We start from the raw sequence: 144,179 nt of genomic DNA on the forward strand, positions 1-144,179 counted from the left end.
GTGGATTGGTCCTTATCAAATTGCAAAAATTCTAGGAGAAAATATTTTTAGGCTGAGTTCCTTACAAGGGAAATAGGTTCTGTTTCCAATCAATGGGTAGTTCCTAAAACATTACTTTGAGGCATAAAAGCAAAAAATCAAGTTTCCTTTCTGCAAGTGTGTTTTCTTTTAGTTGTGTGTTTAGTTTCAAAGTTGTGTCAGTCCAGGGGTTAGATGCATTCAAGATTATTTAAACCATTTTTTGGTTTTGACTTTTGGGAAGAGGTATTTCTTTGTCAAAACAAATTAATTATTTTGTTCTTATACCAACTAAGGATCGAATGTTACTTGCAATACTAGAGGACTTTCAGTCTTGAATTCAAGATTATAGATCAACGAGTTTTCAATACTTTGCAAATTTAAATATTGATTATCTTAGGTGTTTTTGAACCAAGGTTGATGAGAGCAAGGGATAGTCCAAACCCTACTGGTTTAAACAAAAGGGTCTTCTTGAGGGAATTGCTAAGATCATTGTTTGACATGAGAGTTTCCAAAAAGTTCTTAAAAGAGGAACACAAGGGATGTCAACTAAAGATTGAATCTGAAAAATGACACCAATGTCTTGGCCACATAGTCTAAGTGCAGTCATCGTATAGAAAAATAAAAAAGTAAAAATGGTGTTAAGAATGAAAGGTTTTACAAAGTCTATGAAAGGTAGCCTAGTTATAGGGATATGCACTCTAAATAAGCTATCCAGTATCAAAATAATTGCTTCATCAAAGAATCAAATGACAACATTTGAGCTACATGAAGCAAATATTTAGAAGATTACCTAAGACTTCAAATGAAAAGTGATAGCCCAATAAGAGAACTTAGGACTGATTCTCTCATGTAGTTAGACAAGGGATTGATAAACAACTTTCGCGAGGATTCCCAATGAATAGACTGGAAGGGTGGAAGATTGTTTCCAAGTTATCGGAAGCTTTTGATAGATAACATTCTAAGATGTCAAAGAAAATGGATACTAAACTTTTAGATTCAAGATTCTAAGGTTTTGACTACAAATTGACTCGAAATATGCTTGGATTATTCAGGATTCAATTGGTGTTTGACACATATTAGAGGAATGTTTGTTGATGAAGAAATGTCTTTTTCATTTCTTCCCTATTTGTCGAGCTATTTGTTGTGGTTTCACAACACACACCCAATTTCTCCTAGAAATGGGGACCCCCTAGTACTCCTTTTAGCTTTTTAGATCCCTAGTCAAGAATCTAAGTGTTTTTTAAGGTATTTTTACCTAGTCTAGATCTTTGCCTGAAAACCCAGTTGCCAAAAGCTATGTTTCAGAAGAGGAAAAATCAAACTTTGGTACTATTGGGGGTGCACTAGTGCACCTAGTGCACTCCTAAAGGTGTGCTAGTTGCATGAAGGAAAAGCACTTCCCTATTGGAAGTGCACACCTATGGACATGTGCAAGTGTGCACCTCTAAGAGGTGCACTCAATCCCAGGCCTATAAAGCTCGGGACCTCACCCCCTTTCTTCACTTCATTTCTTTCCTCTCTCAGCTATCGCACCTTTGTACCCCATAAGGTGCGCTAAAGCATTTCTCTATTTCTTACAATCAACACACAAACATGTTGAAAAAACATCCAAGGTAAAGGTGTGCATCTTGCACACCTCCCAAGGTGGGCAAGGTGGGCATCTTTTTTTACAAAACCTTAACAAAATTTAACAAACAAACCTATGCTAAAAAAGATCTACCTAATTGAAAGGTGCACATGTGCACACCTATCTGAAGTGCGCACATACACACCTTTACAAAGGAAAACATTCCCCAAGTATAGATAAGGGTGCACTAAGTGTGTACCCCTTTCAACACTTATTTTCCTTAGCACATTATAAGGGTGTGCACCTAGCACACCCCACAAGTGTGCTAGGTGTGCACCTTTGGTGTTGAGGGTTTTTTTGTAGGGGAAGGTGCACCTAGCACACCTTCAAGGTGTGCTAGGTGTGCCAATGTTTTTTTCTCCATAGGTGTTTTGTAGGTTTTAGGTGTTTTTAAACAATTTTTTTAGGATTTTTGGGTTTTTGGGTTTTTTTGTCATAATTAGGGTTTATGTAAGTTGATTTTTCTTCACCTCTGGACTAATGGATATTGGTTTTAGGAAGATTAAATGGCTTCCTCCTCATCCTTCATCATTGCAAAGATGGCTCCAAAACTAGTGGTATTCAAATTCTAAGGTGTCCCATCGAAGTCACACTTCTAGGATGAATATTCAAAAATTAGAGACACTGAGCTAGGCCATATTGACTAGAATGCAATTCCTAGTTTTATGCAACAAACCAATTGAGAGGTATCCTTTGGTATCTGCACTTATCATATCAAGTTTAGTTAACACAACATCACACCAATACAATCTTCCAAGTTGATCATGACATTGGCAAAGAACTATGTTTTAGAGGAAAGGGTTATGAAAAGCATAATTGGGGAGATTGTCCTCAATCTGAGGCCTAAGAATATAGAGAAGGTATTTCATCTTCCAAGAGCAGATCAATACATCAAGTTAACATATCATCAAGCAGAAAGGTGGTATAGAGAGCATGGAGAGGAAGCATCTGAAATCATTCAATCCTTGTATCTCATTGATAGGACTCCTCTTGGATGAAAAGTGGGCAAAGTAGATATGACAAGGGGCTATATGAAAGATGATATCAAACATTCTATAGTGCTCCTGAGTAGATTTATGGGATTACTAATAGCTGAAATCTAAATATATGGATGGTACACTTCATTGAGACCATCAAAATGATGAAGATGCCAATTGGTTGGGCTTCAATTCTCAATGAAGATTTACATGAGCAACTAGTAGTGGTCAAGAACAACCAAAGGTTCTATATGACATCTTATTTGGTGTCCCTGTTATCTGCAAGACCAACAAATTATCTAGGATTGTTCAAAAGAGGCAACTTGCAAGATGCAAATGCATGGCCTTATGTGGTATACTCCCAGTTGGTAAGGAAAAAGATTTTAGAGCACAATAAGGAGTACAAAATAGTGAATGATGCTTTCATTTTCGTAATCATCTAGTTCATTAAGGTAGATTATGAAAAGGATTTCAGATGAGGTAGTAGCAAAAACCATAGAAATTGGCGCCTATTACATCCAATTTGAAACATTCACCTATTGAAGGGTAGCACATACAACTATGAATCCAAATAAGATCCCTAGGTATCTGTGTGATAGGCTCATATTGTTGGAGATTGCATGATAACTCTTGTCTACATGTGAGAGAGTAGGAAGAAACATAAGAGGACCTTGGTATGACCCATCATTATAGGTTCCTTTAGTGTTGTCCAAAAATAGGATATTATGACTTTTGAGTTTGAGTGGGATCAGTATCCCTTGGAGGACTATAACTCTCCTTGTCCCTTATTTGATAACATTGGTAGAGTTCGGTACTTGGTAGGGAAACAATTCCAACATGAAGATGCCATAGAGGATCATTGGATAAATGTAGTGGATGACTATGAAATTCAAGTAAGGGATTATTGTAGGATGGCTCTCTATTTCGCAGGTAATGCCTTGAAAATAAAGGTCCCTTTAAAGATAGTGCAACAACACACTGAAGAGGTCCTAGATCCCTTGTACAATAGAGATAAGATATCTAATCGACCTATTATGAATGCAAAAATTGATAGAGAAGAAAACACATATATTAATTATGGGCAAGGCATGTAATCCAATTAACCAAGGATTGGATCAAGAGACATTTCAATCTGAATCCAATTCCATAAAACATAGTTTTCCAAGCTGCAGCCCACCCAATGAAAGGTAGAGGAGCCGAGGTCACAATACCAACATTCATAGCTCAGTCTCTAGTGAGGATAGAAATAGTGCATCAACTTGATAGAGAAGTTGGATACTTCAAGGCACAAAAGGGTAAAAATAAAAGGAAATGAACTTCCCCTCAACAAGTTGAGCCTGGAGAAGAGGCAAGTCAAGCACCAGAGCACTACGTAGTAGAGAATGTACAAGGAGTGGAGAATGTACAAGGGGGAAAAAATGTAGAGGTTATTAGACTTAGGATAATCCACTAGTGCCACCACTAGAACAAGGGCAAGGAGTTGAAACAGAAGCACACGAAGTATCTCCGCCTGCAGAAGAGGAAGAAGCATCCGCATCGCCTACCAAAAAAAGAAAAATGAAAACTCTGATTAGAAGGACAAGGAGAAAAAAAGTGATAAGAAAGGTTATTCCTTTTCCATCAATACCAGAAGTTATTCTAGAAGAGAAAGAAGAGAATGATAAAGATGAAGAAGATAATTTTAGAAGAGGAAGAAGAGGATGATAAAGATGAAGAAGATAACCTTCCTTTGAGTCAAAGGACTCATCTTGCTAGAGCTACAAAGGTAGAATGGAGAAGAAGATCTACTATTACACCACCATCCATTCCTGCACAACCTATTTAGGCTACAAATTTGGGGGATGAATTACAAAAATGGATTCATGAACCAGAGGATGAAGGGACTGATGTCTTTTAGATGTCAGATTTTGATTTCATCCCTATAGGCATTGAGTTGGTAGGCAAAAAGATAAGGGATACTGTGACAAATCAACCTCCATAAGAAGATTGGAGTCAATTTCCATCTCACTCACAAGGACCTTCGAGTACTCAACCATGACCAAGTCAAGCTTATCTTGTGGGGATAGAGGTTCAACTACTCCTCTCCCTCAAGGTAAAGAAGAATAGGTCCAAGCTAAACAGGAAGAAGAGCCACAACAAATACCTATCGATGAAGTGTTAGAGGAAGAAATAATATATAAGGAACCTCAAAAAAATTCCCAAGATACATGGGTGAGGACTATGGACTCGACAAACATAGAGATGCCCGATGTGGATCTCTCAAAGAACGAGAAGACTCTGGAGAGGAGTGAAAAGTGGAAAAGCATAGCAGTACAAGCTCCATCTTCATCTATGAATAAATCTCCAGTGGAAGATTCTCCAAGATGCTTGAGATAAGAGGTGATGGTTAGACACAAAAGGTAGTTGTATTTTACTGAGGAAGAGGGAATGGGATAATTAATTAAATCTTTCAAGAAACCTTAGCCACCCATAGGTGATGCATGAACATTAGCCTTTGTCATGAGTGATCAAAATCAGGACTTGTTTGCTCATGTTTCTATCCCTCCTCCACATACAAATATTTAGGATTGACTCCAAAAGATTATCAAATCAAGGAGGTCATTCTTGGGAAACCCATTGTGGATACTTCCAAATTGATGGTTACTACGAGAATCAAAGAAGTGTTTAGGCACTTAGAATAGGATGAGTTAGAATTGTTAGACCTTAGGAAGCATAATGAAATCCTAAGAGAGTATTTGAATGAATTAGTTGGTCTATTGGATCCCAAAAATCCCAAGGAGACTCTAAATGTGGCACTTGATAAGAGGGATAAGGAGACCACACAATTAGATCCATTTTTGAAGGCTTGTCAGAAATGGCCAAAAGTTTTGAAGAAAAAGGTCTGCAAATCATACCAGGAAATCTTACACTACTACACCACATGAAAAATAATGTAGATAAGTTAGATGCTATATTGAACTAGGATTTTGGGTTAATGGATGAAGTACATACCTAGGGTAAAGACTTGCAAGCATTGTAGTCAATAAAGGGTTAGAGATATCAAATGTTGATGGATGTATATACTGTAGATGAGTTAGATAAAAGAGATGAATAGATAGAGAAGATTATGGATGGTAGTAAACTAATTGAAACATTACATGTGGATCTTCATAAGCTCAAGGATCAAAGCCAAGAGCAAATTTTGGAGGTCGAGAGACATTACAGTGATGCATGCTTGGACATTTTTGAATATGATTCAAGAGATAAACTAATGACTGTACAAGTAGTTGTTGAATAATTTTGGAACTAATGACTATACAAGCAGTTGTTGAATAATTTTGGAAGAATTTTGAAGAAGCTCCCACTGATGAGGATATCAAATAGGCTTTTACGATTGAAGAGGCAATACTAAATTTGGATGTGAAATTGGGAGATTTTGTAGAGACTCACAAAGAGGTGGCTAGCTATAGGAAAATTTTAAATTATAAATATGATGCTTTAGATTTTTTGGATGTAACCCAAGTAATGAGATTATAGAGAAATTCAAGAGCAAATACTTAGACATAGCTCTGGTATGAAAGAGAACAATACCCAGAAGCTAGAATTCCAGTTTTGACACTTGGTAAAATTTTGCATTTTTTGGACCTAGCTTCCAAGGCGTGCAAGCTTTCGAGGTGTGCTAGGTGGACTAGGTGCATTCTTCTAAGATGTGCTGAATTTTTTTGAAGAATTCAAAGGTGTGCCAATAGTTAACTACCAATTACAAATTTAGAGCTTTCCATGTACCAGAAATGCATTCTGATGACAGTTTAACTCCTATAAACCTCCAAAGAAGGTTGAGCTTCTATTTTTGGCATCTCCAAAGACTCCTACATCATCTGATGGTTTTCTTCTTATTATTTTCTCATGCTTTCTTCATTTTAAGACGTGTAAAGGCTCATGCATCTATTAAATAATATAAATAAGGATGGAGTCCTACTTAGCACCAATTAGAGAGTCAATTTGTACATAAATAGATTTGTTTTATTAGTTTAGAAGCATATGTTTGTAAAAAGAGATCTCTCACTCTCGACACAAATTGAGGAAATGATTTCTTACAAATTTAGGAATGTAATATGTATTATGGGTTGTTATTTTGATGCAATAATATATGCTATTGGTTCTCTCATTCGAAGTGTAGTTATTCTTTCCTGATTGTGTTATATTTTGTGAATGTATGTTCATGGAGTGTAATGGAGTCAATAGTTTCATTGCGTTATTTTGATAGAGTGATCTTTTAATTCTGGTGTTTTCTATGGGTTTACAAATTTTGCTGATGTACTTATTTGGAGAAGAGATCACTCTATTGTTCCTACATAGCTTTTTGTCTTGCATGAGCGCACTTTCTGTGGCCTTGCAATCTGATGAAAAATCAAACATCTTACGATTACTAAATTCCCATCAACCATTGCATTAATGGAATTAAGGAAGCACTACTCCTATTTTTATTAGTTACCTACTAATCTTGTCAAGCCCACTTAATTTATAGACATATTATTTCCATGGTTTATGTCCTTTAGGGATTTATTTTTCAATTTATTTTCTTAAATTTCTTATCACCCTATCTTTGTTATTTTCTTTTATAAATACTTGGTTAATTTAGGAATTCATATAGTTGTATAGTTAAAACTACATTCATTAAAAAATAGAAAACTAGAAAAATATATTTCTTTTTGTGTGGTTATTCTTTTAAGATAACAAGCAGAATGAACATCTTATCCGAAATTAGTCAGAACCAGCAAAGGCCTCCCTATGAACAAATACATTTATCTTCTACTGAGCGGATTCCAGTAAGTCACAAGATTGCCTAGAACCTTGGAGTTGATCCCAGATCAGCTTTTCAAGAGAAGAGTTTGAAAGGATTCCTATTGTTAAGTATTGTTAAGGAATCCTTGCTAGGGAAGTGGTGGGCTCATTTACTATATCATTTTCATCTATCTTGGGTTTTTCTCTTATTGAAGCTTTGGTTCCATATCTTGTTCTAAAAAATATGTATGATCCATCAAAGGATATGTAACTGTCTATTTGGGTGGTGAAATCTCTTGAGACACAAATGGAAAATTGTGGCTTGACTTCAGGAACTGATATATCTTGGACTTTAGTACAACTAGGGCATGTATGTAGGGCCATTATAATATTCCTGAGGATTCCTATAGTCTTGACAGTACTACCATCTAACTATAATACATCCCTAATAATGGGCTCATATTTTATTTCTAGGATATAATCTACACATTTAGGCATCGTTGAACTACTAGCCCCTGAATCAATCATGCAATTATGGAATAGTTTATCCCCTATAATCATATAAACATAAAATGGAGGGGATATAATCCTTTTACTTGTTTCTACCTCCCTTGATAGTTGCACTAGACTTGTGGCATTCTCCATGCTAAATGGTTGATCCTTTGGTTCGATGATCTCCAATTCTTATTGTAGCAATCTCTTCTATATAGGTATAGTAGCAATGACATCCCACATAGAAATATTTACATTTTTTTGTTCATATGTTCTACCACATTGAATGAGGTATTAGGTGTTTTTGTAGAAACCTTGGGAGCTACATGTGTAGGAGCTTGAGATGGAATAACTTGAGGGACATTCATATCTCCTCTACTATTATTATGTCTTTGTTGTTGAGGAGCATTGGATTGATCATTTGTTGCTTGTACACAAGGTATAGAATTTGATGTTGAGGCCTAATTAGGAGGAGGAGTAACATCTTCAACAACTCTTCTTTTTCTCCTAGTATTGTGAGCAATGGAATCTTGGTTTACATTACAATTCTCTTCCACTTGGTGATTCATGAAGGAGAAATCACCTTGTCATTGCAAATGTGAGGCATCTTTAGATTGGCTCTCATTGTATGATTTTCCTAATATAGGCTCTTGAATAGTCAAAGTTAAATAAGATTCGGCCTTTTGACACATACAATAGGCATAGGAGTAGTTGTAGGAGGGACCAAAGTCTTGATTCTAAGCCATATTATCTTGAGAGAACAGGGCCCTACTCTAATTTACATTTGAGATGGAGGCATGCCTATTTAGCCTATTCTAATCAAAGGGAGCATGCCCTTGATTATGACTTGGAGGCCTACCATTATTTGGAGTTTGATATTGTAGTTGAGGAGCCTTATTACCTTGAGCTTGTTGCCTCTTCAAAGTCACCACCTTGTTACTCACCTTCTGCATCATAGAAAATCTATCATCTAACTTCTACTCTTGACCCTACAATCTCTTATCTATGTTCAACATCATAGACTCCATCATCTCCTTAATTTAATCCATTCCATTTGAAGATGTGGAAGCTTGAGGGGATAGAGAAAGGGGTTGTGATGTGGAAGGTGTGGGAATAGGGGCTACTGTTGGTGGGTGATTTGGAATATCAAGGCATAAAGGCATAGGAGGCCTTGGAGCTAGCTTACCTCCTTGTATTAAGATATTCTCTACCTTGATTGTTATTTCATAAGCATCAAGTAATGTATGTCCTCCTATGGTTTGTATTATAGTGGCAATATCACTTTTGAAGGCTCTAAGGTAATGTAAGAAAGCATTTCGAGGGATAGGCTTTATTGCAGTAGCTATTCTATCCCATGTTTTCTAAAATCTATAGTTAAAATCAATCATGTATTTATGGGGTCTCTTTTTATAGTCGTCAACTATTCTAAAAGTGAAACATAGTCATTTTTATCCTCAAAGTGTTTACATAGGGCTACTCCGAGCCCATCCTAAGGCGACCCTTTGTACCATTGTAGTGCTTTTCCTTTTAAAGATGAAGCTAAGAGCCTAACTACTACATCATCTTCAGATATTCCATGTATATTACAAACATTTACAAGCTCTTGAATATGTTCTAAGGGAGAAACATAAGTTTCACTGGTAAACTTAGGTATACTTTTAAGAGTTGATACTGGTATGTCATGTCTTTGAGCCAAAAGGAGAGGACTCCCACCATTAAAGGTGGAAAAAGCATGAGCTCTAGGTTGTGCCATGTAAGCAAGTAGTTTATTGATATAAGATTATGGTATTATTGGTTGAGATCTACCAGTAGGAGGAGTAGAGATGGATCTTGCAAGTGTAGGGATTTCTTCTATACTCCTTACTGGTGATAGAGACAATCTAGTCTTCTTGCTTCTAGGATTTGAAAATGAAAGCCCTGTGTATTGAAACTTACCTCTAGAAGATGCCCTTGTTTTAGCTTTAGGCATGAGTCACAACAACTATGGTCTGAAACTAGATGTGAATGATGTAGAGTCAACAAGTGCTTTGTGGAAATGAGCCTCTTGAAGGCTTGGAATACTAAGAGCAACAATGTCTTCTCAGCATCAACTTGAAATTCTTCTCTTTGGTCATCAGTAGGCTCTGAAATCTTCTTAATATTTTTCCCATCAAGCGTGCCAAAAACTATTGTCACAAAATCTTGCACCCTTTTCCAAAGCTTTTACTTAAGAACAACCTTGTGAAACATGGAAACAACCTCCAAGCTATGGAACTTGAACTGTGAGGTTGAGTATCCTGGGAAGGCTAACTTCCTTTACTATTAGGATGCACCTAACTGCACTTGGAGGGGAAAAGGGGAGCAGTCATACATGAAAGTAATTACCTAATCTATTCTAAAGAGGTGATGTGCCAAAATAGAGTGTTCAATTCTATGCCTACTCATACATGCACACTTGAATTGTTATGGCATCAAAGATATACAGATTCAAACTTGTTTAAATCCAACAATCATATGCAGATTAGAAAATCAAAATGAATAACATAAGGAAGAAGATAGTTCACTTATATATTATTCATAGGTCAAAAGAGATATAGTCATGCAAATTGCAGAGAGCCACAAAACATTGAAGAGAGGCAAGTAGATCTTGCACAATCATCAATGGCTGAAAGAGATAAAGGCAAAATGTCATTAAATCCAAAGGCAAAGGAGATTTACAATGAACTTGCATAGAAATATCAAATATAATAGAGAAGAGTCAACCCTTTTAAAGAATTACAACTTTTTATTTTATAGTGCAAGCATAACTGGGATATTTTTTACTAAAAGTTACTCCAAACGACTACCATTAAGTCTCTTAAGAACAATCAAGATGATCCAAGCAAAAGATTTAATTTGGTATACTTGCAGAGACATGAAAATCATAGAAACCCTAACTACAGCAACCTTGAAGTCATAGAAATGATGCCAATCAATAATAAAATCCCTCAAATGGACAATCAAGTGGTGGAAGGAATTTCTTTGCATCATTTCTAGCACAACAATAACTCTATAGTAGTTGGGATCAATCGAAAAGATTAGATCACACAAGAAACCCTATCCTTCTTTGTTCCTAGTTCAACAAATCAGCAAGGTCAATTGTCAAACTGAATCCTACAACTAGAAAATGTCATGTGGAACAATAACCTTATTTCATTCTACCAGCTCGTAAGGTCTTCATGTGCTTCACCATTTTAACCAATTTAATTGCACCACCCTTAAAATGTAACTGCAATGACCTATAATACTACTAACCTTAACCAAGATGTGACTGTAGTTGTTACCCTTCAAACTAGGCCCATCTTGTATATGTGTAGACCTCTTTCTTTGTTGCATGAAATAACTAACGAGCATTTTTGCAAACTGACACAGCGATAACCATGGATCTTCTCACATTTGACAGCTCCAAAAACACATTAATCTCATCAGTGCATCAACCAATAGAAAATATGGCCCCACGCCAACTCATCTGATACCTTGTCCACTTCATTTGTGGCCTACAAGAGAAAATAGGACCCACAATCCATGTGTGACATGCTCACTTTCTAGCATAATTTGAAATCCTCGAATTTTGAGAAAGCGAGAAAGCGACAACCCTCAGATGATCTTGATCTAATAGAAGACAAAAAGCTTACTATTGACCGCGCTAACTGAAGGAAAAGGGGCCCATGGTGGTATGTGGCAACATGTTGCTTTGTCACTATGACAAAAGAGATTGTAATTAGTATTGATCTTCAAGACCCCCTGGGGGGCAACTGCCATTTACCAAACCTTTCAATTTTTTGCTTCTCACGAATTCATCTCTTAGCCCTGGTTAAGACCAAAGAAGACCCCAAAGTCCCCAATCTCTCCACCAACTCTGTAGCTCATTTCCCCAAAGGGAATTCCACTTCACACTTAGCCTCCACTATCTCTTGAATCATGCCCAATAACCTCTTTCAAATTTGTTGCATTAGCCTCTACTCTCCACAAAAAATCCTTCAATTGCACTACAGCCAAGTCTGCCATAAAAAGAAGATAGGCCCAACAAACCACACCTCCTACAGAAAAGGATACATAGAAGGGGGTCATCCCATCCCCTGCCAAAACTCAATCAAGGAGGAAGCATGGACACAAGGAGCTATCCAAACTGCCCACCAAAAATGCCAAAGTTGTAGAGTGAAAGAGCAATGAAAAAACAAATGAGAAGAGTCATCCTCATTAGCCCCACACATAACACAACTAGAAGGGATATGGAATCCTCTCTTTCAAATATTATCCCAAGCAAAACACTTATTCCAAGCCAACATCCAGATAAAATAGTTACATTTTGGCCAAGATAGATTGTTCCAGACCTTCTTCCACCACTGCACTTCAGGCAGAACCATCTTATGAGACACCAATTTGTTGTATCTAGAGGAAACCGCGTAGGTCCCTGTAGAATTGGGAGACCAAGCAAGCACATCGTCCTCCTAAAGAGAACAACATCTTCTATTGGAGAGGATATTTTGTAGCATAGCACACTCCTATAAATCAGCCACTGGCCATTCATCTGGGGGCTTCCATTTAGCCATTTCCATCTAACCATAGGGGAAAAAGGACTTAAGATCACTCACTCATGACCAACTAGCCTCCACAAACTGTTGACAAAGAAACACTAGGTTAAGAAACTGAGAAACGATTGTGGGATATCCAACCCAAGAGTCTAACCAGAATTGGGCCTCTGCCCCACTCTTGCAAATCTACAATAATCCATCCTTAATAAGCTTAGCCCCTTTCTTTAAAGTATCCCAAATCACAGAACCTTTCCCCCCAAGTGGATACCTAGAAATATCAAGATGTGGAATCCCCAAGACATACTTCTGAGAAAGAACCATCGCTCAGCTCTTATCCTGCTCATTACACCACCGCCAGTAAAGTTTAGCAACCAACACCTATCCTGTCAAAGTCAACTGCCTCAAACCTAGTCCCCCATAATTTTTTGAACTATACACCACTTCCCATCTAACCAAACTCCATTTGGAGACCTCTAAGAAGCCTACCCATAAAAATTGGCACATCACAAAATCTAGATCCTTAAGAAAACCCATAGGATCAGCAACATGGAGCATGCATCTATAAATGGGCAAAGCCTGCACAACTCACTTAATCAACTGGACACAACCAACAAAGGATAACTAGCAGTGAGTCCAATGATTAACTTTCACCCAAAATTTGTCCAAAATAACTTGCCAAGACTCCCTGGGAAGCCTACTCACTGAGATTGGAATGCCAAGATAATTCAATGGAAGATTCCCGATATAAAACCTCAAAGTGTGAACAATCCTTTATTGAATAGAGCCCAGAGTATTGAAGAAATAGATGGAAGATTTTCCCTCATTAATCTGTTGTTCTGAGGCAACCAAGTACACATCCAAGACCCTACAAAGATTAGATGCCTCCCTCATTGTAGCCATCCCCATCAAAGCAGTACCATCTAAATATTGCAAAACAATCTGCAGGGGTAAAGCTCCATCCCACCTCCATCCTTGAATAAAACCATACTCCACAATCTATTTAATCCATCTCCCCAAGCCTTCTACCAAAAGAATAAACAAATAAGGGGAGAGAGGGTCTCCCTAATGAAACCCCCTTTAAGCCCCAAAAAGCTCAGAATGGCTCCCATTAATAAGCATCGCCAAAGAGATTGAAGTAACACAACTCCAAACCCATTGAATCAAATCTTCTGCAAAGCCAAAAGCACTAAGAACTCGCTGCAGGAAGGACCACCTTACTCTGTCATATGCCTTCGCCATATCTAGTTTGAAAAACATCACTTTTTCTTTTGATATGGCCATAGAATGGATGACCTCAGTTGCAATAACGATCCCATCTTGAATTTGCCTACTAGCAACAAAACCACTTTGCTCCTCGGAGATCAAATCAGCAAGCCCCTTCTTTAACCTATTTGCAATAAGTTTGGAAATAATTTTGTAGATAATATTGCATAAAGAGATGGGCCAAAATTGGCTCAACCTATCAGCCCCCTCCTTCTTGGGGATAAGAGCAAGAAAAGTAGCATTTAGAGCCCTTAAGATCTGCTTATTGTGTTGAGACTCGTGAACCACAACCAAGACATCAAATTTGATGATATCCCATAACTCTTTAAAAAAATCAATAGGGGAGCCATCTGAACCTGGTGCCTTCCCTTTCTTCTTATTAAAAACAACCCCTTCAAGCTCCTCAAGCAAGATATCCCTCATGAGCTTCTGATTCATATCTTTGGTCACAAGAGGGGATACATGAAAGAACTTGCACTTCCTCAGAAGACCCCCGTTGCGAGTCCTCTTTAAAGAGAGATTCAAAGTACCAGACTATCTCCCTAAACATTTCTGGAAAGGAAGAAATATGCTCTCCCCTATCATTCACCAATCCAAGGATAGAGTTACCATGTCTCCTAGCTTTCATAGAGTTGAAGAAAAAAGTTGTATTTTGTCCCCTTCTTTAAGCCACTCAATTTGCATCTTTTGTTTCCAGTACATTTCCTCTCGCAATTCCCATTCTTCAAGCAAATTCATAGCCCAAGCCTCGTCTTGAAGCAATTCATCTGTTACCTCCTCCTCTCTTATCCTTCTTGTGATATCATCCAAATTTTCCTAAGCCCTTGCCTTTTCATGGAATAGATTCCTATAGTGCAAACGATTCCATCACTTGAGCTCAAATTTAACATATTGAAGAAGCTTAGCAAAAATATACATTGAAGTGCCATAGGCTAGTCTACCTTCCTTCCACCAATCAAAGACCAAATCATGCAAAGATGAGTCCTAAAGCCACATAAGTTGGAACCTAAAGGAAGGCTTTGAAGAACCCGAGTTGACTCTATAGAAAGTTTAATAGGCCAATCGTCTGATCCTCTCCAATCCAAGATCTCAGAGCAAGATGATCACATCCCTCCAATCCAGTAACAAGAAACTAGGAACCAATCTAACCATTCTACAACACAAAACTATCCACTCTGATAATTGTTCCTGGTGAATTGCCCTTTGTTTGATTTAATATAAGCAGTAGTGCAGAAGGCTCCAATCTTCCAGTACCACCTCACTTCTTAGCCAACTCACAAATAGCATTGAAATCTCCAGCCAAAATCCAAGGATGAAAAGGCAACATGCTATGAATAGCCTGATGTGGGAACACAAAGCATGTTTACCTTGGAGATTAGTAGGAGCATAAATATTGGAAAATAATATGACATCCCCTATCTCTAGGCAAATAGTAATCATGAACAGAGAGGATTTAGAGGAAATCCACCAAAGAGGCTGGATTTTTCTAGGATTCCATAAACAAGCCAAACCCCTGGAAGCACCATGGGCTCCAATGCATTGGAATTCCCCACTTCTCCACAACCTAGGCTTCAAACCTTGCATACTCTCCATAGATAACTTAGTTTCCTACAAAAAGAGAACATCAGGACTTTTTCTTCTGACTAACTCATGAATAGCTTTTTGTCTGGGGCCACTGTTCAAGCCCCACACATTCCATTACAGAACAATCATTTCAAGGGGCATGAAAAAATAGAATCTAGAGAATTAACTAGCCCCGAATCCACCAAATTTTTACCAGCTAATTTAATCTTTTCCACATCCTTTTTTTGGCCAAATTTAACAAATTTCTCTACCCCACCCTTCTTGATATCTTTCTACAGAATACCCAATTTGGGAGGAGGCTTATTCTTTGCTGTCAAACTTGATCCAATGTGTTACCCAATAGCCAGAGAATCCATCCCTACTATCGTAACAATGGCCAAGGGTTCCTGCACCTCAAAAGTCCCCTTTTGCTTGTCATTATCTAATTTCTATCACTCCTCCCCTAGAGGATCCATAGTAGACTCAATAATAGGATCTTCTTGAGCTAAGTCCACAAGCCAATGATCCAAATTGATCAAATCCAGGTTCACCTCCTATTGGCTAAGCTCATCCAAAACTTCAAACCTATTAAAGGTATTATCCTACCTTTCTTTAAAAGACCTCTTTTAACCCCTATTTTGATTCTAAGCCCTGATCGCAACAAAACCATCAGAAGCACCTACCTCATCAGCAGATATGTTCTTCCCTTTATCTATCTTAGGAGGCTCGCTCACAGGCTATGACAGATGGGATTCTCGAGGTTGATTCTTTGGGAATCTTCATTGCAAATGGCCATATTCTCAACAAAGGCGACAACAAAAGGGAAGAGTTTCATAATCCAATTGTTGCACCCAAGAATAAGAACCCACACACATCTCTATTACATCTGGTAAAGGTCTACTAAGATCAATTTCAACACAAATACGAGAAAAAGTCATTACCTTTTTTCTCAAGGTCTACGATGAAGTTCCTATGAGATTTCCAAGCATGGAGGCCAAAAGATGTAACACATCCTTTCGATTGCATTCTACCAAGAACCTTGGTAAGCGAACTCATACTAGGACACGATTAGGTAGCTCCTCTATGGGATTGAAGCTAGCATGCCATCGCTTGACAAACAACCCAACCTTATTGTGGAAATAAGGACCTCCCTCAAACACCCTATTGCAATCAGCAATATAGTTGAAAGTAACCATGAAATAATTGTTTGCCGGCAACATTATCTCCACTTCCCCTTCCAGCTCCCAAGTCCTCCAAGCCCAAACCTCCAAGAATTGCAAGGAAACCCTCATTCCTAAAAACTTACAGTATAGGGAATGATGTGAATAATATTCAACATCATCCACAATCATTTCAACTAGGACAACCAGTATTGGCCTCTCCTTGCACCTCTTGAGACATCCATTGGTCTTCCTAATCCTTGAGCCATTAGATAGCCCTAAATCAATAGTCTCAGAAATTAGAGCAAATAGGTTATTGTCAAAAGTCTTCATCCCTTGGTTTGAAAATTTAGGGCCTAAAGTTGCTCAAAAATCCATGCAAGGGCTCTTCATTACTATCTCCCCCTTAGTGCCAGCCATTAACAAGAACCACCAAATGGGAAAGGGAGACCCTCCCCACCCTTTATCCAATCCCTTCCAACTTCAAACCTACACCTCCACTCCCTATCTACCACAACAAAGAACAAACTAGGGCCGTGGGTTATGAAATACCCACCTGCAGCATCTACTACCCATGAACAACGTAGGTCAGTAAGAAAGCACGAAGTGTTCTCTGCGTGCAAAAAAGGTCTCCACCTCCAAATCACGGCCCAGTCCACAACCAATCAGGGAGAGCCACCCAATCTGCAACCCCTTAAACACTAATCTCCCACCATCACAGTGCTCAAAAGGCATAAGAACAGAGCTAGGGCACAGGTGCCCTAGTTCGAGACACAGGCAAAAAGTTCGGCCCTCATCGCAGTCCAAAATAGTTTGAACTATAATTTTCAAATGAAGATTTGGCATAATATTATAAACCATGGTTAATAATCTAGAAATATTTATTTATTTAGTTTTTAGAAAAAAATATATAATCCTTTAATACAAGATAATAATAAAAGAAATGTGAAACTCAACTTTATCTAACTTAGCCTTAAATGAATGTCAAGATTAGAGACACAAATCTCAACTTCATGATGCATATTTCTAAGTGTGTGTGTGTGTGTGTGTGTGTGTGTGTGTGTGTGTGTGTGTGTGTGTGTGTGCATACACCAGAGAATCCCATACCAACCCCTCTAAGGATCTAGCCTCATCTACCTCAACCACAATCTCACCTCCCAACCTAAGAAACTCAAACACTCGCCAACACACAACAAGTTAGTAACAAAGAAAATGTCATAATATTTTTGCATTTCCTCTTATGATATGCATGAATCATTCTTAAATCACTTTTTAAGTTTCATTTTCTTAACATAAACATAAAGATGCACCATTAATTACCTAACATCCTAAACATGGGATCATCAATAATGATAAACATCAAACATAATGTCAATGTCATAAGGTCAAACATGTGCATTAACCAAAATCATATCAACCAAATAATCTAACGAGGAGATAACAACATGTCAATAAAAGTTGAATCATTAGTCTAAGTCAAATATAGTCAACACCCAAAGTGTCCTGAAACATAGGTGGTTATAGGTCAAGTTGTGACACTTAGAGTATGCAAAGATTTATGAGTATTAGGCTTGTGACTACTTCAATTCTTAATTAAGTTGCTTTATCATTATAATATTCTTATTTAGTTACTCATGTTAACATAGGTCTTATATGTTGTTATTGAGCACTCCAGGTGTTATTGTAGGCATAAGTAAGGTCTATATAAGAATTAGTCTTATTTAATTATGAAATTACAAATTATGTTTTCATTAGATATTTTTGGAGATTTTTCTCCTTGTAGCAACTTTTTTTTGAAATATTAAGTAGCCAAAACAAGGGGGATGGCCCTTACAAAACAAACTAGCAGACTACCAACAAATTACCACCCATAGAAAGGATCACCCCCTAATATAGCTTAACACACCAAAAAAAACATACCAGAGAGCATAAAATCTATCAAGCATCCTACTAAGATAACCTATAATCACACTACTTAAAAGTAAAGAGTTTTTAAACGAAGGCAACATTGCCTTATAATTGAAAAAATCTAAGATCCACCAAAACAACCAAAAAGGAGCAAGCAACTAATTAGGATTTCCATCAACTTTCCCTTTGAGAAGGATATTCATCCAATCTTCCACCAAGAACCCAAACAAGCTTGGAGCCCTCCTGGTTGTCTTTTAGCAAATGCAGGGTAGTAGTTGTCGCATGGGTCACCTTGATAGTGAACTTTGACAAAAGACTGAAGCTCTCCTCTAAGACCTACATTTTCTCCCTCGGTTCCTTAACCCCCAAATTTAGAGCCTACACAATTTCCTCTAGATTGCCTCTTGACTTACTCTTGTCCATGTCCACATGGTCTACCTACAAAACTAGAAAGTCAGAAATACTTTTTCCTACAAGAATCACCCAGGATGGGGAGGATGCTATCGTAGGAGAGGGGACCTTATCCACTATCTCTAGGAATTAATCATGCATGAGGTCTACTGTATTCATCATAAGAGAGGTAGAGACGTGAGTCACCTCCTTACTCTCCTTTTCCTCTCCTCTTGAACCTGATGTAGAGGAATATGAACTTCCACCTCCATATCCATACTATCATCCTTTACTCCTCTATAATTCAACATCTTATGCTTCATCTTTTGATTTTTTGGTGGGGGGAAGGTGGGGGGGTGTGGGGCATTTCATCAAAATCTATCTCATTCTCCTCGTGGAGGCAATGGCTCTCATTTTATGTTTAGCATTTGTCTTTGCCAGTCTCCTAGACCTTCTTCTACCCTCTCTGGCCTCATCTTTTGAATCCAATGGCTCCTTCTCCTTCCCTTTCTGTAAATTCACCCTTTTCCTAAGTGGGGTCTTCTTTCTCTCCTTAGGGGACCCGCTATGAGAGGGTTGGGGGGTAGGGGCCCTAGGGACAGTAATTTTTAGAGGGATATGATAGAGGTGGGGTTATGAAGAGCAAGGATATCAACCTCAATAATTCTAGGAAGTACCATGGCCAAATGAAAATGATATAGTCAGAACATCAAACCATGGTGAAGAATAGTGTAATTAACACCCTTTTTCATTTTTTCCTTCACATCTAAAATAGTATCAACTAACTCATGCAAAAAAAAAAGAAAGGAATGGAAAGGCTATCACGATGTCTGGAATGGTTTAGAAGTGGAAAATTAAAATAATAGCACACTCCATGCCTCCCTTCGAGAGTGAGATACATCATCAGCACCAAACACACCTCATTCTAGGGTTCTGGAAGCTTTTCCCTTAGAAACTAACTACAGTGGTGCATGAGTTCCTCTCCCTCCTAAAAGAAGTGGCTCAAGCTATCCTTGTCCGCAACCATCGTCACTTTCTTCCATTTCCTACCCTTCAGCACAAGGACCATCACCAAAGCTATAATGCCCCTCTAGGAGATCCTTGGAACACAAGGATAAATCCTGTACTGATTATATATTTTTTAGATTAGTTACTTAACAACAACATAAAGTAGCCAAGTGCAAGAGTGAAGTATCAAAACAAGGTGAGACGATTAGGGAACATGGAGAGACTCGCATGTTCAAATACTCCAGCGGAAGTCTTACAACTACTTCCAAATATTTCCAAGCTCTAAACCAAAACTCAAGAACCAAATATCACACAAATCATAAGAATATACCCATGGAATGTTCTTGTTCAATCCCAAAGTAAAAGCTCCTAGCATGGTTAAACATACAAGTCCATATCCACTAATCATATCACAATCAAGTATCACAAGAAGAGACCAATAATGGTCATCTAGAAGACAAGGGCTCAAAGTTACATCCACTCATCTACTAGACACCATGCTTAAAGATAATGCTAACTCATAAAATTCGGCTAAGTCTAAATTCCTAAAGCCCTGAAATTTCCTAGAATATTTATCTTAACTCGGAGATGTCTAGAACCTATCTCAATTGAATTGTCACATATATTAAAATATGTCTTAAGTATAAGAAATTATTCTTATACTTAAACAATATATTTTAAACCACATAGAAAATATGTTGAACCAAGAAGGAGTACGACCCAAAAGGGTACCCTAAACACCCTTCAACTCTCAACCAAAAAGTCTAGAGATACTTGTTGTTTACCCAAGTAGGATTTTGCAAGAAATCAAATGACACTTTACAACAGCCAAGTGATATTTCTTACTATAGCCAGGCAATACTTTTTGTCTAGGCAACACTTTTCACTATAGCTAGGTGATACTTCTTAGTATGGCCAGGTGATAATTCTCGGTATGGCCAGGCAATACTTTACTAGTATCATATGATATTTGTCACTACTATGGTATGATATTATTTTGTATTGTCCAATACTGAACAAATATTGCCTAGGTTCAAAACTAGAAGGAAAAATGCCAAGTCTAGAAGGAAAACAAAGTGAAAAACTCCACACCAGGAAGTATCAAAACCACTATAGTCAAGGATAAGTCACTTGGAAGCATGAAACACAAAACACCATGCAACAAGGAGTAGAACACATCTATCCATCTAATCCATAAAAAATATGAAGGAACATGCAGAAAGAAACATCACAATGTACATACATGGTTCATAAACCAAACATCATATAAAGGAAAAACATAACATCAAAGCACCAACACAACTAAAACTTGTGCGTGGTTCCTCCCAACCATAATAGCATCATGATACCTAAAAGGCCCTAGCCATCCCCCATGCGTAATATCCCAAACTACTAACTAGATAGTTGGAGTTGTCTTATGAGGGAGTTACTATAACAAATGTAACTAACATCATAAGAACAAGAAGATCTAACATGCTAATCCATCAAAGCATAGATACTGCATCTAGTAGTGAATCACATCATCTAACCATATGGTAAAACATCATAATAAAGGAATGCATCAAATGAAACTAACATCATCTAAACATGGTATCCAAGCATTCCAATTAAAGCATAGATCACAAGGAAACATACTTCAGAAACTTGAAATACAAAGTGAGACATCAAGCATCAATCTCAACTAGAAATAGATTGTCTCTATACATTGGTCCCCAGTAATAGTATAGGTAGCTATGCCTCCCAACCACATGGAACCCATAGGTCCACTTCCATAGTATAAGTAGGATTTTGCAAGAAATCAAGTGACACTTTACAACAGCCAAGTGATATTTCTTACTATAGCCAGGCAATACTTTTTGTCTAGGCAACACTTTTCACTATAGCTAGGTGATACTTCTTAGTATGGCCAGGTGATAATTCTCAGTATGGCCAGGCAATACTTTGCTAGTATCATATGATATTTGTCACTACTATGGTACGATATTTTTTTGTATTGTCCAATACTGAACAAATATTGCCTAGGTTCAAAACTAGAAGGAAAAATGCCAAGTCTAGAAGGAAAACAAAGTGAAAAACTCCACACCAGGAAGTATCAAAACCACTATAGTCAAGGATAAGTCACTTGGAAGCATGAAACACAAAACACCATGCAACAAGGAGTAGAACATATCTATCCATCTAATCCATAAAAAATATGAAGGAACATGCAGAAAGAAACATCACAATGTACATACATGGTTCATAAACCAAACATCATATAAAGGAAAAACATAACATCAAAGCACCAACACAACTAAAACTTGTGCGTGGTTCCTCCCAACCATAATAGCATCATGATACCTAAAAGGCCCTAGCCATCCCCCATGCGTAATATCCCAAACTACTAACTAGATAGTTGGAGTTGTCTTATGAGTTACTATAACAAATGTAACTAACATCATAAGAACAAGAATATCTAACATGCTAATCCATCAAAGCATAGATACTGCATCTAGTAGTGAATCACATCATCTAACCATATGGTAAAACATCATAATAAAGGAATGCATCAAATGAAACTAACATCATCTAAGCATGGTATCCAAGCATTTCAATTAAAGCATAGATCACAAGGAAACATACTTCAGAAACTTGAAATACAAAGTGAGACATCAAGCATCAATCTCAACTAGAAATAGATTGTCTCTATACATTGGTCCCCAGTAATAGTATAGGTAGCTATGCCTCCCAACCACATGGAACCCATAGGTCCACTTCCATCATGTTGAAGGAGATAATGGTCTAGCCACAAACACACATAAAGAAAACATCCATGGCTAACACTCAAACCAAATAGTAAGGATGACTGGAACCAAGATCATGAGATAATGCAAGTACAATAGGTCCCAGTCAAACACTCTATGTGTTGACTATGTAGGGACTTGTTGGAGGGTAACTAGCTTGGTATCAGGTAGCCCAAGCTAGTGTTGGTAGCTCCAAATCCCCTAGGGAGGAGCACAATCTTGTGTCTTCAGACTTAATCAAGTGCTCACATAATATTTTATTATCTTGAATTTTTATCGAGTAAATTACTTAGTTATCACTTAATTAGAACTTCTTCATGTTAATCCTCTAGGAAATAGTCACCAAGGTTGCAAGAGAAATCCTTCCATACTAACCTACATACCATGCTCATCACATGATGAGTGTCCATAGGCATGCCAATTCCCAACCCAACTCCAATGAACATAACTCCACCCAAACATAATCAGGAGTTTGGGCCTTGCAAACACCCAGCAAATGCACATGCACATGCTTGTGTGTGGGTGCACCACCATCACCTAGATCATAAAACAAAAGGCTGGATGAGAACACAAGCAAAATAAAACTCAACTATATCTGGAAGCATAGATTCTACATGAATCCTAATAAACAATAAAACTATACACCATGAACTCACTTAATTGACTTTAATCTATGAGTATGGATTCTATACGAATCCTAGCATTCATAAAATAACAAGGATTTGATCAGAAACAAAACACAGGTATTAAATCTATCAACCGAACACATAGTCTGGAGTAAAAATTGGACATGAATCCCAATGCAAACCAAAAGATGCAACAATGGTCAGATTGGCATCCTATGGATAATCTAAATACATGACCAACATCATGCTAAGAAAACACAAGAAAACTGGCCAACATGAAAATCAAGGCAAAAACCTCAAAACTCAAAAACTTCAAAATTAAAACTCATTATGTTTTAGGGTACAAAAGTGATGAATATTAAATAAAATTTGGGTTTGGAGTCCGTATGCAAAAAAGACCAACATAACTATGCAAAACCCCAAACCCCCATCCTAGAAAAAAGGGAAATGCTCATACCCACCCAATAGGGTTGAGCTAGCATACAAAAATGGAGGGGAACACTAGTTCTCAACCTTCAATGAAATGGCTACCTAAAATGAAAGTTGAAACGGAGCTAAAACAATAAAATGGGAGAGCCCAACCTCACAGCCAAAAGGGAAAATACGAAAACATGAGCAATAAAATAAAAACCCTATGAAAGCTATTAAAAGTCACAGCAATCCAAGGTCTCCTCAAGTTAGATCCAACGAGACCAATCTCATGATGATCCTACACCCATAGCTCCTACAATGAATAAAACAATATTTTCTCATGAATTTAGAATTTTCTCTCAACTTTCTATTTCAAAAAGTGAGAAGTGAGGAATAAAATTCTTTTTTGGATACTTATTCACTTTCCAAGTGAATAAAGGATTAGGGTAAATAACCAGGTCACCTAGTTAAACCCTAAATCAACCCAAACAAAAATAGGCAATTCCAAGTAATTGGAATTCATCTACGACAAAGCTATTAGGAATTAAATTAAATAAATAAATCCCAAAATTCCCTTAAACCAAAATCACATAATTCTATAATTACTTTCACAATAGATGCAAACCTCTAAATGCATGAACATGCTCATAGGTCTAATCACATACAGGGATGACTTTGGCTAAATATGAACAGTTGAATCACTAAATCCATGTGCCACTACTGGGGACATAAATCCTACATAATAAACAACACGATCAAGTGCAATTGCCTGTAATAATATAGTCTAAGTGATAAATGCATTAAATCATATTAAAAAATCATTTTGCATAATTATACTAAAATAGTCCTTTTACATCACTCACTTTTGTCATAAAGCACCACAAAGCAAAAAATGAAGTAAATAACCATAGCATTAAATTAAACATATGAATGTAATCAGAGGATATGTTTAAATACTAGATAACCAGATATCGTCATTAAATATATTGTCATCTCAAAGAAAGGCATCATCATGGAGATATGATCAACTGAACAACATAGTAATCTAACATGGATAATTCATTTCTAATTGTTTAAGAATTTAATAATGGTTGTTTAAACAACATGAAAAGGCACTTAAATCACATAAGTGAACATGGTCCAATACATGACTATCCACTGTTGCAAGTACCTAGTCTAGTGTAGTAGGATAATAATACATAGTGCAAACTTTGCACACATCTCAGGGTAATCATAGAAAAACATCATGATACCACATCAATCATGGTAACCACTGGCACAAACCTCAATGAAACCATCAAACACATCATAATTTGATAAATCAGCCATAAGAAAAATCAAAGCAACTAATACAATAACATTAATCTAATCATCTCAAGGGTGTAGACCACTCATAGTCCTAATCATGATCACTTCACAATGAAATATCAACAAGGTTGCATCCATTAGGATGATTTATATAAATCAAATGGGAGATGCACTACATTATCCTCCCCAAAGACTAGGCTTACTCCTCGAAGCCTAAAATCCAAGAATAGAAACCAAACACACCAAGTGCAAAATCAAAACAAAGCAATACGAATGACTCGTCGAATTCTCCACAAGTCAAACCCAAATCAACCCAAAATTTCACAAACCTTCTCATCAACCCCCAAATAGGTTAACCACAAGAGAATATGTGTCACACTTACAAAAGGTCCTTCAATAAGGTACTTCCTATCTGCTAGGAAAGCCCATATGGCCACAAATTCAACAATACAAGGTGAGGAAAAAGCCACTCTACCTTGTTAACAAGTGCCCAAATAAACATGCACCTACCACGTGACCAAAAAACAAGGTCAAAACACTATGCACTTCCAAAAAGAGTTGGAATCATGGGGAATAACCATCCCAAAATTCCCAAGAATGCTATCATGCCACACATGAGCATCCTTGAATACAGGTAAACTCACCCTTTGAAAAAAGAGGATGACAGATTACTAACAAAAATGCACACTTCAAAGGATACTCTCCAGAACTAACCACCAAGTGTAGGAGCACATAGTCTCTATGATACAAAAAGATCAACTATCACTGGGACCTCAGGTTACATAACCCAACAAGACAAGATATCACCTTTCCATAAGGTTAAGAGCTTTTTCAATGGACAAAATCATGTGGTATCTTCATACCAACTCATAAGATTGTAACATGTGTCCAATGATACTGTGCTCTTCTAGCAACATGCTGGGAATACTACACCCAACCTTTTGCTAAACCCAATCTCTAGCCTCAAGTCAATTGTAATGAGAAATTGGACTGAGACAATCCTCTTGAAGTTATAAGATTAAGGAGAAATAAACTGCTGAGTATTAGGACTGAGAGGGAGTCTCTCTCATCCTCTACACTAAATCATCCCAAGATGTGTTAGGGAAACTCACAATTCACCAACCATCAAAATACTCATCCACAACTAACTGAGACAGTGACATAACCATGCCAACTTACCCATCTTGAGAGGTAAGCACAATGGAATACACCAGTACTGAAGCTTACAACTAGAGTCAACCTTACAAGTGAACTAAGCTATACCCATAAATAGTACGAATAGCACCCACAAATAGAGGACAACTCCAAAGAAGCATAAAAATTATCTTCCCTCCGGAGGCCATAACTTTCATGTTTGAAATCTGATTGACTCTGTTCAAAATGCGTTGGAAAGATCTCGATGAGGCCTACAACATGAAAAAGTTTAAAGAGTCCTAAAACATAGGAGATGAGTCACCATTCAAGATAAATAATCATAGGCAAAATCAAATAGTCTTGATTACCAAGACAAGCAACTGACGCAACACCCAACATGAGCAAAGACAAGACATGTCCAAAACAATATAACATATGAAATGAAAGATAATTCACACATTGAAACCAATATTACTTCTCTTTCATAATTTGATTAGTACCCTAACACAATCATTAATGCACAATGAAACTAAAAGGTTTTCAAAGCAAGGGTTCAAGATTCACTTACCATAAAACAAGTACATATCTTTTCAAGTTTCTTTCTAGAATAACATTATGTTTAATCATCATTTAAACCATATAAGTATACTAACAACTTTACATCTATCAAAAACACACTAGTATGTTCTCTATGATATTATCCCTTGTACGTACTACCAGAGGTTTGAGATGAATGTGATAGAGTCACAACACAAGACTAGGCAGTAGTAAGACACATGTAGAATAGTCACCATAAAACAAAATCAAAAGGCACAAATGGGGGAATTTTCAACTCCAATAGTAAATCACAAAAGAGCTCATTTCAACAATAAGTCAATTTTAAGAATAGCCACAAAGAGAGCAATAGAGAAATTTGATGACCAGTCCAAGAAAGGAAAATACTAAAAACCAATGCGAGCCCAACAACATGAGGAAAGTACCTCCAACCAATTAAAATAAAGCATCAATCAAACCACATTACATGTGATGACTAAGAATAGTCAGACAAAAGGGATAAACCACCACACAATGCTAAGGAGTACATCATCCTAGTAGCACTAGAGAGCACAGTCACACACATCAAGCAGTATACCATCAATAACCTCATGCATATCAAACTACAATAACTTCCTTAACTATTTTCCATGCAATTCAACATTTATATATCCATCAGTTTTAATACAATTTTCCATAAGATTAAGAAGCAATCAATTTGGGGCCTTAAGTCACTAACCCAAAGGATCTAATGTAATACCTACTTCTTGGCAATGATTCGCGATAAAACTCATGTCTCAATGAAAGGAAGCACTTCATTGTGAGGACTAGAGGTCGTCTAAAGGATGTTGATTATGATACAGAAGGGAGCATTCCAGAGAAGGGATATGATTCTGAAACCTAGAATGAAGCCAAGGGGGGTGAGGAGAATTTGAATAAGGGCATTGGGAGTAGTTCAAAGAAGAAGAAAAAAGTGTTAGTTCACTTTGATTTAGACAAGGAAAGTGATTTTATGGAGGATTTGGTGTCGGATTATAAAAAGAAAAGTGAGAGTAAGGGAAAGAGGAATAAGGGCATCCCTGTTGTGAGGGCTTCTTCCCCTTTAGATGATGAGCCATTAGCCCGTAGGCTAGAAAGGAAAAGATATCCCTCAAGATGTCAGGAGAAGCATTTAAGGTATAAAGGGGAGTCAAATAATGAGGAATCTGAGGAACATGGGATACACCTTAATTTTGGTGAAAAGTTTGAAGGAATGCCAGGGTCTACTAAAAGGATGCATGGTAACCCTGACACAATTCTGAAAGAGATTGGGATTATGAAAAATAAAATATAGATGCTTGGAAGGGATATGCAAGCTTTGAGGAAAGAAGTTGGGCATGCCAGTAATATTTCTCGTGGTCAATGCACACTTGGACAACACATTGATAGATTAATGGAGGTGGTCAGGAGTGCAGAAGATGTTAAAAACCTAATGCAAAAGATACTATAGCTGGAGGAAAAAAATAGGGCAATGGACAAAGAGTTGAATGCCAACTAGGGGAAGATAACAAAATTGGAAGCCAAGATGAGCAATTTGGAAAAATTGGTCAAACAAATTGTTGAGAATGTGAGCACTCTGCTGAAGAAAGTGGATATTGAGAAAGGTAAGGATTCACCTCAGGCTGTGGAGAGTTAGGGTCCCAACAAGCATACTTGGGCTCACTCAAAGAAGATTGAGGACACGGGAAAAAAGGATGACGTGAAGGCAGTAGCTGAAAACATGCACATTCTTGCAAACCAGGCACTGGACTTGATCAAGTCTTCTTAGCTAGCTTTTTCTTGTTTCTTTTGTTGTCTTTTTGTTATCTTTTTCAGCAGTTCTCTTAGTGACCTCTTCAGTGTTCTTTTTGGAGGTCTATTTCATGTATGCTCTATGTTTCTCTCTTTGGTGCTTTATTCTTTATTTCTCTCTAGACTTTAGGTAAAAAGGTTTTAGGTCCTTTAAAACCTACTTTTACTTAATCAAGACATTTCATTACTATATTGACATAACATAGAATCACAGATAAGATTCATTTATTTACTTACAAATAGGAGAAAATAGAGAAAGCAATGCACCTTACTCCATAAGGAGAAACAAAAAGAGACACTCAAAGCCAACACATCGACACCAATCAAAGGCTTTATCCAATAGGGTCACACAAGAAACCAACCAAACTAAGGCACATTGAATCTATCTACAAAATAAGGAAAGGCTCACTTGCTTCTCTTCACACTGCTCTAGTTGCATCTACTAGACAAGAAGGTCCATCACAAGTAGATCCCCAAGTAACAAAGATCACGAGTCCTCAAGAAGAACTCACGCTCACACAAACATAGCATCAACCATATGGGAAACATATACACAGAGATCCTAGTGTTTGAACATGGGCTCTGATACTAGATGTAATGCCCCATCGGAGATCTTTGGAATGCAAGGATAAAACGTATACTGAATAACTTATTTTTTAAGATAAGTTACTTAACAACAACATAAAGTAACCAAGTGCAAGAGTGAAGTATCAAACCAAGGTGATATGAATAGGGAACATGGAAAGACTCACATGTTCACCTACTCAACCGAAAGTCTTACAACTACTTCCAAAGATCTCAAAGCTCTAAACCACAACTCACAAACTAAAGATCACACAAATCATGAGAATATACCAAGGGAATGTTCTCGTTCAATCCCAAAGTAAAACCTCCTAGCACGATTAGACATACAAGTCCATATCCACTAATCATGTCATAATCAAGAATCATAGACAGAGACCAACAATAGTCATGCAGAAGACGAGGGCTCAAAGTTACATCCACTCATCTACTAGATACCATGCTGAAAGATAATGTTGACTCCTAAAATTTGGCTAAGTTTGAAATCTTGAAGCCCTAAAACTTCCTAGAGTCTTTATCTTAACTCAGAGAGGTCTAGAACCACTCTCAAATGAATCGTCACATATATTAAAATATATCTTAAGTATAAGAAATCATTCTTATACTTAAATGATATATTTTAAACCCCATAGAAAAAATTTTGAACTAGGAAGGAGTACAACCCAAAAGGGTACCCAAAGCACCCTTCAACTCTCAACTAAAAAAGTCTAGAGATACCTGTTGTTTTCCCAACATGGTTTTGCAAGAAATCAGGCAACAATTTACAACAGCCAAGCAATACTTTTTGTCCAGGTGATACTTCTCAATATGGTCAAGCAATAATTCTCAATATGGTCAGGCGATACTTTACTAGTATCGTATGATATTTGTCACTACCATGGTGTAGTACATTTTTTGTATCATCCAAGTTCACAAGAAGAAGGCAAAATTCTAAGTCTTCAAGGAAAACAAGGTGAGAAACTCCACACTAGGGAGTATTGAAACCATTTTAGTCGAGGATATGTCACTCAAAAGCATGAGATACAAAACACCATGCAATAGGGAGTAGAAAACAACTATCCATCTAATCCATAACAACATACAAAGGAACATGCAAAAAGCAACATCACAATGTTCATACATGGTTCATAAACGAAACATCGTATGAAGAAAAAACATAATATCAAAGCACCAACACAACTAAAACAAATGCGTAGTTCCTCCCAACCATAATAGTATCATGAAACCTCAAAGGCCTTAGCCATCGCCTACACATAAAATCCCAAACTACCAACTAGATAGTCAGAATTATCTTATGAGAGAGTTACTACTACAAATGTAACTAACATCATAAGAACAAGAAGATCTAACATGCTAATCCATCAAAGCATAGATACTCCAACTAGCAGTAAATAACATCATCTAACCATATGTTAAAATATCATAATAAAGGAATGCATCAAATAAAACTAACATCATCTAAACATGATATCCAAGCATTTCAATTAAAGCATAGATGCCAAGTGAAACATCTAGCATCAGTCTCAACTAGAAATAAACCATCTTTGTACAATGGTCTCTAGTAGTGGTATAGATAGCTATGTATCCCAACCAAGTGGAACCCATAGGCCCACTCCCATCATGTTGATTGAGATAATGATCCAACCATAGACACACATAAAGCAAACATCCATGGCTAACACTCATGCTAGACAGTAAAGATGATTGAAACAAAGATCATGAGACAATGCAAGTACAATAGGTCCTGGTTAGACACTCTATGGGTCCACTGTGTAGGGACTCGCTGGAGGGTAAGTAGCTTGGCATTAGGTAGTCCAATCTAGTGTTGGTGGCTCCAACTCCCCCAAGGAGGAGCACAATCCTATGTCTTCAGATTTAACTAGGTGCTCACATAACATTTTATTATCTTAAATTTAATACCTAGTAAATTATTTAGTTATCACTTAATTATAACTTCTTCATGCCAACCCTCTGGGAAATAGTCACCAAGGTTGCGAGGGAAGCCCCTCCATGCTAACCTACATACCCATGTTCATCACATGATGAGTGCCCATAGGCATACAAATTCCTTGGCCAACCTCAATGAATATAACTCCACCGAAATACAACTAGGAGCTCAAGCCTCGCAAGCACCCAACAAATGCACACGCATGTGCTCATGTGTGGGTGCACCACTATCACGAAGATCATAAAACAAGGGCTGGATGAAAACACAAGAAAAAAAACACTCAACTGGCATATATTTAGAAGCACAAATTCTACATGAATCCCAATAAAAAATAAAACTATACATCATGAACTCACTCAATCGGCCTCAATTCAGGAGTATGGATTTCACACAAATCCTAACATCCATGAAATAACAAGGGTTCGATCATAAACAAAACATAGGTATAAAATCACTCAACAAAACACATAGTCAGGAGTACAAATTCAACATGAATCCCAATGCAAACAAAAAGATGCAATAGCAGTCGAATTGACATCCTACAAATAATCTAAATCCACAACCAACACCATGCCAAGAAAACTCGAGAAAACTAGGTGGCATGCAAATCAAGGCAAAAACCTCAAAACTCAAAAACTTCAAAATTAAAACCCATTATTTCTTAGGGCTCAAAAGCCACAAATATCAAATAAAATTTGGGTTTGGAGTACGTATGCAAAAATGGCCAGCATAATGGTGCAAAACCCCAAACGGCCATCCTAGAAAACAAGGAAATGCTCATACCCACCCAACTGGGTAGAGCTCTCAACCTCCAACCAAATGGCTAGCAAAAATGGAAGTTGAAATGAAGCTAAAACAATAAAATGGGAGAGCACTACCTCACAGCCAAAAGGGAATATATGAAAACACAAACAATAAAATAAAAACGCTGTAAAAGCTATCAAAAGTCGTGGCAATCTGAGGTCTCCCCGAGCTAGATCTAATGAGACCAATCTTGTGATGATCACATGCCAGTAGCTCCCACAGTGAACATAATACTATTTATCATGAAGAGGATTTGGAATTTGCTCTCAAATTTCTATTTCAAAAAGTGAGAAGTGAGGAATAAAATTCTCTTTTGGATACTTATTCACTTTTCAAGTGAATAAAGGATTAGGATAAATAACTAGATCACCTAGTTAAACCCTAAATCAATCGAAACGAAAGCAGGCTATTCCAAGTAATTGGAATTCATCTATGACAAAGCTGCAAAGAATTAAATTAAATAAATAAATCCCAAAATTCTCTTAAACCAAAATCGCAAAATTCCTTAATTGCTTTCACAACAAATGCGAACCTCTAAATGCACAGACACACTCATGAGTCTAATCACATATTGCAAATGAGTCTAAATTTATTAAATTATTGGAGGCTTTAATTGCAATGGTTAAATAGGATACATCGACCATATAGGGACAACATTGGCTAAATATGAACAACTGAATCACTAACTCCATGTGCCACTGCTAGGGACATAAATCCTGCACACTAAACTATACGATCAAGTTTAATTGCATTTAATAATATAGCTGAAGTTATAAATGCATCAAATCACATTAAATAACCATTTTGCATAATTATACTAAAATAGTCCATTTACATCACTCACTTTCACATAAAGCACCACAAAGAAAAAAATGTACATAACCATAGCATTAAATCTAACATATAAACATAATCAGAGGATATGCCCAAATACTGGATGAAAATATATCATCATAAAACATACTATCATCTCAAATAAAGGCATCATCATGCATATATGATCAACTAAACATCAAAGTAATCTAACATGGACAATTCATTTATAATTATTTGAGCATTTAATAATGGTTGTTTAAACAACATGAAAAGGCACTTAAAACACATAAGTGAACATGGTCCAATACATGACTATCCACTGCTACAGGGACCTAGTCTAGTGTAGCAGGATAATAATACACAGTGCAATCTCTGCACACATCTCAGGGTAATCATGATACCACATCAATCTTGGTAACTACTAGCACAAACCTTAATGAAACCATCATACACATCATAATCTAATAAATCAGCCATAAGAAAAATCAAAGCAAATGATACAATAACATTAGTCAAATCATCTCAAGGGTGTAGACCACTCGTGGTTCCAATCATGATCACTTCAGAATGAAAGATCATCAAGGTTTCTTCCATTAGGATAACTTATAGAAATCAAATGGGCGAGGCCCTACAAAAGAAATAACTTCCTTAGACTGCTAGAACATGATACCATTCATCGTCACCCTTCTATCCTCCTACAAATTCACAAATTGAAGTGAACAACTCTCATCATAACCATTCATTGCCTCCATGAATAGGACCAAGCCCCCATCCTTTAACATGTACCAAGTCAGGAGTTTTCAAGCATTGTCCTCAATCATCAATGGTTCAATATGCAATAGGTCTTCCCCCCCATTTTAGTATTCTTCACAAAACTACTTACACCCTTTAGAACTCTAGGCCAAGATGAATTTTGAAATCATAGTCACACTTATGCAAAAAAAGAAGTTGCACAAAATAAAACCCATAAATGCCTTTAATGCCATGAATACCCGTGTCTTTGCTCAATCTAGTTACCACGTGTTAGTTGCCACTACCCCTTTTCCACTCTATCTCATCATCAACAAGAAACTGATGCCATTTGAGCTTTGAATTATTACTTGGTGTCTAGTACAAATTCATAATAAGGAAAATCATAAAAAATACACTCAATTTGTACTTCATTTTTCTTTCCCTCTTGAACCTCATGTCTTTATAATTGGGAGTACCCTTTCCATAACTTCTCACCATCTATCTATGATGACTCAACCCCATCAGTCAACTTAGCACTGAGTTGTCACCATAATCAATATAACCATTTTACATAGAACCAAACATGGGTGGTTGTCATTATTTATCAAAAGAATTATCAAATTTGGTAACGCTCCAATCTCTGTTCAACAACGTAAGCCATGCATTCTCAGACTCGTCACTGCCATTGGGTCTGCTGTCGCATTCCCATCCTAATAAATATGTTGAAGTCATAACACTTCAAGATCATTAATAAATGTTACACTTACTCAATCACCCTTTTGATCGCCTAACCCACTTTCATATTACCCTTCACCATATCTATGATAGTCTTTGAGTCTCCTATCATCACGTTCTCCCATCCTAATCCAATTGTCAGTTTTGCACCCCAATGGAGAGCCATAGCCTTCACAATGTTATTCAAAGCCTTTCCTAAGTTACCCACATAAGCCAACAACATTTTAGCATTGTTATCTCTTACCATACCCCCTCCACTCGGCCCATCCCTTCACGTAGCTCCATCAAAGTTTAGTTTAACCCAACTATCCTCTAGAGGGCACCATCTCGTCCTTCCTCTTGCTAGCTACTTTGAATTATCTATCCCCATGAATCCTTCCTCAACATTCCATTTCTTGGCAATCCTCTATTCACCCAGTGTAGGGAGAGATGATAGTTTCTACCCCTTGGAATTCTGCATGTTATCCACTATCAACTTGACAATCAATCTAGTTACAAGTTCCTCACTTCTTTCTTTGCCAATGCACAAAAAATTATTCTATCCCCATGTGGAAAACTCTCTCCACCTTCATCTCTTGGCATATCCTTCCCAAAATATTTTTCGAAAAGTTACAATACAAGAAAAGGTGGGGGATACTTTATTCCTTATCTTTATAGAGATAACATCTATTAGGTATTTGTAAGCCCATTTTTCTAAGGTTGTCAATCATTAGAATCTTTCCATGCATAGTGACCCACCAAAAGATGTTGACTTTCATAATCAAATGACTAAGCCAGATCTTCTACCAACAATTAAGTGTCATATCCTTCTCAAATATCATCCTATAAGCTGAACTAATTGAGGATTCCCCTTACGAAGTTTCCTTCCAAATGAAAGTATCCTCCTGAGCCACCCCTACAATTTTGTATCCCTTAAGAAGCTCCTCCAAATCCTCCACCACACAACCCCACCCATCTAGATATCCCAAAGGAAAATGCATCTTCCTCCACCTCCTGCTAACCCCAATATAATCCATCACCTTATTTCCCAGCATTTGCTAGAGATAATCCCTTAGGACACCAAATTTCAAATGAACCAGTGGTTTACCATCTAGCCAAGTATCCTCCCAAAATCTAACTTGACTACCCTCTCCCACCACCATATCACACCTTCTCTAAGAAGACTTCTATTTCTGATGATATCAACCCACATCCTAGACCCCACAAGCAGATCATTCTCCTAGAAACAATAGACATATTTTCTTAGATACTTAGCTTTAAGAATCTTACACCAACTAGCATCATCCTTCACTAGTTTCCATCTGACTTTAGAAAGGAGAGCATTATTCAAGTCAGTAATCTTTTTGATTCCTAATCCACCTTTACTCTTAGCTTTACACACAGTATCCCAACTCACCAAGTTTAGTCAGTTCTTTTCCTCCCCCTCCCCACCCTGACCATAAGAAGTTTCTTTAGATTCTCTCCAATTTCTCATCCATAGCCTAAGTGATTCTGAATAGGGAAAGGAAGTAAACAGGTATACCCTGTAGGGAGGATGCCAAAAGTTGGAGCTTCCCTGCACTACTCAAGAGTTTACCCTTCTACCCAATCAATTTCTTCAACATCTTTTTAGCAATAATATTCCAAAATTGATTACTCACCTCTTTAACAGTCAGTAGGAGCCCCTAATAAGTATCACATAGGAAGGCTGTATAGCATCCCAAAATATTAAGGACCCTCCTCTAAATATCAAGGTTCATATTGATGAAGAACACCTTTTATCTAGATTAATTTTTTGGCCAAAATTCACTACATAAATCTCCAAGACATGTTTCCAAGCTCTAGCTTCAATAACTGGAGAATCTCCACTTAGGAAAGTATCATCCACAAATTGTTGTATAACCTTTGTTAAGAGTGAGGTGGTTGGTTTAATACCTTCAATCTCTTCCCTTTGCACCATTCTCAAGAATGCTTTTCCTAGCACTTCAACAATAATGATGAATAGATAAGGTGAAATAGGGTCCCCTTGCCTAAGGCCCCTTTCCACATTAAAGCTCCCCTAAGGTGAACCATTCACCAACACCAAGTAGTTCACAATCTTAATCATTGTCCTAGTGATTTTAATAACTTTCTAGTTGAATCCAAACTTCTCTATGACTTCATACAAGAAGGACAAATCGATCCTATCATATGCTTTTGAAATATCTAGCTTCAAAGCCATACTTGGATTACCACTTGTATCCATCGAGTGAAGAACCTCATGAGTAGTAATAGCAACATCCAAGATCTGGCAACCTAAAACAAACCCATTCTGAGATTTACCAATGAATTTATGAAGAAGCAACTTCAGGCGGTTCACCAAGATCTTAGAGAAGATCTTATAGATTGTATTGTGTAAGCTAATAGGTCTAAAGTCAGTGAGAGCCACCAGGTCCTTAGTTTTTGGGGCCATAACTATAAATGTTCTATTAATTCTTTTCAGCATCTTCCCAGTCCTAAAAAATCTCTCGCAACTCTAGTAGCTTGTTATTCTTAGTTATACTTATTATAAAATATTTTATATTATCTTGATCTTTTATGCAAGTTATTTCTTTACAAGGTATTAAATCATGATTTTGACATCACAAAATTAATTAAAAAAATAATTTTATAAATAGTTTTGGGAAGAAACAAACATTAAATAAATAATGAATTAATCTAGATACAAAATAGAAAACTTGAATATCAAGTTAAATTCTTACAAATGAGTACAAATGAGACCAAGTTAAATTTTGATTATGTTCTAACTTTTCATAAAACAAATATGTTGATGATACACTTATCATTGCATTAATAGTCAAAATATTTTAAAAAAATCAACACACTTTTCATTGTTGCAAAACTAAACTTTTCATGTACAATATTTAAAATAAATTGAAAATCAATTGGAAATAACAATTAAAAAATTAAATAAAAGCAAATGATCTTTAACTACAATTAAAGTCATAATCTTTATATTAAATTATACTATAATTTGATATTTTCAAATATAAATTCTTATAATAATCACTTTAATTCAAAAATTAATTTCGAAAGTCATATGTAATAATTCTATTCAAAGAGGAATATTCTCCACTGAGATCTATAGATATTGGTTGGATGTGAGTTTCAAACATTACATTCGATAATTTAATTTAATGAAAACTAGTCATCACACCTTGGTATGCAATGTGTAGTTGAAGTGCTACCGAAGGTGAACTAAGAAACAATATGGTCATTTTATTTTTCATGCATTTGTGTAATACATGAGGTCAATTGGTAGACCATTTAGAAATGATGTTATTTATGAAATAAAAATATCAATGAAGAAGCAACAACTTTAAGCCAATTATCCTCTAAATTGTGTGTGTGTGTGGCCTCACGAAAATGGTATAATGTATTATGTTGCTAATCAAGTCATTTCCTTATTTTTTAAATTATTTTAGATCACATTTATACTTTTTAAATAACACTTCTCTTAACATTATAATTTGAGGTTGAATTTTCTACTCTTTTCTTCTCAACATATCCTTAGTCACATCAATTTCTAATATAGTAATTTCCTAAAGAATATTTGCTAATATTACTCATTTCTTATTTGGGTGGAAATATTTAGACATGAGCTCAAAATTTTAAATAAACTTACATTCAAATCTAAGATCACAATTAATATATACACATAGGTTCAAATTTGCAATGAAAAATTAATTTTGTAGTTGAAAATGTGTGTCTGTATCTGTGTCTGTGTCTGTCTGTCTGTCTGTCTGTCTGTCTGTCTCTATGTGTGTCTGTGTGTGTCTGTGTGTGTCTGTGTGTGTGTGTGTGTGTGTGTGTGCACGCGTGTGTGTATCTATATTAATATTTTAAAATATTGATAGTTTAACATTGGCATAAATTAGTGAATCAAAGAAGCATAAAAGTGGGGAAATGGTTTCTTTTGGTGGCCCAAGACCCCTTAAGGATATAAAGCTTTAGAATTCTTGGTCACAAACGTTCTAGAGCAACCATCTTTAGAAGAGCTCATATGTAAGTTGTAAAATCTCGAATAAGAATACATGTTCTTTTTCTTTCTAAGCATGGAGTAGAATCTTGGACCTAGAAAAGCAAGAAAATGGTGTATTTGAAAGAACATTCTTTTCAACCACAAACAACAAAATTGAAATCTTAGAACTTTTGATGGTTTGTCTAATAAACCTAAACTCCATAAATAGGAATGCCGAGTCTAGATGAAGTGCATTCAATTATAGCCAAGTATGCTCCTAATGTATTTTTCCATCCCAAAGAGACATATTAAAAAATGAGGCATTATCATACATTAAGGATGATTCATCCACACTCGAAGCAATTGTGAAAGACATATCCAATCTCCCACAAGGGGGTTGTGTTGATGGTGAGTAGTAAATTGACCTGCATAAATACTCCATCAAAGCTAAAATGGTATAGCATGGGGATTTAGAGAGCACAAAGGCCTATATGCATGAGAAATTAGTATTGGAGGAGTATTTATATACATTATAATGAGTGTGTTTTACCCTTCAATGGCCCTGGAACTTTGCAAATGTTCAGGTCAATGTTCAGATTTTAATGCAATATTAAGATTATTGATTGAAATCACATATAGTTTTCATGTAAAATATCAAGAACTCCAAAATCCAGTACAAGAAACAAAAAGCAATGAAAAAAAATGTGAATAGTTACAAATGTTTCAATAGGTGTGTACATCCTTCTACAACTATGAGCCATTGATTTCAAACATTAGATCTTTCTTTTCTAATAGATAAATATCTTTGATATAATAAAATTCCTTTTACAAAATGTGTACACATTAGAAGAAGAAATATTTTGGGATTAATATTATGTCTCATAACTTATTTGTAAACAACTTATCACATAATTTCAATTCTTCGATTGATAAAATATATCCTTATTATTTAAACCTTTCATTGAAATATGTTTAAATGTGTCCTTTTCAATTGTAATAGAAATATAAAATATGCCCATTTACTATAAACAACTATAGACTACCAATCCATCATAGTAAGTAGAAAAAAAACCATATATATTCCAACCTTGCAATAATAAAATAAACAAGTGGCACAAATGCCATAGTTCCTGCCTTTCTATAAAAATAATGAAATGAAAGCAATAAACAATAAAAGCAAAGAAGATATGAATGTAAGGATGAAATGGAAGCAATGAATATTAAAAGAAAATCAGATATGAATGTAAGGATGCATAGATTGTTAGGAAGACATGATTGAAAGCATTTTAAATCTATTATTGAAGGTATCTTTTTAGAGAGCTTTTGTAGTTTGTGACAGCCTAATGACGGAGAACAAGATGAAATTTCAGGTTGACTTTGGTTGTAATCAGCATGCATCATTATTGTTGTGTGAGAAATCCATCAACCATTAGACACAAACAATTTTTGGAAGAGGCCGGAGAACTCAGTTTGACACCTGGTAGATGCATTTACTTGAATTAGCAAGCACAAAGATAAGTAAAAGAATTTTAAGAATATGAGGTAATTGTGCAACGAGAATTATATATGTTTGTCACACTGTTAAGTGAAAGATAACTAAATGTAAATAAAATAGTAGTATGCATGATGAGGGTGCCTTGCTTGAAAACGGAATTTATGGCCATCTACTGCTGGAAAGTTGATTTTCCTGTAGGTTAGAGTGTAGGGAATTATGAAGTCACTATTATATATGCAAATTAAATTGGACAATGGAGCAATGTAATAGAGTATGTGTAAGTAAAATACATGAAAAGGCATGAATAGTTACGAATTATTGAAAATTCTATTGGTTGTGACTGAAAAAAGCAATGATAAAAATGGGTTTTTTATTCAAAAATTAAGGAAAGTTTATGAGTTAAACTATTCTCTAATATTTTCTAAGACTTTCTATCATGTTCCAAAACTCCCTGAAACCTTGAAATAATTCTCCAACTTCTTCTTGAAAGTTCGAAACTTGTTTTAGGCAATTTGAGGGCTATGCTACCAAGCAAACCTTGCAGAAAAATGGTAACTGTTAGCTAATAATACATTTCAAGGAAGAAAGATCGGATGTCAAAAGCTAATTGACTGGGCAATGATAGGGCATGTAGCACTTGAAAGAGAAAGCTCATATCTGTTTGAAATTTATGGGCAATATTCTTACTTCGTTGGCATGTTAGATTTTTGTGAACCAAGCAAGGCTACAATCTATAATATTAATTTTTATTTTTTCCAAATTAGGTCTACGATTGGGCTATTGTACTACTTACTTAGAAGGATTTTAAGGCATTTCTCCTTGCATTGGATGAGTTATGAATCACTTCATCAAACAAGGAGGGGTTGAGTTCAATTGAAGACTCCAATTTTTCTACGATCTTCTTCAAAGCTCTGTCTCTGTTCAAGATATTGCACAACTTTTTCAAATTCTGAGAGGTTGGAATCAAGATTTTTGGGAGTATTCAGTTTTCTTGAGCTTTCCCCAGACTCTAAGAGCTTCCATTCAAGATCCAAGGCAATTTGTTTACTCTCTATGAACCTCGGATTCATGATTTTTAGAGTTATTATGGCTTCAATAGAATTTCATAAATTCTTAAAGCTTGAATTCTTTTTATATTTTTTTTGAATATGGGGCACAAACTAAAACAATTTCAACAGACCCAAGAGTTTGATCTATGATCTACTATGTTTTGAAGGAAGCCTAAAATATACTCTGTTTTAGTTTTTTGCAAGTGTACCGCCTGACCATGAGTTTATGGGATATGGAGGGGATGTTGCCACACTGGTTTGGTATTTTAGAAATGTAGTGTTCAATGGGTTTATGCTCTTTGGTAGATTACACGCCGCTAAATAGTTGCTCTGTGTACTTACCTATTTTCACTTTTTGGTCTCTCAAAATTACAAAATAATAGTAGTTGTTTTTGGAGAAATTGTTGATTATCAAGTTCCATACAATCAAAGAGAGGTGTATTTGAGGAATAATGCCCATAGACTTAAAAATCATGAGAATTAATGGCATAGGAGACAAGATTGGTGTTACATGGTGAAGTATTGTGGACAAATTGGCAAAATTTGTAGAAAGACACAGTGATATCACTAAAAACATGATCTTTGTTCATAGTCTTCTCACAATGTCATGTTCATTGGAAGTGGATAAGAAGATATCACATACAAATTTGTGAAGATGAATTCACAAACAGGTATCAGTTGAGTAGAGGAGTTGATCTTGTTATGCCTGTGTGCTTTGATTATGTTGATTGCACCACTATATTCTCAAGGGGTTTGAGTACTCTTCTATATTGCCACAGGCTTTCCAATTTCTTGGGTTTTGATATTATTCTAGCGGATATCAACAAATATTTGTTGTACAAGATTTGTGATGGATTTTTTTGAAACTTTTGAAGACTTTGTTAAACTTAAAACAAAGGGCTTTATCATTTTTCATAAAAACTGAGGTTTGAATTGGAATTTGTAATTGAGCTCAAGGCAACATAGTAGAATAGAATGGGTTCAAAAACAACTAAGATTGGTCAAGAAATGGAAGAATTCCTAAACTCTGCATATGTTACAGCACTGAAATCATCAGAAAGTTAGTGTGAGAAAATCATATAATGCTATATTTGATTGGGATTTCACTTACAAACTTATTAATGAAGGAGGGAGTGCAGAAGCTTTCAAACTAAGTATGAAGTGTCAAATATTATGCATTATTGTTTCTACACACCATGAAAAGTTACTAAAATAGTAAAATACAATTTACAAAAATAAAATGACTTCTATTTCTTTTTGTTATAACAAAGGGCTTTATCATTTTGCCCTAGAAATGACACAAAGCAGCAAAGCGAGTGTAGGAATTATAAGTTCAATCCAAGAAGTTTTTTAAATTTACGTCTTAGCTAAGTTTTCGTTTGAGGCTAATAGTTAAGATTTGTTTGAGGCTAATAGTTAAGAGGCAAAATATGAGCAGCAGAGCCTATTAAAAGGGAAAATATGCAAGAAAATAAACAAACCCAATAAATCTATAAAAGAGCATACCAAAATACAAGCAATGTAAACAAACAAGGCATAAAAAGCCATGAGAAAAATTGTTGTTGCAAAGGATTTCATGGGGACGGAATAACCTACTTTGCTACCTATTTATTTCCAAAGCGCTCCCAAAAATTCTTGCAAGCACTGAATTTAGCAAAACACCACCTGGTATATGGCTAGCAAATATTTTTTGGTAAGACAATGCTTCAAAAGAGAGTGAGCATTAATAACCATTCAATCAATAAATTAACTAACATTTGATTTAGGCTAATATGCATCAATATGTCGGTGCTAATTTATTTTGCACGACATGATCTTTTAATTTCTACCTAATGTTTGTTTGAGGAAAATATTTTCCTTGCTGATATTTGTTTCTTGCTGTATATGAATATGCAGATTTTTTCCATGAGAATGTTCTAATATAAAAAAAAAGTTTAATGCACACTTAATTCAGAAGCTACGTGGCTTTCTTTTCATTGAACAATATCTGTAGATATTTAATTCAGCGAGATATCACTATTATGATTGTTTATGATACTATTAAATGTGACAAGAGGAAAATTCTCTAAATTTTTTAACATAAATTATTTATTTCATTGCCTTTTTCTTCAAAGGCCAATAAGATTTTTAAAAATAGGAAATTTTTAATTTTTAAAATACATTCATATCAATAGAAGAGTTGAAAACATTAGGATATCTTCAAATTTATGGAAAATATGATGCTCTCAACTAATACTATGAAATCTAATTATTCCATTAGTTAACTGCCAAAAGCAAAAACTAATAAATTGATATAAGAGAGCTTGTCCAAATGCATGGCAGATATAATATATTTGTTCCTGTAGTAATTATTGCATGCTTTGTTGTTTTCCACCAACTTAGTGTGGAAAGAGATGGTTTATTAGAAGTCACATTTATATAGAGAAATCATTTTAGTGGTCAGTGTTGGAATCCACTTAAACATGAATGCAAGTTAATGAATAGTTGATGAATAGATAGCTTATCTACATGAGGGGAACTAATAAATAAGGTTGATGAATAGATGGCTTGTCTACATGGAGGGAAACAAATACATTGTTTTATTATAGTGATTACTCCATAATTGAATATAATATGAGAATAACAGTTGATAATAAGTAATTAAAGGATTTGAAATGTATATTATTTACCTGATTACTTTTATTTTACAATTAGGGTTTTAAATAAAATATTTCATAATTGATCTAATTTAATAATTTATTTCTTAATAGATTTGAATTTTTTTTAAATTAAAAATAGGTAATTTTTATAAAATTTAAAATCAAAAATGATGGTGTATATGAATAACTAAAAGTTATTTAGTTATAATGTCTGTTAAATATTTTTCATATCTCAGTTTAATAAGATTATATTTGTCTATTTAGTATTGTTCTTTTAGAATTGGTAATATAAGATCTAGATTCATTTGATAGAGTACACAATTATCAATGTCCATGAGCTTGTTCTTGTGCTTTAATTCATAACTTGAGATGTATGTTCTATTTAAATACCAAGCTATGTTTTAACTCTTATACTCTTTGTTATAGTGTGAGGCTGACTTTATATGAGCACTCTCTATGTTCTCAAGGAATCTAGATATATACGACTAAAACAATTGTTTATCAATTTTCAAGTCATAAATAATTTAACCAGTTGATGTGTACTACCTACTTGTTAAAATATTGTCATTGATGTCAGTAAAGAAAAGAGACAGTGTTAGGGTTACTAAGTTATAACAAACTTATCATTGATGTCATGGATATTAATATTAAAGACATGAAACAACTCCAAGATAAATACTAATATGGAAATGATAATAGTTGAAGAAAAAACATATATCAATAGTTTGTAAAGATACAAAAAACATGTTATAAAAATTAGGAAGATTTGAGATCGTTCATTTTTGCAACCATAGCCACCACACTAGAATATAGGTCATTGATTACTTTGTACATGTCAACTAAAGGATCTACCAATAGAACAGAAAGCTAGTTGAATGCCATCAGTATTTATGGCATGTATGCATGTGGCAATTATGCATTGGGTGGGAGAGATTCATAGTTCTAGTGCAGAGGGAATCTACCACTTTTGAATGAGCGATTCCAGAGTCGGCTATGTCAAATATCCACAACCAAATAGTGTACATTAAAGTACAGCATTTTGCAATCACCATCACCATCACCAAAAATGTAACTTGTATACTTTTACGAGGGGCTGCACATGTCATTAGAAGGGATGCCATTATTGTGAGGGGTTGCACATTGTATGAGGAGCTGCACATGGTGAGTGGATGACAATGGGTTAGTTAGTTGTTGAGCGTTAATGGATGATAGTGGGTTGGTTGTTGAGCATTAATGGATGATAGTGGGCTGAGTTGGTTGTTGAGCGTTAATGGATGTATACAGGTTAGCCAAAATATACAAATTCTTGATTGATTTTCATAATAAATTTCTAAATATAATTCTTTCAAATGTTTGGTTTGTATTTGCAGATATATGTGTTCTATCATCTCGTCCATCATAGATGTTATTAGATATGTTGATACAAAGTCTCCTAAACTTGGAGAGATATATGAGACATTTCACAATGTGTTTGAGTAGCTAAAGAAATCAATTTTGGTTAAAACTCCTAGTTTGGAGTTATATGAGCAACATATTAGGTCCATTGTAGTGCAAGGTGAAACATTATGGTTACCCCACTTCATACAACAATCTATCCTCTAAAGCCTGCATGGTATGTGTAAATGGATGGAAGGGTACCTCCATGTGATGACCCAAAGGTATTAGATGGGTCTCATAGGCGATTAATAAAATGTTTCTTAGAAGTAGGCTTCCATACTTTGCTTGCAATTTCTTGACTTCACAAAGCTTTGTGGCCCTTTATTGAATAAACCACATGCAAGGTTGGATAGAGTAATATTGGTGTAGAGAGATCGTATTATATGGTAGACACGGCATCTGAGGGATACACCATAGTTGAAGTTGTTTGCCCTCACTTTGTTGCACAAGTTTGCTCTTATCTACAAAGAGGAATTGTTCTACATATGGCTTTATCCATCTATCAAGAGGAATAGACTTGCCTCCAGACAAGAGAAGAAACTAGTGGTTGTGCATATTGCTCTTTGATGTTAGAATCGCCATACTCCAACATTATGATGGGATGTTGACTTTAAAAATGTGGATCAAGTTGATGAGAAACCACTAGGATTGGATGGTGTTTGGTTGAGTGAGGTGGAGGATGACAGTGGCAATTATTTAAAGGACTGATTCTAATGCAATGTTCACATATGCAAAATAGGATTAGTGGTGCTTTCTTTTTTAGTACTTTGGTTTTTATATTGGACATGCAACTATATGGCAACAGTATAATCTTGGGACTATTTTTGTGGTATTTTTTTAATATCACATGCATATTAAAAAGTAATTCTAAATTATGATTGCATATTGAACATTGATTACTAAAATATCATATGTTTTAAGGTTCTACAATTTTCAAATGACATGTCTTATCCATGTTTTCATATGAATGTATTGCATGGATGCAAATTTCTCTAAATATTTTAAATTTTCCCTATATTTTATTTAGTCTTTCCATTGTCTCGAAAATTTATCCCCTTGTCCCCAACCATACTCGTTCTCAAAACTTGTGGTAACTTTGTAAAATAGGATTTAAATGATAATTAGGCTCTAAATTTCTTCATGGATGTCTTAGTGCCATACTAACACTTTCATCAAAGGACCTAATAAGCCTTTGACTATCAAAATCTACAATCATGTGCTTCAATGCTCTTCCAGGGATCATTTGGTTATAAGTTAAGGTTATCGTTGCACCAAAAGATCAACTTGTCAATGCCTAATAGATTCACTGGACTTGTAGAACATATGAGGCAGTTAAGTCATGTCACGAACCTCAAAGGCAAACATTAGTGGTTAATCCAACAATGCCACCACCCCACCCAATGTTACCTGGGGAGATGCAAACCTACAACCAAGCTCTGACAACACTTGTTACAAACTAGGGTGGTTCGTGTGCCAAAAGGTCGACCTAACAATACCCAATACAACCACTAGACTTATAGAATGAGTATGCAGATAAATCATGTCACGAATCCCAAAAGGGAAAGTTGACAATTGGTCCAACACTTTTGTCCCTTGCCCAAATTATTCCTTACCGAAAGGAAAAGAAAAAGGAACTAAATCAACTATGACTATTACTAAAACTTACACCTTTAAAAGAGATTGATTCATTAATCAATTAAAATCTACAGTGTAATGTATAATCCATTTGATTATGATACATATAATAATGGACGTTCCTAGTTTTGTAAAGAGAAAGAAAGCTTAGCTATCCATTTTACATTGAGGCCACGCATTTTCCTGCAACGAGGCAATAAATGAGAGGTTCCCTTGCAAAGATAACAGATTTGTCATATAACAGTTCAATTGTCAGATTATGAAAAGTGACGAAAAAAATTAGTATTGTAATGTTCTGAACATATGAAAAGTACTTGTGGAAAAATGCTTAACAAATCCATTCAATTGACACAGACATCTGTACTAATGAGTGATTCGATAGCTTTTGGTAACTTTGCACTTCATGTTCCTGACATTATGATGATATACCCTTGTCAAAGTTATCTTCTCATTTTTCTTTTCAATGCTCCTTCTGATAGATTGTTAGAGTTCTCTCAATAAGCTTTGACTGAAATTCAATACATTGGTCCCAAGTATAAAGACAGACAAATTTCAGAGAGTTATCTTACAGATGTCAAATTCATTCTGTTCTGGAGAGCAAAATGTGTCAGATCCAAAACAAAGGGTTTTGAAGTTGTAACTCAAAAAGTTACGATGAATTTTGAATGTCTTTTACAATCAACAAAACCAATACCTATGTTTTCCACTCGTTTTTTAACGCAAAAGTCAACGAGAGAGGATCTGCAAATTTCAATGGGCACCGTAACTACAAATGCTAAAAGCAAACATGAACCACAATGAATCTGTAATCTAGATTTTACCAAGTTATTTCAACTTTCACAATTTCACTAAAAGTTACCAGTTGTGGGAGATCAAGAACAGTCACGGGGCAATTTTTTTACATAATCAAATTGAATTGTAAGAAAAAATATAAAATGATTTTCATCCAGATACATGATTTTTATTATTTTTGCTGGAAAATCGTGCAAGACACCAACTTTGAGCACTAGATTTCATGAAGAATTCCAACCTTTACAACAGGATAAGTCTCTCAGAGAGTAGTGTAAGAAAAAAAAAATTATATTAACAACATTTTAGACAAACGCATTCCACAAGTTATGCTTGAGCGTTTATACATATTTTTCCACAGAACACCTCAGAAGAAGAAAAAGAAAGCTTTCCAAAAGTGCTCACAGCTCTGGTAGCAAAAATGTCTATTGTTGGGCATGACTATCGTTGACTCATTTGGAATGAATGCACCAAGAAACTACCAACTTTCAGCCTTGTCCACTTCAGACTTGAAGACAAAACTTGGAAAAGCAACTGTGATGCTTCTGCAAACAAAAATAGGTTGCCACTATGGTGTTGTTAAGTTTGAATCAATAGTGATACTAAGAAATCAAAAAGGCAAGAAATTATTGTTGTAGACCAAAAGTAACCATTCCATTAATTAAAGACATGAAATCAAGTACATGATAATAGCTTTCAAAATTTCTCGAGTAGAATATGTAGACTTATTTTCTTCCTCAACATTTGGAATAGCTCTTCATGAATAGGATGAGGTAGAGAAAAGAGAGATGACAATATATATATATATATATATATATATATATATGAAGTCTAAGTTGCCAGTTCAGATTCTGGTACTGGTTTGGGTTCGAGATTTGAGTTTGAAATTCGTTCAAATTTTTTGGGGTTGGGTTCAGATTCGTCTTGGGTTCGTCTAGACAAGAATATATGTTTTAAATATATATGTGTGTGTACATAGATGCAGCAGCAAATAAGTTTATACACCACTATCCTAATATTAAACTAACATAGCAAAAAACACCACCTTATCAATGTTTCAGTTCAAAAACAATAATGTCAACATCAATAATCAGCCATCATTGATCAAATATCATAAAAAACCTTTAGGTAAATCATCATCTTTCTGTTGTTGCAAATTAGAAGTAAAAAAAGTAATGTTATAGGCCCATTTAAGGTTAAGGTTGTGATTTTTGCCACATTGCAAGCTTCACACATTATCGATCATCCTGGATGATCCAAAGAAAGCAGGTTTGAAGCAGACTAAATGAAGCCAAGAAAGCAGAATTTGCATCCAGAATTATCCACAGTATAGATCTCTGTAGATTTTGTTCAAACCATCGTTTTCTATACATGTTAGGCTATATGCACAAATTATTGTATTACCTACATTCCATATTAGATGTGTGACAATTTTATACATCTTGATTCCTCTTCTCAAGCAGCATTGAATTCAAATTAAATATGATTAGTAATTTGAGCCTAATTTGGCAAAAAAAAACTTTTCAAAAAAGTAAACAATAGGGTGTATTTTGACCAAATTCTCTCAGAATTTTCCTAAACTCTATTTGGGTTCCTCTGCTGGAAACCAAAGTTGCCCAAAAGTCGTTTGAATTCTGCCAGGGTTCCTCTTAGAAAATTCCCAGCAAAGTTCAGTCTCTGTAGCATACTTTTGACAGAATCTAACAAGGACCAGACTTTTGAGAGAATTGAACCAGGAATTCCTAGGTCCAGGAGAGAATCTGGTAACTTAGTATGAAGTAAAGTATGAACAAGAAGAAATTTTAAAAATTAAAAATACATACTTGTGAGAGAATTTTTATTACAAGAGGTTCAAGTTATTACTAATTAGAGCCTTCACCATGTCTGCACCAACACTCATTAGCATCTTTTTATACTTGTCTCAAAAAGTGCAAACATCATGATTCCTTGAAGATGTGACCAAACTCACTCAAATAACACTTTGGATATCTACATCTAGAAATACTGTTCTAAATGCAGTCTTGTAGCCTGTAGCAACATTTTCATCTCTATATGGTACCAGCATCCTCAACAATTGAAAATATCTCTTCGCTACAACACTCGAGCAAAGCAAATGCTTGGAGATGTAAGATCATGGTCATCTTGTTCCAACAATTGTCAATGACTTTTTGCTTCTATCATGGTTTTTATTTTTTCAACCATGGAGTTCATGTCATCATAAATTTCACCCTAACATAGGTATAATATATAACACCTGATCACAACATACACAAACTCACCTCGATACAACCTCAAAGATTGTTGATGTCCATAGCAATCAATGCATCTTACACCTTCACAATTCATTTCAAGATGATTGTCATGCAAATCAAGTTTTGGTAACCTACACACAAAATAAAATATTTAAAAACAGATGACATGTCATATATGCTTTTTAAATTGTTAAACTCCGCTGGTCCTAAGGGTTGGATCCCTAGTACTTTTAATTACCGTTATTCTACTACTTTTGTTTTTTATGTAAATCGTTAAGGGTGATGTGTGTGGTTGTCTGCTGGTTGTTGGATGGCTTTCTACTGGTTGTGCCACCACTGTTGTAATAGGCCAGCCCCCTAATTTTAGTGGCTTTTATATCAAAAACAATTAATATCAAAAATCAAAAAACAAATTTAACTACTTTCGATAATTCCAATTTGGAGGATGTCCTTAAGATGCATGCGAAATATGATGATTAGTCACAAACATTCAAATCTCCATGACCTCCATATAGATTTCTTTGATCCACTCAATTTTTACTCCAATCTTTTGCAATATCAAATTGCGCGAGTGGACCACACATTTTGTCCAAAACATGTGACCATATGTTCCCTCCACTAGAGAATCAGCTGCCATACAAATTTAGGGTTGTCCATTGTGTGACTTGGACAACATTTTCAAGGCCCGCCAATCACTATTTCATTGGATTCTATGAGAATATTGGCAATTAGAATTACATCTTTCACTTGCCCTATGATAATCCATTATCTTTAGAGACATTGCCACTTTAGGGGATTGACAAATAGTCTATTTTTTGCAATCTTTCCATCCATTAGAAATGATGGATGTTCCTATTAAGTGGAATTTATCCTCGATTGCTCTCAATGATGCCTCTACCAAAACTTTTTTCTTTGCCAATCAGGTGATTCACACCATTTCAAACCCATGGCTAACATAATTTGAAGATATGTTGGTAATAGCTATCATCATATCCCACCCATATAGTAATTTTATGAGATTAAAAGGAAGCACACTACCATAAGTACAACAAACAATTCTATCCTCTACAACCTCTCTCGCCCAATTCTTGAGGCCTTTTCCGATGGGTCTCTTTTAGGTAAAACATTCTCTTCTCGACCCATTGAGTGAAAGTCCACAACCAGGAATCTTGGTCTACAACTAGGACTCTTGGGGTTGTCTCATTCGATCATACAAATCATAAGGAAGCAAAGGTGTGCAGAATCACTTCCTACACTAATCTTTGAGAGGACAATTATGCAAATTCAACTAACTATTGCAGAGATCTCAAGAAATGCATAATAATATAACCAAAAAAAAATGAATGCATAACACAATGATTACCGCGGGGAAACCCTTCTAGGAGAAAAACCCCACCCTCCAAAACCCGCACAATGTATTCTCAAATCAAGAAGATTACAATACACTTGCAATGCAAGTTTTTACGAGAGCGCATCACCACAACTCGAACTCAGACTTGGACTCCGAGGGTGTTCAACTCGTGGCGAACAGGAAAGAAAACATATAATCGATGTAAAGTACTATTCATTATCAAATGCTTTTTCGTACAACAATGATATCTCATACAATGATAATGATGCCCAAATACATAAGTGTCCACAATATTTATAATGTTTGAAATGGTGCCATTGAAACGACACAACTGTCACCACACGGGTAACTGTCTAACTACCCATTTTGTCGGACCACATCATCCCCCCCAAAAAAGAAAAGTCGTCTCTAGGAAACTTCAAAAACTAACAAAACAGGAGAATATAACATAGAAACAATATAAACTAGGGAAGAGGTGGTGTCCTTGAAGTGCTCTGTTGTCGGCTTGTGCGTCAAATGGGGAAGTTGGTCTAAAAATTTGTTCGTGGTGGGGCTCGTATACATATCATCCCACGCACCATCTGTCATAACCCCATTCTTCGTCGCCTCCCTTCGTACGAAAGCTTCCAGGCCTACGCAATACAAAATGTGAAAGTTTTGCACTGCCTCGTGCTCTCCTTCAAAAAATTTTGTTTCACCGTCATCATTTGTCTTCTGGTTGTCTTGTATTGTTCTTCCCATTTATCTTCATCCTTCCATACTACCCCGAATTTGAACTAGCAACGATGCCAAATGTTCAACCCGTGGCAAACAAAAAATAAAACATATAATCAATGCAAAATACTATTCATTATCAAATTCTTTTTTGTACAACAATGATATCTCATATAATGATAATGATGCCCAAATACACGTGTCCACAATATTTATAATGTCTGAAATGGTGCCACTAAAACGACACAACTATTGCCGCACCGATAATTGTCTAACTACTCATTTTGTCGGACAATAGGACTCTTAGCAGCTAGTCTTGCAAACAAAACTCGATGATTCAAACACCTCCCCAAGCCCTCCTTTTATAGTGATTTACAACTTGGAAACCATTTGTGGTCTTACAAAACCATGGGCCAAAACCATGGGCAAAACAACCATGCCACATGTTACCCAATTGTCATTTGTAACTCCAAGAATAGCCACTGCGTCCATAATTTATTCCTCTAGCATAGACCCCCATTAAAGTCATATAATGAGTTGTTTATACTCTAAAAATAGCCCTCCTATATTGTACTAGGGACTAGAGAAATTTTTAACAACTCATACACCTTTTTCCAACTCATAAACATGTGAAAAACTACCACAAACAAATTTTAGAATTTTCTACAATTTTCAAAAAAAAGCTTGCAAGATTGAGACACAATTCTCAACATTCTCCCACTTGTCGAACACCTTGCAAGAGTTAGGGAATCCAAAGTGTCATGGACTTAATTGCTAGGGGTTGAGAGGCCCATAGACTCTGAATACCATCTGAACATTTTTGTGCTCACAGGCTTAGTTAATGCATCGGCAACATTCACCAAAGTCTCTACCTTCTCCAGCTTCACCTTGTTGTCCCCGACCATATCTCTCACAAAATGATATTGTACATCAATGTGCTTGATCCTAGCATGAAATGTCGGGTTCTTTGCTAAGCAGATTACTCTAACTGTCACTATAAATTGTCACTACACCCTATTTGAACTCTATATCTGAACACGTCTCTTTAACCATATAACTTCCTTGCAGGCATGAGTAGCTGCCATATACTCTACCTCTGTAGTGGACAAAGCGACCACAGCTTGTCGCTTGCTCATCCAACTAATTGCACCACCAAATAATGTAAACACATATGCATTGGTGGATCTTCTTCTATCAACATCGCCAGCCCAATCTAAATCCACATAGCCTTGAATATCCAAGGAATGCTCATTTCCTGTTCCATGGAAACATATAGAGTACCCTGAGGTACCCCGCAAGTATCTGAAAACTCTTTTTACTACATCCCAATGTTCTCTTCCTAGATTAGACATGTAACGGGAAAGTACTCTCATTGCTTGCGTAATGTCTAGTATTGTACAGACTATAGCATACATCAAACTTCCAACAACACTCTATTACGGTACTTGACTCATCTCTTCCATCTCTAATGGGGATGTAGGACATTGTAAGCTAGAAAGCGTTGTTCCCATAGTAACAGGAACACTCAATGGTCTGGAATCCTGCATATTGAATCTTCTCAGAATATTAGCAACATAATTACTCTGACCTAGCCAAAGCTTTCTGTTTTGTCTATCTCTTATAATCTCCATTCCCAGAATGTACCTTGTTGCACCAAGATCTTTCATTTCAAACTTTGCTAAGAGCTGAGATTTTAATTTTGCAATCAAATATCTTCATTTGCCAATAAACAACATGTCATCAACATATAAGGCAATAACTAGGAAATAATTACCATCAAACTTGTAGTATATACAGTGATCAAATTTGGATCGCACAAATCTCAAACTCAATACATATGTATCAAACTTCTGGTATCACATCCTAGGACTTTTTCTAAACCATACAAGGATTTCTTCAATTTACAAACCAAATGACCTTTACCTTTCACCACAAAGTGCTCTAGCTATGTCATATAAATTTCTTCCTCCAAATCTCCATGAAGGAAAGTTGTCTTCACATCCATCTGCTCAACTTCTACATCATAAGCTGCTGCAATAGAAAGTAAAATTCGAACGGATGTCATTTTGCTATAGGAGAAAAAATTTCACCATAATCAATTCCTACAACTTGGGAGTAGCCTTTTGCAACCAATCGTGTTTTATACTTCTCAATGCTTTCATCTGAACCCATCTTCCTTTTGAACACCCATTTACAACCAACGAGCTTTCATCCTTTAGGCAATGGTACAAGGTCCCACGTGTCATTCTTCTTAAAAGCTGTCATCTCTTCTTCCATGGCTATTTTCCAAGACTCTGAATCATCCGTACCAAGAGCCTCTTCTACGGATTTTGGTTCATCAATATTAGCATTCAAAGCAAATATACACCTCCAATCATCAGGAGAATATCCCTACCTTTCTGGTGCTTTTCTCTGTCTACTAGACCTTCAAACAAGATCTTGTTCAAGTTCAGGTTCATGATCAGGTTTGCCCTCTTCCTCTGATGATTCGGAACTCGTAGAGCTCTCTTCAGCATCTCGTCTTTGTAAGGGCGTCGATTCAACATTCTCAAGTGTAGCAGGAAGTTGAATCACATTTTTCTTTTCTTCCATCTATTCTAGTTGTACTGTAATAGAAGAAGGCTTAGTTTCTCTAAATATAACACTTCTAGAATAGAATACCTTTTGTGCATCAAGATCCCAAAGCTTGTATCCTTTCACACCATAACTATATCCGATGAAGATACATTTGATGAATTTGAGTCCATTTTTGCCCACTTCTCCTTAGGCACATGAGCATATGCCTCACAACGAAAAAAACTCTCAAATATCTAAGTGAAGGCTTGTGGCCCGACCATGCTTCCCTTGGTGTCTTATCAACAAGAGCTAATGTAAGAAACATGTTTATCAAGTAGCAAGCAATGGCTACAACTTCAGCCCAGAACTTTTGTTCTAGTCCAGCTCCACTCAACATACTCTTAGCCTTCTCCATCAAGGTCCTATTCATTCTTTCTGCAACTCCACTTTGTACTGGAGAATACGGAGTTGTCTTCTCTCTTTTAATACCACAATATTTACATAATGTGTTGAAATCATTGGAGCAAAATTCACCGCTATTATCAGTTCTCAAACACTTTATCTTCTTTCCACTCTGCAACTCAACCATTGCTTTAAATTCTTTGAAACGGCTGAAAACTTCAGCTTTACTCCTAAGGAAATAAACCCATGTTCTTCTACTGAAATCATCAATGAAGGAAACATAATAAACTAATCTACCAATAGAAGGAACGTCAACTGGACCAAATACATTCGAATGGATTACATCCAAAATACACAAGGACTTATGAGAACTTGAGTAAAACTGAACACGGTTTTGTTTACCATAGATACAATGCTCACAAAAATCAAACTCAAGATTGCAGTCATTCAACCCATCAACAAGATTTTTACTTTTTAAGGTTCATAGACCTTTCTCACCTATGTGGCCGAGTCTCTGGTGCCATAACATAGTCTTCTCTACAAGAAACTTTGATTCAGTAGATAGAGCACCCTTGGATACCCAAAAACCACAACCATCTATTGAAAGAGAAACCCTCTCCTTCTCCAACAAAGTAGTCCTCTTCACAATCTTATCAGAAGTACTATTGCACTCAATCATGCATGAATCAAGCTCATACAATGTACCCAATCTACTTCCTCTTGCTATTACCATATCACCTTTCACCATTTTTACACCTGCTTTAGAAAACTATACATGCACACCCGCATCTATTAGTTTTCTAAAAAATAACAAATTCCTCGCTAGTCTTGGGATATGCAAGACACCATTAAATCTTCTAATTCTACCATTAGAAATGTCACAGAAAAACTTCCACGACCAACAATAACAAGAACTGAGTTATCATCCAAATACACCTTACCACCAAACTTTTCATACTTACTAAATCAATTTCTATTAAGAATCATGTGAAAAGATGCAATTGAGTCTATCAACCATCCATTGTCACATGCATGAGTGGCCAAGGCTATGATGAAAACATCTCCATATTCCTTCTAGGACTCAGAATCAGAATCTTGCTTTTTTTTTCTTTTCCTTCTCTTTACAATCCTTTCGAAAGTCTCCAAGTTTGCCACAATTCCAATAGATCGCCTTGGACTTGGCAGGAGATCTTGATCTCCCCTTATTCTTGGACTTAGAATGGTTATGTTGCTTTTTGTTCTTGCCTCTTTCTTTTGGTCTTCCTTGAACACTCAAAGCCTCTTTGGCATTCAGAGAGACCTTTCTTCCATTTCCACAGAAGTAGAGAACCAACAATGTCCTCCATTTTCAAGACAACTGAAGTGCTTCCTATGGCCATGACAAGGCTATCCCATGAGTCTAGCAATGAACATAGCAAGATTTGACACCTTTCTTCTTCATCCATTGACACCCCAACTGAGGTCAATTGAGTCACCAACATATTAAAACTTTCAAGATACTCAAAAATTTGTCCACCTTCCATTCTCAAGAAATACAACTTCCTCAAGAAAATCTTGTTCACTAGTGATTTTGCTTGATAGATCTCACTTAGCTTCTTCCAAAGCTTCTTAATGGTAGGCTCTTCATGGACATTAATCAGAATCAAGTCTACAAGACAATCTGATGAGGCCTTCAGCTTTTCTATCAGTCTCATCATATTGTGCGACTAAAGTCGGACCTCCGAGCCTCAGCTTATTCTCATCAATCACATCCCATAAATCCCAATCAATCAATAGATCTTCCATCTTCAACGTCCACATCTCAAAGTTTGTGCCATCTACATCAATCCTCTCTAATATGCTTGTTATCTTTGCAATCCTACAACACAGAAATGAAAACCTTTGCACAAGCTCCCACTCAAATCTTGATTAGCTCAAAACACCCTATACCCAACAAATAGAACCAAAATTGGCCAGGCTTTGATACCACTTGTAAGGAAGCAAATGTGCATGGAATCACTTCCTACACTAATCTTTGAGAGGACGATTATGCAAATTCAACTAACTATTGCAAAGATATCAAGAAATGCATAATAATATAACCAAAATAACATTGAACGCATTACACAATGATTAACATGGGGAAACCTTTTCGGGAGAAAAACCCCACCCTCTAAAACCTGCACAATGTATTCTGAAATCAAGAAGATTACAATACACTTGCAATGCAAGTTCTTACAGAAGCGCATCACCACAACTCAAACTCGGACTTGGACTCAGCAAGACATTCTAGCACCTAGTCTTGCAAACAGAACTCAATGATTCAAACACCTCCCCAAGCCCTCCTTTTATAGTGATTTACAACTTGGAAACTATTTGTGGTCTTACAAAACTATGGGCCAAAACCATGGGCAAAACAACCATGCCACATGTTACCCACTTGTCATTTGTAACTCCAAGAATTAGCGTTTTCGTCCATAATTTTGTCCTCTAGTTTAAACCCCCATAAAAGTCATATAATGAGTTGTTTATACTCTAAAAATACCCTCTTATATTGTACTAGGGACTAGACACATTTTTAAAAACTCATACACATTTTTCCAACTTATAAACATGTGGAAAACTACCACAAACAAATTCTATAATTTTCTACAATTTTCTGGAAAAAACTTGCAACGCTGAGACATAATTCTCAACATCATATACATTGCAAAATTTGTTGTTTCATTTGGAATACTAAGCATTCAATTTTGCATGATGAACTGTTCATAAAACTCACATCAACACCCTTCATGTTGCATCATTCTCTAAAATGGGAACAATTGAACCATTAATACTAGATGAACACATTAAATAGTACATCCTAAGGTATGAGAAAGGACATGTACATCTAAGTATGCAAAGCAATAGTAGAACTAGTCTTACTACGCTCACTTTACCTTCATCTACAAATAGGGGCAAAGTGTCAAACACATCTACCCAATACAACTAAGGCTAGGTAGTAAAACATCTACCCAAATGCAACTAAGGATAGGTACTAACACATCTACCCAAGGTATTACATCATGATTGGATAGGGACAAACACATCTCTCCCATATCAAAGTCATGAACATGGACACACATCTACTCACAAAAATTATAATCGGGGACAAAGACGTCAAATCATAGTTAGCAACTCTTGTGACTAGGGACAACCACTTCCAATCATAATCAACTACTCCTATGACTGTGGCAAAATACTTCTAAACACAACATCTTGTGAATGAAGACAAATACATCCTTTCACAAATAAAAAAGCATTGTGATTGGGGACTTGCACATCCAACCACAACATACAAAGCTTGAGTAAGAATTCCTCGTTACATATGCAGCCACCATTACAAATCATTGCCACTCTAATCACAAATGATATGGGATAGTTAGCACTGCCACCTGGAAACCAATCTTGGCTTTGGTCATTTTGGCCCAAATAGTTTTGTCCCTAATGTAATTTCATGGCCCCATCACTAGTGACTGACAAAAGGTCGTTCAATATCTTCCAGCCTCATGTGCATTAATCCTCTAGTTGGTTTGCTAATTACTCAACAAATTTGGATATTGAGGCCACCTCAACAGACTCAACAAAATTATTAAGGAAGTTAAGACAAGTCCCATAGGGAATTCTAAATTTTGATAAAAACAAGATCAATAGTTCTTTTGATGGCACAAGCAAAATGTATGCAATTATTAATAAAACCCAAAATAGAAATTTTGGCATATAGATTGTCTCATTTCCCTGAACCCCTTCCAATGTAACCACAAGTGAATTTGGAAGAGTGAACGCTAACATCAAAGTTACAACATACTAAGAAAGCTAGCCAAGTGAGAAACGTGGCACAAAACGAAGTGGATTTAAAGTCGTGTATGTGACCTTCCACCTTACAAGCTCAAACTAAAATCATGTCAAGAGAAATTTGGAGCAAATTAACCCAAATAGTATATTTGTTTCAGCCACGCCATCTTCAGCAATGAAAACAAATGAAGGAGAAAGATTATCAATGACTCAAAACAACTCATATCCAACTTTGGATTTCTATGTATAGCATATCATGAGTTTTGATAAAGTAGTTTAAGGGATGAGGCGTCGCAAAACTGTTGCACTGTCATGAAAATCATTGTGTCAAACAACTTATCATTTTGCCTTCCAACACCATTTGAATTATTTCTACTACTGATCCACAACTTAATTTAAAGCAAGTAAATGTTACAAAGATCAATATTTGTGCAAACACTGCACAAAACCTCTCGTCGCTCTTCCTTTAAAATGTTCTTGAAAAATTCCTAAACCGATACAAAAACATAAAATAAAATTTACTATACTCTCCTAAACTACCAACTACCCTATCTGCCACAACTTACATCACAAAATCTCATCTTCCTAGGTATTCCTGTGAGGGGATTGCACCCAGCCCTACTCTGACACCATATTAGAAAAATAGAAATAGGAAGCAGGCACACAAAAAATTATATATATTATTGTTCTCTCACATTTCGTTGAATACATCTTTATAGGATTTTTTAGAACCTATTTGGGAAGTCTCCAAATATGAGTCATTTTAATAACTCGTATTACTAAAGGAGGTGCAATGGTTGCACTGATTTCTAGCATATAAGTAAATAATGTTAGAATGTATGGCTTAAAAATCACTTGGAATATGACTTAAAAAGCACTAAGCATTGCAAGCTTTATACATTTTCATAATATATTAGTTTTGGCATGCTCTTCAAATAATATGCATTCATTTTGGCTACTCTTGAGGTACTAAAGGCTGAACTTGCTTAAGTATAGAATCTTATATGAAGCATATTATATTGAACATGTACAAAGTCTTTCCCAATAAATATATCCTCCTCTAATGAAGTTGGTATTTTGGACATCCAATTTACAAGACTCGTGAAGCTTACCTTATATAAAATTTCAAAATTTATGCTCAAGAGCTGATTGTGCTTCTAGGTCTTGTACTTGGTAAGAAAAGTTTCAATTGCTCTATTGTTGGAATTATCTCCCTTAAAATATTCTCCACATATTGCCCATTTTGTTTTTCTCCAACTGTTGCTTATATAGAAAATTTGGATAATCCAACTCCAATTTGAACTTTGTTCCCTCTTAATATCATCCATGTGTTTGTTTAATTCTAGTAACACACTCTTGAACTCATTATTTTCACATTATTAGCATTTTGAGGATAACTGAAAGGAGAAACCCCATACCACAAATGATTTGTCCCAACATGAAAGAAGCCACATTTCACAAGACACATACGAAGAATAGCCTGCCACATAACTCACTAGAACTATATAGTCCCAACAATATAGCCATACATAAAGGTAATGGGATACCGACACAACAAAAGGGTACCAAAAAATTTCACAAGGAAACACCACAGAGAGCCCAAAACCCTCGTGATGAACATGAAGCTATCACATCTCTAGTCACCATAAATCCATAGTCCCTAGTGAGGTGCCAAATTTTGAACAACTGGCAAAGATACACAAAGCCAACACCAATAGATACATTTGGAAGATATGGATCCCCCATAAACTATGTTCATAATAATAAAGCCTCTGCTAAGGAGAAGCCCCTCATAGACATAATTGTATATGTTGACGTTCCTCTTCAAGAGATGTTCCAAAATGCAAACCAATCCATACATAGTTTTAAAGGAAAGAGGGAAACTCAATAAGAACAAAATTCTCTCTTTGTATACAATCATGGCATGCAACTTTCAACCATATCTACTTCATACTTCTCTAAATCATTTATACCACATCAATTTTACTTGTATAAATTTTCCTTCTACAAATATTTCAAATAATTCTAAATTGTCTATTATTTATTTAAAAAAATTAAAACATATTTTTAGATTAAGTTTTAAACTTGAAAGCAATATTCTTATATATTCAGTGTAGTAGTTAATTCAAATTTAGTTAGCACTCATTAAATTCTTAATTAGATTTTATTGTAAATTATTTAGTGTTTAGATTAAATTGAGGATGGTAATTCAATTCATTAAGATATAATCTACTTAATTTTTTTAGCTTTACACTTCCACCAAAGCCTTGATTATTCATTTATTATTATTTGTTAAGATTAATTATTATATGTTAAGCCTAAATGGACTCAAACTCAAAATCACCTAGATAAGAGGCTCACAATTTAGGGTTGTGTTGTAGACTCTTGCCTTTCATTCAATACATTATTACTGTCATTATTTTTAATCAATTTTTAAAAAACTAAACTAATTATTTTTGTGACTTAAGTTAGTTATGTTTTATATTAAGATTTACGTTAGTTATTTTTCAAATTTTATATATAATCATATATACATACTAAGAAGTTAAATTTAAAACATATAGACTAATTTTAATTATATTATATTAGTAATAGATATATTCATAATATAAACAAAATGATAACATCTTTTTTTAATAACTATATTATTTTGTATTTGATGTGAACAAAATATAATGTGAAGATTATGTAATTTAAAATTAATTTAAAAAGAAAATATTATTATATACAACATGATTGTCCAATATTAAATTATATTACTTTGAAATATAACATTTTTATTATAAATACTATCATTTGTTTGAATAGCTTACATATATTTGATCAATAGATATTAAAAAATGTACAATATCTAATCTCTTAAAATTCAATGTGAATATTATATTAAGAATTTTTTATATAACACTTTATTTTTAGTAATTATGAACTCCTAGGCTAGAGCCTACAACACAATGGTAAAATTGTGAGCCTCTTATTTAGGAGGTATTGGGTTTGAATTTATTCAATCTTAATAAATAATAATAATAATTAATGACAACACAATAATAATTCACCTTGGCTTTGCCTCTTACCAATCAAAGAAAATTATGAACTTCTATTATTATTATTTATTATTTACTAAAAATCTATTTCTTAAGTAATATGATCTTTAATCAAATTTAATTATATTTTACAAGAAAAACCTTTTCACAATTTATTTGCCACACAAGGTAGTACGGTATCTGGGTTTTGGTTGAGGGTTCAAAATTTTCCACACCAAATCTAATTCCAACACTTCATTTGTGGTTTCAGAGTGTCAAACCAAGGATCGAACACATGGCCATTCCATCACCATTAAAAACTATTTCCAGGCTTTGTAAATTTGCACCATTTACCCCACATTTGTTTTGTGATGGGAGATACCACGGGGCTGTATTACCTCATGCCCAGGTTGAGCCTTCTCCCTTAGAATCTCCAACCACACGCAGCACTGGAAATCACTACTTCTGACTCCCCATATGGTCCAACCATTTTCAATCACCCGGACTATGCCTTACCTCAAACTTCATCAAGTGTCCACACACCCGACTGCCTAAACATGCACTCTTGCAAAATAGAAGCGCATGTTGAACCACCATGGTTCTTATCCTTTGTTGCTTTACACACACATCCTCAAGCTCTAAGCTCTACCCCTATTCAAACCATGTTGAACCCCTGCATAGCCCTTTGGTATCATTGCCTTGGCGTCCCCCATAAGACAACCTTACTCCAACACCGGCCATATGTGATCTCAACTCCCTAAGTCCCTTGACCACTATTGATCTCCATTGCGCCAATCCTTGAATGCTCAAAACTACCACAATTCCCCTTGTTCAACTATGCTGACTACCAAAGCCAAGCATTGCACCACTACACCGCGAATCACCAAAACTCCCTTGCTAAACATTACATCCACCCTAAGTGATTTGGACAACTAAGTCCTCCCTTGCTCACTTTGCATACTACCAAAGAATACTTGACACTACCCTAGCACCTCAGAACATCCTAGAGTCCTCCAATCCAAACTAGCATGCTACCTCAACACACCTCTGTCTCCACGACACTCCATCTCCTATTGGTCTCACCTAGCTCACCATGAACCTTGAAGCCCAACCTTGTTCCCCATGGAACTGTCGACTGCCTTAGCCAAACACTGAATCCAAACACTAATCCCCAACTACTCGACACCATGTCCATGTCTACATGCCCTCATTAGTGACCACCTTGCTCTCATGCAACCATTGCACTCAAACCAAACCTTCATGCATACACGCAATCATACTCAACCCACGGCTTCCTTTGCAATACAAGACCTACTTGAGTACCATGCCTTGGTTCCGTGATCCACCCAATCCCTTGGACGTTGTACTCTATTTCCAACTTAGGTACACCACCATAGCTTCACCTGTGAATCACTTCACCCATTCCAGTCATGCACTACAAGCCATCACTTCTAGCCATCTAGCATGACTCACCTCTTCAAGCCATGTCCAACAACCACCTCTTCAATTACTAGACATGGATATACCTCATGAGTCAGCTCACCATGAGCATTTCCTCGGAACTCTATATCCCAATCACCATACTGGACCACCAAGGCCTTTGAGATCCCATCCCAATGGAAATCCAACCAACCAAGCAACCTGGATGTGCACCCAATGCCACACCCCTTTGATATCGCTTTGCATAGATAAATGGCTTTGCAATACATACCCCACATGACTCACCATAAGCCCCCAATCCTCCTACTCAAACAAATTGTTTGCCTACTACCGCAGGACTAGGTACTTGCATCCCCAGCTTTTAGACATTAGATCCGCTTCACTCAGCTAGGGACCCTTGCCTTGTTGCCAAACCTCACCACATCATGATAAGGTGGAGCTACTCTTCTTCGCTCCTAAAACTGTGTCACCTCTATCTCATCCGGAGACTTGAGGGAAGGACTACTCTTCTTCGTCTGTCTTGATGGAGGTCGACTGCCTAAGCCGCCCTTGATGCACACTGACACTTAGCCTCAGCGGTTACACCTCAACTGAACTCCATGTCTTGCCTACACCACAAATATGCTAGTGGGAACATCACATAGCACAGCACCAAGATTGCACCTTGGCTCGGTTCCACATCATGCCTACACCACTACTATGTTAGAGGGAACATCTCGTAGCATAGCCCCATTGGTTACTCCTTGGATCATGTCCCGGAGAAGACCCTATGCCACAACTACGTATGCCCAGCACACGACATAGCCCCATTGGATACTCCTCAGCTTGGCACTATGCATCGCCTACTCCACACTTATGTGCACCGAACTCTACCTCACAAGTCCATAACCTTGGAATTTCATCTTGTGAATCAACAGCCCCTTACAAGATAATTCACAAGCGGAAGAACTATTTTCATCGAATTAGTTTCAAATTTGTGGGCAGCAATAAGAGAGCGATGTCCAAACAAGACACCCCATACACCGACAAAGTCGGTGGCCAAGTTTGGGAGGTGGAAATGCAAAGGTAAAGGCAGACCAAACAATAACAAGTATCAAATCTGAGAAGTCCATTCCAAGCAAGATGAGATGCTGAATGGTTTCCAATTGCGGTGTAAAATTGGGTACAGAGATTCATGATGAAGGTACTTCAATTCCTCAACCAGGCCCTACACAATTCTCAAGCACATAGTCAAGCTGAGTGTCTTCTCTTTAGTATGATCAGCCAAGATTCAATTCAGCATTATCTCTATAACCAAAGCCGTGGTCCTTGAAACCCAACAAATGCTCAAATTTCAGCAATCAAACTCTCACTCCTTGCAATTTTGTCTTTGAATCTCTTCATAGCTACGAATTGTTCCCAGCCAGATATATATAGCTTCCCTTAGAGCAGAGAATGAATCATATAGAAAAGTTGCCCAAAAAATGAAGCCATCAAAGGGGTTGTATAGTTGTGATGTTTGAGTGCTTGCTGTCTGGAAATTTCTTGGATGTAGCTTGAATCTGCCAGACAAGTTTAATGTCACGTTTTCTGCTAACGTCTAAACACAATCATGTGCTTTCCCTGATCCTTCATTTTTTCTTTGTGCAAATGTTGAAAGGCTCACGCGGCTTAAACTTGATGAATAAGTTTACAGTGGCAGTTTATGACTCTTTTTTTTTTTTAATGTCAGCAAACTATCATGTAAGACAATACAATTCCCACAGGTGATTCCCCCAAAAATAGCCTATCCACTAACAATCTCACTTAATTAGTTCCCCGCCTAGAATAGCTATGTGAGTTTTTATTTTAGCTTAAATTTATTTTAACATAAAACACAACCAAGCACCTTGGTTCCCCTGTGGATTCTCATATGAGGGACCCATAGGGGACCTGAGGTGCCTAGGCAGTGAGAACTTGGGACCAAATTGGGATCTAAACCATTCCTAAATCAGACCCATACGAATAAGGGGGGTTCTCAAGGAACCCATAACATAATAATGAAGGTTAGTAGATGTGTAAATATCATCTATGATCAATAAATCTGTGTCATTTATGGGTCCATGTGCAGATTGAATTCCTCATGCTCCCTTGAACAAAGAGATTATTGGATAGGATGCTTGATTTTGAAGAACTGGGCACTAGCAATAATTGGTCTTGAAATATCTTCAAGAGGATGAAAATTTGTATCCAAATTGGAGTGTTACACAAAATGCTTCTAATCATTTAGCATAAGTGGGACCATATGAATACACCATCGTACATAGTTGTTATTGTACTTGATCCAAAAGTCGTAAATGGATAAGCCAATAAGTCTGCCTAAATTGATGACCAGAAGGCCGAGGTAGGGTTTAAATGTTAATCAAATCATTCGGATATCCCCAATCATTAGAAAGTTAAAGCAATATAACCTCTTGGATTTCTTGGTATTGAAGTCTCGAGTACCACAAGTTCAAATTGAATAAATATCGAGGAATTTTCATTATATGTAACTCAAATTCACACAAGTGAATTTCATATTAAATTATAGTTTTTCAATGTAAATTTTTAACCCAAGCACAAAGACTATCCGATTTGGGGTTGTTTGTTCACTTCAAGCTTGTTAAATAGAAATTAAATCAAGTGTGGTGTTAAAACAAGATAAAATCTCTTTCTAGATTAGAATATGATGAGTATCAAAAATTATGTTAAAAGGAATTATTCTTATGATCCTTTTTACACCGAGAGGCGTTCTATACAATGGCAGCACAAATGCCCAGCACGGGAATATGCCAAGATTCCTTGTCAATAAAAAAGAATTGGGAGCAGTTACAAACTTCCAAATTAAATATTAAAAAAAATTCCCGAAATAATAGCTGGCCGAAATAATAGGAAGCCAAATGGAGGCCGAAATAATAGGCTCGAAAAAGTAGGGCCCGAAAAAGTAGGACCCGAAAAAATAGGGGCGAAATAATTTCAATATGATTTTTTTTTTTGTTAAATATAATTTTGCATGCACATTCATGCTTTTTTTTTTGCGGGGAGTGGGGGAATTTGAAACAAATTCGTGGAATGTGAAGAGACGTCTGTTGGGGGATATGAGGAGCCTCTCAGAAGTTATAAAACCAAGGCTCCTCATTTCATTTTCATTTTATGTTTTTGCAGGAAGGAAGAGGTGGAGGTTATTGGAGGATTAGATTGGAGTTTTTGAATAGGAGTAAATTGAAGTTTTGGAGTAACATTTTTGCAGGTGAGATTTCTATTTTTTATTTACATTTTCATTTAGATTTAGATGTAGAAGTAAATTGAAATTCAAAATTAGTTATAATATTCTACTTTGATTTATATTTCAATTTTAATTAATTTCATTTAGATTTAGAATTCTGTTCATATGACCAAAATTGAGGCCACTAGAGGACCTGTGCAGAGTTTTTCGTGGAGATAAGCATGTGGGTACTGAATCAAGGCACATTAGGCCTCTTGGAGATGTAATTGCGGTGACTTCCATGGCTTTTTGAATCGAATAGGGCAATCTAAACAATCTCAGATCTGAAATTCTTTTTTTCCTTTTCAGCCGAAGACAGAACAAAGATTGCTTCCAAGAAATTTTGCAGAGTTTAAGATTTGATTGCTTATGGCCGACTATTCTTGGTAACTGATATTTCTATTGTATATTCCCGTGCCCAGCACGGGAAGTTTTAATCTATACAATTTATTTTGTGCATTTAGTGCACAAACTAAAGAATGCATATGCAATCAATTTTTTTATCAATCTTTATGATAGCTTTTTTTTAAAAATAGAAAATAGAAATTATTCTTTTATGTATGTAGAAAAAAATTAGAAAGATTTTATGTATGTAAAAATTTAAAAGAATTCTATATACATCTAGATTTATTGAAAAGAATTCTATTTACATCTAGATATTTTGATTGAAATAACCATAATGTAAAAACAAAATATAAAATAGAAATGTTAATATATGTATGTAGAAAAAATTAGAAAGATTGCATGCATCTAAAAAAATTCTATTTACATCTAGATTTTTTTAGAATGGAAAAAAATGGATAATAGAAATATCAGTTGCATGTTTGTAGAAATAAATTAGAAAAACATGTATCTAGAAATTAAAAAGATTCTATATGTGTCTAATTTTTAGATTTTACTTTATTCTAAACTAATTATTGATGGATATATATTTTAAAAATATTTATGTAGTTTAAAGTTTAGATTTTAATTAATTTGTATGCAAATAGGAAAAAGAATAAATATTTTATATATATGTAGATTAATTTCTATTTTTAAAATTTACAAGTAAATGAGTACTTTATTCATTTAAAGTAAACAAGTTTTTAAGTAATATATTTTTATTTTAGAAATATATTAATCATAATGTTCATTTATTATTACTTATTTAATATACTTACTCTCAAATCTAAGACAATAGAAATGATATTTTATTAACTTTGAAATAGGGAAGTGTTAAGCAAGTTCGTTTACAAAAATACCAAAAATATATTTGGTCTTTGATCAAATTGGAGTTAATATTAGAAATATAAATATGATCATTAACAATTAAGCTAAATTCAGTTCAAAACAATAATGTTATTTAAATTTAAATAAAAATTTTTGAAAAGAATTCTATTTACATCTACATATTTTGATTGAAATAACCATAATGTAAAAACAAAATATAAAATAGAAATGTTAATATATGTATGTAGAAAAAGTTAGAAAGATTGCATGCATCTAAAAAAATTCTATTTACATGTAGATTTTTTTAGAATGGAAAAAAATGGATAATAGAAATATCAGTTGCATGTTTGTAGAAATAAATTAGAAAAACATGTATATAGAAATTAAAAAGATTCTATATGTGTCTAATTTTTAGATTTTACTTTATTCTAAACTATTTATTGATGGATATATATTTTAAAAATATTTATGTAGTTTAAAGTTTAGATTTTAATTAATTTGTATGCAAATAGGAAAAAGAATAAATATTTTATATATATGTAGATTAATTTCTATTTTTAAAATTTACAAGTAAATGAGTACTTTATTCATTTAAAGTAAACAAGTTTTTAAGTAATATATTTTTATTTTAGAAATATATTAATCATAATGTTCATTTATTATTACTTATTTAATATACTTACTCTCAAATCTAAGACAATAGAAATGATATTTTATTAACTTTGAAATAGGGAAGTGTTAAGCAAGTTCGTTTACAAAAATACCAAAAATATATTTGGTCTTTGATCAAATTGGAGTTAATATTAGAAATATAAATACGATCATTAACAATTAAGCTAAATTCAATTCAAAACAATAATATTATTTAAATTTAAATAAAATAAGCCATGTTTACTTTGAAACATCAAACAACTAATTAACTAATACAATAATTAAAATAAATGAATCTATTATGACATAGAAAAATATTTTCGAAGTATAATTTCTTTGTTTTTGAATCAAAATGAGTTTTTTTTTCTACTTGAAAAGATAAACCATCCTAATTGTCATCCTTAGTTAACCCTAACAACAACCCCTACCTTAGCCCTAGCCCCAACAATGATGTACAATATAACTATAATCCAACATTAAACTATAATTATAGCACTAAAACATATCCCTATTGATATAACGAAAATCTCAGTCCAAACCATAATCTAAACCAAAAACCTACACACTAATATTGGTTATAGTCCTAACCCTAAAATCTAACCCTTAACCATAATGTAAAAAAAAACTCCAAAATATTGATCAAAATCCTAAACCTACCTATATGGATAACCATGATATTAAACTCTAAATCTAGTCCCAAGGTCCTAACCATGGTGTAAACCTATAACCGAACTCTTAAAAAATTTACTAATCCCTGATCCTAATCACATTCCCAACTTTAAACTTGAACCATAAACCATAGTTGTAACCATAATCATAAACTTAAACAAAACCCTAACCCTAAAGGTACAATCATAAAATTAATCATAGCTTAGACCCTAATCCTAGCACAAACCACAATCATGACCAAATATAAATCTTCACCTTACCCCTAATCATAATTTCAATGTTAACCCTAACATTAGTTTCAATCCTACCATGATATGAACCCTAATATACACTTCACCTTGATCCTCACCCTAATCTTAAGTCTAATTAAACCTTGACTAAAACCTAATCTAAATGATATATCTAACTATAATCCTAACTGTAATTATCATACAACCCAATGCTAACCCTCATGTATATTTAATCCCTAATCTTAACTCTAAATATTCTATAAACTCCAGAATTGACCTTGATTCTAACCGTAACCCTAAAATCTAAATTGTAACCATAGCATGAAAGGTGGGGACCCCCGCTACATGGCACAATTCTGGGTCTTGGAGCCTTGCGAAAGCACTACAGAGTGAGGAAATGTCATAAAGGTGACATGTAGTAGCATGATGCAATTTTGGGCTTTAGAGCATTGCAGAAACAATGCAGCTTAAGGAGGCGCTAGAATGGAGACTCATGGAAAGAAGAGGAAAGACATTCATGTCGCTGGCAAAAAACTATGAAAAGAGATAACATGATGTCTTAACCTCCCACAAAAAATACAAGGTTGATCCCAAGGGGGAATTTGGTTTCCCCAAAAATGAATGATGGTCATCGATGAAGGTCTTCCTCTCGAAATAGACAGCATAGATGCATCATGAATCCTCACCAATGAAGGATTAAGTCGCAACCGTCGATGTAGATTCTCCCCTCAAAAAGGATGACTGAGATGCAACGAGGAAACTCCTCCCAATGAAGGATTAAGTCACATTCGTCGATCAAGATTGGCTTTATTTCCAATGGATGACTAAGATGTAGTGAAGAGATTCCTCCCAACAAACAAAGCAGATAGCACAAAAGGTGTGAACCCCCTCCATGGGGCACAATTTTGGGTCTTAAAGACTCATGAAAGCATTATGGAGTGAGGAAATGTTGGAAAGGCAATGCGTGGTAGCATGATGCAATTTTGGGCTTCAGAGAATTGAAGAAACAATGTAGCATGATGATGCATCAAAATGGAGATGCATAGCAGCATCTCGTGCAATTCTAGGCTTTAGAGTGTTTCGAAGACACTAGCATATAAAGAAACGTTAGAATGGGAATGCATGGCAACATCTTGCACTTTTGGGAAGATGGGACGATAGCTCGCGAAGAAATAAGAGTTATTGAATCTCGCAGCATGAATCAACCCGACCAAGAAAAAATGATCCAGCGTGGTCAATGAAGAAACCGAGCCAACACAAAATGTTAGCCACCAACTTTAGCGATGTTAACCCTCTGCAAAGAACCTATCCCATTTAAGGTCTCTCAGATCAGACATCAGTGATGGGTTGAATAGGGGGAAAAAATAGCACACAATGCCCTCCTAAATGAAATTCTAAATGTAACACTAATAACCACAGTCCTACTTCTTTCCCTAACCTTATCCATGAGCGTGGGAATATACATATTATTATATAGGGCACCTTATATAATAATAAATATAATCTAAAATCCCAACCCTTACTCCCCTCCTAACTATAACTGTGACCATAAGAAAACTTCTAAATATAACCCTTCCTCTAACTCTAACCATAACCCTAACCCTAACCCTAACTATAATTGTAACCCTATCCCTACCACTAACTGTAACCCTGAATCTAACTCTACCATAATTGGACTTTAACCCGAACTATAACTATAACCCTAAACCTAACTCTAACCTTAAACGTAACCATAACCGTAACCCAAAACCTAACCCTAATCATAGCTAGGATTCTAATACTTTGTCTACCCCTAACTCAAACTATAGCCCTAACTATACCTCAAACTCTAACCGTAACTCATATTCTAACCCTAAACCTAACCCTAACCTTGACCCTAACCCTAACCCTAAGCCTAAGCCTAACCCTTTGTCTACCCCTATCTCTAACCCTAACCCTAACCCTAACCCTACCCCTAACTCTAACCCTAAATCTAACTCTTTCTGTAAATCTAACTCTACCATAATTAGACTCTAACCCTAACCCTAACTTTAATCCTGACTGAAACCCTAACCCTAACCCTGACTCTAACCTTAACCCTGACTCAATCCCCTTACCCTAACCTTAACATTGATATAACTCTCTCTATATATAACCCTAACTCTAAATATAAACCTAACCCTAACCCTAAATCTAACTCTAACCCTAACTGTAAGCGTAACCCTACCCCTACCCATAACTCTAACTGTAAATCTAACTCTACCATAATTGGATTTTAATTTGAACCCTAACCCTAACTCTAACCCTAACCTTGACTCAAAACTCTAACCCTAACCCTAACTCTAACATTAACCCAACTGTAAAATTAACTCTATTGGTAACTCAAACCCTAAAACTAACCCTAATTCTAACCCTAACTCTAACTCTAGCTCTAGCTCTAACCCTAACTCTAACCATAACTCAAACTCAAACCCTAAACCTAACCCTAATCCTAACCCAAATTATAACGCTCTGTCTACCCCTAACTCAAACTATAACCCTAACCCTAACTCAAACTCTAACCCTAACTCATACTCTAACCCTAAACCTGACCCTAGCCCTAACCCTAACCTAGAACCTTACCCTAACCCTAACCCTAACCCTATCTATAACCCTAATCCTAACCCTAACTCTAATCCTAATCTTAACCCTAATTCTAATCCTAACACTAACCTTAACCCTACCCCTAACTCTAACCATAAATCTAACTCTACCATAATTAGAATCTAACCCTAACCCTAACCTTAACCCTAGCTCAAACCCTTACCCTAACTTTGTCCCTAACCATATATCTACGTATGACTATAACATTTTACGTTACAATATCCCAAAAATAAAATATATATTTTTATCTAAATTAAACTCCTTATATTAAATTTAAAATAATATTTGACTCAAACCTTAACCGTAACCCTAACCTTAACCATGAGCATTACTCTAACCCTAACCTTAACCATAAACATAACTCTACATCTAACTCTAACCCTAATTCTAACTCTACCATAATTGGACTCTAATCCTATCCCTAACCCTAACTATAAGCATAACTCTAACCCTAGCCTTAACCATGAGCATAACTCTAACGTTAGCCTTACTATAACCCTAACACTAACCCTAATCATAACCATAACCATAACTCTAACCCTAACCTTAACCATGACCATAACATTAACCCTAACCTTAACCATAAAAATAACTCTAATCTAAACCATAACCATAACTCTAACAATAACCATAACCATAACTCTATCCCTAACCTTAACCATAGCTCAAACGCTAACCCTAACTCCAACCCTAACTCTAATGCTAACCCTAACCCTAATTCTATCCCTAAGGTTAACATTAACTATAATGGTAACTTTGTCCCTAACCATATATCTATGTATGACTATAACATTTTACATTACAATATCCCAAAAATTAAAAATATATTTTTAATCTATATTAAACTCCTTATATTAAATTTTTAAAAATATTTTGAAGCATAATTTTATACTAACTTCATACAACTCTAATCAAAAATTAATTAACAATTTTATAGTAACCTTATCAAAATAAAAAATAAAAAGTAAATATTTTTCCTATTGCACTGCGACTACCACTAGCTATATATACCTCTATATATATTACGCCGAGAGTAATCGTTCTCAAGGCGCCTATTTTTATTTTCATTAATCCCAACTTCAATTAAAATAACTTTGGGATTAAATAAAAATAGGCGCCTCAAGAACGATTACTCTCGGCGTAATATATATAGAGGTATATATAGCTAGTTACTATTAGAATTACATCTCCTAAGATCATTTCTATATTTAATGGTCACTTCTCGATATTGTAAATATCTTATATAATAGAATCCTTTTATTATTTGCATGTTTTTTTTTCTAGATATATCTATGTTGTAAACTCTATAAGACGGCTTTGTTCTTTGTTAATAACCATCCAATACTTTACTAATTGTCCATCTAAGATGGTATCATAGCGAGATTTTCAATTTTTCTTTTGAAATTTTTCTCATTCCTAAAATCTTTCTATTGGTGTAATTAAATAATACTAATTACACTTTACTTAAGTTACTTTGGATAATGCATTTTCATATTAGTTGTCATGTAGACACATAGGAGTTTGCATTTTATTTGAGCACATGTTGTCTCACACCTCTCTGTGTGATACACCTTTGTGTTCTTATCCTCTCATTGTTGTACATAATTTCATGTACAATGGAGGATAATCCACCTTTGGTGGACAAATGCTTAGTTCTTGTGCTTATCACTTGCATGACTCCTAGTTATCTTGTGTTTCCTATATATTCAAGCACATTTACTTGTATTGTATCCGATTATCTATTATTAATTATCTATCAATCAAGTCATTTGAGGATCATATCATTTTCTCTCTCTTGTGTTATCAAATGAGCTTCTAGATCTTGGCATTTTTATTCATTGCCTTAAGCAAATTATTACATGGCATCAAAGCCAAAGGATTTTCATTATATAAACCGTTGGAGAGCATCAATTCACATTTTGGAGGGTTGCGATTTAGATCTAGCGTATCAGCGGTTATTGGGCGCATCTAGAGCAAGATTTGACCTCACCATTGCATCTAAGTGGTTGTTTCAATGAATTTTGGCCATAAATTTGCTTATATTAGGTGAAAGTCAAAATGCAGGGAAATCTTTTTTGCAAATCGAACTTGGATACCTGATTTGCAAAATTGAGTAACTATTTCCATTTTCGGAACTCATTTTTTCAAATCTGAAAACATTATTCACTTTTTTATTTTTGAAATATTTGTGGCAAAATATTTGAGACCTCTATTTTTTATCAGATATCGGTCGGCAATATCATACCCAACACAACAGTCAAATTCTTTCTTCCATACTGGTGACAATTAGACAATCGGGACAAACACTAATGGTATGTTTTATCTACACTATTGATGCTCATTGTTTATAAATAGTTTTAATATCTCCACACAAGGAATGTGTGATTAAATCCCACAACCCTTGCCCTCATCACTACATGTTTGCAACCCAATTCACCCACATGTTCCATCACTTCACCCACAAGCCTGCTGCCAACGTGATGCACGCCCAAATCTAGCATTCACTGCAGTTTTGATTGCAGACATTGAGAGCTTCAAATAACCCCAACATCAATCTTGCGAGATCATCTACATAAGATCTATTATCTCATATTCCACGCGGTTGCACTAGTGAATCGTCAAAAGTCGGTAGTGCAATTTATGCCCACATAGATCATTGTCGCTCTCCCTGATTTGAATTGATCTTCGCACATTGCAAGTGTTGATCCACAAATTGGGCACAACACATAGCCTTCCAAGAGGCATCCACATTGCAATCTGAGCCCCATGCTCGACAATCTTGGCGACCCTTGACATTGTTGATTTGTTGATTTACAGCATCGATTTGGCTTACATTCAATATTGCAGTTGTGATCATCAGATATTGCAGTGCATGAGCCATTGGTCATCACCCAAGACCTTGATCTTTGATCTCCGATCTCAAATCGGTGGCATCACTTATCTTCCTGATCGGCATTAAGCATGCAGTCTTTATGATTTGAGCAGGGATTCACACTTGAGCAGAGATGGGTCTTCATTTCCACTCAACATTGAGACTTGTCACAATTTCCTCAGTGTGCCTAAGCAAACAATCCAGCTTGTTGAAGCCACATAAGCATTTGACTGCGCAATTCATCCAGCAGATCCAACATATCAGATTTTCCCCTGCGACTTGCTTGGACTCTGCTTTCAGTGACCTGACTACAAGTGATTCCAGTGCAACACAACTCGAGCCAATTTGATTTGAACTTGGCATTGAATCAACAAATAGAGATAAGCAACGGGTTGCATATTGTTGGAAAAAGGCCACGTCAACATTTGAAAAGAAAAATGTGTATTTTTTCTTCTTCTTTTAGATTATTGCTCGGCTAAAGTTTGAAGACTGTATCAATGTCTTTGGGTGCATTTTCTTTTTTGATCTAACAGGCTCCAAACTGTGAATTGTATTCTCCTAGTTTGTCAACGTCGTCGTCTTTGCAACATTCTAACCCCTCACAAACTATATTTTCAATTTGTGAGGCTATTTTCAAATGCCCATAACTCGGTCGTACAAGCTTCAAATCAAGAACAAATTTAATTTATTTTTTACTTCGGCTTACATTTCATGAATCTTTTAGTGGTGCTATTATTTTTTGGATTTGGTTTTTGGAAGTCTTATTGGGAAACAACATACCGAGAGGGGGGGTGAATCAAGAACTATAAAATTGATACTGAGAGGGGGGGTGAATCAAGAACTATAAAACTTTTATCCTTCAAAACAACTTGACTATATTCACCATATTAACCATCTCATCTCTAGTTTATGCATAACATAACATGAAATATCAAATGCTGAAATAAATCTAACTAAGTATCACATCCATGAAACATAAACACAACACAAAAAGATTTGGTAACCCAGAAACCCTCTAAGGTGAAGGTAAAACTGAGATGGGGATGACACCCATAAATCTTCACTACTGCACTAACAAAGTTAGCCTGTTATGACTACAATTTTGACCACTTTTGATGATCTACCCTATGAGGGGTCTGCTCTGTAAAAGCTTTACAAGACTGTTAGGTCTTACCTTGATTAAATGATTTTACAGTTATAATGAAGTAAGGACTCAGTTAAGAGATATACAAAGGTCTGTTAAAACCATTCTATTAAGAGATGTGCCCTGATTCAATCTATCAAAACTGATTTAGTAGTTGATCCTTCGATCTGCGCTTACAATGCTGATTACAGATCTCCTCCTTCCAATCTCTGATCTGATATAGCTTTGCTCTATCCTTCACTGCCTCATTAGGTCGCTAACTTTGTTTTCTTCACAACTTTCTCTTGCAGCATCCAAAACTTAACTCCTTCGCACAATTCGCACTATAATCTCAATATCTCATTCCATATATGTTGAAAATAGGGTTTGGATCTGCCTATTTAAAGACATTTGTAGAGTCTTTTAGAATAAGATCAACGATCTAGATGTTTCCTTTTTAGCACTTCCTCTATTTGGTTGTTCATTACTCATAGGGACCGATGATCCACGTCAAAACGCGTAACAACCTTTGTAACAAACTCTACAATCATTAAATGTTATCTATATGTTGGCTTGAAACAGTTTACCTCAAAGTTTGTACCATTCCAAACTTTTTTGTTCCCTCTGTGTTGCTTGGCACACACTGTCTCTAATGCTCAATCATAATTGTTCTACGTGTTGTTGCTCGAACTTAACTAGCTCTACTCCTTCTGTATGACTCGGAATTTATGTGCTTTGTCTGCTCGGCATTAACTGTACTCAGCATAAATTGAAAGCACTCGACAACTAAAGACTTGCTCAGGTCCTATAGAGCTCGGCTTATACATGATTATTTACAAGTCTTTACATGGCTCAGCCTATATAGAGTAGCTCGGTCATAGTGATGACTGACTGACTTTGCCTTATTTATGACTAAGTGTTTGACACTAATAGACAACAAAACTTAGAGAGACCAACATAGTTTCCAGATTTTGATGATTGTGCTTGTTCAATCCTAGTTTTGGCAACTTCAAAGGCTTTGTTCGGGCTCATAAGGACACATTTCAAGTGCCATTTTTTTTTGAAAGTGCATGATTTTTTGTCTACTTTCCAAATATGAAACAATTTTGAGTAATTTTGAGTGTACATTGTACTTTTGGCATTTGGTCAAATTTTGATCTATTTTGGCATATGTAATTGATTAGATCCTTGAGAAGTCTTGTATCTTATCTTAGTCTTCTATAGCTTCATATTTATGTTGTAATCATCAAAATCAGAAGTCCACTTTGGTTCATTTTGACAACAGGCTATTATACATGCACTAAGTATAAAGTGTTAAAGCATCTAGTTTAGGGGGGTTCTTTGATTGAGTGATTTGGTGGGGGGTGTCTTGAGTGATTGCTCCTCTTTCTCTTAATTTTTTTTCATTTGCACCATGGGCACACCTAGATTTCTAATTTTAACTCCACATAGTTATGCTACATAGAAAATAAGAGCATGGAGTAAAATGATGGAAAAATGTTTAATTGGTATATTAGAGTAATGAGACTCGCCACGAGTCAGGCGAATCCTTTGGATCAGCGAGTCGGGTTACTCTAACTTGGTCAAAATGACTTGTAACCCTGGCCCGGCAAGTCACCTTGGGTGAACCACGTGACCCTCCTAACTCGTGGGTCAATCACATGACTCGTGGGTCACATGCATCATGACCCGACCGTGGCTAGGCAAAACCAGATGCCCAAAAAACATAAAATTTGCTCTTATTCTTTGTTTTTTTTATGGTTCTTTTCCTAATAACACTAAAAGGGCTTTCATAACAATCTTATGTGAGAAAAAGAAAGAAAGAGAAATAGAGTGTCATTGTTTTGCAACCAGCTGAAAGAAAGAGGACAAAAGCTTGCATTAGTGACATTGGAGCAGCTATGTACTTGCATTTAGATCATCAAGAAGTTTATAGGAGCTCTTCTCAACACTTATCAACTCATTTGAAAAAGGTAAAGAGTTTTTTTTTGGATTAAGATGATTTTTTTCTCTATGTTTATGGGTTTTTTGGAAGAATTTTGTCTCTATGTTTATGGGTTTTCTTTTAGTTTCAATCTTCATAAAATACAAGGCTTAACTAGTAATTTTTTGTTTAAAATGTCTTATTGCAGCAACCTTAACAATTTGAAAAGATTTTTTTCCTTACTCATAATGGCTCCTCTAGCCAAAAAACCCAAGCTCTCTAAATGCAATTAAAGAGATGAGAGTTGGAGGTACACCATAGACTTTCTGGGTAGAGGAAGAAATCAAACAAAATGCTTATTTTGTAAGACCATTAATAGTGGGGGGGTAAATAGATTGAAATACCATATTGCTAGCATATGTGGACATGATGTTGAGCCTTATAAAGTTGCAACTGTTGAGGCTAAATGTTTTTGTTATGTTGCCTGAGGAAAATATGAACAAGAAAAGGAATTAAGACAAAAACAATTAACAGAGTTAGCTCAAATTGGTTCCACTTCCCATCCACCCTCATCTGGAACTGCATATGTATCTAGTTTTACACCCCTAAGTTCAGTAGGTTGTGTTGAAGAAGGTTCGTCCCTTCCTCCCTATTGTCTTAGTGTTTTTGCTACTGCTACTGCTTCTACATCTATTCCTAGTAGTGGTGTTGCCCCTAATAGTAGTACTAACATTACCTTTCTTCTTAGAGTCAGAAAACCTAGGTTGGAAAAAAAAATTGTACCACGTTCCACTCTTGGTGCACAGCCCTCACTTGAGAGCTTGGGTTGAAACATGGAGATCTATGAAACTGGAAGAAGAGCAATTTGCAAGTTTTGGTTTTTCTACAGCATTCCATTTATTACAACTAGGTAATTCATTTATATTTGATTGTTTTAACTTTCACTTTCAATTTTTAAATTAAACTTTGAAAATAAAATTTTATAATTTTACCTTGATGTTGAAATATGCTAATTTAAATATTTTTATAAATGTAACAAGACTCCTTATTAGCAGGGCATGATTGATGTAATTTCCATTTGTGGTGCGGGGTTTAAAGCCATCACTGAAGATGAGTTGAGTGGCCCCCTCTTAATAGAAATGGTTAAGGAAATGAAACTTGAGTTGGAGGACCATAGAAAGATTTTGAACCAAAGCGATTGCACCATTATGATAGATGGATGGACAAATAGGAGGAATAGGACTCTCTTATACTTATTCCTCTCCTATATTTTCTTGTTTCTAGCAAAGGTAATTCATCATCCTCTACCTTTCAAAGTCTAAAATTTAATGTATTAAATTATTATTGATTATTGAATAACTAAAATTTTGTATTATGGATTGGTCAATAATAATTATTTTGTATTAATTTCACTTTCAGGATCCACCATGTTTTTGTGCTTCCTCACATGTCAAAAATGCGACATACTTATGTGAGGCTATTGAGGAGGTCATAAGGGAGGTCAGGAAAGAGAATGTTGTTCGTGGGGGTGACTGATAATGCAGCTAATTTTGTTGTTGCAGGTAAAATTTGAACTTCTAAGTTTCTAAATATTTAATTTTAGTTTTTAAAAATGTTGCAGGAAAACTTTTGATGGAGAGACACAAGAGTCTTTTGGATTCTATGTGTAGCACATTGCCTCAACCTAATGTTAGAGGATATTGGCAAGATTGAATGGGTGAAATCATGTGTTGATAAGGCCAAAAATCTTTGCAAGTTCACTTATAATCATGCCTTAGTCCTTAGCATTATGAGGGAATACATGGAGGGAAAGGAGTTGACTCGTCCCAGTATCACAAGATTTGCCTCTAATTTTATCAACATTGAAATCCTTGTTGAATTCAACATTACCTTTGAAGTGCATGTGTGTTGGTCCACAATGGACTTCCTCGTCCTATGCTACCACCCCTGCAGGGATAGATGCAACAAAATGCATTTAGGATGAATTAGGTTTTTAGATCCCTTGTAAGGAGATTGTGGAGGTAATTTGAAATCATAAAATTAATAAATTAATTTATGTCATGCATATTTTTGTTTTATTTTCATTGAGCAACTTTGCAAAGTTTCATATTTCAATGACCATATCATCATTCACTCAATTGTTTTTTTGTTTAATTGTTCCGTAGGCCATTAAGCCACTTGTATCCCTCCTACAAGTTGCTAACAGGGAGAAGCCCGCTACAGGCTACATATATGAGGCCATGGATAGGGCCAAGGAAGCCATTGGAGCCAAACATGTAGGAGTTGAGGACAAGTATGGGCCCATTTCGGACATAATTGATAGGAGATGGAAAAATCAACTTCATAGACCCATCCATGCAGCTGCCTACTACCTCAATCCAACATTCCATTTCTGTGATGATTTCAAGGTAGATGAGGAGGTTCTTAGTGGCCTTTATATTGTATTATCGAAGATGACCACTAATCTCACAAATATATTGCTTGTGATGAATGCCTATAATAATGCAACAAAACCCATTGTTTCAGGCCAAATCTGCAAAGAAGGTTGTACAAAATTGCAGCCAGATAAAAATTGCAGCTTCTGCACATTCCATATTAATTTTATTATCTTGTTTCTAACTTTGTAGCTTTAAAGGTGGAAATGAGACCTAATCTTTTTTTTCTTTTCCCTTTTTCAAATAGATGTTGGCAAATGTTTGGCCATCAACCAAAAATCTTGAACAAATCACCATCCGCATATTGAGCCAGCCATGTAGTGCTTTTGGATGTGGGTGCAACTAGAGCATGTTCGAGCACATCCACTTGAAGAGGCATAACAAGTTATCTGTGAAGAAAATGAATGGACTAGTCTTTATGCATTACAACCCGCGCATTAGGACCAGGGAAATTTTGGATAATGACACCTCTCTGATTACTCTAGAGGAGGTTGATCGAGAGTCTGAGTGGATTATTAAAGCTATTGATCCTATCATTGATGATGAGGACCTAGAGTGGGTTGACGAGGTAAACAGAGAGGCTAAGGTCATGATTATGGCAGCAGAGGAGCAGAGAGCTACCATTGGTCCTAGTGGCACCTTAGAGGCACTGGCAGAGACTGTAGTAGTTGATCCTAGTCGTACCTCACAAGCAGAAGCTATGGCTAATTAGTCATCTAGGACCTACCTTAGATGCCTTAGTAGGAGGCATATTATAGATTATTCTGAGGATGAGGACTAGGAGCCATAGCTATAGACTTGTTTTAACTTTTTGTTTATCTTAACATATGTTTGGAACATTTGATGATGACTATTGATGTGATGGATTTCATGGATTTGACATACAATTTGATGGATTTTATATATCTATGTTTGTTATTTCCTTCAATTACAATTTAAGATTTACCTTTGTACTTATCATATATATAATCACGTATGTTTATGTGATCAAATTACCTTCTATTTCATGATATTATTGTATCTTTAAGCTTTATTCAATAATGGGTGCATGGAATGTTCTTTAAATCCTAAAAAATCTCTAAATTTCAAGGGTTTTGTCACTTTGCCGAATCACTGTCAAGTCATGGGCGACTCTAAAAGGAGCCACGAGTTGAGTTACCCTTGCCAAGTCAAGGTCGAGTTTGAGTCTCATTACATTGGGTTATATTGATGGAACCATGGTTGCACTATCTGAACCTAATAAACTAAAAGAATGGAATCATAACAATAATGTTGTTGGTACTCTAAGGAATTATGTACATGATGATCTTATCTTCCATATTGAAAAGAGTCAAGGAAGCATGGGATAAGTTTGCTAGCTTGTATAAAAAAGTAAACAAAGTTGGGGGATTTGAACTTGATGAAAATATCATTACATTAGATCCTAAAGATTTTTGATGCAGGAGCATCCAGTGGTGTAAGGGCAATCTTGTATCACCCAAAAATATGCTCAATGTTAGTTTGTGTTTAATGTGTTTTCATTTCTGGATACCCATTTGAGTCAAATAAAGATTCCAACTCTCATAGTTCCACTATTGATTTTCTAGGTTAGAGTTTTTGAGCACCTTGGGATATGTGCCAATGCAAAAAATAAGTTATTTTGTAATTGAGTCATAATTAGAATGAGTTAGAGGGTAGTTGGAGGGATGATTATACTTGTAATTTAAAGCACTCCAAAAAATGAATCAAGTCAAAAGGCTTTACGGTTTGAAAGTTATTGCAGTTTTAAGTTGCTTGGAGACCTCCTAAAATCACTTCAAAGTCAGGTTTGAGGCACTAAACAGCCTCGAATAGGCCCGAAAAATTGGAACGAGCTATCTTAAGGCTATAGAGCGATTCAAGAGCTTTGCAAAAATGTAGACGGTTCGTCAATCGGAGTCCCAGATCAAAAGTTATGCCTCTTGGATGTTCGATTACCATTTCTGGATTCTTCTAATTTTATACCGACTTCTGACGTGTTTTCTAGAACCTTATGTTTTGGCGGTGGATGCCAAATGGCATATTCTAAAATGTATTCCTAACCCTAAACCTAATTTGGTTTACTTAAAGACATTTCTGGTATTGTAAAGGTAGTTTTTGGTGGAGTTTGGGAGAGGGCACTATGAGAAGGGTTTTCTCCAGAATCCGATAACATTGTAAGCCCATAGGGCATGTAGTGGAGTCTATTTTCATTGTACTAAATGTAGTAGCATATCATTTCTGATAAAAATATTTCCCCTTTCCTGTTGTATTCAATTTTGTCTCCCCATCAATTTTGACACAATTCAAGACTATATCACCAAGGCACATGAGCTAAGGTCAATACTTAAAGATTGTGGAATTACCATAGAGGATGAAAATTGATCCACAATTTGATGAGAAAACTTCATCCAGAGTATGCATCATTTGTTTCCAGCTTCAACACTCATAAGTTGACCTTGGTTTCTTCATACACCATGCCTTCATTTGATGCCTTCATGGAGATGTTATTGGTAGAACAATCAAACTTGATGAGCATGGGGATTCTCAAGTCTTCAAAGTATAAACATTGGTGACTAGTAAAGGGAATCAACGAAAAGGGTCTAACAAGAAGCAAAAACCATGGCAACAGAAGAAAAAACAAGAGAAACAACACTCAACCTCCTCACCATGAGACAACTCCAATAACAAGGGGAAATCATCCAAGAACGAGTTTCTCAATTGTGCATATTGCAAGAAGAGCAAACATGAAGAACATCATTGCTAAAAGAAGGAAATTGATGAACTCAAGAATCTTCCTAAAAAGTATCATAGAAGTTTATCTTCAAGAAGGACTACTTCAACCTCTTCTTCACATTCAAATTTTGATAAGGGAAAGAATCACAAAAAGGATAAGGGAAAAGGTCAAATCTTAGTAGCTACTTCAAGTCGTGATTCAAGAAGATGGCTTCTAGATTCAAGAGCTTCACATCATATGGCATCTTCACAGTATATGTTTTCATCATTTGATCCTTGTCATACTCCACCTATCTTGATGGGCAATCCATGAATGTGACTGGGAAAGGCAATATTGATATGGGAGAGGGATACTTCAAAGATTGTCGTCGGTAAATATTGTGTAGCCAACAAAATGTATGTCGGCGGTAAATATTGTATAGCCGACAGGATGTATGTCGTTGGTAAATATTGTGTAGTCGTCAAGTTGATGTCCTCAGTAAGTGCTATGCAGCCAACAGGCCCTTCAGGGAGGTTCTTCGGGATGGTATATTTACAACTTTGGATCATTATTGTAATCATCAGAAGCATTATGTAATCTCTTTGGCATATGCAAATAATAAAAGGAGTATTATTGTTTTTGTCTATTGTCTGTATGCATTAATCTATTTACCCCATACAATAAACATTTGGCGTCATTGCCCAATGGACTTGGAACGAAGGCAGAGGAATGAAGACTAATGCCAAATCAGCTTAACAAGGATAGAAATAAGATAAATGGAAAAGATGGAATACGCACTGCACAAGAAAATTTAATTTTGGCACAACAGGCCGAGCGCAAACAAAGGTTTCAGCAAATTGCCGACGGACACCGAAGCACTAAGGAATTGCTGGAGGAGACTTGATAGCAAGTGGAATTGGTGGAAGAAGCAAGGGAGGAATTTTTGAACCTATATTCACTGGGGGAAAAGAGTCCAGATGGAAGGGAATTAACTCACACGGCTTGGAGTGTCAGGGGAGCACAAGCGTGGAGTGAATTCGTCCGTGATACACTTCCTAAACGGAAAATTTTGCTTAATGAAGACCCTTCACCAAACAACGCAACAGTTGGGAATAAGACGACTACCCAAAACAACATCGGTGTCAGAGTGCAGAGCGTTGGTGTCAGAGTACAGAGCGTTGGTGTCGAAATACAAAGCGTCAATGCCGGAGTGCAGAACAGCCCTAGTGTCATAGTGTCGAACAGCGCCCATACACAAAATCAAGTAATAATGGCAAGACCAAAAGAGAAGTTGCCAAAGTTTGATGGTGATGGAATGGTCGATCTAATTCAACAACTGTAAGACATGCAAAACAAGCTGGATGGCAAATGGCATAACTGACACAAATGAATGGGTGGAACAATTTCCAACAACCCTAAGGGGTGAAGCAATTGATTGGTTTGCCGATACGGATCCCCAAAAATTAACCAATTAGTGGAAGTTAAAAAGGAATTTATCACCAAATATCAATTGCTACGCAACAACAATGAGATCATAGCAAAGATATACAACACAAAGGAAGGAAAAAATGAAACAGTTCGACTATATGCTAGAAAATTAAAAGAAGAGTAAGTTGGCAAATGGGCTACAGAAGAGATGGTTCATTGAAGGAATACGCCCGAAGTTACGAAAGAAAATGAAGATTGTGTTGCCATCGTCATACACTAAAACATACAACTGGGCGATGAACTTAGAAAGTGAGCAAAAAACAAAAAACAAGAAGAGTAGCTCATCTGATTCAAATGACGACACGTCTTTGGAAGAAGATAACAGCAATGACGAAAAGGTCCGAGCTCTCCAGAAGGATATGATCTGAATGATGAATTAATTTAAGAACATGCAGAAAGAGACAAAAGGAAACAAGCTATGGTGCACAGAATGTAAGACAAAAGGTCGCACGAAGGGATCCTGCCCAAAGAACTAGTTCTCCAGATCATGGGACATTCTACAAAAGAATGCGCCTTCAATATGAAAACAAGAGGACCTCAACAAGTGCTCCTGACCCAGGAGGCTTCCGACTCAGGAGGGAGCGGAAACACCAGTAATGAGGGTGCCACGTCAAGAGGGTACAGAAATAATAGACAAGGGCAAAACAACAACAACAATGCCAATAATAATGGGGGCCACAGCCGAATTCAGTACAATGCAAACAGTCGCCCGATCATTCAATGTCAAGAGGCCACTTTGCCTGAGACTGTACAACGGCAAACACACCAAAGTTCTTATGCCAATGGTGCGATCATGGAGATCATGAAGATGCCAAGTGCCTGAAATCAGCAGTGAATTTTGATCACCATCGAGAAGGATGAAGAGGAGGTTCTAGCAATCACACAGAAGCAAGAAAAATTGTACCCTGACCCAACGAAGGGAAAGAAGAGATTAGAGGAAACACTAGCGAAAATTGAGAAGGCAACGCAAGCGAAGAAAGCACACTTGAAGGACACTACTGGTACCTCAACAAGGAACTGCGCGGAACAGAACATCGTACGGCAGATATTACAAACTGAAGTACCAGTCAAAATAAATGATCTGTTGCTCACAATGCCTCAACTCCAATCGGCACTCACAAACATCGCTCCAACTGCTAAATTATCAGGAGAACAAGCAAGGGAGAAAGAAAGTAGAGCATGTGCAGAGGACCCGGGCTAGCCCTCACATCTAGACAGCATCCGACAATTGTCGAGATGAGAATTTCGGGAACTGTTCTGATAGACACAATTGTGGATGGAGGGTCCGGCATGAATGTGTTACCGGAAAATACTTGGAAGAGGTTGGGACAGCCAACGTTGTGGCCACCTACATTCTAGTTGGTAATAGCGGACCAACACGGCATTAAACCTCTCAACATCCTGATGGCACAACCAATAACTATTGGAACACAGCCATTCCTACTCGATTTCGTCGTCATTCCGTTGAAGAGGAGAGGATATGATGCCATTATGGGCCATGGATGGCTCGTCCAAGAAAAGGTTACGCATGACTAGAAGAAGACTACCCTATCCATAGACTGCGGAGGCAGAAGATCCATAATTGACCTGCACACACAAATGGTAGGCAAAGAGGCAATGTCGTCAGATTCCTAAGGCGAAGGTGGAGGGGATGACGAGGGGAAGAAAAGAATGGAACCTGATGAAGAGGGCGTATTGAGACTGGAAGGAGGGTCGAAAGAGGACAACCTAGATTCAGTGAACGGACTATTTCACTGGCAGATGGAGGATTATGAACTCTTCCCGAGCTGCAACATGTTGGGTGTTGAAGAAGAAAAAGGAAGAAACGAGTACCTGAAGGAGTATAGTGAACTAAAGGAGGGAGAAGCGCAGGTGGATGAAACACCAGCCCATACGTTCAATGAAGATAAGCCGATAAAATATGAAGAGGCCATAGTACAAACCACGAACGTCAGAAATGATATTAAACCAAAAAACATACTGGTAGGAAATAATTGGAATCCAAAATTAAAAATTACTGCATTTAAAATAGTAGTACGACCTTTTAGGAGAGAAGCAAGTACACTATACCGACAAGTGTCAAAAGGGATTTTGTCCGTACAGGCACGTGGGGGAGAGTAGAAGGGAGTATGATCACCATAAAACAGGGTCGTACGACCTATCAAGAGCGTAAGCAAGAAAGGAAGGCAATAAAGAAAAACAAAATTCTATACAACCTAGGAAGCACACCGTAAGGCTAGGCAAAAGATAGCAGGAAATCACACGTGATCCATCGTACGGCTAGACAGGAGAAGATATTGTACATGACACACCATACAGCTCAAGAGGGTAATAAGTGTCACTGTACAGGTAATAACCAGCTAGTGAATTGGACCGTATGGACTCAAGGAGAACCTTGGAGAGCACCGTATGGCCAAACATAGAGCCATACGGCCACTAGAGGCAAAAGAAAAGGTACGGCCAAGACAGAGAGCAATGAACACTAGGAAGATACCGTATGGCTATACGGGAAAATTGGAAGGGAGAAAGTTCAAAAAGCAAGAAAGAAGACATATCATACAGTCAACAAGAGATCACCGGATGTAGCAACACCGTACGGACCATACGACAACAAAGGCAAGGGGGTTATTGAACTGTACGGCAACCATACAGACATGATCACATGGCTTAAGGAAAAAAGACAACATTGTACACCCATCCAGTGCATACAGCTAGATTGGAGGAAGAAGCCTATAAGAGCCCCTTACGGCCTAAGCAATTCAATGGGAAAAGTTGGACCGTACGCCCAAGAGTGAAAGAAGAAGTGGTTGTACAGCCCTTGCAGGATCAATGGGAGATAAGCATTACCGTACAATCAGTTAGAGGGTTGCAAAAGGTAGAGGTGACTGATAGAAGGGGACAGGAAATGTTCCCAAAAAAAAAAAAAAAATGACGACAGATTGAAACAGTTCAGAATGAGTAACGCATGATGCCAAAGGGAAGGGAAAGACAGAAACAAGTAGTAAAACATAAGCAGTTGATTCAAACTATGAGGAGAACATCCGCTACTTGAACTTGGATATGCTCACATGTGATCAAGTTCTTGAGCCATCCATTTCTTCTCCTAATGATTTTGCATCTATTGTTGTTCCTAATGATGCTTGCATTCACACATCCATGGATTCAAGTGATTCAGTGTAGCAAGATATTCAATGTCTTCCAGACTCAATTCCATGATATGACTACTTAACAAACATTGCAGGATTGTTTGCGGAGTCCTAAGTCCTACATTGTAGATTTGGGAGATATTATTGATGACATTCATCTTCTCTTTGGTGAAGATGATCCTTCTTAAGTTCTTGCAAAGGAACATGTTGACCCTCATCTTCATTCTCTACTTGATCATTCTTTCGAGGTTGACATGATGGTGGATACTTTGATACAACAGCTAAAAGAGGTCACTTTATCTTCAGAGGAGACTCTCGAGTCTTTGACACATGTTCTACATTCATCCTCAATTGCTCCTAACTTGTTTTTTTCAGCAGTGGCATAGTACACATGATTTGGAGGAGGCATCTTTCAATATTGACATGGGGACACTTGAGCAGGTTTCAAAGATTCCATACATTTTGAGGTTTCTTCCTACATATGGGGGAGGCTTCATTAGTGCACTTTTGGTTTTGTTGCTTCCTAAGGGGAGGAATATTTCTACACATGGAGCAGTTTCTACATCAAGCTTGAAGCATCTACCCTTGGTGTATATTCCACATTAGGAAGGGGTTGCGTGGTCTCTCTTCCACTTCTTTTCTCCTATATGGAGATTCTCATCCTGTATGGATGATGTATGGATCTTGATTGCTCCATCCATTCATGCATCTTGTTTTTCTTCTTTCATCTCTCTTTTTGGGGAAGGGATTTTCCCTCTTTCTTCACTTTATGGGAGATTGCATTATTCTTGCAAATTGTAGATGGGTACATAACATGGCTTAGTAACAAAGACCTATCATGTATTTTCATCTAGCTTTTGTAAGCTTAAGTACATTCCCCTGAGTTGCACTTGGGGGGGTGTTGATGTAATTAAATATTACTAATTACACTTTACATAAGTTTACTTAGGATACTACATTTTGATATTAGTATCATGTAGACGAATAGGATTTTGCACTTTATTTGAGTACGTACATGTTGTCTCACACCTCTCTTTGTGTGATACACCTTTGTGCTCTTATCCTCTCATTGTTGCAAATACTTTATGCACAATGGAGGATAATCCACCTTTGGTGGACATGTGCTTAAGTGTTGTGCTTATCACTTGCATGACTTCCAGTTATCTTGCATTGCCTATATATTCAGACACATCTACTTGTATTGTCTCTGATCATCTATGAATCAAGTCATTTGAGGAATATATAATTTCATCTCTCTTGTGCTATCAATTGAGCTTCTAGATCTTGGCATTTTCATTCTTCGCCTTAGGAAAATTCTTACACTTTCCTTAGTAAATGCTTTTAGTAAATTTTTCAAAAAGAATTTTGTGGGTCTCCTCTCGGGATAATTTTCCCACCCATGTTTGTGTTTTCCACTTTTGCAACTTGCATAGGGTTTTTGCAAGTCAGTTTGTGAGTCTTTCCAACTTCTTCACCCTTTCTTCATATGCTTTTTGTCTTGTTGACTAGTTGTTTTGATTTTTTTGGTCGTGTTTTCTCAGCCGCAATCTTTCTCTATGGTATAATGATGTCATTTTTCTCCATTTTCTACACCTACTTGAACTTTCTAGTCATCATTTTTTTCTAAGTAACATTTTTGCTTGTTTCTTTCTACAACATGTTGCCATTCCTTCTTTGCAACCTGCCTAACATTTCCTCTCTGTAGCAATGTGATATTGTGGATAAATCTTCTCAATTTTCAGGCTCTTTTTTTGTTTGCAAGCCCATTTTTTGTCTTTACAAGTTTCAAGAACTTTGTGAGCCATTTTCAACCATTTTTCTCAATATTTGGACATTTTCAAGACAGCCAACTATGGTTTCTTTTGAATCCTTCATTTTTTGTTGGATTTTAAATTTGATTGGAGGTTCTTGATGGGTTTTTTAGAGCTTTTCTGGGTCTCTCTCCAAAAATTGGGTCGTTCAAAAATTTTGCCCTAGGATTCATGGATAGAAATCAATTATTCCTTCCCAAAATCAATACCTTTTTTCTGCCTCTATCTTACTCAGAATGTGATTTTCAGGGGTTGATCATATTTTTCCTTAATATTCGTGTCACCAACCAATCAACCATCTTTGACCTCATTATTTCACAATATCGTCTCTAATGAATATTCTGCTCAAGAAAAGTCAAAAATTCAACGATAGAAACTACAATACCTAGAAGCAGTTTATAACGACAATTTTTAATACATCTTAACAAAATTGTTTTAGGCAAGACCAATCGTCCCGAGGAAGAAGCCAAAGAGAAGGATAAATTTGATGAGCAAAATCAAGAAGTTGTTATGCTCATCAAACTCTCAGTCACTAATGATCAACTCCCACATGTTCCTTTCGACAAAACAACTATTGAAATTTGAATGCATCTTAAAGGTTTACATGAAACCTCCGATAAGAGTCATGCATTCTTCTCTAAGAACATGTTTTCCAAAGTCATGATGGATGAACAAGTGTCCCTATAGGATCATCTTAATTACATCAAGGACATTTGAGATCAGTTGAAAGCCATTGGACACAAATGGAAGAAGGCATGGTGTTGATTACCCTAAAGAGTCTTTTGTCTTCCTATGAACACTTTGTTGAAACTCTCAATAATGTTTCCACTGATTCTAATGTTTCATTTTTCAATCTTTGCATAATGCTTCTACAGCAAGAATGCTAGAAACAGCAATTTAACATAGGTACCAACTTGTCTTAAACACACAAGCTTTCTCAGCTAGCTCCATTCATGAGGACACAAGAAACTATCATCTCTTTGAGTGTTCTCAAAAAAATCCCTTTACTCGGTCATCCAATGGCCTAAAGAAAAAAAAATATTAAGTGCAACCAGTACTAAGTCTGAGTGTCATTAATGCTTAGTTGCTCAATGACTTGCTTTTTATGCCTACATGGTTAAATGACCTGCAAATCATGTAAAATTATTTGCCTGGTACATTGATTTAGGTACCTCCTGCCACTTCACTCATCATTCAGGTTGGTTCACAGAATTTCTATCCTTCTCAGATTCAATCATTTTTGGAGGAGAGTATACCATTGTTAGAAAAGACAATAAATAGATTCAGTTTGGAGAAAGGGGCCTAATTTTCCTTGATGTGTACTATGTTCTAGGAATGGAACTCAAACTTCTCTCAGGCAGTCAAATTCTGAGACATTTTCCTTGGCTAGATGTGACCTTCAGTTCACATCGATGTTGTATCATTGATTGGGAGACAGTCTACTGTTGTCATAGGTGTTGAGGATCATGGTCTTTTTAGACTTATTGACTAGTGATTTTCTGGAGCTTGTTATGGCAGCCCAACAATCCTCTATTAGTACACTCTAGTATCAACAATATGGGCACTTGAATGTGCACTATCTTTTTCAGCTTGTTTGGAAAGATCTTGTCATTGGATTGTCAGAGATTCAAACCTAGAACCTTGTGTTATGATGTGAAGCCTAATCAAACTTGGAGGTTAATTTTTCCCCACTTCATTCAGTGTGATTTTCCCCCATATTCTACTACTGGGGCTTGGGAGTAGCGTCCCCAAGCTCTATAGGTCAAGGGGCAACGCCCCTTGTGGGTTCCTAGGGCAACACCCCTTGCAGGGTCCTATGGTCAGTGGCCCTAGGCACGCTCCCTATTGCGATACATGGTGGAGTCGAGGGGCAAGGCTCCTGAAGCCAAAAAATAAATTTAATATTGTAAAAGGCGCTGAGATATATATTTTTCTATTGGTCATCTTATTCTAGCCCTAATTTTGCTAGCGGCAAAATCTTGTATAAAAGGATTAGTGTTAGGGATTTTACAATATATGATGAGATTGTAGCTTCTTGTAGTGGTATTGAGTTGTAAGGGATTATGGATTGTAATCAAGTTGTAGTCACTGGATAATAAGAATATTGGATTTGTTGGTGGACGTAGCCCAAGGATTGGGTGAACCACATTAAATCTTTTTATCTTGTGTTCTCTTTTGTACGTTTTATTATTTTCTGATATTGGTTATATTTGCATGTAATTGTTATTTAAGTGTCATTAATCCTCACACCTTGGAGTTCGTAGAGCATGTCAAGCTAGAAAGAAGCATCACACTTCTTTTTTAGATAGTGCCTCATGGAGAGCCTCTAAGGTATTACAATTGGTCCATGTCGATATCTGTGGACCTATGGCTACTCCTTTTGTTACAAGGTCCAAGTATTTTTTACTTTTTATTGATGATTTCATTCATAAAATGTGGGTGTATTTCCTTCGTTAAAAATCAGAGGTGTTTGTTTTGTTTATAGAAATGGGAGAAGGCAGAGGAACAAAATTCTCCCCCATTGCCTATTCTGAGAGTAACAATGTGGACCAAACTCTTTTTCTACAAGTGCTTTGAACTTTTGATAAGTGACAATTAGCAACACCATACAACCCTCAACCAAATGGTGTCGTTGAGCATAGAAACTGCACAATCACTAAAATGACCTGGTCTATGCTTTTACACAAGTGTGTTCCGAAGAAATTTTGTGCCGATGTAGTCAACACTATCATCTACCTTCTCAACTGCTCTCTTGCAGTGGTTGTCAAGAAGTAGACTTTAGAAAAGGCCTAATCAAGTCGTAAGTTCAAAATCAGTCATCTCAAAGTTTTTGGCTCCACCGCCTTTGTCTAGATCCTTGATGATAAGCATGCCAACATAGATGCCAAGAGCTAGAAACTCATGCTAACCAACTATAGTGATAATCACAAAGCCTACCACCTAGTTGAGACTAAGACTAATCATTGCATCTTTAGTTGAGATGTGGTCTTTGATGAGGATCAAGGGCCATTTCATCTCTCCTTTAGTTATGGATTCCAAGGATCAAGTTCTTAAAGCTCAAGACTTGGGTGTCTGTCTTTCGTTAGGTCCCCCTAATGGGAGGGCTCCATCTTTTCCTGTTCCTGCCTCTCCACCATTTCCTTCTCCTGCAAGATCACCCAAACATGCAACTTCGCCACATGATTTCCCTTCCGACTAATTTGATCTTTTGTTTGATGATGATGATCTTGATGCACCTCTTGCTTTTGATGTTGGCACTTCTACTCTCAAGCCTCCATGATGATGAGTTCATCAAAGGTAGAACTACTTGGAAGAAGAGAAAACCTTTTGATTCTATAAAGTTTGCTCTCATGGTTATCATTCACAATGTGTATGAGCCTCAAACATACACAAAGGAGAAAGGTATATCTGAGTGGGAAGAAGCTATGAAGACTAAGCATCATAGCTAATTGAAAAATTAACATGAGTTCTAAGAAATCTTCCCTCAAGAAAGAAACCCACCAGATGCAAATGGGTCCACAAAGTCAAATACAAGGTTTATGGTGCTTTAGATAAGTACAAGGCCTGTCTCGTTGCCAAAGACTTTTTGCAATGTGAAGAGATTGATTATGAGAAGACCTTTTCTCTAACAACAAAGATGAGTACCATCATATTTGTCCTAGCCCTGGGAACTCGGTGTGACTAAAAGGTCCATCAAATGGACATCAAAAGTGCCTTCCTAAATGGTGATTTATAGAAAGAGGTGTACATGACACAACCTCCTTGATTCAAGGGTGCCAGTAAAGAACACCAAGTACTCAAAGTGGTGAAAGCACTTTATGGCCTCAAATAGGCTATAGATCAAGGTTTCTAGAGGCGTCCTTCTGACTCAAATCTGCATTTCAAGACTGTTGGCAATGACATCATCATTTTGGTTGTTTATGTTGAGGATTTGATTATCACTGGCAACTTAACATCACTGATTCAAGAAATTGAACAAAATCTACATCAATCTTTTGGCATGACCGACCTTGGGCTTTTGCACTACTACTTGCATGTCGAGGTTTGGTAGCACTCACATGGCATCTTTATCATTCAGTCTAATTATGCATGAGCTCTACTTGACATATTCAGAATGCAAGACTACAATCTTACATATTGGTCTAAAGTTGTCTGCCAAATCTAGTTCTCTTGTTGAGAATGAATCCGCATTAAGGCAACTAGTGGGCAGTTTGATATAGCCCATCGCCACTAGACCTGATCTCAACTTTGCAGTGAGTTACATATCTTGCTTCATGAAAGCTCCTACTTCAGATCATTAAGTTGCAGCGAAGCGTATCCTATGCTATGTCAAAGACATGTCAGACTTTGGTATCCTCTATGGACAAGCCAAAGATCTTTGACTCATCCATAACACAAACTCAGATTGGGGAGGCTCTATTGATGACAAAAAATCCACTTCTGGGTACGTCTTCAGTTCGGGTACAAGTTATATTACGTGGACCAATAAGAAGCAGCAAGCATACACTCTTTCCTCAATGGGAGTTGAATATAGAGAAACTGTCAAAGCAGGTTGTGAGGTAGTTTGGCTTCGAAGGATGCTTTCCAACATCCATATGTCACAGGCAGGCCTATTACTCCTCTTTTGTGACAATCAAGGGGTGCTCAAGCTTGCAAAAATTTGGTCTTTCATGAGCAACCAAGCATATTGACATTCATCACTTCATCCAACAGCTGGTTGAAGATGGATACGTGGATTTGCATTTCATTGCTACATCGGACCAGACTATTGATATCCTCAACAAGTTCCTACTTACCAAAAAGTTTGTCAAATTCGGCAGGCAGTTCGGTGTCGTTAATAGGTTGACCATATAGGGAGGGTATTAGAATCATATCTTGTCAGTTAGATTATTTCTATATTTAATGCTCACTTTTAGATGCTGTAGATAGTTCGAATAATAGATTCTTTCTATTATTTGAATGTTTCTTTAAGAAACATCTCTCTTGTAAACTCTATAAGAACATTTCATTCTTTGTTACTAATCATCCAATATTTTCCTGATTGCCTATCTAATACTGACTGCAAATAAAAGCACCTTTAGGTTCACAATTCTTAAATAAACATGAAAATGTGTTCTCTTAAGTTAATACAACTAACTTCTCACTCTTATTTTCAGAACCAAATTAAACTATACATTAATTCAGTGTGTCTAAGGAAACAGGCATGAGTTAACCAACTATGTTTCTTAAATTATAACAAGAAATGCCATGTAAGGTAATCTGGTAATATCATAATTGCTACCTTTACTTATAGAGGATTGACTGTAGTTATGCACTATACTTCTAGTTCTCTTTTTTTATGCCATGTTAAGTTAAAGCTTGCCAAACTTCAATTGAACAGAGCTCAAACAAGAAGCAACTTACTTCAGATAGGGTAGAGTCATGTTCTTCAACAGAGAGGGATTGCACTTCACAAGATCTCGCCATTCATCTTTATCAATCTTTCCATCTCCATTTGCATCTGCTTCCTCAAAGGTCTGTAAATACATAACAAGACTAACTTACATGCACCTAAATGTATTGTTTCATAAATCAGGAAAAATATGAAACATAGCCTAAAATAACACTACCATAGGAGAGAATAAAACAAGATTTCTTTCAGGAAACAACAAACATCCCAAATGCTATTTCACCTCACATATTTTTATTAAAAGGCTTGAAATATTTCAAGGCAATTGGTGATATTCAATAATTTATAATTATCTTTATCCCAATTGATCATATTTTTCTGTCCGTTCTATTTCTCTAGGATTCTTTTAGCCACAATTATGGGCACACATGAATAAGAATTCCAAATAAAATTTGACTTTCTCAAACATTTTCCTGGAGACATGGGAGTATGGACCCCAATACAGGGACAGGAAAGCCATCAATATGTAGGGGTGCATGAGTGAATAAATAAGAATACAGCTATGTGCACACATAAATTAGAATTCCAAATTAAACATTTTCCTAGATACACGAGAGTATGGACACTAATAGAGGGACAGGAAAGCCATCACTATTTAAGATGCATGAGTGAATGAGTTCGAGTACAGCTATATCTCATATAGATGTAGTCACCATAAATTCAGAGTCTGGATGGACATGTGGTTTTCATTTGTATTCTATAGTTTCCCACTAATTTGACTCTGAATACTTGTAGAGACAGCTTTGCCAAATTATTGTAACTACAAGATTAATTGACAGGGACAAACTTCATTAAAGACTATATACCTTATCCAAAATCATCTCAACAACATCATCTGAAATATTCGTGTCTGATTCAGTTAGAAGAGCTATCACCATCTGTTTCACCTGTTATGATCAAGCATTCACATCAAAACAAGTTGATTGTGTCAGTGAGAAAGAAGAACAAGGCTCACACAGCACAACTAAAGAAAATATAAAATTCATTTGTGCCTTGGAAAAAAAGAAAGTCGCATGCTTGGAAATCTTTATGAGAACAAAGAACTTTAGCTATTCAGTTTAAACATGTTTACCAAATGCAAAAAGAAAAGGCAATCTTGCCACTGCATCTTTGGAAAATGCAGACATATGATTATAGGGCAAATTGCAGGTTTAAAACATTCAACAAAATGGTACCTCAACAGAAATGAATGGTTACTAGCAAAAGGTAGACCATAAGAATGTTGAAGAAATTTCTATCAGATTTCAGTTCAGTGACAAGGCGATCATACAACATGACAAAAATACAAATAGAAATATTGTGTACTGCATTTCAAACATAACAAGATAATCATGAAGACAACACACATACCAAGCCAACTAAAACTTCTCTTAAGGAGAAAGGCAATATTAAAGATTTATTTGTTCTCAAACAATTGTACGTGAAACATTGAGAAGATGCATTCATTACATGTTTTAAAAAATTGTAAGAGGGTAAGATTCGGCAGATCAAACCCCATGAGAGCCCTGATGCTGACAAAAAAAATTTAACACCAACCCAAAAATAAATCATTTTTATAAACAATATGCAAAAGAAATATTTTTGCTTCAAGTTAACATTGAGACAAAATAGGATCGGTTATCAAATATGAAAAATACAAACCAAATCTATTAAACTTTCAAAAGGCCATGGATAATATCACTTAGCTGAATAGATTTTCCATCTAAATAAGTTGACTCTAGTTGAGGACTGTACTAGAAAATATAATTATATCAACACATAAAAAAGTACCCTAACTATAAATTAGAACATTTAATCATTAAAGCTAAATGTGCACATCTAACACAAACATATTAAAATGTGTATACAAGAGAATAAAAGGGAATGCAATCTCAAATGAATTAATGGACAATCAAAAGGTAGATTAAGCGGTGGCAATTGTCTTCTTTGACAGACAGAACAAGGTGACGACACCAATGAGCAATGTCCATTTTCAATGAAACAATAATAGAAATCACATAGTTACAAGCTACAACTCCACTTGAAAATAAATAAACGATATCAAAGTGTCATCTTACCTCCTCACGCTCAATGAGACAGACTTGAAAATTAATAAACGATATCAAAGTGTCATCTTACCTCCTCACGCTCAATGTACCCAGTCTGTCTCAGGTCATACAGTTTAAATGCAACTGCAACCAATATTACAGAAATTAGCATTTGGTATTCAAGCCCCTGTGGTCACATTGAATGTCATTTATATTGGTATTATATATTCATTCATTAAAAAGGTATTAGTAAAACTGACCAGAGCTGCTTTTGTTCTACATTAGGGCTTCCAAACACAAAGTGCCATCTAAATTTTATATTTGGAATTTTTGAAAACAAGGTAAGGCTTATGCTTGTCAGATAATAATTTTGCTTTACAAAGAAATAGCATGCATGGTGAAAATCCTTTCTAGATCTTACAAATATTATTACTATGATATTCTAATTAAACCTCCACTCAACACAAGAACAAGAAGCTAAAAAGAATCATCTTACACTCCATTTTCTCTTCCTCGGATGCATTTGGATGGAAAACACTCAATGCTCTGACAAATTCTCCAAATTCTATCACCCCATTATGCTTTTTGTCAAACAAATCAAATACCTGTGATGTCAATCAAAAAAATAAAAGCATTAGCCAAGACCTTTGTAGTAGAGAATAAAGTTATATTGTAATTAGCACTAGTTAAGCTTGAGTTGGTTGGGTAGTTAGTAAGTGAGGGAATGTGTCGGTTGGTCTTCCCAACCAACTGACCCTTTTATAAGCACTTGGAATATTGATAATGTACTCATGATGTTTTGGTATGAATAAAGAAAATCATTTCCTCACCAACTTGGTATTGCGGTAATAAGGTACATTCAATGTTATTGCTTTGTATACATATCTTCATAATTCTATGAACTTGAGTATTATTTCCATTCTACATTTTTGGCACCATTGCCTAAGTCCGAACCTGGAGGTCCTTGGCAAGATAGGATGGAGTAATGAGAAGACCCTTCCTACCAAGTATACAAGTAACAAATAGTAACAGAGAAGAGAACGAAATAACCAGAGAAGATCGATTGACACATGATCTGGTGACGGCCTAGGAAGTTGCAGTCTATCAATACATGCAAAGGGAAGCCCGTGAGAGAACGGTTCCTAAGAGCACAGTACGCGATGAACTTTCAGTACCAACAACAATGTACGATCTACTGGGACAGATTCCTCACCTATTGGCACAAGACTTGTTACGTGTTGAGGAAGAATGAGCCGAGACAAAAAGGGAACGGAGGAGGCAACAAGTACTCCAGCAGTTTGCTAAAAGGAGGGCAAGGGAACGCAACTTGGAGGAGCATGATAATCCTAGGAAGGGAAACAGACACGAAACCAATTCATGCCCCTAATTCCAAACAAATATCTGAGGCGGGTACCAGAGGAAGAAACTGAGGAAGTCACCTAGAGGACACTACATCTCCAGCAACAAGAGAAAAGACATCGTAACTTAAGGAGACAGGGGGACCCCACTAGAATCCAAGAAGGGTTGATTGAGCATACAATCAAATGAATAGCCAATTTGGCTATCTCTGGGACACCGGGAAGGAAGTTAGGGTACAGAAACCCAGATACCCTGCACGGAGAGAACTTTGACAGGAGCAAAACCCAAACACAGGAGAAGAAGATATTTGCAGGTTGAGCAATCAAGAATCAAGTCTGTCGAGAGGGAACTTCCAATTAGGAGAAAGTGTTCCATCAGGAGGGAGTGTTCCATTCGGCAGAAGGGTACCATCAAGGAGTATTCCATCAGGAGGAAGTGTTCCAGCAAGAAGAAGTGGTCCTTTGGGAGGGAGTGTTCCACTAGGAGGGAGTGTCCCCGTCAGAGGAAACATCCCACCTGGAAGCAAACCGCTAGAGGAGGTATTCCACCAAGAGGGAAAAAGGGCAACATAATGGCAATAGACAAACAAAAATTGCCTAGATTTACCGGGGAGGATTCGGAGGACTCTGCGCGCCACAATAAAACAAGCATAACCATATGGCAAGCTAATGGAGAGAATAATGCAGATGAGTGGCTAAAAGCATTCCCTACCACTCTAAGAGGCATAGCCATTGACTGGTATACAATTTGGAGGTAGGCAAGAAGAACACATGGAATAATATCCGCACAACCTTTGAAGAAGAATTCAGACTCCTGAGGGATGATGATGAAATAGTGACCGAGATTTACAATACAAGGCAAGGAAAGAGTGACTCTGTTAAAGCCTACAGTAGAAGGCTAAAAGAGTTGATAGGAAAACTCGACAACAAGCCTGCAGATGGACTAAAGAAAATGTGGTTCATTGAAGGACTGACACTGTCGCTTAGGAAAAAGATGAAGATAGTTCCACCATCAACCTTTATGGATATGTGTACTCGTGCAATGGAGATAGAAAGTGAGAACAAAACCTCAAAGGCAACAAGGCATAGAAGCGTGAGTGAAAATTCAGAAGAAAGTGAGGATGAATCCAAAACCAAGTCCTTAGAAAGGACATGAGGCGATTAATGAAGGAGGTAACGGGGAATAAGGAAGAGAAAAAAGGAGGGAGGGAGCTATGGTGCACAAATTGTGAAAAGGAAGGCCATACAAAAAGGACATGCCCGAGGAAAGCATTTTGTGAGATTTGCAGGTGTTGGGAAATGCAATCAAAGACTGTCCCTACAATCTAAAAACACGAAATGCTCAAGTATTCTTCACACAAGGAGAGCAAACCTCACCACCCTCCACCCCGCCAAAGAACACAAATACAAAAGCCTCACTAGGAGGATATAGAAATAATAGAAGAGGGAGTAATAATAGCAACAACAACAGTAATAACAACAAACCCCAACGAGCAATCCAGTATGATTCTAAGGGAAGACCTAAGATACAATGTAGGCGATGTAATGAATGGGGACATTTTGCATGAGATTGTCAAGATAGAAGACAGAATGGAGGAATGTTGTGTTAATGGTGTAGACCAAGCCATCACGAGGATGCGAATTGTTCGAGACAAAAGGGGGTAAATATGATAGACATTGAAGAACCAAAAAGTGAAATCCTTGCCATCATGAGGAAGCAAGCCAAGAAACTCACTTACCCAGATGCTACTACGGAGAAGGAATGATTTCATGAAGCATGGAAAGACATTCAAGATAACATGCGAGAGGAAGGGAAGGCAAGGCCAGATAAACTTACTATGGACGGGGGTGTACTGAAGATCATAAGGCAAGTACTGGAGACCACCATCCCGGTGAAAATTGTTGATTTACTAGAAACATTACCTCAGCTGTTGGTAGCATTTACACAAGGGGCAAGTTTGGGAGAGATTCACTCTAAGGAAGAGAAGAAAGAAGAAAGACATGTCAAGATAGAAAACAATACCCTATTCAGTATAGAAACGGGGAGGACACCAGCAATAGTAGAAATGGAAATATTGGGGTATAAACTCTCAATGCAATTGTTGATGGAGGTTCCAACGTAAATGTCTTATCTGAAGATACATGGAAGGCAATAAGGCAACCCACACTCTAGGCACCTACATTTCAACTAGTGGGAGCGGACCAGCATGGAATCAATCTGATAGGGACCTTGATGGGACAAAAAGTCATAATCCATACGCAACAATTTTTCCTTTATTTTTTCATTATTACTTTAGAAGAAAAAGGGTATGATGCTTTATTGGGAAGAGGATGGATGGTTACAATAAAAGCCACCCATAATTTGTAATATCCTCCCCTGATTTGAACTTTGACTTGTAGAAATTTAACTTAAGGAATATTGTCAAACACTTTGTATGCAAACTCATAAAGCTGATTTCCTCAATAAATTGCTTTCCAATGACTAGATTTACGAACAACTGTGAAGTGACATTAAAATGCATAATACACATCATAACATTTTCACAAACACTTGGCACACATTCAACAATATATGAAAAATCTGGAAACTCTTTCAATCTGCTGATAAAGGGTGATTTTTAAATGTAGATGTGCACTTACAGCTGCCTTAAAGGCTGCAACAACTATTCAGACTTGTATTCAACAATTATTATGCAAAGTATCAAAATTTGACAGAAGAAACCTGGAATTAGTTGCCGTAGTATTTTGCAGATGTAGTCGGCAGCCTTCCAAACTTCTAATCAGCCGAAAAAACAAGTAAACTTGATACCAACATTGTTCACGCCGTCCTGTAGCAAAATACTGTTCATGCCGACTGTAGCAAAATACTGTTCATGCGGCACTATAGCAATAACTAACTTCAGATCTGCACCTCAAACCCTTGTAAATTTCTTTATGCGAACGCCCCAAATGAAACCCAGTGTGTTTCCTGAAGTGAAAACACCATTGATCCTCCTGACTGTGTCTTCCAACAGCGAAGAGAATGCTAGCAAAGAGGGATTCTGTCCTCCAAGCCCGATAATCAGATATCCAGCAACATAACATTAATCTTCATCCAAGCATACAAAAAAAAAAAGCTCTTCCATTTCTTTTATAGTGTTCTCACAAGAGCTCAATCCTTTGTTTTCTCAATGTGGGATAAAACATAACTCCCTTTATGTACCTTATGTCTCCAATGTGTTATAAAAATAAAGGGAACTCTTTTAATTTAAATATTTCCCACAAACTATAGTTTATGCATTAATAAAGTTAAATATTTAAATTTAACTTTATAAAATGGCTTTATCAATGCATAACAAATCTTATCAATGATAAATAAGTTTTCCTGTCGATTTTAAACAATTACCATCGACATACCACTGTGACTGAATGTCCGGCCATGTCCAAGATGACTTACTATAAATAGTAAGTATGCCCAAAGTTGCCTCAGAACCCCTCAGAAAGACCTGCAACTGAAACTGTCTAGGCCAAATGGCCTCTAAGCCCCTTTAATGTCCTAGTTAGCCTACGGGACTGTGGGGAAATAGGCTAACGACAACATCATGCTATGAATGCTAGAAAGGGGACATTGCATAATTGGAAATGGAACACTCTATCCATTGAGTCAGAAGGAAGAAAGTACATCATAGACCTAAAGAACCAATCAATAAGTCAGGACATGGCATCGGATTCAAAGGAAGAAGACCATGAAGGGATGGAACCGAACGAGGAAGGAGTACTTAGATTGCGGGAACACTCAGAAGATGAAACAAGTTCCCTTAATGGATTATTCCACTGGCAGATGGGAGATTATGAAGTTTTCCAGGCAGAATGTAATATGTTGCAAATCCAAGAATCGGAGTTGGAGGAAAGGTACCCAAAGGGGTATACGGAGTATAGAGAAGGTGCGGCAACCCTTAGGAGGATACCAACACACATCTTTGAGAAAAAGGTAGAATACCGAGAAGCCAAACTCCAAACTTTATACCTTGGGGAAGAGGATCAACCAAAGGAGATTCTGATAGGGGATGACTGGGACACAGTGTTAAAGGCCGCAGCTTTTAGAATCTTTCTGGAGTACAAAGACGTCTTTGCCTGGACTTACAAGGACTTGAAATGGGTGCCTCCGGAGCTCTGTGTCCATTGGATTCCACTGATACCTGAAGCAAGACTACTACAGAAACGACCTTACAAAATGATAAAAATTATGCAGCCAAGGACCAGGAAGAAATCACAAAGATGTTGGAAGCAGGGATAATATTCAAAGTACAAACAAGTGAATGGGTATCCCCTCTAGTCATATCATTAAAGAAAGATGGCAACCAAATTTGGATATGTGTGGACTTCAGATGTTTGAATGCGGTGACGATAAATGATCCATTCCCCATCCCTTTTATTGAAAGCATTTTAGAGAATATGGCCGGCCATGAAATATACTCTTTCATGGACAAATTTTCAAGATATAATCAAATTAACATTGCGGAGGAAGATAAGCTAAAGACTACGATCATTGTTGAAGATGGGGTATATACCTATAACAGGATGTCATTTGGGTTGTGCAATGCACCAGCCACGTTCCAAAGAATCATACTACACATCTTCAACGATGGTTGATTTACAGTGGGAAAGAGCACCAGCTCAAAATTACTAATGAATGCATGGACAGATGTTGAAGAGCAAGGTTGGCTCTGAATCCGAAAAAATGCAGGTCCACAAGGAAGACGTCTTGGTCATATCGTATGCAAGGAAGGACTAAAGACAGATCCTGACAAAATCAAGGTCATTCTAGAAATGGAGGCTCTGAGGCTCTGTCAAACATAACAAATGTCAAATAATATAGCTCTCAGTACGGCTAGATTTTTGTATGAACAAGTAGTAACCAGATTTGGGATTCCACTTTAGTTGACGAGTGATAGAGGGGTGCATTTTGTCAATCACACCATCAAGGTAATGACGAGTACAAAAAATTTCATTCCTTTTCCAATCCCTATTATCCGAGAACAAATGGCCAAGTGGAATCCACTAATAAAATACTAATAACAATTACGTATAAGATGTGTGGTATCGAAGGACAAGATTGGGAAAAGCGGCTCCCAGCAGTGGTATGGGCGTACAGAAATACTTATAAGGCTACCACTGGACACACTCTGTTTCATCTAATGTACGGGTAGGAAGCAGTAATGTCAATGGAACATATAGTACCAAGTCTACGAGTAGCAAAACAGGTTGGGAGATGAGAAGAGTATAAAGGAAAGACTCCACACTCTACTAAAACTGGACAAAAGGAGGACACTTGCTCAATGGGCAGTGCATAAGCACTTATTATATCAATATAAAGGACATTTCCAAACTAAAGAGGGCAAGAAAGTCAGATGACCTAAACCAAGCAAAGGAGGCATATAAAGTATGCACAAGAAAAAACACATTATTTCGCAACTATGGGAACAAGAAAACCAAAGGAAGCTAGAGACAGAAGGCACCCAGTACAGACAAAGTTGTATGACCACAAGAAGGAGAAGGGAGGAGTCCGAAGGGGGCCACATGCGGCTTATGGACCAATGGCAACAAGAACGTATTGTTGAGGAGAAGTCCGAACAAGCAAGATCATAAGGACAAGAAAGTTGTTAGGCAATCGTACGAACGATTGTACATGGGACAAGTCGTTCAAAGAGATTACTGGAGAGTCATCATATAGGTTAGATGTACGAAGAAGGTAAAGCAGGCCGTATAGAATAGGGTTGTATGGAGCAGGATTGTACATATCAAGGTCGTATGGAGTAGAGGCATATGGATAATTTGGATTGGGCATGGACGGTGGCAAAAGAAAAAGTTGTAAAAGACTCCTCTATTACAAAGGAAAAAGAAAGCTACGAGGAAGGGGTCATACTAGAACAAACCGCCTATATTACAGAGGGGCCCTACACAAAGATTAAGGCAGGCCATGTATACAATAATTGCCAGAATCAAAACCAACTTAAAGTCACAAGCATTACTCCTAAATACCACAAAATGGTCAAGTCTAAGAAATCCTAGTAAAAGAAAGATATTTGATTCAAAAAAGAAGAACTTTGTACTGCCCATGAAGATGAAGGAGGTGCAAAAACCTACAGACCAAGGGGACAAAGGGGAGATCACAGGAAGGATCATGACTGCCAATATTTCTTTTGAAAGCATCATGGGCAGCGAATGTTGCACTTGGTGGGAGCATACAGAGGAAAATCACCCTCTCAAGGAGGCATTGAGGAAGGCCGAGGTAGACAAAATTATCTTCAAGCCAATATTTGATTTAAAGGAGTTTAAACCCATATTACGAAATATGGTTGACAAGCTATGATAAATCATGCTATCAATCAGTAGTCCAATATTTTCAGCGTCCTGTCACAATTTCTTACTCAACCGAGTAAATAAATAAGGTTTTTAGAATCCCCAACAGAGGACAGGAATTGGAAAAAAACCCTAATGTCAGTGGAAGAAAAGACGAAATGGTTGAGGCTAATGTGCAGGAAGGACCTCACAAATCATGAATGAGAAAGAATTTTGAAGAACAGTAGGGGTCTAAAGAAGATCTTCATTACCAATGATGAATGGCGGTGCATTGTGGACTTCGTAAAAAGTAAACTCACAACAAGAAGTCGCACTTCAGATATTGCTCTCTGGATGTTACCCGTAGTTGATGGATCACACAAAGGGTAGGTGTACAATTGGGCACAATTTCTTTCAGAAAGACTCCGAGAATTCATGGAATTAAAACAAAAAGTATTCTACATGCCCCACCTTGCCATGACTCTATTCCTCAAAGCAATAAGCAACCAGTTGGACAGTGAACATAGAAGGACATTGATTCCAACCAGCAGAGTGGAACCCTACAAGTCGGTTGTAATGTATTGGCTCCACATGGATACCATGGGAGGAGGATCCCACATTGGAAAACCTCGAAAGAAGAAATCAAAAAAAGCAGCTACTATGGAGGAACAACAACAAGAGGCATCGGATGGAACCCAGGAGGAGGATGAGGGAGAAAGTTCGGCTACCAATGATACAGATTCATCTTCTTCAAATTCCCAAGAAGTAGAAATTCGCTTAAGTCACTTGAAGGGAACCCCAAAGGAAGTTACCTTCATCCCACCCACAAGTGGGCCACCACCAAAAGGGATGTCAAAACCTGTTGAGATTTACAATAATGAGGGGAGTACGAAAGCCACGGTTGGAGAGAAGAGTACAACCCATATAGCACCAAAGGAGGACATCCCCACACAAAATCCGAACAGAGGCCTAGTAGTTGGAGAAAGCAATATGCATCGGCCACAAATTCCGCAATAGGGGGCCACCAGATTGTCATTGCCGCAGGTTGCACAATTGGTTCCTCCAGATCCACACATCCGCACTAAGGTGATAGAATTGAGATGTCAGCTCGAATGTGCACATAAGGTGAAATTGCAAACACCATTAGGCCTTGAAGTACTTCACATGGTTGCTTTGATAGTACAATGAACAAAAACAGGGGATCCTTGCCACCAATAGGAAGACGAGATTAATATGCCTATGGAAGATACAATCTTGGAGGAGGCCGACAAATTACTTGAAGAAGGGATGGTATCTTCACCTACCCCCATGGTGCTCTAACAGGAGGAGTTGATCAAGCTACAAAGTGTGAGGGTGGAACTATCAAACACATTCTCATTCACAGCCAAGGATGAACTATTCCTCACTGAGTTGCAGGCTATGGAATGTTCCACCAAGGAGGTCATGAAACAGGCGAGATCTCAGAATATGGAAGTCGTGCTAAAAGGAGCTGAATCATTTGTAGTATTTATGCATGATGGTTGCCATATAGATTGGGAACTGTTACAGCAGAGTGGGTATACACAGGAGGAAGTGGCCGCAGACCGGACAAAGAAGTACATCATTCCCTCCATTTCCTCCACTGGGGAACAGCCACCTCTCATGGAGACCCTTGCCGATATGGAAGTTGCTTTCTGCAGAACCTGCTTGGAACTCCAGCAGAAAAACAATTTGGCTAAGGAGTGAGAGTTGGAACGGACTACTCTTCTAGGCAAATGGAAGGCTAAGAAAGCTGCCATGGAAGAGGCCTAGAGGATGGAGACAATCGACATGGAAAACAAGATCTCCACAACAAAGGCAAAGAAGATGGACGCCTTGCAGGTACTACAGAGAGTTCAAGCAAAGCAAAAGGTTGTTGAACGCAACCTGCAACGACTCCATGGAGCTTCAAGTACAGGGATGTTTTCCTAACTCTCTTCTTAAAGTCAAATCATGTTATGGCATGTTCGATAGTCGTCTGGAAGACAAATTCTTTTTTTGGGAGGGATAGATGTAGAGAATAAAGTTATATTATATTTAGCACTTGTTAAGCTTGAGCGGTTGGGTAGTTAGGAAGTGAGGGAATGCGTCAGTTGGTTTTCCCAACCAACCAACACTTTTATAAGCACTTAGAATATTGATAATGTACTCATGATGTTTTGGTATGAATAAAGAAAATCATTTCCTCGCCAACTTGGTATTGTGGTAATAAGGTACATTCTTTGTTATTGCTCTATATACATATCTTTATTATTCTGTGAACTTGAGTAGTATTTCCATTCTACAACCTTCAAAATTCAACTGTCCAAGGAATCTATTTATTGTATAACAGAGATCATTCCCTTTAATGCTGATAGACTAAATTGTTTAGTTTTAAGTTTTTCACTATCAACATCCTTCAGTTTTAGGCAGAGATGTACATATAAATGTTCTCATAACTATCTTGATTGATATTGAAATTCAAATTACTTGGTATTTAACTGCAGGCAGATGACAGATGGTATGATGCACCAATTTATAACAGCACAAAAATAACTATTCTGATTTCTTGACGTTCATGAATTTTCGAGACTAAAACTTAGGATTCTTGTTTTAAGTTATAAATTGTATGATTAGTTCACATTTATAGGTCAACTTCAACACAAAGATAATGTGATTACGTATAATGCAAATCTTACTCTACACTGATAGCTACTGAATAAAGACTAAGATTTGTAATTAAGAGAGTTTAAAACTTAGGATTCTTGTTTTATGTCATAAGTTGTATAATTAGTTATTGTTTATAGGTCATATACTTCAAAAAAACAGCTAATGTGGTTAGTTAAACATATACGAATACAAATTATCTACACTAATAACTCCTCAATACAGACTAAGATTTGTAGCTGGGAAAATTTGAAACTGTGTCATTTGTGAAGTTCCTAAGACGAGATAACCTGTCATCTGTGTAGTTCCTCAGATGAGATAACTAAGTGACAATTCAAAATACAACATGAAGTTATTCTACAAACCAAGGGAGCTGATTTGTCTATTTAAAGGTGAGGAAAGAAGATTCTAAGGGCAAAGAATCAGGCTTTTCATTATCTGGGCATCAGGAGTAAGCAGGAAAGTACCCATGCTACAAAACTTTGTGACCTACTAAAAGAACTCTTACAGGTCCTCCTCCTTCGAAGCAAGGAAAATTGGTACAGAAACAGATTTAAAAGTGCAGGTTTAAGACATCAACTTTACAGCCAAGTGCAAAAATTAATAAATGCCCTATATAGAGTTGTGGTACCCACCTTCAATTCAAGAGATTTTTCTTTTGAAATCATGTTGTTATTTGTAAGTTTACTGGATTCTCTTCAAACAAAATAATACTTAACAAAAGGTCGAGATATGTAATCAAAAGACATGTTCCATCATAAGCATTGTCAAAGTAGATTCTTGAGACTTTGGAAACTGACATCGATCATTCATACTTAAGTCAGAATCGAACTTTTGAAATATGAATTGCAATGCATTTGTGATGCCATAGATCATGTCAGCAAAGTCGCATACTTTACTACATAATTATGGGATTACGATACTTTGCTAGCTGTAGTTATGGGAAATCAGAAATTGACAAAAGTGAGGAACTTTGACAACTTGCTTTATGGAATCACCAATGCTTTCAAATTCGTTTTTTAAAGTTGCAGACTTTACAACAGAAAGAAGAGTGTGACTCTTGCTAACTGTAATTGTGTGAAATCAGAAGTTAGGAAAAGGCACAGACAGCCAGACGTTTGACTTTGAATACTTCTTAAGCTCTATTCCTACAAATGTAGAGAAAATAACTTCCAACAGTCACATGGCCAACATTTCAAAATCAAAGATCATAAAGGAGGTGAATGATTAAAGCATATCCTTTACACACATAAATAAATATCAAATTAGATTGATGCCCTTTGCATGTGACAAATTACCATTTATGTACTGGTTTGTTATTAAAAAATCTAATAAACCAAAGAACTACATTTAAGAAAAAAAGAATCCCAAAATGTAAGATGTACTTGGGGCACTCGAAGTTAAATTCGTGTACCTGCTAGAACACAAGTAGACAAGAGACTTCTTCCCAAATAAGGTTTACATGCTTACAATCCAAATCAAACACTACATTAATGGTGGGTACTAACCATTTATTGGATCCTCATGTGAGGCAATACAATATTTCCACGAATCTCACAGTAGAGATCAAAGTTTCAAAGTTAGCATACCTTGCCATTCCTTATTATTTCCCTATTAGTACTAAAGCTCACTAAATGGTGATCCACCAATTATTTATGTACTGGTTTGTAATTAAAAAAAAATCAATAAACCAAAGAACTACATTTATGAAAAAAAGAATCCCAAAATGAAAGATGTAATTGGGGCATTCGAAGTTAAATTCCTGTACCTGCTAGAACACAAGTAGACAAGAGACTCCTTCCCAAATAAGGTTTGCATGCTTACAATCCAAATCAAACACTACATTAATAATGGGAACTAACCATTTTATTGGATCCTCATGTGAGGCAACACAATATTTCTACAAATCTCCCACTAGACATCAAAGTTTCCAAGTTAGCATACCTTCCCATTCCTTATTGTTTCCCTACTAGTACTAAAGCTCACTAAATGGTGACTCCACCAACTTCCCAACTTTCTCCAAGTTTACAAAACTTATCATTTCAAGGAATATAATAGGGCAATAAAATATTCCATTCATGTAATGTTCCCTATACTCCTGCAATCTTGACAAAGGAAAATAGCGACTGAACTTTGGCTTTGGAGGTGTCAAGTCTGTCTATATGGGTATATTAGTGACAGCCCTCAAGGTAGCCAAGAATGTCTCTGATACTACTCTCTCATTAGATATTTTCGTTATCATTGCTAAAAGATATTATATGCTCCACTCAACCAGGTCTCACTGTTTCAATACATTTCATGAGGACTTTGTCAACATCTGATGAGTTTGGATTTATGTTCCTATTTATTGGATTCATATTAGAGCCATTTCAACAGCTTCAGTCTATAGATACTAGTCTCTGATACCTGTCTCCCATAACAGAGTTTGGTTATCATTGCTAACAGATATTATATACTCCACTGAACCAGCTCTCCCCATTTCAACACATTTCAAAAGGATTTTTGGAAACATATGACAAGGTTGGATTTATGTTGCTATTTATTGGATGCATATTAAAGCCTTTTTGACAACTTCAGCATATAGACTCTATACTATATAGATATCTTGCCATCATTGTAATCCACGAAGCTACACTTTCTAATGTCTCCTCTGCCAATGTTCTAATCTTGCAAGTGTGTATTCTTATTCAATCTATAAGCAACAATTAAGCAAGCCCTTCATGCTTATTAGTATTTTCAATTTGTTATTTGCACAGACCAGCTAAAATTTGCATTTTATCAGAAACAATATATTGGACGTCTCTAATGACTGCACATTTTGGAAATTAGGCATATGAAACTAAAGTGTAATGCAAGAGTAAAGGCCTTCGGCATTGTTTTCTTTTAGAGTCAAACGAAAAATCATATTACAGAAAGTTATTTCCTAGTATTTATTCTTATTCATTTTATAAGCAACCATTTAACAAGCTCTTCATGCTCATAAGTACTTTCAGTTTGATATTTTCAGAGCAATTAAAATTTCTTCTTTTTAAATCATAATATTTGACGGCTCTTATGGCTGCATAGTTTCAAAATTGGGCATATGAAAACAAAGAGCAGTCCAAAAGCAAAGGCCTTCAGCATAGTTTTCTTTTCCTAGACAAAACCAAATTATTTTCCTTCTTGGATAAAACATTGAACATAACTAGCACAGTATGAGTGAAGGATTGCCTCCTCATGTGAACTTGAAACTAAGAAATCCAATCAATAAAAAGCAGAGAAATGAAGAAAGCATTTATTTAAAAGAAATATTTACCCTGTCAGAAAAAAGGTTCTCCTTTCGAGGGCTTCTAAAGAGCGCCAGCTGAAATTCTTCCTGTCAAGACAAAAGTTACTAGCTGTTCATAATCATCGAGGTATCAACATAAGATTTGCTGATAACATTCATACCATTCTCTTGTAGGAAAGGATCAACAACCATATCCACAAAGACCTGTTTAAGGAAAACCTCGATTTCTATAATAAAAATAAAGATTACAAGTTTAATCTTTAAAGTACTTGCATCTATTTCATACCTTGTGAATCAGCCCATCATCAATGATAGAAATAGTTATTTTCTTGAATAGTTCATATAAGGCCTGAACTTCACTCACACTAACTGCATGAAAAATTAGCAAATCAAATTATATCCAAACAGAATATGCAAGAACCATTCACATTCACTTCACAATCAAAACCAAGAAGAGAACATCGATAGGATCAAAAAACTTATTCAATGAATCCTTCCAAGGCATAACATAGCAATAAGTTTAGAAATACTATGAAAAATTGACACTAACCATGTTTTATAGAAACAGTAACATGAAGTTCATTCATAATACTTGAATATCAATTCAAACTTTAATTTGGAAGAGATGGAATGCAGTATAATAAATCCCCTAGTTTATATGCATGTTTTAAAATATTAAAAACACGGTAGACCAACCTATCAAATATCAAAGGGGCCCAAGTCATAGATATCAGGTATAAAGTTCACCACCAGCACTGCACCAATCTCAGTCTGAATCGGAGAACACATTAAAGTGCATAAGCTAAGCAAACAGACATATTAGTTGTTAAATTTTACTGGATAATGATCAACTCAATCAGCTAAGATTTGGGTTTGATCAGTATGCCATTTTCAATTGATTGAGACTTCTGCTAGAATGATATTTGTGTTGCTGAAGCTTCCATTTGTAAATCCTTTATCATACATCTGGTTTGTATTCTCAAATGAAAAGCCTTCAGATGCTACAGAGAAGAAGGGATTGAATAAATTACCAGAAATGGATATGGGGTCTTGCTGACATTAAATGTATACAAATGTGTATATTGACCAAAAATAATGTGTGTATTTCAGGTTCTTTTGTCTTTTGTTCTATAGGTATCTTTGTATGTTTGAAGACTCGAGAGTTCTAGAAGTAAATTGAAATAGTTTGAGAGAATAGAGTTCGATTAAAGAGACAGCAAAGCTGCCAAGGAAAACATGTCCAGAATAGAGTACTTATGCAAACTGTGTGACATGTAAGAATGCTCCCACTCAAAGAACACAGCGACCCAAATTTCTGTTATGGGGCTCTGAAAAGATCAAGTTCACCAATCTGTGCAATAAAAGCCTGCTGAGAGCGAAAATTGGAGAGGTATCGAAAACTATCAAAAGAGGAGAATTCCTCAGATTTTTATGTCACAGATGTTGAAAGATGAAGAGAACAATGACTCCATTGGTAAGCATTTACAATGTTTCTTCTTTTTTTCTGATTCCTTTTAGGACTTTGTAGAAACAGTTTCTAAACAATTGAACCTCAAAGTTGGAGGAGTTCCAGGGTCTTGTTGGCTTTCACAACATTGTTTATACTCTTTTCATAAGTCAAAAATTAACGTTTAAATGCACTGATATATACAGAACAAAACAAAAAAATAATAAACAAGAACAGATAGAGTATGCTCACAGACTGTCTCTGCCGCAAGAAGAACAGGATCTTCATATCCAGGTGGCTCCTTAGCTGTCTTGGAACCAGCACAGCCCATACCAAGATCTATTGCACAATACAATCACACTGCATGTCAGAGTCAAGCTGACACAACACTTTGTAATATTCCAAAATTTTCCTCCTTTCTGCACATTACAAAGTTCAGTTGCCTCAATCAGTTTCCCTATTTTTGATTGCTTGAAAGAGTGCAACTATCCTACTTCATCAATTCACAATTTTGAAAAAATTAAATTAAATTATGGCTTCTAATGATTTATAGATATAGCTCAAACATGCATCTGGTCCCCCTGATATTAATATTCAGCTCCTTAGAAACAATATAATAGTTAGCTCCTTAAAAGCATGGGTATTCAGGTAACAACTTAAAAATTATTGCTAGAAGTCAAAACTTGAAGTGCCGAGAATCAACTTTTATCATTCACTTCGGAGATTTGAACTTGGTTCTCTGCTATAAACATTAAAAGTTAAAATCCAATAACCACTTGATCGCAGCCTTTTAAACATTATTTTCAAACTTGGTAAGAAAACAAGAGGGGAAGCTAAATGGCTACACTTCTTTATAGCCCACTTCCAATTTCAAAAACTCAGCAGCAGACTATGGCCCAGTTTCCTTTTTTTTTTTTTAAGAGAAAAGGTGTTATGGAGAATAAAGCGCAATTAAGGCTCAATTCACAAGACAGGGGATACAGTCAGCCACTAATTTGTCAGTGTAGATTGTATTGATCGCAAAATAGTCTTCTGAGACCTATCAGACTTGCATCTACTTGCCTAGATGATTATTCTTTATCATTTAAATCTACAAGCTCTGTTTTATTCTCTTGGCTTTAAAATCCATAGACTAAGCTTTGAGTACAATAGATAGTTCAGTTGTTTCTAATATAATCATATAAGCTCTTGGCATGGGTGGTTTAAACCAGAAGGATAAAATTTGACTATTATATATAATGTAAAATGTTTCTCTTGTTCTTACAAGCGGAATCTAATACGTTATTTGACAACCTAGCCAAGGCAACACCTTTACCTTATATCTTCTTAATGGAAAAATTTCTCTGACAGTGCCATCTTCTCTTTCATCTAAGTTATAGCCCTACTTATTCTTTTTAAGCAAGGTGCTTTTGCAGAAGTCTATATCTGCACACATGTGCACGTGTGTTGGTGTATGTACGACAAAGAAAAAAGAAAATCTGTACCATCCTATGGGAGTTCTAATACTCCATTGGCATCTGGACTAATCATAATTCACCTTCTATTACATGAAGTTATACCCCTTACCAATTGCCTGTTATTAGGATGTTTACGGGTGCCTCTGTAGGTCTCTGTAAATAAAACAAAAATCCCCTTGCGAACCTTGACGGAGGAGTTCTTATACTTCAATTAACTTTCCTGTAGAGACATAAAGACCATGGAAACAGAAATCCCCTAGCCCACCTTGGCGAAGTAGCTCTCATACTTTAATTTAGTGAAAAACTATAATTACCTCTGATTTCTATATTCAAAGACGTGTTTCAATTGAAAATGAACTCCACCACCTAAACAGTACACCAGCTACGGATTACTCTAAAGTCTTGTCAAAAATCTCGGATATTCAAATCCCGATATAACCCATATACCATCATGGGAGACATCAATAAAGTGCACCAATGACTAATCAAACTAGAAACAACTCTTAAACCAAACAAATCTAGGTCTCTCACATCAGATAGCTGAAATTCATGAAAGTACACTAATCATATCTCATGAGCTATTAAGAAAAACCTGAACTCGAACGTCTTCAACTCCCTAGATTGAGAGGGGGGAAGATTTCTTGAAACATTTACCGTAGGTGCAAAGTCTCATTTGTTAGCAGCGCGATATTGATATAACGTTTGAATTCCACAGATTGAATACAAGATATTTCAAAGAGATTAGAAATCAATTTTAAAGAGAGCTGGTTACATTCCAGGCCTTAAATGGGTCAACTTGGATTCATATGAATGAATCACACTTTGCATCCTTATTGAGCCCTCATTATTAGCATTTTGATTCCCTCAAGAATACAGAACGTGAGCGAATAAAAAACACACCCAGTACCACCAATAACAACCCCAAAAGAAAAAGAATTTCAGAAAAAAGATTTAAACAGGCTAAAACAGATCGCAAGCACCATGAATGTGCTTGTAATCTTGGTACCTGGTAAGGTTGTGTATAATGATGGGCTTGCCTGAGAAGCAACGAATTCAATTGCTTCCTCCAATTGATTGTGCTACCGATACTCTGATGAACGTCGACTATTTCTTCTCCACTTCAAATGGCTTATAACGTAGGTATTGACTCGTAAAACTCATGGGCAGTATTTCAAGGAGAGGATCGCACGGTGGTAAAAATACATTATAATAATTGAAAAGATCTCCAGGGGCTTGTGGGGTTTGCTCGGCCTCTGTCATCTGGTCAAATGGCTATATTACCAATTTGAATTGAAATCGTACAAGGCAGGGAACTAAATGTTCCCGTTTGACCCTCTATTACTTCTTTTATGGCAGGAAAAAAACTTCGATCTAAGATTTTGAATGTTTATATTTTTTTATTCTTTTACACCTTTTTAATTTCTTAATTCTCATTGGCGCAGACCAAATTTCCCGGAGAAAAATCATTATTTTTAGAATGGAAAAAGCGGAAAAACGCCAGCGATAAGATAAGAGTGAAGTAAATGTTTGTTAGATATCATTATCATCAGAAACGCAAGTTGAAAATAAATACACATAAACCTACTAATCAATTCATTGACAATATCTTTTCCTATAATATAGATAACCCTTGCCAATATCTTTTCTATAATATTAAATTGTTATTGATTATTGATTAACCGTGACAATGTGTTTTGTATAATATTTATACTTGTGTTTTAAAGTTAACTTTAAAAAATAAATTTGTAATATTAATAATGTAAGATTATTTTCAATATAAAATGATTTATTTATTTATTTTTATTTTAAGTTAATTTAAATATGAATTTGTTACCTTAATATGTAATTTTATTTTGTAAGATAGATTTATTTATTTTAAGAAATATCTAAATTTGATTCTGTAAATTTATTTTTCTATTTTTAATATTGATTATCTAAATTTTCTTTTTAAAATAGATTTAATTTTTAATTTTACATTTACATATCTATATTTTAATTTTTTCTTTCAAATTTCTTATCTTCCATTTTAAAAATAATATATCAATTAACATATGTTATTGAACAATTAATTTCACAAATTAAAATTATAAAATAAAACATATTTTATGTTTACATTTTTATATAATTAATTGATTTTTGCAATATAGAAGCTATTTAATGTTTCTACTAATCTTTTTGTCATTTGATTCAGAAATGTTTCCAAGATACATCTCGTACTTGCTCTCTTCCATATAATATGACTTATGTTTTACATTGAAGACTTCATTCCAAATTCAATTTAATTTATGATACTTTTAATTTAATTGCTCCCATTTCTTGAAGAGACGGGGACTTTAGCTCACCAAGAGCTCTTGTGAGTAAAAAGTCATTATATTTGTTCTTTTTTCTCGTATAGGTATTTTGTAAATTGTTATTATAATAAAGTCATCATATGTGTTCTTTTTTGTTTCATATGTAAATATTTTATAAATTATTTTAATTATTTTATTTTTGTTCTATTTATGACTATATTAAATAATTGGATATTAGAATTTCCTTTCTTATTGTGTGTTTCATTTGAAATAAACATTATATCTTGAATCAAATCAATTTCATAATTTATGAATGTTCATACTCAAAAGAGTAGGAGGTCAATCTATAATATTAATAGATTTTTATATGAAATTCATTTAGATTTTTATATGAAATTCATTTTGTTAGATGGGATTACATAACTGAATGTAGAATTGACATTCAACATTGACTTGAGGACCAATGTTATTTTGGAGTGATACAAAACTTTAATATAGAAAAGTTGTATATTTAATCATTGATTGCTTATGGATAAAGGAGGTGATTTCTATAGGAAGTTAAATAATCAAGTGTTACAATTTAATAAGGAAGAGATAAATTTGTTCTACTCTTTAAGAATAATAAAGATGGATTATAATAATGATAAATTAGATCGATAATCCCTGAGTATAAGTAATGCATGACACATAAATTATAGATTATTGACTAGTATGCGCTTTTAATTTATTAGGGTGTCTTTGGTTAGAAGTACCTAGGGCATTATAAATCGTTTCTTTTTTTACTTGAATTTTATTCTCTTAATTGTGAAATGTAAAAAATAAGGATCTAATATGTGTTTATACAAACGTAAATGAATATTGATTAGATAATAAACTTTCCTAGAAAAGTTATTCAACCTCTACTATGATCCTTTGGCTAATTGTCTCTATTTTCATATACAAACTATTGGGTTGCTAGTATATACAACCTAGTTCCTATGGCTATGACCCAATTTGAAGTAAAAACCATAAAAAAATTCCCCTCTGCAAGGACTTGATTTGGTTGTTGATTCCCACACCTTCCATGGAAACCATTGATGCTTCTCAACAAGGTTTTCCTATACTATGATGTGCCAAGTATTTTACATATTATAGATAGTAATGGAGTTATCTAGAAAACCAAGGTACCAACTATATGGTTCATCTTCAAATGAATATTGATAGTAGAAAATGTCCTCAAGTTTGATGTAGGTTTTGATATACAAACTTTAAGTGGGGGGGATAATGTATTATATTCACTTCTATTTTCAATTTGAATATAGGTAAAATTAGGAGATTTTTTATCATATTTATATGGAGAATTATGAACACCTATGTGGAAGTTAATAGAATAATTCTATACAACAAGTTAGGTCATTGATAGCCTAATATGAATTATCAGCTTTGACAAATGTTTAGAGAATAAAAATATCATTGTTTTAGTTCCTATTTTAATTCTTGTTATGATCCAAGAAGTGAAAATATTAACACATGAATTATCAACACCTTTGGGATGATGTTTGCATCTAATTATTCTTGTATAATTCCAAGTGATCTTGTTTGAAAGAAAATACATCTAGAATTAATATTGTAGAAGACGTGATTATTAGTTTTGGCTCTTTGATAATAGTAAATTAGGAGGTAAAAGTGAATAGATTTATATGCTCAAATACAAGTCAAATATATGTTCTTTTAAACATCACAAATATTATACTATATTTATTATTTTATATTGAAACGATATTATTATTGAAAAGAGATGGATTAGGATGTAACAATGATCAAAAGATTTTATATTATTTCTATGAAATTGGATTATCCTTTTGGAATATGATCAAATCATAATTCATAGTCCTCTTTTAGTTTCTTATATTTACTTTTGACTAGTTGCAAAATAGGCCTTTATAGTTAAAATGACTTACTATTATATAGTTTTTATAGATACACTAAGATATCATGAGTAATATGCATCAAATCACTTATATGTTCTCTTGAACATTTATGTATATTCATGTGTGAGATCTTCTAAAAAATTAAAATCCTTTGTATGCTCACAAATGCTTTGCAAGATTCTATAACCTATTGGAATACTTTTAGAATAACTAAGAGGGGGTGAATCAGTTATCCAAGGTCCAGATGTATAAATAAAACTTTTCATAGCTCGATGAACCCATAAAACATTTATCGTTATGCATGCATTCATAAGATTATGCAATCACTTAAAACTTGTAGGTTACTATCAAATCAGTTTGCAGAAATGTAAACATGAAACATAATAGATTCAGCAACACATTTGACATAATGATTTACGTGGAAACCTAATTTGGGAAAAACCACTAGTAACATGCTACTCTTTTTCACTCTTCTGAAGTGATGCCCTATGAAAGGTCAACCTTGTTAAAGGTTATAATACACACTGTTAAATGTGACCTTGTTAAAGGATTTCAATCACCCTATTAGGAGTGAGCCTTGTTAGAGGACTTTAGACCATTCACTTGGAATGTGACTTGGTTAAAGGATTTACAAATGACTGTTAGGTCAACCTTAATCCAAAGGATTTACCCTAGACTGATATAATTATTAGAGAGTAACGATAAGGCTTGATCTGATAACAACTTACAACTCCATTTGTAGATTACAAATATTTGTTTCAGTCATCCATTCTACTTGGCCTTCACACATTCTAGCTCTGATAGCATGTTCACCCTTCAAGCATTCATACCCTTAAGCCTCCCTGCTTAACATGCTAATGTAGAATCTTCTCTTAAGTCACTCAATGAAGCAAAATCCTTTACTCCTTGTCTTCCTTAGGTTCTTGCACATGACAACCCTTGCTTCTAACCATCCATCCCTATAAATAGGAAATTAAAATCTTTTTTCATTCATTCTCCATCATCTAATTTAAAGTTAGGACAAATTAAGTAGGATACAATGAATTTACCCCTCATTTCATATCACTTCTAGAAACCTCTCCTTTAATCCTCTTTGAATTCACCTCAAAACAGTTTACCTTAAACTCTGTGCCACCAGCTCATCCATCTTATCTTCCACCTGGTTCACACAATCCAAGAGAATAAACTTGTCAACTTAGATCCATCAAATTCACAATCTTTCAAATAATGCAACCACTCGGTATTAACTTGCTTCGGATGCTCGGCACATACTGCATTGCTTGGCATCCTCTGTAAAATCACTAGGCATGAAGTAAGGTTTACTAGTGCTCAACATCAACTAAACTTTACTCGGCATCCACTATTTTTCTTGGCATACACTAGAATAGACTTTTACTTGGATCCAACTAATTTTCTACTCGGCTTGCACTGACTTTGCTCAGCACCTACTATCCATTCGATCAAGCTTGGCAGAAAAACTTTGTTTAACTTGTTCTTCTATACTATCTTAGTATAACTAGCCTTTGTAACCTTAATTAGATTATCAATACATCATGTCATCATTGTCTTAGTTGACTCTTGTACTCCTTTACATATCATAACTCAACCTTTCATCTAGGTTCTATTGTTACATATTTTTTATCAAATCCTCTTCATCAATCAAATAAGTGATAGTACTTAAATCTTGTGAGCAGTTGTCTTGCTAGCAAATAGCAGGTTTGACATCAATGACAAAATAATGATTGAAACATGTTGATCATACTTGTATAAATATGTACTCAATAATCTCCTTCTTCAACAATCTTCCTTAATCTATTCTCAACAATCTCCCTCTTTGGCATTGATAGCAAACCAAATTGACTAGGTTAAAATAGTAAGACCAACAAAAAACCAAAAAAAATTAATTCCTTGTATTGAAATCTCTCCCTCTATTAGCAACTTTCATCTTCTGAATAGGTTACAAGACTTCTTATATCTCCCTTCTACAATTATCATCCTCTTGCTAGGTAGAATGGTATTAGCAAATAAATTTTCTTTATGTCAACATTTCTCCCTCATACTATGTGTGTATTAGGATGTCTCCTTTGGTCAATCTCCAAATTCTTGTATTTCTCTTAATCAATAACTATATCCCTCTATCTTGTATTTCCCTTGATCAACAATTATCTCCCTCTATCTTGTATTTCCCTTGATCAGCAATTATCTCCCTCTTTGACAACAATGCCAAAGACTTGTCACCTTAATATGCAGACATGAACTTCTTTAGTTTCTCCCTTTGTCATCTTACTTGTGACTAATTTTTAGTTTTAGCTATCTGACCACTTTAGGCAGCTCCTAAAGTAAGATCCACTGCATCAATTTGTAACATATGAAAATCATCTTTTTTGATGCAAGGCACTCCTTTTGTTACTTAGATAGCCTTTGATAGGGGTATCACCCCTAGTTTACCTCTTAGATACTCATGAGCATCCTTAGGTAATGCTTTTGTGAAGATATCAACAATTTGCTCTTTTGTGTTAACATATTCCATCTTCACCTCTTTATCTTGAACTAATTCTCCCAAGTAATGATACTTGATTGCAATGTGCTTAGTCTTTGTGTGCATCACATGATTCTTTGATATGTTTATAGCACTTATATTATCACAATAAAGTATCATTGGTTCTATGATCTCTTCCTTTATACCTTTGAGTAGTTGTTTGATCCATACAATATTTGTACAATTAACAGCAATGGCAACATATTCAACCTCAATATTAGATTGTGAAGTGAAATTTTGTTTCTTGCTAGTCCATGTAACCAGTCTCTTGCCTAAGAAAAATGCTCCTCCACTAGTGCTCTTTCTATCATCAATGTTTCCAGCCCAATCAACATCAGTATAGGCTCTTAATTCAAATTTCTCATTTTTCTTATAGTATAGACCATACTCCTATGTTCCTTTCAGATATCTCATTATTCTCTTTACAACCATCAGATGATTCTCCATGGGATTACTAGAGAATCTTGCAACTATCCCTATAGATAATGCAATGTCAAGTCTTCTATGTACTACATATTGTAATTTGCCAATCATAAACCTATATAATGTTTGATTCATCACAGCTGAATCATCATTCTTTGACAATTTGTGTCCTATCACCATAGGTGTACTTACTAGTTTGGAATCCTCCAATCCAAAAGTTTTCAATATTTGCTTGACATATTTTGATTGAGTGATGTATATACCATATTTCATCTGATATAATTGCAAACCCACAAAGAATTTGATCTCTCTAAAAATAGACATCTCAAATTCTCACTTCATTTCATTTGCAAAAGCCTTACATAAAGCATCTTGACCTCCAAATATGATATCATCAACAAAAATTTCAGATAACAAAATACCTTTTCTTTTTTGGTCTTCATATATAGATTGTTGTTATCATCATTCCTTTCAAATCTAATCTTCACAAGATAATTATGAAGTCTCTCGTACTATGTTCTTGATGCTTGTTTCACACCATACAGAGCTCTATGTAATCTACATACCATGTTCTTATTATTAACATCAACAAATCCTTCTAGCTATTCTATGTAAACTTCTTCCTCTAATATGCCATTAAGAAATGTGGATTTAACATCCATTTGATAAACTTTGAAACCTGTGTATGCAGAATGAGATAGTAAAGTTCTTACTCCTTCCAATCTAGCAACAAGAGCAAATGTCTCTTCATAATTGATTCCTTCTTCTTGTGCATATCCTTTGCAAACTAATCTTGCCTTGTTCCTTGTGACTTCACCATTTTCATCTAGCTTGTTTCTAAATACCCACTTGGTGCTAATCACATTTTTGTCTTCTGGTCCAGGAACTAGAGTCCATGTTTTGTTTTTCTCAATTTGTTAAATCTCTTCTTCCATGGCTTTACTCCAATCCACATCTACTAAGGAATCTCTCACTGATTTGGGTTCTTTCATGCTCAGCAAACATGTATAATTTCTCAATCTATTTCTTGTCATTGGTCTAGCATCTTTATCTCTAATGATTTGTGCAACAAGATGATGTATCTTGACATATTTGGACAATCTTAGTTCAGCTCTAGTTTCCTCATTTGGTCTTTCAACTTCAGAGTCACTATGTACATCTTTGTCAGGTAGCTCAACATCTCTACTACTATCAGAATCAAATTGTGCTTCAACATCATTTTGTAACTCAGCATCTAAATGTAGTTTGGTTCTTGAATGCAACTCAGCATTCATAGTTTATGACTCGATAGTCACTGAAGCTTGTTGTTGGTTTGTAGCTTGACTTACAACATCTTCTTCAGCAGGCATACTTTCATAAGAGTATACAGGTAAGTGCACCAAGTTGTGGTTCCAAAAAGGTGACACCATTTTTATTTTTTCTAATTTTAAATAGCGCATACGTGCTATAGTGCATACGCGCTTTAAAAAAACCTAATTTTAATAAATGGGCTGCAGCATTTTAACTCTTTTTGGCTACTTCTCCTCGCTACAGTGCATACACAGATTGCAACAATACAAGTTTTCTGCCCCCCGCCTTGCCAATATGCCTTCTTGTCATCAAAGTTCAAGATCATGAGCACGTCGTATGTTATCTAACTTTCTTTTTGCATTTTTTTATATGTTTTTAATATTGTTTTTTAGGGTTTTTTCAAATTTTCTTTAAATTTATTTATTTATTTAGATTTCAATTGATTTCTTATTAGGAAATGTCAATAATGAACCAACAAATCCTCAAGAAGATCCAAACCAAAACCCTCAAGAAGATCAAAACCAAAACCCTCCACAACAAGAACAACAAATTCCACAACCTAAACCAATTGTAAGACCTCCTCCTAGCACACAAGAAAACATAATAAATGAAATAGAAAGAGGCAAAACTGAATTAGAAGGACTCATTGGTCGGTTGAAAGAATGTCAACAAACCAATCCAATGAGAGCTCAATTGGCATTGTCCCTCGAATCCATTAAGACCCACATTGCTTCTATTAGTGGTCAGTTAGATGTTTGGCGAGTTAAGAGGGATGAACAAAAAGATATTATGCAAATAAATTATCATATCAAGATGTTAAAAAAAAGATATACCAAAAGATAGAATATGTGCATTATTTAGAAAACCTTGTGAACAAGATACTATTAGAGAGAGTACTAAACAGTTCCCCATCCATTGGTGCATACACGATGCTATTAGAAATAATTTTTGGGATAGATGGTGAATGGTTTTTGATGCCCCTCCTTGCAATAATCACAAGGTCCCAATGTATTTCTTAAGGAAATTGTATTGTGAGTTTTTCCTTGGGGAGATCCCCAATTATTTTGATATATTAGACTCTCAGGGTAGAGGTGGGGGATCATCATTTGAGAGGCCAGGGGCACGTTGTGGCCCTAATGTAGTTAGGGCACCTGTGGTCAAGCCACAAGTTGAGCATGTGACTATTCCTTCAGTTGTGAAGGAACATGTAGAGGTCAGCGCTCTAGGGACTATTAAAGCTTTGACGTAGACCCTCATTCATTACATGAGTCCATTAGTTGAGGAGGAGCCTTCTGCACATCGTGGTCACACGTGCACATCATGTAGATCCTTATGCACATTTGGTCGTCATGCTGAAGATGGTGCAAATGATGGGCTAGTGACTGATCAATTCCTGAATGAGACATTTGGCATTGACACACAGGTAAATTACAATGATAATAAACTAATTTGATCACATTTCATAAGTACAGTGAATGAATAATTAATTAACATGTATTGACATTGTTCAAAATTTAGGGTCAGAGTGTTGGTGGCCCTAGTAGCGATACCCCAACCCCATTTTTCGTCCCCTCGATGAGTCCATAGCTATGTATTGATTTAATAATTTAAATGAATACATCTATTTATTAAATAATCATATGAAGGATTGATAAAAAAAAATTTATGCATGTGCATCAGTTCTCTATAGGACCATCCACATTCACTATAGACTCCGAGCCTAGACGCGATACGAGCTTCATAGAGGTACATTTGTTTCATGTTAATTTAGTTCATTTGATTATATTTTTTTCATGTTTCATGTTACATTTGACATGTATTGTATGACATGCAGCTCTTAACATCGGAGACTTCTCCTCATCTTTGACAGTCCATCAATCGTGGAGTGGCTGCAATTATGCCTAGTTCACAGTCATTGACTGAGGTATGAAAGAATTTTCTTGGTTTTAGTTTTTGTTTATAATAGTTAGTATCAAAATTTACAATGTTATTTATAAGTGATTATATTGATTCAATTATTGTAGGGTCTTGTCACACCCGATCATCCACGAGCCTTCGAGGTGGACTTGCAGAGCAACTATATGATGGTGGTAAGAAAATAATTAATTTTGTGTGTACAAATATTTGATTTCAATGTATAATAATTATTGATTCATATCTACTTTGTTTGTATTAGCTCGAGTTAGAGAAGAGCCTCAACAAGAGAACGAGTGAGCATGTGAGGAAGACCCCGTCATCGCCACTGTCTCCCTCCACACAATGACTAAAGACCTCTAGAGATTTTTTTCCTTCCCCTTGTGGGAAGGAGAAGATATAGTTGATAGACATACATGTATAGGCATTAGCGGACATATATGTTGGATTTAATGTCAGTGGACATATTTGATATACATTTGATTTATATATATGACATTTTATATTTGATGTATGACATTTATTTGATGCATGACATTATTAGACTTATGACATTATTGGTTAATATATGATATGTTTGTTCGTGTACGAAATTATTGGTTATCATAATATATTATGTGTTTGTTAATGTATGACATTATTGGTTATCATTTTATATTATATGTTTGTTCATGTATGACATTATTGGTTATCATAATATATTATATGTTCCTTCATGTATGATATTATTGGTTAACATAATATATTATATGTTCGTTCATGTATGACATTATTGGTTATCATAATATATTATGAGGTTGAATGGGTACATGTACCCACACCCCTGGTACTCGTACCCACGTACCCAAGTACTGGGTACTCAATGGAGAGCGTCATAGCTAAGGACCTTGATTGAGATTTTGGAAAAAAAAAATTGGTTTTTTTTTTTTTTGTGTATTAGCTCATTGCTTATCAAGCTTAATTCAATACCTAATCAGTTTGAAACTTTGATATAATATTGATTAACAATAAACTTTTCACTGTTTAAGCATAAGTTTATCATTTCCAATATGTCATTGTCATATGATTTATGATCTTGTTCATGTTTAAAGTTTTCCTTCTCTGTTATTTGTTTATCAAGCTTAATTCAATACGTAATCAGTTTGAATTTTTGATACAATATTGATCAACAATAGACTTTGTCAGTGTTAAAGCCAAAAATTTATCATTTTCAATATGTCATTGTCATATGATTTATGATCTTCTTGTTCATGTTTAAAGCATGCCTTATATGTTACGCATCTAAAAATTTATCATAAATTATTATTACAAACATATAAAAAATCTGAAATTGAAAACAATACATTACATTTGCAAACTTTATCACTATTCTTGATTTGAAAAATCATTGTCATGACTCATAAATTCAGGTTTTCTATAAATATAAAAGTATAATTAAAAATAAAGTTTGACATACCCAAGTAACCCCATCCCCTATTATAAAAAATAGTTGTACCTATACTTGTACCCATACATGTACCCTAAGTACCCTCGTCCCCATGCAACCTTGTATAGTATATGTGGATCTTGGTGTTTTCCAGTGAACCATACCAAGCTAGAGAAGATGAGGGGAAAACAAATAACAAAATAAGTTAGATGTTAAACTTTAACTATAATGCACAGTATTATTATCCAAGAGGTACAATCTAAGATGTTGTACATATCGGTGCCTAATCTATTCTCCTAATCTACCACTAACCTAGCTCCTAGAGAATGGTAGGGCCAGATATGTCACTGCAATTGTTTGTAGTTAGCAAATATGTCAGGACAGGTGCCACTGGACGTGTGTGGCAAGTTTTTAGAAGACTTACATTATTGTGTTTCTCTGATGTGTTTTGTAGGTGATTATTGTGTTGTTGATAGAGCAACAGAGGGATTATCTTAGTACAGATAGAGTTATGTATCCCTAAGTTCCCCAAACCCTTGAGAAGCATTAATACCCATTGTGTCCAATTGTAGAATGAGACGTGGAGATTTCTAAGCAATTTGCGCTTTTGTCTACCCCTGTCCTTTGGAAGGAACTTGTTGTGCTTCCATCATTAGGAAGAGGGTGTCTTTTGTTGGCAAATTTAGATGTTGATTGTTTATGATCTGGTTACTATTGGTTGGGGTGGCACATAGAGGATTGAGTTCAATTGAAAATAGAAAATTTGTAACATTGTAGATTTCAATAGAGGTGGCTAGTAATGGCGTGAGAGTTTTGAATTGAAAATAAGGTGCATAACAAGCTAGGTAAGAAGATTGAGCTCAAAGGTGGTGTCTAATCCTACTTACTTGGTGATGTTATAGGGCTCACAATATAGTGGACAAGTTTGTGGTGCTTCCTATACTTGGTAGTTATGTTCTACGAAATGGTTTAAATATATTGTTGTATTTGTTTAATTTTTGTGATGAATTCAATGGCTTTGTCAACTTCATCTTAAGATAGAGTAATTGATGCTAAGGGTAGTAGCATGGGATAAGCCCTATCATTCAATTATAGAAGTTGAAATTGGAGTAACATGGAAAGGGTTTTGGTTTATAGAGGTGGGAACACCTTTTCCATAGTTGTGCTTAATGAAAAGTAGGCTTCCATTCCATGTGTGCTTCTTTAAGTAGTACATTTTAAGAAGGTGCAATATTAATCCATTTACCAGAAGTAGATCAACTTTGTGCCCGTCAATGACCAAATTTCCATGTGGGGGTGTCTCAAAAACATGGGGGATTGATTAGAGATGATGGTACTTTGACTTCATTAACAACTCAACAACATAAGTTTCACAATTCCATATTCATTGGTAAAAACTATAGTTGTTGAACATCTCTTATCTAACAAAATTTGCAAGCTATGAGCAGTTAGTATTGGCCATGTTACAGCTCCTTAGCACATGATCTGTCTGCCCCATGATGAATAGATATTGTTGAATCACTGCTGATTTTTGCCATAATTTACCCACCAATCCATTATTTCAACATACGTTGAGAAGGGAAGGGCAATGTTTGATAAAAGATGCTGGTTGATCATCATTTCTATGATTGGGACTTCGTTCTATTCTTCCATTGTTCCCATTCTATCTGCTTAGTATATAATTCCCTCCATGTTTTGCACATGTGTTTACATATTGTTCCAAATCTGTCACCATCCTCCTCTCTATTTTGACCTAATTTCACACCACATTTGCAAGATTCCATTATTCAAATAGTTGTTTGCATTTACAGTTTGGCTCTAATACCATGTTAAATTCCAAAGATCGATGATGCAAATGTAATGGCACTACCTATTCAAGGTATATGTGTTCCAAATGCAACATTCTCTTAGATTTATATATAGAGAGAATAGGCCATGAATAGACATGTCCCTTCATGGGACATGTCTATTCATTAATTAGATAATTAATAATAATAACAAATTTAATCTCTCTCTCTCTCTCTCTCTCTCTCTCTCTCTCACACACACACACACACACACACACACACACACATATATAATTTTCTCATATAACAATTACCTCATATCTGAATATAAAGAACACACACACACACACACACACACACACACACACACACACACACACACACACACATAAATTATATATAGGTTTATCTGACTGAAGCTATCAAACATTGACAAGTAGAACTATTTCTAGAGGTGAGATTGATTTTGTACAAGGCATGAGAGTTGTCATCTTAGAGAATCTATCTACTGCAACATACTTAGAATTGTTGCCCTTTCTGTAGTTGGATAACTAGATATGAAGTCATTGGAACTAGATTCCTATGACTTTCTTGGAACCAAGAAAGGCTTGTATATTCCTTGTTTCTTGTTTATCAACTTGGTTATGACACATGCACACCCAAAGATTGATCCAAATACAGGTTGCAGAACAAGTTTTGTTTTGATAGTTAAAACTTAATGTAGTTAAGAATGTTCAAGTAAGCTATAGGCTATTTTAGAACAAAAAAGAAGAATAAAAAAACTATAATGCACAACCAAAGTTTGATCTGATCTAGAGATGTTGATAGTTACACTACTACAAAGGTTTAATAAGTTGTTCATCACACTCACTATTGTTGCCTTGAATATTTTCCTTTGATCTCATTCCTTCGTAATGCATTGATTATCATTAATGTTTTTTTGATAATTATAGTAGCCTTTTATCTGAAACCCTTCATGAATATCATTAATACAAGAGGTAGTGAATGTATTCTTTGCTATTCACAAATATGGCATTACATAAGATAAGATCCTTGAGAAGCCCTCATAATGGTGCAAAATAGTGATCTCTATCATTCCTTTGATAGTTTTGACACAATCTTATAAACCTATGGCACATTAGAATATGTGCCATATTAAGCCTACCTCTAATAAACCCTTAAGATCGTGAGTTATGAGGAGGAGGAAAAGTTATGAGCCCTTTAGAATCTTCTCCTTCTACACATCACACTATGTTTTCTCCATGATATTTTCAATGTGGGGGAGATAAATAGAAACTTATGAACTCTTGTAAGCAACTTAATGTGTCATTTTCTTTCTTAGGGACGTTTCAGTTCAGCATGCCCAAGAATGTTTGAGCACTCAACGAGATGAGACAAGGTTGGGGATAGGGTTTACCCGGCCACCCAAACTTAATAAAACAAACAGTTCAATCCCAGGATGAAAGGTGAGAGAGATTTGGCAGTTGGCAACTTTGTACTGGCCAACACTACAAGTTTCAACATCACCCGAGATGGCGTCACAAAATCAAAATGGAGTATGATCTCCAAAAAGAAAGAGAGGTTATTGTAGGTCTCTACAACACAATCCTATAGGAACTAGAAGCGCATCCATACCTTAGACAAGCTCTAAGATATGCCCCATCAAAGATTGTTGCCCTATGGCATTTAGTGACCCTTGGGGAAGTTTCAGTTCGATGTGCTCGAGAACATTCGAGTAGTCAACGAGATGGGACAAGGTTGGGAATAAGGTTTACCCGATCACCCAGACCTAACAGAATAGACATTTAGATCCCAGGACAAAAGGTGAGAGAGATTTGGCAGTTGGCAACTTTGTACTCGCCAACACTACAAGTTTCAACATCACCCGAGATGGCATCAAAAAATCAAAACAAAGTATGATCTCCAAAAAGAGAGAGATTATTGTAGATCTCTACAACACAGTCCTAGAGGAACTAGAATCACATCCATAGCTTGCACGAGCTCCAAGATATGCCTTGTCAAAGATCGTTGCCCTATGGCATTTAGTGACCCTTAGGGACATTTCAGTTCGGTGTGGCTGAGAACATTCGAGTTCTCAATGGGATGGAATGAGGTTGGCAATAGGGTGTACTCGGCCACCCAAAGCTAATGGAATAGATAGTTCGATCCCAGGACAAAAGGTGAGAGAGATTTGGTAGTTGGCAACTTTGTACTGGCTAACACTACAAGTTTTAGCATCACCCGAGATGGCATTACAAAATCAAAATGGAGTATGATCTCCATAAAGCAAGAGAGGTTATTGTAGGTCTCTGCAATATGTTCCTATAGGAACTAGAATCACATCCATACCTCACATGAGCTCCAAGATATGCCCCATCAAAGATCGCTACCCTATGGCATTTAGTGACCTTTAGGGATGTTTTGGTTTGGCGTGCCCGAGAATGTTCAAGTGCTCAACGAGATGGGATAAGGTTGGGAATAGGGTTTACCTGACCACCTAGAGCTAAATGAATAGATAATTTGATCCCAAGACAAAAGGGGAGAGAGATTTGGCAGTTGGCAACTTTGTACTGGTCAACACTACAAGTTTTAGCATCGCCTGAGATGGCATTGCAAAATAAAAATAGAGTATGATCTCTAGAAAGTGAGAGAGGTTATTGTAGGTCTCTACAACATGGTCCTATAGGAACTAGAATTGCATCCATACCTTGTACGAGCTCTGAGATATGCCCCATCAAAGATCACTACCCTATGGCATTTAGTGACCCTTAGGGAAGTTTCGGTTCGGCGTGCTCGAGAACATTTGAGAACTCAACGGAATAGGATGAAGTTGAGGATAGAGTTTACTCGGCCACTCGGAGCTAATGAAATAGATAATTCAATCCCAGGATGAAAGGTGAGAGAGATTTGGCAATTGGCAACTTTGTACTAACCAACACTACAAGTCTCAGCATCACTCGAGATGACGTCACAAAATCAAAACAAAGTATGATCTCCAAAAAGTGAGAGAGATTATTGTAGGTCTCCAAAACATGGTCCTATAGGAACTAGAATCACATCCATACCTCGCACGAGCTTCGAGATATGCCCCATCAAAGATCGTTGCCCTATGACATTTAGTGACCCTTAGGGACGTTTCAGTTTGGCGTGCTCGAGAACGTTTGAGCACTCAAAAAGATGAGATGAGGTTGGGGATAGGGTTTACTTGGCCACCCAAAGCTAATGAAATAGATAGTTTGATCCCAAGACAAAAGGTGAGAGAGATTTGGTAATTGGCAACTTTGTACTGGCCAACACTATAAGTTTTAGCATCACCCGAGATGGCATCGCAAAATCAAAACAGAGTATGATCTCCAAAAAGTGTGAGAGGTTATTGTAGGTCTCTACAACACAGTCCTATAGAAACTAGAATCACATCCATACCTCACATGAGCTCTAAGATATGCCCCGTCAAAGATAGTTGCCCTATGACATTTAATGACCCTTAGGGACGTTTTGGTTCGGCACGCTTGCGAATGTTTGAGCACTCAACGGGATGGGATGAGGTTGGGGATAGAGTTTACCCAGCCACCTGGACCTAATGGAATAGACAGTTCGATCCCACGACCACTTTTCCACTAAGTTGCAAATTTGAGCAACTTTTACAACTTTCAATAATGCAACTTTGCACAAAAAGTGCAATTTTTACATTTTTCACTTGATTCCAATTCTAAAACTTGGAATAGGTTTGAAAACACTAAAATAACTTATTTCCAAATGCTCAACCCTTCACCAATTCCCAAACTCCTGCAAAGTTGTCAGCATTTTTGTAATTTTGCTTTGACAACTTTTGCAATTTTTTGCAATTTTTGACATCTTAACTCCTAGATGCCTAAAAATTAACCTAATGACCCTAGGAACTTTATAACGTTTTAAGAAATATAAAAATCCTTTTTTCCTTGAAAAATCACCTATATTGCTCATTTTTATGCTTAAAAAGTGGTCCATAGTGTAACAACAGAGACTTGGTCCAAAACAACCACACCTCATCTTTTGATATGTTCTAGAGGAGCAAAATGGGTATCCTAATCTTCAATTTATTTTGTTTATATTATGTAAAAATGTGGAGAAAAATGAAAGAGGACAACATTATAGTGTTTTTGTTGATTAGTGTTGAAAATGATTTGGGATTTAAGTTAGTGAGTAAAGTCTAGGTTAGTTAGTTATGCTTTCTAAGTATGTCTAGGTGTTTAGAACATTAATAAGGTTCCTACAAGTGAGTAAAGTCCATTTGCAAACATTCTTGCAACAAAACTTGTCCTGAGCGCAAAATTGGTAAAAAGTTGCTTGGCAACTTTTGCATTTTTGTTGACAACTTTTTGAAATGTAACTTCCAACGGTTCAAAAATGTCAAGGGGTGGTTAAACCTGTTGGAAATGGCCTATTTAGGCTCAGAGCATTTAAGGATGGTGAGGGTGTGAAGATTCAATTGTATTTTGCTCCCAAAATCAATAAAAAAATGCTAATTTCTTGTGTAATTTACTGGTTTTTTTTCCATACAATACGGAATATAAGGTCTTCAAGATGATCTTTGGACTCTGAGAAGTTGAAGCTATCTTTTTAGAAGATTTTGGTGTTGGTTTGGATTTTTGATCATTTACCTTGCAAAATTTATCAAATTCTTTAGGGTGTTGGTCTATGAAACCCTTAATTTCAGGGTTTGGACATAAAAATGACCCTAACTTGAGTTCCTACTAGTAGATTTCCTTCTTTCCTAGTATGGAGCAAGTTAGGGATGTACTCTATCAGATTTTGGTAGTTTGGGAGCAAGAATTTGTGTTGGTGATTTTTGGGGACGAGCCCTAGGTCAAATATTCCCATGTATTTGACCTTTGTTTTGGAGAAATTTGAGTGGACAGAGTGATGGAAAGGGTTTGAGGACCTGATGTTTGAACAAAGTGCCCTTTTTTTAGCCTAAAGAACAACCTAGAAGTGGAGATTGGATTCCATGCACCCATTTTTGACCACTTGCCTTGAAACCAAGCCTAAAGTAGCTAATTAGGTATGTGTACTTGGTTGTGGTTAGGATATGCTAGAGTGGAGTTGGTCCTTGCAACTTTGGAGTTAGTAAGAACTAGTAAAAGGGTGCTTAAGTTTTTAATTTATTCCTCAAGTCCTTTGGTGAGTTTTAGAGTTATTGGTCAAAATCAACATTAGGAGATCTAATAGGCTTCTAGGCCTAATCTTGCAAATTTGGTTGAGGGTTGTTTGGAGTGCAACCAATAGTGGATTTAACTTATTTAGGTTGATTCTAAGTTGTTCCAAGCCTTCGCTAGAAGTTGTAAAGCCTAGAACAACAAAATCCCTATTTTGCCCATTTAATTGAGGGAGTTGGCTCTATTTGCTCAAGTTGGGTTCAGATTAGATTTGTATCTTGCTTGGAGTGGTGAGACTTGAAAATTTCCTTAGTGATTCATAGGATGGATAAACACTTGTGAGAGTAAAACATAACATCAGTTCAACCCTTGGAGCAAATTTGAAGGTTGTGTGAGATTTGGCTTATTTTTTGGCTTCCATTGTAGGCTAAAGGGTAGACCTAGGGCTTCTTTGGTGTTTTTGGCTTGTAGTGATGCTAGCCACATCACTATAGTAATAATAGGATCAACTTGGTCCTAATGTGAGGCTAGATAGGTTAGAAGAGCCCCGCAATGCAATATTGCTCCTAATTGCTCAAAATTGCTCATTTGGCTCAATAGAGCATTTTTGGGTTTTGAGGGCCAAATAAGGTAATCAATTGTTTTAGGGTCATTATTAAGTGTCTTGGATCCATCTTAGGCATTTTGTAAAGTTTGGTAGCAAGTAGAACAAGTTTGAGTAAAAAATTTGTAAAATTGCAAAAATTGCTCATTTCTTGCAAAGTTGTCATTGACAACTTTTGCAACTTTTATGCAAAAAGAGAAACATCTTTGTGGGAGCCCTTCAACCACTTAAAATAGTTGTAAATTTACATTTTAATCTTATATAAGGTCAAAATAAACCTTTTCAAGGGGTTGGAAGAAGGAAAAGTGACAATGTACAGATTGCAATCAACATTTTGTTTATTACAACAGTCACTTGCTTTGAGTATTTTTTTCATGCATTGTAAAGATCAGACTCAGGGTTTCATTACATGTTTTATCATTATGGATCATCTCTCCCTTCTAATCACATGGAAGAACTTCTAAATACACTCCATCTTCTCCCACAAACCTGACAACAACTTCTTAACTATTTGACCAAATACATTACATTTGACTATGACATTAACATTAAATGACTTTTAACTCCTTAAACCTCACTTGTGCCATTTTGGCCTAAGTTTGCCTATTCTTGGCAATGCATTACAAATTTGAAAATTTCATGCTTCCCTTACATTTTGATGACTTCAATAGCCATGGTTCATCATCAAATGACTTTACATATCTTCATTAGGCATTGATTGTGGTGTAGGGGCACCGAGGATAAACAAGCAATTCATGAAGCTAGTCAAGTTACACAAGAAGACTATCAAGACTTGGGAGTCACCTAATGAAGGTCAATGTTCCAAGAAACACTATTGGGTTCTAAATTATGTAAATCCAATAAATTATAATGTGTTGGCTTCTATAATGGTTATGAAGTGGCATTTGAATTTAGGAATGAATTTATATCCTTAAAAGGATTAAATAAATGTAATTTGGACCATTAGTGTCCAATAGATGTTTTAGGATAGGTTCAAGTTATAAGAGTGATGCTATCAAACCTCCTAGGTTATGGAAAACCTTTGGAGTTCTTAAAATCTAATTTAACAAGGTTTTAAGTATTTTCAAAAGTTTAAAAGTTTAAATATTCAAAGTTAACAGTTAGTAGCCAGTTTTGGGGGGGGGGGGGGGGGGGGGGAGTAGTATTTTAATGTTAAAAAAATTCAACTAATCCCTATAATTAGATGGAAGAGGTTAGGGAAGTTGATTTTTGATTTATTATATTGTAGACAACTCCTTTTGTACAGATATAATGCCTAGAAGTGTACGGCAGGAAGAGGGAATCAGTAAAATAGAAGTTTAAATCTGCAAATCTATTATTCTTATTCATTGTTGAAGGGTTTCAATACTTTTATTTTGGTTCTACTTTTGTGTTGGAATACTGATAAATCTACAAGCAATCATTCACTAGTTAAATGCATTGTGATTCAATTTAACTCACAGTTCTTTACATTTTGACTGGTGTAATCCAAACTGTGACAGCAAAATGCATTGATTTCCTTGAAGTTTCTTTACATTTTCCATGTATTTTTTTTTTGATTGAAGTGTTTAGAGGATTCAATAAGGCATTGGAAGAATACATCACACGCTTGGAATGATTTGAGAGTCATCTTACATGATTGTTCCTACACCTACAACAAATTGACTAATTTTACTAAGTCTTCTACTTTGTTTTGAAGATTTACTTGTAATTAATACCCTTTCCATGGACCAAAAGGCATAGGACCCATGGAAGGATGAATACTAACTATGTATTATAGTTACTAATAAACTTGTTTGCAGACATATTGAAGAAGTGGAGTGATCACTGGTTGGAGCAAAGTGTTCCCTAAGGGAAATGATAGCTAGGGAGCAACAGTGAGAGATTGGCCTTAAGGGAAAAACATTTTTATGTTTTGGTTGACCATATATTTTCAAACTCATGGTGAATCAACCACCAAATAGGTCTGGAAGTGTTTGGAGAAGGGAGATTGGAGAAACCCTTAAATCAAGGGCTTAAGAGAGGTATTTTGGTGTTTTTGATGTTACAAGTGTGTTGGGTTGATTTCCTCTTGGATTTAGAGGTTTTGAACCATTTAATGACACTGTCCAAGGTTTGGAAACTTGAGGATATTTTTGTGATATAGTTGCTTTGTATAATCACCCATTTTTTATGCTTTTTGGGATCACATAGTGAGGATAGTCATATACTTTCCAAAAAAACCTACCCTTTGCTTTTGGTATGTTAAGGTAATCCATATGTTTCTTCTATGTCTATCCTTCTTTGAATGCTCAGAGCCTATATAGGCTATTTACAACTGATTTAACCAAGCCTTGGACAATTCTATCCATTGGAAGTTATATTTTGAAAAGTTGTCAAGAAAATTGCAAAAGTTGCTAAGCAACTTTTTTGCAATTTTGCAATTTTTGTGCTAAGACAAGTTTTATCATAAATATATTTGCAAATGGACTCTACAAACTCCTAGGGACCCTACTAATGTTCTAAACAACTAGACTTGCCTAGGAAACATAGAAATAACCAAAAATCCACTTTATTGGACCAATTGATGCTGAAGGCTTATAGTTGCACCATAGGGTCTTTTGTCCATTAAAAATGTGGATGGTCATAGGGAGATCATTAGATCTATCCCTAGACCTTATTACATCAACAAAAGAAAGAAGATTAGGTGCTTTGCACCAAACAGTGCACTATCAGACCTCCAATACCCAGAATTACAAAAAACAAAAAACTCCTGCATTTCAAATTGAGCTACATCTAAAATTTTGAGTGAGAAATAACTTCTCATAGGGTGGGGGTATGTGCAGGATCATGGTCAACTAAACTATGGCCTTAAGTGCCAGTGAAAAATTAGCAAATTAGGGTCATGTCAACTTGATACATAATTTTAAAGTGGTTCTGGACTTTATATCAAAAAGTTGTAAGAAAATAATCTGTAGAAAATTTGAATGTATTTTCTAAACTACGAGCCCTTATCTGGAGAAAAAAAAATTGATTGGTCAAAAGTTTGGATTTTAATGCAGTACTACAAAAATTTCAAGGCAAAAATAAAAAGTAGGTGTATGTCTGACCACCTTAATCAAAATCAAATGATAATATTTTTTTAATATAATTATAGATATAAAAAGTAGACTCATGCCCGAATGTGACACATATTTTTGGGTATTTTTATTCCAAATAAATAATTAAATATGAATTTTCTACTAAAACTTTTTTGGAAAAAAAACTCTCATGTCTGACCACCTTAACTAATAGAAAATTTTACCAATTTTTTTTTTCTTCTTATACTAGGCGAAGCATAGAATGTGACGCAACTTTTGGATTTAAAAAATATTATACCGTTTCAAAGTTATAGCTATTTTTCAATCAGAATGTCAATCAGCACTTTACAATTATCTTCATTGAAAATTAACTAATAAATACTAATTGAACTCAAAATTTGACAGATATCATACCAATGGAATCTCAGGAGTGATATATAAAAACCCTTTTCATTTCATTCAATTTTGATGAAAATAACATTGTCAAATGGCTACCCAAAATCTGAGTGTCAGTGAAACCCTTCTCAAACATATTTTTTGGTTTGACCAAATAGGCTTGGTAAATACTGAGCCTAATCGGATACCCTAAATAAAATCAGGTATCCAATTAGGCTTGTATTTTTTAATTGAAATTTTGGAGGGAAATTTGAGAGGAAAGATCTTCCAATTGTAATTTTGGAGGGAGGCAAATTTGAGAGGGAAATTTTAGAGTATTTTACAAGTTAAATTATTTGGGGGAAGTGTAGACATTGATATTATTATTATTACATATGATTATAATTATTATTATTAAATATAATATAGTTATAAATATAATAATAATTATTATAACTAAATACAATATAGTAATATATATGATAAATATTATTATTAAATCTATAATCTAGTAACATATATGATTATTATTGTTATATAATCTAATACTATATTATTATTATATTAAAATATACAATTATATTATTATTAAATATAATATTGTCATAAAATGCATCAAAAGGGGTCATCGGTTAACCTATGACCCCTTTCGACGCATTTCATGACAACATATGTCCCTAGGGCCCCTAGTGTCCCCTTTCGACGCATTCCTAATGGGTCCCTAAGGGTCCTAGGGGTCCTAGGGACATAAATTGTCATGAAATGTGTCTCGATGCATTAGAACCAACCAAATGCATCCTTAGGGGTCGTAGGACCCCTAGGGACATAGGTTGTGATGAAATGCATGGAGAGGGGTCATAGGTCATCCCATGGCCCCTTTCAACCCATATAAACAATTATAATATGTTCCTAGGGGTCCTAGGACCCCTAGAGACATATGTCATCATGGAATGTGTCAAAAGGGGTCATAGGTCATCCTATAACCGTTTTTGAATCATATAAACGATTATAATATGTCCCTAGGAGTCCTAGGATCCCTAGAGACATATGTCATCATGAAATGTGTTGAACGCCCCTTTCGACACATATAAACGATTCTAATATGTCCATATGGGTCCTAGGACCCCTAGGGACATATATGTCATCATGAAATGTGTCGAAAGGGTTCATAGGTCATCTTATGACCCCTTTCAACCCATATAAATGATTGTAATATGTCCCTAGGGGTCCTAGGACCCCTAAAGACATATGTCATCATGGAATATGTCGAAAAGGGTCATAGGTCATCCTATGGCCCTTTTCGATCCATATAAACGATTCCAATATGTCCCTAGGGGTCCTAGGACCCCTAGAGACATATGTCATCATGGAATGTATCGAAAGGGGTTATAGGTCATCCTATGGCCCCTTTCGACCCATATAAATGATTATAATATGTCCCTAGGGGTCCTAGGACCTCTAGAGACATATGTCATCATGAAATGTGTCAAAAAGAGTCATAGGTCATCTTATGGCCCCTTTCGACCCATATAAACAATTCTAATATGTCCCTAGGGGTCCTAGGACCACTAGAGACATATGTTGTAATAAAATGTATCAAAAGGGGTCATAGGTAATCCTATGGCCTCTTTTGACCCATATAAATGATTCTAATATGTCCCTAAGGGTCCTAGGACCCCTTGAGACATATGTCATCATGGAATGTGTCGAAAGGGACCATAGGTCATCCTATGGCCCCTTTCGACCCATATAAATGATTCTAATATGGTCCTAGGACCCCTAAAGACATATGTCATCATGAAATATGTCGAAAAGGGTCATAGGTCATCCTATGGCCCCTTTCGACCCATATAAACGATTCTAATATGTCCCTAGGGGTCCTAGGACCACTAGAGACATATGTTGTAATAAAATGTATCAAAAGGGGTCATAGGTAATCCTATGGCCTCTTTTGACCCATATAAATGATTCTAATATGTCCCTAAGGGTCCTAGGACCCCTTGAGACATATGTCATCATGGAATGTGTCGAAAGGGACCATAGGTCATCCTATGGCCCCTTTCGACCCATATAAATGATTCTAATATGTTCCTTGAGGTCTGAGGACCCCTAGACACATATGTCATCATGGAATGTGTTGAAAGGGGTCATAGGTCATCCTATGACTGCTTTTGACTCATATAAATGATTATAATATGTTTTGAGGGTTCCTAAGACCCTTAGAGACATATGTTGTCATGGAATGTGTCGAAAGTGGTCATAAGTCATCTTATGGCCCCTTTCGACCCATATAAATGATTATAATATGTCCCTAGAGGTCCTAGGACCCCTAGAGACATATGTCATCATGGAATGTGTCAAAAGGGGTCACAGGTCATCCTATGGCCCCTTTCAACCCATATAAACAATTCTAATATGTCCATAGGGGTCCTAAGACCCCTAGAGACATGTTGTAATAAAATGTGTCAAAAGGGGTCACAGATCATCTTATGGCCCCTTTCAACCCATAAAAATGATTGTAATATGTCCCTAGGGGTCTTAGGACCCCTAGGGACATATGTTGTAATAAAATGTGTCAAAAGGGGTCATAGGTCATCTTATGGCCCCTTTCAACCCAAATGATTGTAATATGTCCCTAGGGGTCCTAGGACCCCTAGCAACATATGTTGTAATAAAATGTGTTGAAAGGGGTCATAGGTAATTCTATAGCCCCTTTTGACCCATATAAAGGATTCTAATATGTCCCTAGGGGTCTTAGGACCCCTAGAGACATATGTCATCATGGAATGTGTCGAAAGGGGTCATAGGTCATCCTATGGCCCTTTTCAACCCATATGAACGATTATAATGTCACTAGGGGTCCTAGGACCCCTAAAGACATATATCGTCATGGAATGTGTCGGAAGGGGTCATAGGTCATCCTATGGCCCCTTTTGACCCATATGAACGATTGTAATATGTCCCTAGGGGTCCTAGGACCCCTAGAGACATATGTCATCATGAAATGTGTCGAAAGGGGTCATAGGTCATCCTATGGTCCCTTTCAACCCATATAAACGATTATAATATGTTCTTAGGGGTCCTAGGACCCTTAGAGACATATGTCATCATGGAATGTGTCGAAAGGGGTCATAAGTCATCCTGTGGTCCCTTTCGACCCATATAAACAATTATAATATGTCCCTAGGGGTTCTAGGACCCCTAGAGACATATGTCATCATGGAATGAGTCAAAAGGGGTCATAGGTCATCCAATGGCCCCTTTTGACCCATATAAATGAATCTAATATGTCCCTAAGGGTCCTAGGACCCCTAGAGACATATGTCATTATGGAATGTGTCGAAAGGGGTCATAGGTCATCCTATGGCCCCTTTCAACCCATATAAATGATTCTAATATGTCCTTAGGGGTCCAAGGACCCCTAGTGACATATGTTGTAATGGAATGTGTCGAAAGGACCTATGAACCCTTTCAACCCATATAAATGATTGTAATATGTCCCTAGGGATCCTAGGACCCCTAGAGACATATGTCGTCATGGAATGTGTCGAAAGGGGTCATAGGTCATGCTATGGCGCCTTTTGACCCATATAAATTATTATAATATGTCCCTAGGGGTCCTAGAAACCCTAGTGATATATGTCGTCATGGAATGTGTCGAAAGGGGTCATAGGTCATTCTATCGCCTCTTTTGACCCATATAAACAATTATAATATGTCCCCAGGGGTCCTAGGACCCCTAGAGACATATGTCATCATGGAATGTGTCGAAAGGGGTCATAGGTCATCATATGACCCCTTTCAACCCATATAAACAATTATTATATGTTGTTATAGTAACAAATACAAATAATATAGTAAAAATATAATAATATAGTAAATATAATAATAATAATATAGCATAATAATCATATATATATTAATATATATGTATTATATTTATAGATAATAATAATAATAATAATAACTTAATATATTATTATATATTAATAACATAGGTCATAATAATAATATATATTATAGATTATAATTTATAGATGATAATAATAATAATATATATTAATAGCATATATATAATATATTACATTATTATATTTAATAATAATGTAGTAAAAATAATAATAATATATATTATATTTCTAGATTATAATGATAATAATAATAATTTAATTTAATTTAATTTCATATATATATATATATATATATATATATATATAAATTAGTCATAACTCATAAATTCATTTTTCCCTCCAATATTTTGTGCCGGGCAATATCAGATATCCGATTTGAATTTGGGTATCTGATCTGAAATCAGATACCCGATATTTACTGGCATTATTTTTTCAAAATATTCCCTATCACTGCAGACCCGAAAAGATTGCTTTTTGTGGGCCTTTTTCATGTGTTTTAGGAAAAGTCACCTTTTGGGGCCCAAACAATCGAAAAAGGTTTGATAATATATCATTAGGTGTCTGATATTATCATTTGAATGAGGAGCAGCAGTCGTCGAAAGGTTAAATGCAAAAGGAAGGTATCCAATGAAGACATTGTGGCATATAGGGAAAGGGACAAAATAGAACATCGAAGGAAAAGACAAGGTATATTAAATGTTAGTCAAGTTGACGATGAATTAGTCGAAGGTGAAATCATAGAGTCAGATAATGAATATGTGCAGTTGGAGAATGAAAATGTACCGATTGAAAATGATAATGCCAGAATTGAAAATTTAGAGAATGAAAATCTCGAGGAGGAAATGCTACCAGGTCATAATGTAAATTGCATAATTGACCATACCAAATATGACAATGCACAGGAACCTAATGCACATGAACCTTACATATCTCCTAATTATAATCACCATGAAGGTTCTAGAACACTAAAATGGATAATTGAAATTGATGAAACAATTATTACCAATTTGGAAGGAAAAAAAATAGAAAGAACCATTCGGTTATGGGCTTCAAGACTATATAAGATGTTTTTCGGCAATAAGATAGTGGTGGAGCAATGTCAACTTTTTATGCACTCATTAAAAATGCAAAAGATGAGACCTATGCTTTCCAAATTGAAGATTCATGTCAATAAAAAGTTGGAAAGAAATGCCATTATTGTGAAAAAAAATTTCAGTGCTCTCAATAGCATTGGGAAAAATAGCACGGAGAAGGATAATAAAGTTTCTCGAAGGGTTATTACAACCTCTTTGGTAAGTCATCATTTGAGAAAGGGTAGATATATGAGACAAACTTGTATTGATTTGAACCTAAATCGTACTACTTTGAGAAGAGTACTTAGTCGATGAGAGAGAATTGATGATCCTCTTCAAAATGAAATATGGGCATTTGGTGGGAGACTTCCACATTTTGATAAGAAGCTATCCAGTGATGTGAAGGAAGAAATTACATAATTTTGGCACTCTAGCTCACGAGTATCACCAAATGCTAAAGATGTGTTAAAGTTGAGAATTGGCATCAGAGACCGCATGCCACATCCTAAACACTATTTGGAGGTAAGTCAAACTATGTTGTTTAAATAATTTAGAGAGAGTCATTCAGGTCTTCATATATCACAAAGGGCTTTTGAATCTTTGAAACCATTTTATTGTGTGCCACTTAAAATTTGAAATACATGTTGTTGCAAATATCATGTCGAGTTTTCTATGCACCATGAACTATTAAGCTCCATCCGTTCTACTTTGCATAGTGAAGAATTTTTGGAGAATTTTGGTGTTATTGGGCTTCCAAAATCATCAAGAGACTTGCTAGATCAATTTTTATGTCGTAGAGTTGATGGTTGTTTCTTTTATAGAAATGCTTTCTTAAATGAGAAGTGTTCAGAATGTGGTGGCTTATCCAAGTTTGACACATGTTTCCATGAGGGGTGCGAACAAGATCTTGGAAAGACAATAGATAAAAAAAGTTATATGAAATGGTGAAATACACATTGAAGAGTGGGCATGAGGGCTCTAGATATGAATTGGTTGGAAAAGAAATCAGTGTGGCTAGTTTTATTTCAGATTTCAAGGAAAATCTTTTCTAGAAGTATGCAAGACATAGTCACAGGTCTCACTGGTCGGATCAACAATTTAGAATGTGTAAGGAGACTTTTCCCATTGGCACTATTATATCAGTTGTTGATTTTGTTGTGAACTATACATTGCAACCTCAAATGAGACACAATCTTAGCATTACAACTCCATTCAGATTGCTATTTTCATCCACATAACATATAGACATGCCCTTGATAGTGCAAAAGATAATCAAAAGATTATTAGAGAGTATCATTTTTATATGAGTGATGTTAGATCTCACTCTCACGAGTTTGTGCAACATTGTTTCAAGAATTAATTTGATTTCTTATAGAAGCATGCAATTGCTATGGATAGACATATAATTTGGTAAGAGTACAAGTGAATTCAAGAATGCTCACATGTTTTATTGGTTGTGTTGGATATACATAGAGAGGGGTTGCCTCAATGTTGGATTTTTTTTTTAGTCTGGCCATGGGAAAGGGGAACATGATGGAGCAGGGGCATGTATGAAGAGAGCTCTAGTTAAGGAGTTATTGAAGATTTCAGTAGCAGAGCTTCTTGATGCTCATAGGATTGTTGATTGGTGTAGTTTAACATTATCACAGGGGGGGACTCTTTATTTAGTGGTATGCAGGTTCTTTTGGTTGGTTGAGGAAGGGTCCATGGGTGATAGATCAAATTGTGCTATAGTGAGAGACTCATAAAAAATGCATTCATTTTGGAGCTCTGATTCTAGTACATGGACCTTTTGGACACGACAACTAGCTTGCTTTTGTCCTAGTTTTTTTTAGTGTGATTGGGATCACTGTGAGTCGAGTGAGTGGGTGGACACATGGGCTCTACATTATCTTACTCCATTGTCTATCATACCCTCTATCAAAAATGATGACATGGAAAGTTCAGTTGAGCATAACCATCTATCAGATCTTTAGCTAGGACATGTCTTTGCATTGGTTGCACCATAGGGGAATGATAAGAAATCCAATTATTGGTTAGCACATTGTGTAAGAGGTAAACATAAGCTTGCACAACTGATCATAGATGATGATGGATTCACATATCCTATTGGTTCAGTGGTTGTCGCTGGAACATGGCTGCAGACATACATGCTTAGAATGAATTGAATTCCTGCATTCGAAGACTATCATAAGCACAAAATAAGTCTCATATATTCACATATTATTATAGCAACAAATGTAAAGTGTTGAAGCATCAAGGAAGACCAAAAGTAAAAGAACTTTTTACTATTACTAATGCTAATCATGAAGCCCTATTGGAGACCCTGAAATAGAGAGAGAACCCTACTAGAACACTTGACTAGGTATTTTTACTTCTTATGTTATTTTCTTCATAATGATTTAGTAAACTGATGATTATCTTGTTTAATATTTTTTATGATATTGGAATGTAGGTACATCATGAAGAGTGGGGGGGTGTTGGGGCAAATTCCCAAGATTTATGATGTATTATGATGTAAAATATGAAGTTTTTTTGTATATGGTTTTTGTAACAATGAAAAAGAAAGGTTAAATTAGTTACACATTCTAATTTGTATTTTGGTAGGTTCTTTGTAAGGAATTATAAGAGGAAGATATTGAAAAGTTCTTGCAAATCATATTTGCATGTGATACAAGGCTATAAGGACAATTTTAAGAGCATTTAAACAAGAAGTGATTTTATGATGCTAATATTGTGTAAGCCTTTTGCGACAAGTCTTATCAATGCATTTCATTTTTTTTATGGTGTGAGGTTTCCATCTCTAGGTTATTATAAAGAAAGACTCGTGGTGCAAGAAGAGTGATGGGTGGAAGAAATAGTCGATTTGGATAATGTTTTTCTATATCTTCGGAATGCTAGGGTGGTTTTGTTACTCTTTATTAAAGTTGGTTTTTATAGTTCAAGTCAAATTTTGGGTTCTATATATTATATAAGCTCTAATTGTGTGACAACAATCACATAAACTAATTGAAACACTTGTGTGCTTTGCTACATTTATCTAATCTATTTGTATAAACTCAAAGTATTATTGTCCATATATATCCATTGTATATTTTACTCATTATTTTATTCTAATAATGTGATCTTGTATATTGTCAAAGTTAAACCCTTGTCTTTTTTTCTCTTTACCTATCTGTGACAAGTTCTTGCATACATGTGTTCTTCAGGGTTTCATGAATTTATATTTTTCAAATTCTATAATGTAAAAAAACAAAGAAAGCCTACATGGTGTAGAGCACCTAATCAAAATGTTAATTTTGTTCAATGTAATAAGGCCTTAGGATTGATTAAGAAATCTCCTTAAGGCCATCCACCCATGTAATGGATACAAGATCCCAAGGTGTTAATATGAACCTAGGCATCATTTGGTCCAAAAGGTGGAATTTTGGTTTATTTTATGTTTGTTAGGATAGTTTAGTGTTTTGAGTCTTAGAATAACATTTAGGAATGGTTAGAATTAAATTAGGAAGAAGGTTTATCAAAATAGCAAAAATTTCAAAAAAATTGCAAAAGTTGCTTTAGCAACTTTTGCAATAATTTGACAACTTTTTCAAAAAACCACTCCCAATGGCTAAAACTGCCATGGGGTGGTCCAGCCCATTCATAATGGCCTATAAAGGCTCTAGACACCCAAGGGGAGAGAGAACATGAATAAATATATGTACTTACTCTTTGGAATCAATAAAATCTACTGTTTCTTGACTATTTTGACCG

The 144,179-nt window shown here is 35.8% G+C and overlaps 1 protein-coding gene across 34 annotated transcripts; it reads right to left on the reverse strand.

Annotated features, from left to right (window-relative positions):
* Positions 1-22,357: 22,357 nt before the first annotated feature.
* On the reverse strand, positions 22,358-114,012 carry LOC149562788 (calcineurin B-like protein 4). Of its 34 annotated transcripts, none has more exons than XM_089826226.1 (11): positions 112,796-112,916; positions 112,545-112,654; positions 111,482-111,568; positions 110,069-110,151; positions 109,810-109,869; positions 96,668-96,776; positions 96,263-96,315; positions 94,951-95,031; positions 94,099-94,211; positions 42,089-42,168; positions 22,358-23,046 (listed from the first exon to the last, which is right to left on the reverse strand). In XM_089826226.1, exons 3-10 carry the CDS (start codon positions 111,558-111,560, stop codon positions 42,093-42,095), a joined length of 654 nt encoding a protein of 217 aa, XP_089682352.1. In that variant the 5' UTR covers positions 111,561-111,568; positions 112,545-112,654; positions 112,796-112,916; the 3' UTR covers positions 22,358-23,046; positions 42,089-42,092. The 34 variants fall into 34 exon arrangements, with proteins under 34 accessions (XP_089682352.1, XP_089682349.1, XP_089682350.1 ...); XM_089826223.1 differs by having other exon boundaries at positions 111,482-111,648; positions 112,796-112,915; XM_089826224.1 differs by lacking the exons at positions 112,545-112,654; positions 112,796-112,916 and adding an exon at positions 113,693-114,007.
* Between the last annotated feature and the right edge of the window lie 30,167 nt (positions 114,013-144,179).

The sequence above is a fragment of the Cupressus sempervirens genome, chromosome 4 (genome assembly GCF_028749045.1).
Source record: "Cupressus sempervirens isolate cs-2001-9-10 chromosome 4, ASM2874904v1, whole genome shotgun sequence".
In the NCBI taxonomy this organism is placed as follows: Eukaryota; Viridiplantae; Streptophyta; class Pinopsida; order Cupressales; family Cupressaceae; genus Cupressus; species Cupressus sempervirens.

What these genes read in the sequence shown, in the direction of transcription:
- LOC149562788 (XM_089826202.1), bottom strand. Translation starts at nt 112,313, where the DNA reads ATGATAAAGAATAATCATCTAG. An exon ending in AGAACCTTTTTTCTGACAGG is followed by an intron (nt 96,777 to 109,809) that starts GTAAATATTTCT and finishes TTGACATCACAG; the next exon opens with GTATTTGATTTGTTTGACAA. An exon ending in CGAGGAAGAGAAAATGGAGT is followed by an intron (nt 96,316 to 96,667) that starts GTAAGATGATTC and finishes TATTGGTTGCAG; the next exon opens with TTGCATTTAAACTGTATGAC.